At 43.8% G+C, this 144,179-nt stretch overlaps 1 protein-coding gene across 3 annotated transcripts; it reads right to left on the bottom strand.

Moving 5' to 3' along the window:
* Positions 1–59,810: 59,810 nt before the first annotated feature.
* Positions 59,811–122,192, bottom strand: KCNK4 (potassium two pore domain channel subfamily K member 4). Of its 3 annotated transcripts, none has more exons than XM_077455798.1 (7): positions 121,473–122,192; positions 118,005–118,324; positions 107,196–107,313; positions 92,236–92,396; positions 81,098–81,284; positions 66,385–66,524; positions 59,811–63,890 (listed from the first exon to the last, which is right to left on the bottom strand). In XM_077455798.1, coding segments are annotated over exons 1-7 (1,422 nt in total). In that variant the 5' UTR covers positions 121,474–122,192; the 3' UTR covers positions 59,811–63,395. The 3 variants fall into 3 exon arrangements, with proteins under 3 accessions (XP_077311924.1, XP_077311926.1, XP_077311925.1); XM_077455800.1 differs by lacking the exon at positions 121,473–122,192 and adding an exon at positions 119,793–120,168; XM_077455799.1 differs by lacking the exon at positions 121,473–122,192 and adding an exon at positions 119,316–119,444.
* Positions 122,193–144,179: the final 21,987 nt, after the last annotated feature.

The following is a 144,179-nucleotide window of genomic DNA, read 5'->3' as shown; positions in this document are numbered from 1 at the left end:
TGCCTAGGGTCATTCAAACTGTTAACTGATAAGTCCAAGATATAAAATGGAAGGGATTCCAGAGGTAAATGTATGGTTTGTAGAGATTGTGGTGGGCCTAATTCTAGCTTGATCCAAGCCACTAGAGTGGCTTGGTAGCTAGGTAATTGTGATGGAGAGTTTATTTTTCCCATCTGACTTACCAATAATAGTGTCCTTAGGCTGTTTTTGATAAATAATGTATAAATATACTGTATATATTATAATTATAATATATACAGTACATTTCTATACCCAACCTCGATTTGTCATCCAATGGTGACCACTAGGTTAGAGCGGACACCTGGATGTTCGGGTTCGACGGGTTCGGCCGAACTTCGCAAAAAAGTTTGAGTTCGGGACCCTGAACCCGAACCCCATTGAAGTCAATGGGTACCCGAACTTTTGAGGACTAAAATGGCTCTAAAAAAGTAATGGAAAGGGCTAGAGGGCTGCAAATGGCAGCAAAATGTTGTTAAGAGTCTGTCAAGTGCTCTGCAAATGTGGGTAGGGAAATAACTTAAAATAACATAAAATACATAAAAATAAAAAATAATATGCTGGAGGCCCCCTTCTCAGAAAAAGAGGTACAGGAAGTCATTAAGAACCTCAAATCAGGTTCTGCTCCAGGCCCCGATGATCTCCCTAACCCCTATTACAAGACATTTACCACCACCCTGACTCCACATTTTGACACAATTTTTTAACACAAAGACACAGGGAACCCCACTTGTTCCTCACCTAAACACAGCCTACATTGCAGTAATACTGAAAGCGGATAAAAACCCGGAAGAAGTCAGTAATTATAGACCCATCTCCCTCATCAATAGCGACTTGAAAATCCTTACCATAGACATAGTGTCCATCCTCCAGACAAACTAGCCAGGAGGTCCAAAACAATCAGTCATGCTTTTATCACTGGACCTTCAAAAGGCCTTCGATTCAGTCTCCTGGCCATACATCTTTACAATCCTTGAACGTTGGGGCTTTGGCGGCAAGTTTATGGGCCTGATCCCAGCTCTTTATTCAAATCCTAAAGCCAATATTAGGCTTCAAGGCCACTACTACAAACCAATACATATAGCCAAAGGCACCAGACAAGGCTGTCCTTTATCTCCACTAATCTTTGCAATAGCAAATGACACTGATGCCTAGTCACAGATTCCTATCTTAGGGAAAAAGACACATGGTAATTTCCGTCCCTCTCCTTACATTCAAACCTGGGGGTCGGTGGTTAAGTTCCTCCTCTCGGGCACAGCTAGCTCCCATTGGGGGTGTCCAGGGAGGAGGTACACCTCCGACCATTAACAGGAATACCAACCCTTCACTCTAACACTACTATGTTTGCTTAAAATGATTTTACATTTTATATCTCTGACGTGTTACACTCGATTCATCTTGTTGCGCTGACTGTAACCTTTCTGTGTTTTGACTGAATCCATATTCTGAATGTCACTTTCAAATGTATTATTCTTGTTGTGATACAAAATAAAATGCTTTGAAATTAAAAAATCTTGACCTAGGAGGACAAGGTCCATATGGAGTAGGAGGTTGAGATGGCGGTGGATGTGACAGTGTAGGTGGAAGCGGCGGTGGAGGAGGATGAGGTAGCCAACACTGGTTTTTGTTTTTAATTAAAAAAAATTTTAAATTAGGGTACACCCCAAAAGAGTGAGAAAGATAAAAAATACAACAATGGCTGGGTAAGGCCGGTATACATGTGTATTCTGCACAAGGTACGGACAAGTCCTGTGGGATCCATGCCTGGTTTATTTTAATGAACGTGAGCTTGTCCACATTGGCTCCGGACAGGCAGCTGCACTTGTCTGTGATAACGCCCCCTGCTGTGCTAAATACACATTCAGATAATCCTCTGGCTGCAGCGCAGGCCAGCACTTCCAAGGTGTAAAGGGCAAGCTCAGGCCATGTGCCCAATTTGGAGACCCAGAAGTTGAAGGGGGAAGACCTGTCATTTAGTACGTGTAGGCATGTGGACATATACTGCTCCACCATGTTGGTGAAATGCTGCCTCCTGCTAACACGTTCCATATCAGCTGGTGGTGCTGGTTCTTGTGGCATGCTGACAAAGCTTTTCCACATTTTGGCCATGCTAACCCTGCCTTCTGAGGTGCTGGCGGTGCCCTGGCTGCTTTGGTGACCTCTTCCTCCTCCTCTGCCTTCGCCTTGTGCTTCGACTGTGCCCCTGCTGTCAGGTGGGAATGCCACCAGCAGCGCGTCTACCAGCATGCGCTTGTACTCGCGCATCTTACGATCATGCTCCAGTGAGGGAATTAAGCACGGTACGTTGTCCTTGTAACGGGGATCCAGCATTGTGGCCACCCAGTAATCAGCACCAGTTAGAATGTGGGCAACTCGGCGGTCGTTGCCGAGACACTGCAGCATGTAATCGCTCATGTGTGCCAGGCTGCCCAGAGGCAACGAAAAGCTGTCCACTGTGGGAGGATAGAAGAATAGTTTCTAAAGTGTGTATCTCACACGTACAGATATGCAGGAAACACTGCAAAATATTTTTTTTTGCCCTAAATGGGTGTTTTTAGAATAGCAGAATAGAGCAACAGTATCTAAACGGTGTATCTCACACGTACAGAAATTTTTTGCCCTAAATTTTTTATTTTTTTTGAATAGCATAATAGAAGAACAGTATCTAAAGTGTGTACCATATATACTCGAGTATAGGTCGATCCGAATATAAGCCGAGGCCCCCAATTTACCACAAAAAAAATGGGAAAACTTATTGACTCGTGTATAAGCCGAGGGTGAGACATGCCTGTCCATCCCTGTGTGTCCGTCCATCCCTGTGTGTCCGTCCATCCCTGTGTGTCCAGCTGCCCTGTGTGTCCAGCCGCCCTGTGTGTCCAGCCGCCATGTGTGTCCAGCCTACCTGTGTTCTGAGCCTGTGTCCTTCTGCACATATGGCGGCCATGCCAGGATCGCCGCACCTCTTCTCGTCTGTGACAGACGGCGGCCATTCCACTGTTCAAAAGCCGCGCCTCCGTCTGTGATAGGCGGAACACTCAATTTCCCAGCAGTCTGTGTTCCGCCTATCACGGACATCCTCTCATCCTTGTCCGTAGTATGAGGATGAGCGGATGTCCGTGATAGGCGGACCACTGACTGCTGGGAAATTGAGTGTTCCGCCTATCACAGACAGGAAGGCGCGGCTTTTGAATAGTGGAATGGCCGCCGTCTGTCTGCACGACACGCTGATCGGGTAGACAGACGGCGGTGACTCGAGTATAAGCCGAGGGGGGCACTTTCAGCCTAAAAAAAGGGGCTGAAAATCTCGGCTTATACTCGAGTATATCTCACATGTACAGATATGCAGAAAACACTGTAAAATATATTTTTTCCCCTAAATGTTTTTTTTAGAATAGCAGAATAGAGCAACAGTATCTAAAAGGTGTATCTAAAAGGTGTAACATATGCAGTGCTGGTGCACTGAGCTTGCATAAAATGCCTGCCGACGCCAACTAACAGATGGATAAAAGTTATATTTTCTCTCGCACTGGGCTCAGGGCAGTGTAAAAAGAATGTGCACTGCACCCACACTATATCAAGGTAGATCATTGATTAATTCAATTTCTGAAGCAGGACTCCTATCTAATTCTCTCCTTCAAAACAGCAGCAGCAACCTTTCCCTACACTATCTATCTTTACTCTGGTACTGGGCTCAGGGCAGTGTAAAAAGATTGTGCGCTGCACCCACACAAGAAAATCAAGGTAGATCGCTGAGTAATTAGATTTCTGAAGCAGGACTCCTATCTAATTCTCTCCCTCAAAGCAGCAGCAGCAACCTTTCCCTACACTATCTAAAGCCGAGTGACGTGCTGTGCTATGTGCCTCTAGCTTATATAGAGGCTGGGTCACATGCTGCACTGGCCAATCACAGCCATGCTATTAGTAGCCATGGCTGTGATGGCTTCTAAGAGCACACGAGTTAAATGAATGTTAATTGGCTGCCCTGCAGCTGTTAAAAAAGCACCATTACATTACCGAACACCGAACATACAGTAAATTGTTTGGGTTCGGGTCCGGGACCCAAAAACCCAAAAGTCCGGGTACGAACCCAAACTTTACAGTTCGGGTTCGCTCAACCCTAGTGACCACCAGTCTTGATCAAAGAGGGAAGCTTGATGATAGTGGTAAAGCTCTGGAAGGTTCTTACCTTCTACAGTATATGTCTGGTTAAAATCTCATACCTGGATCTAGGGGCATATATACCATGATGCAAACAAGACATTTGCCTTGGGCAGCATTTTACAGCAGAGTGGTATGGAGGCGCAGGAGGAATTTTGCAGGAATCATTAATATTGAAAACCAGTGTCCAGTGCCCTTCAATGCAGCCTATCAGTTCCCATCAGTGCAGCTTCATCAGTGCCTCCTTATCAGTTCCCACCAGTGCTGCCTCATCCTCTGCCCCGCGGACCCATCCTCTGCTTCATTGATCACATACATATATATATATCTATATATATATTTGGACACAGGCACAATTTTAGATTTTTCCAGGTATTTACCAAAACATATTCAAGCTATAGTTATATAATGTATATGGGCTGAAAGTGCATACTCTCAGGTTTCGTTTGAGGGTATGTACATCCAAATCGGAGGAAGAGTTCAGGAATTACAGCTCTTAAGAATAGTCACCCCCCTTTTTCAAGGGACCAAAAGTAAGGCTCGGTTCACACAGGGGCGACTCCGATCCGACTTCAGGTCGCCCCTAGTCGCCTCAGGTCGGACAACATTTAAAAATCAATGTAAGTGAATGAGAGCCGTCTTGATGCACGCTACTGAAGTCGCTCCGACTTCAAAAGAAGTTCCTGTACTACTTGAATCCGACTTGTAGGCGACTTGTACCCATTGATTTCAATGGAGGTCGCCTCCAAGTCGGATCTCTGTATATACGGAGGCGACTTTGACAGAATTATTAGCTCTGAAGGGGGAACTCCACGCCAAATTTATTTAAAAAATTTGGCGTGGGTTCCCCCTCCGAGAGCATACCAGGCCCTTAGGTCTGGTATGGATTCCAAGGGGAACCCCCTACGCCGAAAAAACGGCGTGGGGTTCCCCCCCAGATCCATACCAGACCCTTATCCGAGCACGCTACCCGGCCGGCCAGGAAAGGGGGTGGGGACAAGCGAGTGCCCCCCCTCCTGAGCCGTACCAGGCCGCATGCCCTCAACATGGGGGGTGCCTTGGGGGAGGGGGGGCGTGCGCCCCCCCACCCCAAAGCACCTTGTTCCCATGTTGATGAGGACAAGGGCATCTTCCCGACAACCCTGGCCGTCGGTTGTCGGGGTCTGCGGGTGGGGGGCTTATCGGAATCCAGGAGCCCCCTTTAATAAGGGGGCCCCCGGATACCGGCCCCCCTTATTAAAGGCACCCCCCCTCCCCAAGGCACCCCCCATGTTGAGGGCACGCGGCCTGGCACGGCTCAGGAGGGGGGGGCGCCCACTCGTCCCCACCCCCTTTCCTGGCCGGCTGGGTAGCGTGCTCGGATAAGGGTCTGGTATGGATCTGGGGGGGACCCCCACGCCGTTTTTTCGGCGTAGGGGATTCCCCTTGGAATCCATACCAGACATAAGGGCCTGGTATGCTCTCGGAGGGGGAACCCATGCCAAATTTTTGCCGTGGAGTTCCCCCTTCAGAGCTCATTCTCTGATTGGCCACGGCAAAAGTCGCCTGGCCTGGGGCGACTTCTAAGTCGCCCCAGGTCGTGTCTAAAAGTCGTGTTCAAGTCGTCTCCAAGTTGCCTCACAAAGTCGTCCTGAAGTCGTGTCGCCCCTGTGTGAACCGAGCCTAATGAGACAATTGAATCAGAAGCTGTTTCATGGCCAGGTGTGGTCTATTCCTTCATTATTTCTCCATCAATTAACCACTTTCAGACCGGACCATTTTGCTGGCTTAAGACCAGACCACTTTTTGCGATTCCTCACTGCGTCGCTTTAACTGACAATTGCGTGGTCGTGCGACGTGGCTCCCAAACAAAATTGACATCCTTTTTTCCCCACAAATAGAGCTTTCTTTTTGTGCCATTTGATCACCCCTGCGGTTTTAATATTTTGCGCTATAAACAAAAATAGAGCGACAATTTGGAAGAAAACGCATTATTTCTTACTTTTTGTTATAATAAATATCCCCCAAAAATATATAAAAAAAACATTTTTCCCCTCAGTTTAGGCCGATACGTATTCTTCTACATATTTTTGGTAAAAAAAATCGCAATAAGCGATTATTGATTGGTTTGCGCAAAAGTTATAGCGTTTACAAAATAGGGGATAGTTTTATGGCATTTTTATTAATATTTTTTTTTTTTACTAGTATTGGCGGCGATCAGCAATTTTTATTGTGACTGCGACATTATGGCGGACACATTGGACATTTTTGACACATTTTTGGGACCATTGTCATTTATACAGCAACCAGTGCTATACAAATGCAGTAATTCCTGTCTAAATGTCACTGGCAGTGAAGGGGTTAACCAGGGGGTGGCAGTGTAGGGGTTAAGTGTTCCTAGGGGTGTGTTACCAACTGTGGGGGCTGGGCTTTGTGTTAGTGAACACTGATCTCTGCTCCAATCACATGGAGCAGAGATCAGCATCACTTATTGCTAGGCAGAACAGGGAGATGCTGTTTACAACGGCATCTCCCCGTTCAGCCTCCCAGTGAGACGATCATGGGTATCCCCATGGCAATCGAGTCCGCGGGACCCACGACCGGACTCACGGGGGTCCCGACCGGACGTACCTGTACGCCAATATGCCTGCCCGTGCCATTCTGCCGACGTACATCAGCGTGTGCCGGTTGGGAACTGGTTAAGCAAGCAAGCAGGTCTGGAGTTGATTCTAAGTGGGGTATTTGCATTTGGAATCTATTGCTGTGAACCTATATCAGGTGTTCAAAGTAGCTGTCCATGCAGGCCATTGTAAGGCTTCAAAAACAAAACAAATCCAGAGAGATAGCAGCAACATTAGAAGTGGCAAAATCAACAGCTTGGTACATTCGGAGGAAATGCACTGGTGAGCTCAGCAACATAAGAAGGCCTGAATGTCCATGGAAGACAACAGTGGGGGATGATCGCAGGATCCTCTCTGTGGTAAAGTAAAACCCATTCACAACATCCAGACAAGTGCAGGACACTATCCAGGAGGTGGGCGTATCATTGTCAAAGTCTACAATCAAGAGATGTCTTCACAAGAGCAAATACAGAGGGTTCACCACAAGGTGCAAACCATTGATAAGCCTGAAGAATAGAAAAGCCAGATTAGACTTTGCAAAAAAAATCTAAAAAAGCCAGACCAGTTCTGCAAAAGCATTCTTTGGACGGATGAAACTAAGATTAATCTGTGGAAGAAAAAAAGCACACAATGTCATCTTTAAAATATGGTGGAGGCAGTGTAACGTCATGGGCACGCATGGCTTCCAGTGACACTCTGGCTCATTGATGTTTATTGATGATGTGACAGAAGACACAAACAGCCGGATGAATTCTGCAGTGTAGACATGTGCAATTCGTTTTGTTCCAAATTTGTTTTTCAACTAAATTCGACAAATTCATTAATTCAAAAATATTCAAATGGACGAAAACCTGTTTAACAAATTTTTACGAAAATTTGAAAATGCGAAAATTCAAATGAAAATCCGAAGTTTCAAAAAAATGCAAATCTGAAATAACTGACTAATAATAACTATTACTAACTATTCAATTTAAGTATTGGAATTTCCTTTCAAAATGAGCTGTTAGTGAACATAACGCATGCAAATTTATCTGAAGTTACGAATTATCCAAAGACTGCCACCTGTAAATGAATGGAACGTAACAAATTAATAATAATATATAATAATAAAACTTTATTATTATTTCTATGTATTATTATCATTATTACTTTTATTAATAATTCATTTCATTCCATTTGTTTAGATGCGGCATTCGTTATTTCAGATAATTTGTAACTTTGGTTAAATTTGTTATGTTCACTAACAGCCAAATTTGAAAGAAAATTTCAATAATAATTTAATAGTTAGTAATAGTTCTTATTAGTTGGTTAGTTATTATTTAGGATTTTCACATTTTCACATTTTGGATTTTCTCATTTTCAGATTTTTTCCGAATTTTCGAAATAAGGAGTACTGCATCTAAAACGAATGGAACTAGCAAATTCAAATTTTTACTAATTTATGAATTTATTCAAAATAACGAATTTGGACCATAACGAATGACCCGAAAATTGAAAAAAATAAATAAATAATTTTTTTCCAGCAATGTGCATGTCTACTGCAGTGTTTAGTGCTGAAAATCTGTACTTCAAATTCATTTGGATTGTTTCATTTTCATTTTATTCTGGTGGTGGCTGGGATGGAAAAATATAAATGGGGGGCGCCCGATTTTAGTCTTGCCTAGGACAGCACAAAACCAAAATACACCACTGCCTGGATCTGGCTTTAGCATAGTTCCGTATATGAGTTTATCTGTTTCTGGAGTTGAGTCTTGGATAATGGAATTGGTAAGGTGCAAAAAAAGATAAAAGTTATGGTAGGATGCACATTTTAAATGCCACTATTCGTTCAGCTGTAAATAATTGGGTTTCATGGAGATTATCTAGTAAGTTTAACTTTATTAATGTGTAGGTTTCAAAGTCATCTGGCCTGGACACTTTGCCATTTTTACAGTATTTAACTGTGTGTGCCATCTCCTAAAAAGTGAATGTTTTTTGTAGAATTATTCCTTTTTTTATATAGACTTGGCAAACGAAAATGTTCAAATTAAAAATCTTGTTAGTTATTATTCATCATACATAATTCATATATTTTAAACTCACTTTATTCTGCCACATTCAGCTAACTGTGTCCTGTTTATGCCAATATTCAACATACTGTATACCTAAGTTTGTTGTCATGTTGGTTTTTGTGCATTCATTACTCTATATAATTTGTATTCACTTTTGTTTTATGCTTGCTTTGTCTGTAAATTGATGGTTATGTAATGTCTACTTCCCTAAGACAATGGTTGTTAATGTCAGAGTCACAGTAACTAAGAAACTACTGAAAAAGCATTTGCGACCTGTCATTTGTCTGCAGTCTGTATCCTGACAACCAGAGAAGTGACTTGACCATTGGGAATTTTCAGATGGGAAATGATAATTCAAAATGGAAATAATGAGGAAGAAAAATAAGAATGTGCCATGCTTTCAAATAAGTTATGCTAATGTAAGCAAGTTTTTAGATTAATAACATAGAGGCAACATAGTGCCTTATTCACACTTAAAGTATACAGTATGTAAATCAACAAAATTTCCAGCATTAATGTTATTTCAAAAGTAATTGAAACACTTTTACATCTATAATAATTATTAAAATGATACCTGGTGATCCGGAGATAGTTCCCTGCTCCGTCACTTTTTATAGGTTGACAATGCTTTGTCCGTTTCCTAAATGTGCTTCTGCATTACAACAGAAGCTTTCAGTGGAGACTAGAAGTGGTCATTTGCACACATTGCACTGGCATTGTGTTACCATAAGGAAACTCACCCTGAGAAATGCCATGCAATTGTCGATGGAGTGCATGTAGAAAGAAAGCTGTCAAAAGCAGGGAGAAGTTTACTACCAGTAGATTGATCAAGAAGCAGCATGTGAAATGCACCACAGCCAGACATGTTCATGGCGAATATAAAAGTAAAGCCGCGTACACACGGGCGGACTGTATGGCCTACTTAGTCCGTCATACAATCCGACGGATACTCCGTCATACTTTCGAATGAACGGACTTGACCACACACGGATGCACAAACAGTCCGTCGAAAGCTTACGGGACTAGAAATAGGAAGCCGTGTAAATCCTTTCTGAGCATGCGCCATTCTTAGTCCGTCGAACTAGCCTACTCACGAGCGGATTGTCCGATGAAACCAAAGTATGACGGACAGAATTTCGAAAAATCCGAAATACTTAGTACGCCAGACTGCACGCTGAAAAAGTCCGCTGAAGCCCACACACGAGCGGACTGTCCGCTGAAATGTGTTTCGACGGACTAAGTAGGCCATACAGTCCGCCCGTGTGTACGTGTACGCATAACACTAGCCCCCGAAGGAGCTACTGGTTAGATTGGGCTTACCGTTACCTTCTTCACCTCGATTTGAGTCTAGGGGTTTCCCGTGGTAGATAGCCCAGAAACTTTACAGATCCGCTTAAAGGGATTTTTATTTGCAAAAACGTAGTTCACGAACAGTCTCTCAATATAGGATCAGAGGGTTAGGAGAAAAGTCCAGGTACTCTTAGTGTCAAAGTCAATAATGAAGAACTCTCTTACTTTGACTAAATCCAGAGAATAGCCATTCACAGCTGGATGTTCACTCAAGTTGGATAGTCCCTCTCTCACAAGGCCCAGCAGCCAACAGGGTGCTCAAATCAGGAACAAGTCCCTCCCACAGACTTTGTTGCAGAGCATATAGAAATAAGTCTCTGCCCCAGACTTTGTTGTAGAACACGTAGGAAACTAGGACTTGTAGAACACTCATGCTGTACCAGTATCTTTCAGCCGGTTTGCCAATACCTCACGAGATTGGATTCTCTTAGGTCCTTCAGCCTCACCAGGCTCTTTCTAAGAAGCCAACCTGTACATGGCCTTCTTCTGAAGAGTCCTCCCCTGGATAGCTACGAGATTGCTGGACCTCCCCACAACCGGAGACGGCACCAGACCACCTCCGAATCCTTTCCTTAGTTTCCTTGCCTCGGACTAGCCAGCCCCGAGACCCAAAGTTGGGTGGATCCGCACCCCAGGCCAAAGCCTTCCTGGGGGCTGGTCAGGAGGACCAGAACCATGGAGTCAGAACATACTTCTGGACTGGAACCCCGAACCACATGACATCCGCATCTTAAGTACCCTCTCTCAGAAAGCACAGCAAGAGTGACACTCCCACAGGGCGGGCTCTGAGAAAAAGTAACCCTAAAGCACCCAACCAGACTGTATTTCCATGCCTGCCAGAAGAGACAGTGCCCCCTATGGCCAGGCTGAACACCCTATAGCCCAGTCAGACTGATGCTGAGGTCAGCATTTGGAATAATTGTACCAAACCAAACTGCAGTTCAGGTGTAACATTACATTTCAAAAAACATAGCGCTTTCTCTTCAGGAGCCGGTGCTACACACTCCCCCTGCCAATTTGGACGATGTCCCCATCGTCTAAGTAGGACAGGAAGAAACCCAGAGACAAAAATCTAGCTCTAGCAAAAATAGAGTACCTGAACTTTGGGGTAGGAATGGGGAAAGGGAAGGAACAATAAAACTTTAAACATTATTGGAACATTGTTTAGCAACACAGAATTATCATACACATACAATGCAGCCCAAAACCTACCTAAACCACCCAGCTTGATAGATATTCTCCCTGCAAAGAAAAAATTCATGAAACACAATAAACCACTATTCCAGGAAGGCAGGTCTCCATCAGAAACTGATGAGCCCCTCTCTTCCAACTCAACTATTACTAAACGCTGCATCACAAAACTTTTTATTTTCCTGCTTGCTGTGTTCAGCTTGACCCGTAGTCTTTCCAGAACCTACTGTCTAGCAATTTTCCCACGGTTTCTGATCTCACACACAAGTAAAGTAGAGGGAACAAAAGTTATTTTTCTTTTTTCAGCAAAAAAAAAAAAACAGTTCCGGTAAATGTCCTCACCAGTAAGATCTGGGATCCGGCAAAGTTACAGACATTCCCTGTGTGTCTATTGTCGTAATGAAATAAACAACGTTGTCCCTCCCTGGCCTGCAGATCACCACCTTGTCCGTGTACACATGCCTCCCTTGCTGGAGGCAACCTGTGAAACTCTCATACATGTCCAGGGAGAAAATATTTTTCCGGAACGGTTTTCGGACTTTTAGATAATTCCAAAAGTCCTCCGCATACCATTCCTCACAGTGTTTTTCAATAGTGTCCATCACATCTCTAGGCACGTAAGGGAACTCAAACCCATATTCAGACACCACCCGCTTGTTCAATAATCTCTGTGATCTGGCGAGCTTTGGTAGAGCCCTGGCATTTCCAGATCTGAGGGGCACGCAAGAATCAGGGCCTTGCGCACCAGAGTATCTGAGCTGGGCGTAGGCGTGGGCAAAGCAACGGGTTTTGGCAAGGCTAAGTCAATAGTTGTCGGGGGTTTCCGCACGTGGCGTTCCACTCCCCGAATTCAGGGCCAGCCATCTGGAGATACTGCAAGTTGCGGCAACATCGTCCGAATTAGCCCAAAGCATTTCCTGAGATAATGTCTCAAAAAGGTCGTCCTCACCAGCGTCGGATAGAGAGTCTAACTCTGAATCTCTCAGTTCCTCTGCTGGGAGATAATTCTTTACAGTCCCACCAAACGCAACAGCCCCAGATCTCTCACCATCTATGTTTGTTGACCTCTCTGAAGCGGCTTCCTTCTTCCAGTCAGGCTTGATTGAGCTCATAAAATGCCTCCGATCACGGCCGCTGGAAGACTTGGAACGTCCCACCTTCTCCAAGGCAGGAATAGTTGTGGCAGTCACAGTGAATGATGCTGTAGCCATTACCTCCAGAGTAGTTCCTCTGACGATGACAGCAGTAGTAGTGGTTATGGTGGCAGTGGTCACTTCTCCGTCCGGAGTACTGACCACAACAGGCATCACGGCTATGGTAGGCCTCACGACAGGATTATGAGCAGCAAACTCCTCTACGAGCACGCCCGAGGTCCAGTTCACTCGTAAGGCCCTTGGCGGCACAACAGGTTGTTCCACACGGACTAGGTACTCCCTGCATCCTGTACAACGGGCGAATGGCCCGGGGACTTGTGGCCAGTCCTGCACACTTCCCACAAAGCATCCCGAGGGCTTCAATGTCTCCTGAGGTGTACAGTAGGTAACGCCCATGAGGTGCCAAGCGTATCCCCGTGTCCGTAATCAAAGATCCTGGAGGCCTCCCACCCGCAGGGATTTTTATGTGCAAAAACGTAGTTAACGAACAGTCTCTCAATATAGGATAAGAGGGTTAGGAGAAAAGTCCAGGTACTCTTAGTGTCAAAGTCAATAATGAAGAACTCTCTTACTTTGACTAAATCCAGAGAATAGCCATTCACAGCTGGATGTTCACTCAAGTTGGATAGTCCCTCTCTCACAAGGCCCAGCAGCCAACAGGGTGCTCAAATCAGGAACAAGTCTCTGCCACAGACTTTGTTGCAGAGCACGTAGAAATAAGTCTCTGCCACAGACTTTGTTGTAGAACATGTAGGAAACTAGGACTTGTAGAACACTCATGTGGTACCAATATCTTTCAGCCGGTTTGGCGATATCTCATGAGATTGGATTCTCTTAGGTCCCTCAGCCTCACCAGGCTCTTGCTAAGAAGCCAACCTGTACGTGGCGTTCTTCTGAAGAGTCCTCCCCTGGATAGCTACGAGATTGCTGGACCTCCCCACAACCGGAGACGGCACCAGACCACCTCCGAATCCTTTCCTTCGTTTCCTTACCTCGGGCTAGCCAGCCCCGAGACACAAAGTTGGGTGGATCCGCACCCCAGGCCATAGCCTTCCTGGGGGCTGGTCAGGATGACCAGGACCATGGAGTCAGAATATAATTCTAGATCGGAACCCCAAACCACGTGACATCCGCATCTTAAGTAGCCTCTCCCAGAAAGCACAGCAAGAGTGACACACCCACTGGATGGGCTCAGAGAGAAAGTAACCCTAAAGCACCCAACCAGACTGTGTTTCCATGTCTGCCAGAAAAGACAGTCCCCTATGGCCAGGCTGAACACCCTATAGTCAGTCAGACTGATGCTGAGGTCAACATTTGGAATAATTGTACCCAAACCAAACTGCAGTTCAGATGTAACATTAAATTTCAAAAAACACGCTACATAAATAAGGGGATGTGGCTAATTAGATTACAGGGTGTGGTTTTTATGAATAATTGGTTTAAATAGTGACAATTTCTTCACAGGAGTGGTGGGAAAACCAGAGGCTTTGTGAGGGGTGCTGTGGGCAGGAGTGACAGTCCTCCTGTATAAGCTCAGGCCCCATCAATTTAACAGGGGGCAGGTGGACTGGGCAACTAACAAGCAGGCGGAAAGAGATTGTAGACAATGGCAGGGGAGTAATTACTGGAACTGAGTTCCCTGTGGCTCCACCTACAGCAGCTGAAAGCTGGCCTCTCCTCCTCTTCCTTCCACTGACTTGCAGGTGCTGCAGGGGGGCCAAAGGGGGGATCAGTTTTAGTAATTTCCCTTCCCCTCTCCTCTGCACCAATCACCTTTCATTTCCAAGATCCCCTTCCTTCTGCTGCCCGGGTCCCACTGTGTGTCACTTTCCCCCACAGTGCTGCCAGATCACCCTCCTCATTCACACAGGTTTAATGAAAGGTTTTCACTCCTCCATTCACAGAGCACTTTTCATTAGACATGTGCATTCGTCCGAATGCATTTTTGTCCAAATTTCAGGTATTTTCATTATCGTTTTAACAAAAGATACCGAAAGTGCAGAATCAGAAAAATGAAAGATCCGACATAAACAAATGTTTTATTTTCGTTTTCGTTGTGACAACAGTTCTATATAGATAGGAGATTCAACATGATGCTGACAATAACAATCTGTGTCTATCGAACCTGTGGTCAAATGTGCCTAACCTTAACTCTATTAGTCCAGGATTATTCTACATAGAGAGAAAAGATTTGACATAGAGAGAAAAGATTTGACATAAAGAGGAAGATTCGACATAGATAGAAAAGATCGCTGTTGGAATTGGGTGGGGGAAGTAAAATAAAAATAATGATGATGATGAATGTTATTGGCTGATTGTAACAAAGAGGAGGAGCAGTAAAATAGCTAGAACTAAGTACACTCGTACAGCCAACTTACATTCACTTAGGATTGCTAGCAGAGAGAGACACACACACACTGAATCATTTCAGAAGACAGTCAATCTTAGCTGGTCCATTTGTCAGAGAACCTGAATTATTTAGCAATTAAGCATAAGCACAGGAGCAGAACAATAGTGAAGCAAGCTACAGTTCAACTTAACTTTTTCATAATAATCTGCTGCTATTGTGTTAGTGTTGTGAACTCAGGGCCGTCTTTATTGCGGGGCAAAAGGGGCAGCTGCCCGGGGCCCTGTCATTGTTGGGGGCCCTGCGCTAGCCATCTTTTGAGCCCCGCACTGCCCGACAGAGTTTGGCCACCTCAGGTGCTGGTTGCATGTTGGCTACTTGCTAATGTCACTTGGAAAAACAGAAGCGCTGCTTCTGTATTTCTAAGTGACAGTGCTCCTCTCCCTGCGGCCGCTCTGATAATTCTGATACACACATGCTCTATGAGAGCAGAGGAGGAACGGGGGCGGGGAATCTGCACAGGGGAAGCTACCTGAAACTGGCATGCTGCACGGACATTGGGGGACTGGACAACATGCTGTGAGAAGCATTTGGGACAGAGGGAAACTCTGTACTGGAATGGTGGGGAGGGGGGGCTTTGAGGGAGGAAAGTTTTACCTTGTACTTGGGGGGAGAGTGGAGTGTGGAGCTCAGGGCCGTCTTTAATATTGATTGGACCCTGGGCAAAAATTTCTTAGGGCCCCCCTCCCCCCATGCAATTTCGCTCTCCACCTTCTCTGGGACATACAATAAATAGCAGCTAGACTTAAAATCAGTTTACTGTATCAGATCAGGCAGCGATTGTGATTGGTTTCCAGAGGTTACAGCATATCATTACTGCTTACTGACTGGTTGCTAGAGGTTACAGCACTCCTTAAGGCTCACTTATTAGTTGCTAGAGGTTACAGCACATTTCTGCTTGTTGATTGGCTGCTAGAGATTGCTGTACAGTAATACTGCTCACTGATTGCTATAGGTTACAGCACAACTTGTCCTCACTGCAGGGGGGCATGATATACCTATGACTGATGCCTTTATTTACATATCAATGCAGTTGGCCTCAGCTATTTACATATGCATGTCACTTCTATTTACATATGAATGCCAGTATTTACATGTAAACACAGGTCTGCAGGTGAGTCATCTGTACACAACAATAGGGCAGAGCTAGGCAGCATTAGTAGCAGCACAGGACTAAAACTTGAAGGGACAAGGGAATGTTAACTGGGATAGTTGGCAAGTATGAGGCAACTGCTTTGGGCCCCACAACAATGACAGGGCCCAGGGCAGCTGCCCCTTTTGCCCTGCCTTAAAGACGGCCCTGGTGGAGCTATGTACTGGAATCTGGAGGGGAGGAGAGCCATGCATCCCTACACTCTGCACCCACCTCACCACCTGCTCTCTGCACCCACCCCTCACCCCCTCCCTGCATCCTGAACCCACCCCTCACCCCCTCCCTGCACTCTGCACTCACCCCCTCCCTTCACTCTGCGCCCACCCCTCACCCCCTCCCTGCACTCTGCATCCACCCCTCACCTCCTCCCTGCACTCTGCACCCACCCCTCACCCCCCTGCACTCTGCACCCACCCCTCACCCCCCTGCACTCTGCACCCACCCCTCGACCCCCTGCACTCTGCACCCACCCCTCGACCCCCTGCACTCTGCACCCACCCCTCACCACCTGCACTCTGCAATCACCCCTCACCCCATGCACTCTGCACCCACCCCTCTCCTCCTGCACTCTGCACCCGCCCCTCACCCCCTACACTCTGCACCCACCTCACCCGCTGCACTCTGCACCCACCCCTCACCCCCTCCCTGCACTGTGCACCCACCCCTCACCCCCACCCTGCCCTCTGCACCCACCCCTCACCCCCCTGCACTCTGCACCCACCCCTATCCCCTCCCTGCACTCTGCACCCACCCCTCACCCCCCTGCACTCTATAGCCACCCCTCAACCCCTCCCTGCACTCTGCACCCACCCCTCACCCCCCTGCACTCTGCACACACCCCTTAACCCTGTACTCTGTAAATAGCTCACCCCTGTCCCTGCACTCTGTATGTAGCGCACCCATGAACCCTGCACTCTGCACATAGTGTTCCCCTCAACCCTGCACTCTGAACGCAGAGTACACCTCAATGCAGAATTCTGCACATAGCGCACCCCTCAACCTTGCACTCTGCACCTAGCACCCCCCAACCTTGCACTCTGTAAATAGCGCATCCCTGCACTCTGTACCTAGCATACCCCTGAATACTGCATTCTGTACATAGTGCACCCTTCAACCCTGTGTGTATGTAGCACACCTTTCAACTATGCACTCTGTACATAGTGCACCCCTCAATGCTAGTGCAGTTTAGCCACACCCGCAATTTAATGCAGAAGTTATGATGTGTAGTAACCTCTAGCAACCAATCAGTGAGCAATAATGGTTTGCAGTAACCTCTAGAAACCAATTAATGAGCAGTAATGTTTTGTAACCTCTAGCAACCAATCAGCAAGCGGAAATGATGTGCTGTAACCTCTATCAGCCAATCACAATCGCTACCTGATCTGCTGCAGTAAACTCATTTTGAGTCTAGCTGGGGGGGCATTAAAATGTTTGCCCAGGGTCTGATCAATATTAAAGATGGCCCTGTGTGAACTTGATAGTGATACTAGTGTTGCTAATGTTGTGATAGTCTCAGAGGCTGCCCGTGTTGTGGGGGGGGGGATTTATTATTATAGATTCTATATTATAGATTGAGATTCTATATAGATTCTATATACCCTATCTTGTTACCTGTCTGATCAGTGATCACTATCATCAGTCCATTTTCTGTTTGAACTATATACATTCAACATGAACGACAAAGATTCGACAAAGCAGCAGAAAACATACAAACGTTGAACCTTTGGCTTATAGTGTCTGTCGAAAGTTCTAACAAGATTTGACGGAGCAGCTAAACTATACGGAGTCATACAGTTTAGCTGCTCCGTCTTATCTTCTTTGAACATTCGACAGACACCATAAGCCTTCAATGACAGATTCGACCTTAATTAATTTGGATTTTTGGACGAATGCATTTTTTTAAACGAAAAACTAAATAAATAAAAACAAATTTCCCGGAGCAACTAAATAAATGTATTTTTCGGATGAAAACGTAACTCCGAAACAAAATATTTCAGTGTGCACATGTCTACTTTTCATTGCAGGAAGTGATAATACAGCTTCTATGAATGGAGCAAGGGGACAGAAAGAACAAACATAGTCAGCACTTTTGACGAGTGCCCGTAACAAATCCAGTGGCTCCTATTAACTCCTGTACAACCAGAAAGTTACAGCTGTGAAAGAGTCGGAGGGCAAAGGAATAAAGATTTCCACAAGCATATCAGCAACCTGCACAAGAGGCACTTTCATTCAAGGTAGGTACCATCCCTCGTGCTGATTCAACATATATATAAATATTTAACTCAGACTTAAAGTGGATGTAAACCCTCACATTTACCCAGTGAAGTGAACAGCCTCAGATGATACACAGGGATGAAACAAATCTCCCTACATAAGTTTTACATGTATATATGCCATCTTCATCTGTATATATATCCTTTAGAAAGTGCACATCATGTTAGAATTTTCAATTCCTCATTCTGCACTGTGAGATTGGACTAGGATTACACTGGGAGACAGCTGATTGGGGGAAAGGCACACACCCCCTCCACATAGGCAGAGACTTACAGAGCTGTGCTGTGAGTAGAGCAGCTTTCTGCTAATCTATTTATAGCACCCATCCTGACACAAAATTCAGGCTGGTTTTATCACGTGTCTGAGAACTTGTCAGAAGTTATCATGCTGATAACAGAAGAACAGAGCAGGAGAAAGCCACAGGACTTAGTGCGTTGAAGAGAGATAAGAAAACACTATAGATACATGTGCCCAGCTCAAATTTCATGAATCAGGTTTACATCCACTTTAAAGAAAAAAAAAATCAGAAAAAACTCAAACCATGTAAGACAAAGGCATAATGAGCTAGTATGCATCGCATACTAGCTCATTATGAAAAACTTACCTTAGATCAACGCTGTTACCGTGGTCCCCGAATACCACTGTGACTGGTGACATGTCTCTCAGAGTTATTTCCATGTGCGTGGGTTCCGCCGCTGTGATTGGCCGCAGCTCCATGCACGTAGGAGCCACTGGTCATGACACAGCTGCTGAAGAAACGGCACGAGCGAGCCGTTTCTTCACTGCACATGAGCCGATGATGTCGGCACAAGCGTATATGGTAAATATCTCCTAAACCATGCAGGTTTAGGAGATATTTTCAGTACCTACAGTCCTACAGGTAAACCTGATTATAGGCTTACCTGTAGGTACAAGAGGTGTAACTAGGTTTACAACCACTTTAAGCTTTATTTGTAGCGGTGTTGTTTAATTGTTGCTTTTAGCAGCAAAAAGAAGTGTATTACATATTTGCAAAACTAACTTTAGCTATCATAATTATTATTTGTATACCTGTATTATTAAAAAGAAATTGATCCAGAGCACTTCAGTGATCTTGGGTGTTACAATGTGGAAAGATTGCTGTGTGACCTTTAAGCACTTTGTTCCAGGATACAGTATATCATCTTTGAGGTTATTACACTGACAGTAGTTTACATTTTCATTTGTGTAACTATTCTGTTTTATGCTGCAAGGAAACATTCTTCTAGGAGGAATGCAAATTGTGGTACGTTCCTTCTTTTAATGATTTACTGCCATCTGCAGGCCATGTTTGGGGTTTTTACCTTCATATGCATGGAATGTTTTGCCAAAAAATTTGCTATACACCTTCATAATTCTTAGTGTTGGGGTGAAATAGAAAAATGACAAGCTGCTTAATTTGATTTAAAACTGCTACAATTGCACATGGAAAAATTCTCCCACACACAGCCAGGTAGTGGCACCTAATGACAATAATTTTTATTTCTAAAGGAGAAAAAAAGTCTGAAATGTTAAGATGAATTCAGTTTAAGAGCAAGGCTAAAAAATCAATACTTGCTGGTTGAAAGAGGCAATAAATGCTATCAAATGTGGACAGCACCCATTTCCCCAACATAAATACACATACATTGTTTTCAATATAGTACTCTACTTAACATACAGTGTTGATCAATTCCAAATGAGATTATCTACTGTCACTGCAGAACAGCAGGATAGATGGTGTGCCTATCCACCCAAAAAATGATAGTGAGAGGTGGAGTCCGGTGGGCAGGCTCTGGCCTCTTACATGCTTTGGATAGTCCAACAGCAAGACATTCCCATCCACATTTGTTTGTGTTACCTCCAGTTGAATTCTTCATAATATAAAATAAATTCAATCTTACAGGGAAAATGGAACCTCCTCATAAAGGCCACAATAGGTGTTCAGACCCAGGAACTGCAGCGCAGAGATCTCACCAATAAATTACTCAAGAGATATAAGACATGGGGGTTGAGAGTGCAAAATCAGGTGAAGCTGTGCATGGTAGCCAATCAGCTTCTAACTTTAGCTTGTTAAATTAAGCTTTAACAAAAAACCTGGAAAATGATTGGTTTCTATGCAGAGTTGCATCAGATTTCTATTGCTGTCTTAGTCCTCAGTAGGGGGGTGCACTCTCATTATCTGTCCTGTTCACTGTTGTTAACAAAAAAGTAAAAGAAAATCCTACATTTTGGGGGCTTTCTTTCAAATTTCTATTATGGCCATGGGACAGGAAGTGAAAAAAAATCTCCCCAATGGGAAAAAAAACCTCCCTTACTCTATCCAAAATACAAAAAATAAAAATAAAAAAAAAAAAAAAAAAAACGTTTTAGCTTTAATTCTAACTACTTCAGCTATGTCCAGAGTCTGTAGAGTTTAAAACAAGCTGATACTGCAGTCGTGAGCTTGTATTTGTTTTGGTCATGTAAGAGTGTTAATGTAAAAGTGATCCGGGCCGTTGAATGACTGCCCAATCACTTTTACAGTACTCAAGGTGTGCCACCTTTGCCCGTTGGTCCCCCTCCTCTGTGGTTCCTGGGTTCTCGTAGTCCTTCTGGGAGCCTGAGGCCATAACAAATGTGTTCAGAATGGTGAAGGCTATATGAATCAGGGTTGCCAACCACCAGTAAATATACTGACAGTTTGTAAAAAACTGTGATTTTTTTACAACTGCCAGTAAATATCAGGGGCTAATAATTTCATGCTGTGTTGACTTTTTAAATGTAAATCAAGCAAATTACTTTGTTATAGGTATTGTCAGTGTTTCCATATCAGTTTATACTGTTCAAATATTCACTGTGTTCGTTGTCAATAGGGGTTCTGTAATTTCTCAGGTTGCCAGTAAAAAAATGTGCTCCGCCAGTAAATATTCAATGTTTTGTTAGTAAAAAAATTCTGTGGGAGATTGGCAACTAGTGATGGACGAACTTCCGACGGGACGTTTCGCGAACGCGAAACGCGAACGGACACAAACGTTCGCGAAAACGACCGTTCGCCGCGGGCTCCATTGACTTCAATGGGAGGCGAATTTCGCAAACCTTTAGGTCGAATTTGCGGCCACGGGGTAATTATTAGGGGGTAGCACGTAGTCCCACCACCTGGACAATAGCATAATACATGTATGAGGTGAATTTGGGATCGATAACTACAAGCATTTTTTTTTTATTTGGGAAATTGTTCTGACAATTCAGGACTATGGAGCTAATGAAGACAATGGAGGAGAGGGAAGGTCAGGGACCAGGGTAGGCAAACAAGAGGGTGCAGGAGATACAGAGCACTGACAGCAGCACCGTAATACAGAGCACTGACATCAGCACCGTGACATACAGCGCTGACAGCAGCTCCGTGACATACAGCGCTGACAGCAGCTCCGTGACATACAGCGCTGACAGCAGCTCCGTGACATACAGCGCTGACAGCAGCTCCGTGACATACAGCGCTGACAGCAGCTCCGTGACATACAGCGCTGACAGCAGCACCGTGACATACAGCGCTGACAGCAGCTCCGTGACATACAGCGCTGACAGCAGCTCCGTGACATACAGCGCTGACAGCAGCTCCGTGACATACAGCACTGACAGCAGCTCCGTGACATACAGCGCTGACAGCAGCTCCGTGACATACAGCGCTGACAGCAGCACCGTGACATACAGCGCTGACAGCAGCTCCGTGACATACAGCGCTGACAGCAGCTCCGTGACATACAGCGCTGACAGCAGCTCCGTGACATACAGCACTGACAGCAGCTCCGTGACATACAGCGCTGACAGCAGCTCCGTGACATACAGCGCTGACAGCAGCACCGTGACATACAGCGCTGACAGCAGCTCCGTGACATACAGCGCTGACAGCAGCACCGTGACATACAGCGCTGACAGCAGCTCCGTGACATACAGCGCTGACAGCAGCTCCGTGACATACAGCGCTGACAGCAGCTCCGTGACATACAGCGCTGACAGCAGCTCCGTGACATACAGCGCTGACAGCAGCTCCGTGACATACAGCGCTGACAGCAGCTCCGTGACATACAGCGCTGACAGCAGCTCCGTGACATACAGCGCTGACAGCAGCTCCGTGACATACAGCGCTGACAGCAGCTCCGTGACATACAGCGCTGACAGCAGCTCCGTGACATACAGCGCTGACAGCAGCACCGTAAGCAGCCCCAGGAGGAAGTCAGCACAGCACAGGGATGGTGGGAGCCCCTCATAATAAGAACACCCAGGAGGAAGTCAGCACAGCACAGGGATGGTGGGAACCCCTCATAATAAGCAGCCCCAGTAGAAATATGACACCGCTCAACCTCTTCAAAGAGGAGGGTAGGGGCATATAGTACGGTGTGCTTTTTTGGGTCAGGGAAGTGAGCCAAATGAATTAAGAAGGTCTGTGTGCTTGATTCCAAAAATTGTTTATAGACATATACATGGTCTACTGATCACATGTGTTGAATTCCTCCGAGATCCATGCCTCATTCATTTTTAGAAATGTGAGGTAGTTAACACTGTCGTGAGCTAGGCGAGTACGCTTATCGGTCACAATCCCCCCTGCTGCGCTGAACGTCCTTTCGGACAGGACACTGGATGAGGGGCAAGCCAACAGTTCGATTGCAAATTGGGCAAGCTCTGGCCAGAGGTCAAGCCTGCCCACCCAGTAGTCTAGGGGTTCATCACTCCTCAGAGCGTCCACATCGGCCGTTAACCCAATGTAGTCGGACACCTGACGGTCTAGGCGTTCCCTGATGCTGGATCCGGATGACACCTGTCGATGGGTCGGCTGAAAGAATGACCTCATATCCGAAGTCACCAACACATCTTCAAACCGGCCTCTTCTTGCAGGCGCTGTTGGATTGGTACCCGCAAATCCTTCTCTGGGAGTGGGAATTGCTCCTCTGCCAGCGCACGCAAAAGCAGAATGCAGCATTTCTCGAAGCAAGGCCTGGAAGTGCTGCATTCTGACAGCCCTCTGCGACGGCGGTAACATTTCCGCCATTTTGTGTTTGTACCGGGGATCTAAGTACGTTGCCACCCAGTACTGGTCCTTGACCCTCATGCTTTTTATACGGGGGTCCCTATTAAAACACTGGAGCATGAAGGCCCCCATTTGCACTCAAGCGGAAGGTATGTGGTGGTGGTGGTGTTGTTGGTGGTAGTGTCTTTGGGGGTGCACATAGCAGAGAGTGAAGAAGAGGGTGCAGATCGAGAGGATGAGGAGGGTGCAGAAGAATAAGGCTGAGTGAGCCACTCAACCAAGTCTGGTGCGTCCTTTAAAGTAATTGAACGCACCTTCTGCAACTTCCCACTTTGGCTCAAGGCTGTTGCTCCTGCCCTACCCCTACCACCCCTGCGGAAGGGCCTGCCTCTTCCTCTGCCTGTCATTTTTTAAATCACCCTGTGACAAAACTCTTAGTCCCTATACCGCTGAAGGACTGCTGCAGTATAGGGCAGCGGTCAGCAGTAGTGCACGTCAACCCTATGTATTGTGGACCGATAGCGGTCCTTACAGAACAGCAGACTGTACTGCACTCAGGCCTATGTACCGTAGCACCCTATACCAAGTTACCAGTCCTTATAAAAACTTTTGTGGACCAAGCAGGTTGTGTGTTAGTGTTTAGCAGACTGTGCGTCAGTCCCTATACCGCTGAAGGACTGCTGCAGTATAGGGCAGCGGTCAGCAGTAGTGCACGGCAACCCTATGTATTGTGGACCGATAGCGGTCCTTACAGAACAGCAGACTGTAACGCACTCAGGCCTATGTACCGTAGCACCCTATACCAAGTTACCAGTCCTTATAAGAACTTTTGTGGACCAAGCAGGTTGTGTGTTAGTGATTAGCAGACTGTACGTCAGTCCCTATACCAATGAAGGACTGCTGCAGTATAGGGCAGCGGTCAGCAGTAGTGCACGGCAACCCTATGTATTGTGGACCGATAGCGGTCCTTACAGAACAGCAGACTGTACTGCACTCAGGCCTATGTACCGTAGCACCCTATACCAAGTTACCAGTCCTTATAAAAACTTTTGTGGACCAAGCAGGTTGTGTGTTAGTGTTTAGCAGACTGTGCGTCAGTCCCTATACCGCTGAAGGACTGCTGCAGTATAGGGCAGCGGTCAGCAGTAGTGCACGGCAACCCTATGTATTGTGGACCGATAGCGGTCCTTACAGAACAGCAGACTGTAACGCACTCAGGCCTATGTACCGTAGCACCCTATACCAAGTTACCAGTCCTTATAAGAACTTTTGTGGACCAAGCAGGTTGTGTGTTAGTGATTAGCAGACTGTACGTCAGTCCCTATACCAATGAAGGACTGCTGCAGTATAGGGCAGCGGTCAGCAGTAGTGCACGGCAACCCTATGTATTGTGGACCGATAGCGGTCCTTACAGAACAGCAGACTGTACTGCACTCAGGCCTATGTACCGTAGCACCCTATACCAAGTTACCAGTCCTTATAAAAACTTTTGTGGACCAAGCAGGTTGTGTGTTAGTGTTTAGCAGACTGTGCGTCAGTCCCTATACCGCTGAAGGACTGCTGCAGTATAGGGCAGCGGTCAGCAGTAGTGCACGGCAACCCTATGTATTGTGGACCGATAGCGGTCCTTACAGAACAGCAGACTGTAACGCACTCAGGCCTATGTACCGTAGCACCCTATACCAAGTTACCAGTCCTTATAAGAACTTTTGTGGACCAAGCAGGTTGTGTGTTAGTGATTAGCAGACTGTACGTCAGTCCCTATACCAATGAAGGACTGCTGCAGTATAGGGCAGCGGTCAGCAGTAGTGCACGGCAACCCTATGTATTGTGGACCGATAGCGGTCCTTACAGAACAGCAGACTGTACTGCACTCAGGCCTATGTACCGTAGCACCCTATACCAAGTTACCAGTCCTTATAAGAACTTTTGTGGACCAAGCAGGTTGTGTATTAGTGTTTAGCAGACTGTGCGTCAGTCCCTATACCGCTGAAGGACTGCTGCAGTATAGGGCAGCGGTCAGCAGTAGTGCACGGCAACCCTATGTATTGTGGACCGATAGCAGTCCTTACAGAACAGCAGACTGTACTGCACTCAGGCCTATGTACCGTAGCACCCTATACCAAGTTACCAGTCCTTATAAGAACTTTTGTGGACCAAGCAGGTTGTGTGTTAGTGTTTAGCAGACTGTGCGTCAGTCCCTATACCGCTGAAGGACTGCTGCAGTATAGGGCAGCGGTCAGCAGTAGTGCACGTCAACCCTATGTATTGTGGACCGATAGCGGTCCTTACAGAACAGCAGACTGTAACGCACTCAGGCCTATGTACCGTAGCACCCTATACCAAGTTACCAGTCCTTATAAGAACTTTTGTGGACCAAGCAGGTTGTGTATTAGTGTTTAGCAGACTGTGCGTCAGTCCCTATACCGCTGAAGGACTGCTGCAGTATAGGGCAGCGGTCAGCAGTAGTGCACGGCAACCCTATGTATTGTGGACCGATAGCGGTCCTTACAGAACAGCAGACTGTACCGCACCCAAGCCTATGTACCGTAGCACCCTAGACAGACCAAGTTACCAGTCCTGATAAAGAGCTTTGTGGAACAAGTGAGTTGTGAATGATTAGCAGACTGCAGCAGAAGGGCAGCAGTCAAGTATAATATTCTTTCTATATTTGGAAGAAAGAATATTATACGTGTACAAGCCTATTACCGTACCACTGATACCAGTCCTGAAAAGAACCTTTGTGGAACTAATAGTAACAGCAAGTCTTTAAAATTATCCTCACTGCCTGACACACTGCTTCCTGCCTGTCCCTATACAAATTGGCAAAAAAGAGTAGGCTGGAACGATTAGCTGGAACAGCTCTTTTGTGGACCTGATAGTAACAGCTAATGATGATGATGATGATGATGATGAAGAAAGACTAATCTGGCTGAGCTGTCCCTAAAATAGCAGCATACAGCGCTCTGTCCCTTTATCTAAACTGACAAAAGAAACTCAGGCTGCTGACCTAACACCTATACCAGTCCTGAAAAGAACTTTTGTGTACCAAATAGCTAGCGTTTTCTCTGTCCCTACTCCACACAGGATCCTTTCCCTACAGTGACAGAAGAAAGAATGTAAAATGGCCACCGGATCGGGTGTATTTATAGGTTAGGGGGAATGTCCAAGTGTCCATGAGCTGTCATGTCTCAATTGGTTGTCCTGTAACACATGATAAACGTGTCACGAAAGGTTAAAGTTCTTGTATACATTAAACACGTAAGTCCGCCGGGGCGAACGACGGAAAAAGGCGTTCGAACCCGCGGACGGCGAAAGTCGGAAATTCGCCGCGAAACGACCGCCGGGCGAAACGTTCGTCCATCACTATTGGCAACCCTGATATGAATGTTTACGGCTTCAGAGCTGTCATTCCACAGCTGTTGTAGCTGTGGAAGCAGCTAATGAAGCATGATCTGTGCTGAAAAAGCTGATGGAAAGAGGCATCAAATGTGGACATTTCATTTTTTACTGACAAAAAGTAAAAAACAAAACAAAAAAACATTTAGATAAATACAATAAAAAATAATATTTAAACATAAAAATAATAATAAAAAAATGCAAAATAATATACCAGCCACAAAATAAACAAGTGCACATGGCATTCACATTTTCTGCTTCTCCTTAGCTGTTTACTTTTAATTTCTAAGGACTATATATCCCATGGTACCTTGCTGTCTGCAAGCAATGATTCCTGTAATGACTGCACCTCCTGAAGCTCCTTCTCTCAGCACTTCTGTAGTTTAGAAGACAGGCTCTGTGAATTCTGTAGCACAGCAGTGCCTACACATTGGGTATAGTAAATATGTGCCATAGAATTCAAGGAAGCTAATCTGTGGGGATCTCCACAAAGTAAGTTTACAAACCTCAGGATTGTAGCCTAGAAATAATTGAAATACAATGTGGAAATTAATGTATGATTTTGACCATAAATACACTTTAAATATCAGTATCCGGTGGGCTGACCTGTTATTCTTCTACATTCATATACTGTGGAACCATGCGAGTATCGAGTGGATAGAGGATTTAGAAAAAACATAATTACATTTACAAATTTGATCACAAAGTGATTTATAGTTATGTCAGACGATTTTGTGCTAGATTTTTGCTTTGCTTTGCTTTGTATTTATTACCTCATTGCAAATCCCTGAGAAGTAATTATTTATGAACAGAATGTTAAAGAAGGGTTCTCCCACTGGGAACTTTTTAAGTGGCTTTTCATTTCTAAGTACATACATATGGTATAACACAAACATCAGGCCACTGTAGAGTTCAGTATATATTTTTGTTCATCCACTTAAAGAACGGGGCACTTTTTGAAATGTTCACATACATGTAAAAATCTGCATTTTGCTAGAAAACTATTTAATAGGTATATTTTCTGAAAGCAGAGGCCCTGTAGAATAAAATGATGGCAGTTGAAATGACACAAAATATTTGCACAACTATTTATTAAATGCATAGTTACAAAAATAATTTTAATGCACATAAACACAGTATAATAACTATTTTTTGGGGAAAATATAAAAGACAGGGTTGAGTAAATAGATAGCAAACAAGTCAAGCCTTAAAATGGCATGGGCCTGTGAAATGGCAAAGAAAACTACACTACCCAAAATAGTTTGTAGCACCCTCCTAGGTAGGTTGCTAGGATGATAGGTAAATTTAGTTATTTTTGGCTCCTCTGTAATCATTGAACAGCTATTGATTTGTGAGTACTGTTCTAGATATCATAGGCTTCTGGTGTGATTGCTTCCCCCTGCAATCTGGAGGCTTCCAAAACATAGAAGGCTTGGACAGTCAATTGGACAGCGTATATATTGTGCTCCAGCCAATCTCTGGGGTGGCCTGTCCAGTAGGTGGCTGAGGGGAACATAAATAGTATGGGGTCTGGAGCAGCCGGGTTCTTGTCCTGCTAGAGAAGTTCCAGCCTAAGGGCTGCTGCCCCTTTGAGGTAGTTCTGCTGGAGTCTGGTGGTGTTCATCAAGGTTCTAAGGTATAGCAGAGCTGGGGAGCCTATTCCTAGTGACCTTTGGAGCTAACTCAGCAGTTTCACCAAAGGAGCTAATCTGTAGAACTCACTGGAGAGTGCCCAGTGGAGGCTGGAAGGTATGTAGCTGCCTTAGGACATTGTGAGTACTGATCTGAGCTCAAAGACCTAGCAAATGTGTGCTGTTCTATTTTTGGGGTGCTAGTGGTAGCTGTCTCTGAGACAGTTCTTACAGGATCTCAGTTCTTGCCTTCTCCTTTGTTTCTTGTTCAAGAACTGTTCAAAGAAGTTTCACCTAGTGAAATCTGTCCTCCTGTTACAAGTCAGATTTTTTAAGTATTACATACCACCCCAAACCCAAAAGACAGCTCCTAGACTGTTTAGTGGAGCCAAAGTGAATCGACTGTTGTCTGTGTGATTGGTATCCTCTGCACTGTTTGGGGAAGAACCAGTTAAAATCAGCGGCTCCTATGTGGGTAGAGATATATGTCCATAGAAAAGACTTTTACAGGTTATTAATGTAGAGTTAACAGCAAATTATGGCTCTAGAAGTATGGGCTTACTCTCATATTTGGAGTGATATCTTACACGTGTGACGCAATTGCTGCTTATAGACATGCGTGCACCCTTCGCAGGCCGTTGCATTTGTGTGTTTGTGGGTTGACAGGGTTGTTTTTTGTTTTGTTTTTTATTATTTTCATCTATTTTGACATCATTTTGCTTTTTAACACTTTTTATTTTTCATTTAACTCTATTGATATCACAAGGTTGCCCAAACAGCAGAGCAGGACAGACAAACAGAGAGCTTGGAGCACATGTAACAAATGCTATATCTCAAGCATGAGACTGCAGGCTAGGCTGGCTTAAATAATGTTTGGTCTCCATCCAGAGACTGACCACATCAATCACCTTGCAGGTGGACCAACAGAGAGAATGAATCACAACCAAAACCAGGGTTCTGGAATGAGACCAACAGCTGTGAAGGATCAGGAGCACGACACGCTCCTGACACCAGGGCTCTATGGGTGATTGGGAACTCGGGGGGGCCACTATGGGTGGTGACTGGGAGAGCAAACCATCACAGTGCAGTAAAAGTGACCACCTCTATTGAAATCTCTTTTACTGAATAGCCAGGAGCTGGCTTGCAAAATTGGTACCAAGCTTATGGCTGCAACTGCAGCCGTGAGCTTCTTTTGACCACTGGAAATCTATGTGAATCAAGTGGTTAAAGTAGATATAATACTAAACTGAGCAACACTTTGTATAATAAACATTTGCCATTTTTAAAGAATAAAATACTTGTGTAGCACCCTGGTGTTTAGGCAGGGTTGCTAATAAATTTAGTTTGTCGGGTATTAATCATCCTGGCTGATTGTTAGAAGAACCACTGATTCCTCTCTAAATCTGGATTGCTGTACCTTTTCTCTTCTGTTACTAGGTGGCACTGGTAGCATTAGATTGACAAGGGTATAACAAGGTCAGACTATGGATGGATGGGGTGTCTCAGCCAACTGCCAGGGGTTTCATTGGTCCTTTGGCCAGCTGGGAGAGCCTATTTATTTGGGTGAAATCAGGTGATCAGGGTTCTGTGCCGCCTGGACGGCTGTCTGGGTGGACATGTGTTATGTCGTTCCGGGCTGCTAGGCCAAAGCCTGAGGCCTATACTGGGACAACTGGTTGCTAGGCTGCCTGAGGCCTAACCAGGAGCAAGAGAAGCAGTGTAGGGTTGGGACTGCAGGATTGGAGTCCAACTGAGTTGTGAAGGTTCAGCCAGACTGGGAACCAGAGGGGAAGCTGTCGCCACTAAGGGACCATTCACCTTGTTACCAGAGACTACAGTGAGTAAGCTGGAGCCAGTATCAGAGCAGTCTTCTTATCAGCCGGGGACAGTGAAGAGGGGGGAAAGCTTCAGCAGGTGCCAAGCCAGGGACCCAGCAGGACAGCAGGGGTGATGCTTGAGGAGCATTGAGTACCAAGCTAGGGACCCAACAGGGTGATGCTTGAGGTGTATGCAGCGTGCTAGCTGTGGAAGAGCTCAGGAGATTTAGTGGCGATTGGATCTGGAGGTCTAGTGAGAGACTGGGAGCTCAGTGAGAAAAACTCTACAGTGAGAGACTGTAGTGTAAGAGAAGAACTAATTACCGTTAGTGACTAGAAGAGAAGAAAAGATTGATCGCACACTGCAATCCAAAAGATGCTGTGGAAATTTCTTTATTGTCATGAGTCAAAAGAACTGTGCTTGTTCAAATACGGTTCTCTTCGTGTGAGACGCCTCAACTGATAATCGCTGCAATTTTGTCTGGCTCATGACAATAAAGAAATTTCTACAGCATCTTTTGGATTCCAGTGTGCGATCAATCTTTTCTTTTCTTCTTGATATTGCCTACGGTGATGAGCCGGGATTAGCACCTTGGATCGGGTGTGTCCGTTTTTTTGCCTGAAGCGGTGTGTGCACCCTTGTTCTGTTACTGTTAGTGACTGTTACAAGATTTGTTGCCAAAAGAGACAGAGGTCCCACCTATACAGAAGTGGTATCTGGCATGAGGCCTTCCCCTGTATAGCTATCTACCTATAGAGGTTTCGGAGTCTGCCAATTATCATTGCATCTACTTAAGGGTGTCCTGGGCCTAATCCTCTCTCCCACAGTTTCATTAAGAGACAATAAATCTCTTTTGCATTCAAAAAGTGTCTGGCGCCCATCACTCCATCATGCATCACACTCACCGTGCCTTATAACCCACTCCACAAAGACAGATGTCATATATCCCTGACTCTGAAGGTCACCATTAGGCCTTTGGAGGTCTGGGACCTTGCTACACTTGTATTCACCTTGTTACAACCCTTGTTGCATCTTAGTGTTGCAGGTCTGATACAGCATCCTTGCAGCCAGGGCCGCTGATAGAAATCATGGGGCCCCGTACAGCCTACCTGACAGGGCCCCCTTCAGCTCCACCCCTGGCCCCACCCATGGTCCCTCCTTCAGCCCCGCCCTGTCCCAGCCCCTCCCCAGACCCCGCCTTGAAACAAAGTGCAGGTTTGTCTGCAAGTGATAGGCATGGCTGGCACTGTCTGCAGCACATTACGGCATTGGCGGCATGGGTGGCACTGTCTGCAGCACATTACGGCATTGGCGGCACTGTCTGTAGCACATTACGGCATTGGCGGCATGGGTGACACTGTCTGTAGCACATTACGGCATTGGCGGCACAGGTGGCACTGTCTCTGCAGGCAGCACATGCGTTATGGGCCATAAAGCATGTGCTACCCGCAGACAGTGCCGCCAATGCTGTAACGTGCTGCAAACAGTGCCAGCCGTGACACTAATGGCATAAGGCATGTGCTACTTGCTGAGAGTGCACACATGCCGCCAATGACATATTGTGCTGCAGACAGTGCCACCCATGCCGCCAATGGCATAATGCATGGATGGCACTGTCTCTGCAGGCATCACATGCGTTATGACATTAGCGCCATGGGTGGCACTGTCTGCAGCACAATATGGCATTGGCAGCATGGGTGGCAATGTCTGCAGGCAGCACATCTCTTATGGGCCATAACGCATGTGCTACCAGCAGACAGTGCCACCCATGCCACCAATGCCATATTCTGCTGCAGATAGTGCCACCCATGCTGCTAATAATTTATATACGCTGCTGCATCAGTAGTAGATCTTGAATTCCCCCCCAAGCAAGCACACACCTGTGTCATTTTTAGCTGGGCTCCATGAGGCACTTCTTCCCTGATCCTGCTGCTGCCTGGACTGGAGTGTCCACAAATGGTTCCATTCAGATGCGATGTCAATGATGCCAGCTACTTATTTTTTGTGTTCTGCCACCGCCGCTCGCCTCACTGACACTTCTCGCAAGAGGAGGGGGAGGAATCACTCCACGGCGCCAAGGAGGACGGCACGATAGAGGACGCACTGGCTGGGACTTGAGCCACAGCCAGCATGAAGAGCGGGTGCAGAAGAGGTATTCTTCCGCACCCGAAATAGAGGAAATAGTCCCTCCCCTGCTGCCACCTAGTCTGCAGATAGCTATCTGCACAAAAAGAAAAAAACGTAAAAATAACCGGGGGTGGTGGGGGGTATTTGGTTGGTAGTTGAGCCGGACGGACTCTGATCGGCCATGGCTGGAGGATTTTTTTTATTTTTTTATATTAATTATTTATCTGCTCAGCTTGCCCGGGCCCCCCTACTGGCCGGGCCCGGTACAACAGGGCCAGTTGTACTGGCCTATCAGCAGCCCTGCTTGCAGCTACTTACTGTCTAAATGCATGATCTCCAGTGATACCTGTAGAATGGTGTATAATAAGCATGTCAAAGTAAAATGATTCAGAAATAAATCATTGGGGAAATTATATTTGATTGTGAGAGTACCAACATCCTGAATTATTAAGTAACTAAATGTATGTGTGATGTCTCTGTTAAACACAAGTTATAGCACTCATGACTGGTGATTATAAGTGGATGCAGAGCCAGGGCCGTCTTTTCGCATGGACACACTGGGCAGTTGCCCAGGGTCCCCAGCTGCCCAGCGACCACAGCCAGCGCCAGACTGGCCTACCGTCATACCTCCCAACCGTCCCTGAATGGGCGGGATTGTCCAGGAAAGGGAGGGCTTTCCCGCTGTCCGACACGTGCACACAGAATCCTGCAGCCTGAGGCTGGTTTTCTCACCGTGTGTGTGAAAATCTTCTTTTATTGGACCTTCTGGCTGCTTGTCCTCATGGTTATTGGCTGCAGCTCATAGCAATCATCCTGGACTCACTCTGTGCATGGGGGCGGGGACAGTTGCTGATCTGTACTGAAGGCGAGGAGGTTATTTCCAATGAAGGAGGGCAGGTCAGTGTGCGCCAGATAGAAAAGTTGCTGCAGTTAAGCTGTGACAGTGCCCTGACAGATGACATATGGATTTCTGGTGAAGCCTGTGCTCGGAATCTTATCAGATTATTGGAAGACAGAAGCTGGGCTCAGGCTGCGGACACAGAGCATCACTAGTTCTGTCTGCTTCATCTATACAGGACTCTGCAGGAGATAAGGAGAGTGTGTGCTGAGAAGGGGGGCAGTGTTCTGTGTCTCACTCTGAATTGCACTGTTTATGCTTTCTCTCCTGAGCTCTCCGTCCACCCCCATTCATCCTGAATACTGCAATCCACCCCCCATCCCAGCCATCCTGCGATCCCCCCCATCCACGCCCCATCCCAGCCATCCTGCAATCCCCTCATCCACCCCTCATCCCAGCCATCCTGCAGTCCCCCCATCCACCCTCCATCCCAGCCATCCTAAGATCCCCCAATCCACTCCCCTTTTGTTTGGCCAATAGAAAGCACTAGGAGAGTAGAAGTGGAGGAGATTAGGAGTGGAGAGCTGCTGTTTGAGCAGAAAATGTGTGATAAAATGTCACACATTTTCAGGCATTCCCAATGAAGTCTATGGGGCCCAATCTGCCTCCAATCTGCCAAAAAGAAGCTTGTGTACTTTTTTGAGCGACAGGCATAACCCACCTTCTCTGTGCAATGGAATTCTACAGAGCGACCCCCAACCTACTCTTTTGGGGTTTCCCACCAACGCTCTCAGCTCCTCCTCCCTTCCGTGTGCCCCCATAAGCAGGCCTCTTGCAATGGGGGCCCATGCGTGGACTCTCTTCCAAGCCATGCTATGTGTGTCCATTGACACACACAGCATAGCTTGGCCCCACCCCAATCTCTCTTCACAGGGTTTGACTGACAGCAGCAGGAGCCAGTGACTGCTGCTGATGTCTCTAAGCATGTGAAGAGAGAGAGAGAGCAGCACTGTTGCTCTCTGGCACAGCGCTGGATCTAGATCTTACTCAGGTAAGTAATTAGGGGAGGCTGGGGCAAGTAAAACATGAAAGGTTTTTTACTTTAATGCAGAGAATGCCTTAAGGTAAAAACATCCTGCCTTTACAGCCATTTTTTGTTTAGGTAAATTAACCAGTTCCCGACCGGCGCACGCCGATGTACGTCGGCAGAATGGCATGGGCAGGCATATTGGTGTACAGGTACGTCCAATCTTCAATGCCGCCCTGCCATCGCGAGCGTGCCGCCCGCGGCACGCTCGTGTGCCAGTCGGGACTGCCGTGGGCATACCCGTGATCGTCTCACGGGAGGGCTGAATGGAGGAAATGCTGTCTAAACAGCATTTCTCCATTCTGCTTAGCAACTAGTGACGCTGATCTCTGCTCCATGTGATTGGAGCAGAGATCAGTGTTCACTAAATGAAAGCCCAACCCCCCCACAGTTAGTAACACACCCCTAGGAACACTTAACCCCTACACTGCCACCCACTGGTTAACCCCCTTCACTGCCAGTGTCATTTACACAGGAATCACTGCATTTATATAGCAGTGATTACTGTATAAATGACAATGGTCCCAAAAATGTGTCAAAAATGTCCGATGTGTCCGCCACAATGTCGCAGTCACAATAAAAATTGCTGATCGCCGCCATTACTAGTAAAAAAAAAATAATAAAAAATTATTAATAAAAATGCCATAAAACTATCCCTATTTTGTAAATGCTATAACTTTTGCGCAGACCAATCAATAATCGCTTATTGCGATATTTTTTACCAAAAATATGTAGAAGAATAAGTTTCGGCCTAAACTGAGGGAAAAAATGTTTTTTTATATATTTTTGGGGGATATTTATTATAACAAAAAGTAAAAAATTATGTGTTTTTTTCAAAATTGTCACTCTATTTTTGTTTATAGCGCAAAAAATAAAAACCGCAGGGGTGATCAAATACCACCAAAAGAAAGCTCTATTTGTGGGAAAAAAAGGACATCAATTTTGTTTGGGAGCCACGTCGCACGACCACGCAATTGTCAGTTAAAATGACACAGTGCCGAATCGCAAAAAGTGGTCTGGTCTTTGACCAGCAAAATGGTCCGGTCTGTAAGTGGTTAAAAAACAAAAACAAATCAGCATAAGTAACATCAATTACATTTAATGCAAAGTGCTCCTTGTGCTGGTGCTGAAGTTCTCTGCACCCTTACCATGCTCCACAGCCATTATCTTCTGGTGCTGTAGGGATTCATATCAGTGCTGGACCTGTGATAAGCAGTCATCCAGAATGCTGACTCTGCTCACCCTTTCTACCCCCCCTCCTCCATTCACAGAAGCTGTATTTAAGCTTCCAAAAATTAAAAGCTATCTATGAATAGAGGATGGGCGGATAAATAAAAGGTCTGTCTCCTTCATTGATAGTACCTAAATTTCGTTAAATTAGTATTTTAAAAATTCAGCACAAGGACAATACATTAAATAAGACACGTCACTGGGGCTGGCACCCGTCTTAGTTGAAATTTTCAGTACCCTGCCCCCCTCATTCCCTCTCGGAGCAATCTTTCAGTACTGCAGGGGTTAATGCAGCTGCTGTACCTGTCATAGGCACTCTAAATGATGCCCATATGCCCCCTCTATTCATAGTAGCCATACTATAGCTTCCATTAATGAAAAGCTCTCTATGAATGGAGAGGGCAGACCTTTTCTTCATCTGCCCGTCCTTCATTCATAGAGCACTTATCATTGTTGGGGAAGGCTGTGGTAATCTCTGCAGTACCAGAAGATGACAAAGATCCTTCTCTCTTAAGAAAAGGTGTTTAAGGGGGGATTTGATTACCTTCTCTAAGTACATAATTGGTCATAATTCTCTCCTGTAGTAATGTGAAAGAATCAGTAAGAGCTATGGGGAGATATGTGAAAGACCAAGAAGTGGTATGAAAGTTAATCTTCTAAAAAGAGACTAATGCAGCGTACACGCGATAGGATTTCTCTTTGGAAAAAGATATGATGGCTTTTCCGACGGGATTCCGCTCAAGTTTGCCTTGCATACACACGGTCACGCAAAAGTTTGCTGAAATTATGACCATCAAGACCGCGGTGACGTACAGCACTACAAGAAGCAGAGAAAATGAAGTTCAATGCTTCCGAGCATGCGTCAGATTGTTTCCGAGCATGCGTAGGAATTTTGCACGTTGGAATTGCCACAGACGATCGCATTTTTGGATAGGAACATTTCCAGACCGAAAAATTGAGAGTATGCTCTCAGTCTTTTGCTGGCTGGAATTCCGCCAGCAAAAGACCGATGGAGCATACACACGGTCACATTTTCCGATGAAAAACTCTCATCCGTCTTTTGCGGGCCGAAATTCCGATTGTGTGTACGCGGTATTAGGGCCTCTTAATAACTGTTTTCATTTCTGTAACTATTTTATCAGTTTTAGAAGCCACCCAATTTCCAACTGTAGGGAGCAGACTGTTCTAATAAAATAATTGGACATCTGGCAAGACTAAACCTCTGTGATCAAAGGGCAGCTGCAATAATTATACTGCTATTCTAGGATATATCTGAACCCAAATTAATGCAATACTAATCCTATTAGCCTCTGTAAAGATTTTTTTTTTTCAATTGAATCTGGAGCTTGAAAAAAACAGAGAAGCTTTGGGAGAAAAAAGTCTTTATTAGGTTAATTAGGTTTATATGAAAAATAATTCCAATAAACTCATGCGCTGCTACAAGGTGAGAAATATGAATAAATATGTAATTGCTGCAACCACCCAAAATAGTGTACTTAATCACAAAAAAAGAGAAACACAAAAATATAACAGTGGTGCACTGCTCCTTTAAATGTGCACAATTACCAGACCAAACAATTATAGTAGTGCCAATAACGTGATGATATTTCAAAGTGAGATTTCTATAGATAACTCAAGTAGTATCCTCCAAAATAATAAAGTGTATTTTACAAAAGACTAACACGTTGTGTGTTCTATTGAATATTCACATTCAAGCATATATTATCTAGTACTCCTAAAACCCAGTGTATAAAAGTGTCCATGGCATTCAACCCAAGAAGAGTCGTGTTCTCCAATGTGTCCTCCAGAGAAAAAAAAACACCAATCCACCAAAAAGTGCAGTGTTCGCTCACCTTCAGAAAGGTTTTTGGGCTAAAGATGAGACTAGCCTTAGGCTATTGTTTGAGAAATTAAATAATAACAAGAAAAATATCAAACTCGCATATGAAAGTCATAGGAGGACTATACACTTCCTAGATCTGGTTATTGAAATTGAAAACAAGCAAGTAGTTACAAAAATAGTGTTCTCCAATGTGTCCTCCAGAGAAAAAAAAACACCAATCCACCAATGGGTGCAGTGTTTGCTCACCTTTACAATTAACCTGTACAGGTAAAAAAAAATGCTTTCTATTTATTACCCTTGCTGGTCCACCATCCAGCTATTGGCACCCACTTTGCTTGTGTGGTCCCTTTAAGACAGTGGTTCTCAACCTGGGGGTCGAATGAAGATTTGTTAGGGGTCACCAAATCCTGGGCTGTTCCTGAAGCCCCTGCCACTCTCCCAACTGTGCCTGCACAACTGTCCCTGCACATTTTGTGAGTACAGACTTTAAGAGACATTTGGGCTGCTGCCACCCTTCTAGAGAGTCAGCTGTGTGTTTGTTTAAAGGGGACATCGGCTGGTGTCCTGAAGAACTTAGTCTATCTTGTTCTCTGTGAAGGGACCCTGCTCTTGGTGCTACAAAGAAAGTAGATTTAAATTTAACTGTTACTACTACAAGCCAAGTGCACAGTTTCCGATATGCAAGGACTTCTGCTTCAGCTTTACAGAAAGGAGTTCACTGTCCTCAACCTGTACATACAGTAGTTCTGTTTTTGGAGCATCCCACTCAATTCCCTTAACCCTATCCAAATGTAGCACTACCCCTTTAGGAGTCGCTGAAGTAAGGGTTGCCCACTGCTGCACAGCCAGTCACATAGCATTTTCCTTCATTCACTCCAACTCAGAAAACAGTCCTTGACTTGTTTTTGTTGTTTTTTTTAGGAGGTGATAACTTGATTGGGGAATTATGGGATGTCCAAACTGAAAATGTTCAAACGCAGAACCAGGACTAACTTCCTCCCTTTCTACAAAAGTCCACTTCTTCCTTCCTCCTGCACAAACTTGGTTCCTTTGTACAGCATCTGCTGCTCACTCCGGTTGGAACTAGCAGTTTTTTGCTAGTTCAGCAAAAGCCCATTACAGGCCGGAACTCTCAGTCCCTTGGCAAAAGTAGCACAAGTAGAGTAAACAGCATGACATCTCTTTTTCTGCTTCCCTGTGGCCACTGATAACAGATTCACTTGCTGGCAGAAATGCTAACCCACCTGGCTGCCACCAGTCACGCCTGGCTAATCTTCCTTCCAGTCCTTCTAACTGGTATACACATGAAGACCTCCCAGGCAGGGCCATCTGTAATACTGATTGGACCCTGGGCAAAAATTTCTTGGGGCCCCCCATTCAGTTTTGCTCTCCACCAGGTCTGAGACAATAAATAGCAGCTGGACTCAAAATCAGTTTACTGAATCAGATCAGGCAGCTATTGCGATTGGTTGCCAGAGGTTACAGTGTATCATTACCCCTCACTGACTGGTTGCTAGAGGTTACAGCACGCATTAAGGCTCACTGACTAGTTACTAGAGGTTACAGCACATGAGTTCTGCTTGTAGATTTGTTGCTAGAGATTACTGTGGGTATGACCTCAGGGCGCATGATATACATATCAATGCCAACGGCCGCCGCTATTTACATATGAATGCCGGTGATTTACATGTAAACACTGTGTCTACAGGTGAGTTATCTGTACACAACAATAGGGCAGAGCTGGGCAGAATTAGTAGCAGCACTTCACACTGAGACATTGGGACACAGCACAGGACTAAAACCTCAAGGGACGAGGGAATTTAAACCAGGATAGTTGGCAAGTATGAAGCAGCTGCTTTGGGCCCCACAACAATGACAGGGCCCAGGGCAGCTGCCCCTTTTGCCCTGCCTTAAAAACAGCCCTGCTCCCAGGGAAAAGTTAGATTAAAATATGGCACTATGCTGTCTTCAAGAGAAGCCTGCTGCAGATGGCAGTCTCTCCCCTTGTCTGTCCCTGCACCATGCTGATCTACTCACAGTCTTTGCTCCTTTCCTCTGTCTCTCCGGTATGAATCTTCCCACTGCCTGCTGTGTTAGGATCCTTCCAGGCCAACTTTCTTGAGCTCCCAGCCCAAGGTAACCCCCCAGTAAAGGGTCCCTCAAGGGCCACCGACAGCCTCCCTTAGCACTGCTTCTCCATCTTCCACCCAACTCCCCTGCAGGAATGGCCCATATCTATTTATGGGGTTGTTTCAGTCCCCTGCCAGCCCACTTCTGAAAATTGTCTGAGGCCCCATAAATATTCATGACAGCTTCTCCTAACCCCCACCCTTTCATACCTATACTTTAACCCTTTCCCATCTCCACCTCCCGGTATCTTGAAGTTCTAAAAGGTCCGGGAGGCAGAGGCGGGCATTCGGGTCATGTGACTGCTGTGATCACATGATTGGAAAAATCCCAATGGCGAACATGCTTCGCTCAGGGTGCATTCTCTAAGCATAGTTTTGTGTTTACATAGGGCCGCATATATGTTTACAGCTGGCGGGAAGAGATTAATAAGAACAGACTCAGGTCAGCTAAGTCAAGAAAGTTGTCATTGGAAAAAACTGCAATTGTTCCCCTTGTGAGTAAAGCACTTGGAGGGCTGTACAATGGGTCTACGTTCCCCCCAGAATATTTTCTATGGCTGCTGCTGAAAAAAACAAAACAAAAAAATAATTTCTGTCCCAATAGATAGTTGAAGATCGCATGCTTCAAGTGCTTCAGAATTTGAAGGCCAAAGAGAAGAGTTTGGGGATGAGGAAGACCGCTTTCCTCTCTGCACTGAAAACATTTTTTAGTTTCCCTTTGATTTGTTGGCTAATCCAGTACTTCACCAACCAGCGTAGTGCCAGTGTGGGCCTAATTTTTTAAAGGGTTGGAAGATTAAGCTGTTTCATCTAAGCTAATCTTCTCTAGAAACAAACTGTACAAGGGAGATTAATAATGGCTTGCTTTGGGTACAACCAAACTTTCAGATGTGTTGAATCATGTCAGAGGTCTTGAGTCTGTGAACAAAATGATCAGTTTAAGAACAAAGCTGAGCTTAATCTACAGCAAGGGTGTTTAAACCTTCTAAACAAATGGCTAGTTTAATGTCCTTTAGACTTCCGGGGGCTCAGACTGTGGCAAGGGAGAGTATAAAATACCCCAGTGTCAACAGGAGTAAACAATACCTCATGCTTGGTGGCCAGTGGGAGTATAAACCTTTGTAGTGCCAGTGGCCAGTAGGAGAAGAAATAGGGTTCTATAATTGTTATTAGGGGTAGGAATAGTGCCCCAGCATTGGTTTCATTGGAGAGAATAGTCAGTGAGAGGGGTCAATAAGAGGAACACTGCCACAGTGTTGATGTCAGTGGGAGAGATAGTGTTCCATTGTTTATATCAATGGGAGTAATTATGCACCAGTTGATGTGCCTGTTACACTATGCCTCATTTGCCATTGCTGTAGGCTTGATGTTTGAACGTAAATCATGCTTGAAATATTTAAATGAAGTCTTTTTCTTAAACTCAGACTCCTGGCAGATTTACAAAACACAAGTTACTGTAATGCATCTAGGTGCTTGTTATTGCATCTTTATTTTTTTTCTTTATAGCAGCAATGTAAGTATCCGAATTTGGCGTTAAACATCAATGGAAAGGGGTAATGATACACATGTGTTTTATTTTTGTTTTTTGCTTTAAGCTTGTGATACATTTCTTTGAAAACAGCTTGTACTATTCAAGTATGCTCCACTCCCTTTAGTAAGTTAATTGTAGCCAATTTGAAAGCATCTAAAATGCATGACAGATGCATCCCATATGCTCCAGGTGGATTTGCAAAGCTTCCACCGTTCCTTTTGAAAAGGAATTGACAATGACCTTGATAACAAAACAAAACTCTAATTAAGAAAAGATAAAGCCTACAAGAGCATCACCTTTTCAAACATCTCATTCTCATAAATGATCATAAAATGCATGCCTTCTTATATCCATACAGTATATGTGGGTTTATGATTTGACAGAATGCTGACTTTACCCCTGCATCAGCTTATTAAACCAGAGTTCCACCCAAAAGCAGAAGCTCCGCTTATCTGCCCCCCCCCCCTTCCGGTGCCACATTTGGTACCTTTCAGGGGGGAACGGATACCTATCAAGAACAGGTACCCGCTCCCACTTCTGTGTAAGGGTGCTGCGGCGACCTACGTCGCACACAGGTCCCAGAAGACAGCAGAACCATTCAGAAAGTGCAGCGTGACTTGCGCATGTGCTGTAGGGATGCTTCACAGCCTGTTTCCCTTAGTAAGGATGTTGGCATCTGCACCCAAAGCCGATGGATGCGAAAGCTTCAGGTTCCAACATTGTGAGCTCCCTTGACAGGCAAGTGTCCTTATATTAAAAGTCAGCAGCTACAGTATTAGTAGCTGCTGGCTTTTAATTATTTTTTTTTTAATACAGGCTGGACCTCCTCTTTAAAGGGGTTGTAAAGGTTTGTTTTTTATTTTCTAAATAGGTTCCTATAAGCTAGTGCATTGTTGGTTCACTTACCTTTTCCTTCGATTCCCCTTATAAATGTTTTTTTTTCTTTGTTTTCTTTGTCTGAATTTCTCACTTCCTGTCCCTCCTCAGTAAGCTGTTCAGTAAGCTGTTCTGGCTGACTAACCACCAGCTCGGATGATGGTGAGAAGTTTACTGAGGAGAAACAGGAAGTGAGATATTCAGACAAAGAAAAAAAACATTTAGAAGGGAAATCGAAGGAAAAGGTAAGTGAACCAACAATGCACTAGCTTAGAGGAACCTATGTAGAAAATAAAAAACGAACCTTTACAACCCCTTTAACTTTGGTCAGTATTTAAATGTTGTAGAAGCCCCGAAAAATATAATTTGCAAGGGAAACCAAGGTAATGTACTATATGGCAATGTTTAATAACCAGGGAGCACCAAAGGTAGTAAACCCAATCACTTTGCACCTCTGGTTCATGGGAAGGTAAAATGTGGAGCTGAACACAAGTCTTCAAACTGAGAAAAATCATTGCTTGTGTTTGATGTTTGGGTTCGGCAGTCTGCCACAAAACAGAGGGCTCCTTGGAAAATGAGAGTCACCCAGATTGTGTAACCAATAATGACGTGTACACACGACCGGACTTTTCGACAACAAAGTTCGGACGGAACGAATCTGTCGGACAATTCGATCATGTGTGGGCTTCATCGGACCTTTTCTGTAGAAAAATCTGACGGACTTTAGAAATAGAACATGTTTCAAATCTTTCCGCTGGAACCAGTTCCTGTCAAGAAAACTGCTACTTTGTATGCAGGTCCGATGGGCCAACAACGATGCAAGGGCAGCTATTGGCTACTGGGTATTGAACTTCTTTTTTCTAGTCCCGTCGTACATCATTGCGTTAAACGATCGGACTTTGGTGTGATTGTGTGTAGTCAAGTCTGATTCAGCAGGACTCCATCAAAAAGTCAGTAGAAAAGTCCATTAGATTTCATTCCGACGGAAAGTCTGGTTGTGTGTATACGCATTAGAGTGCCAAACAACTGTCTTGAGAGTTTAAAGTTCTAATAATTCAGTCAGTTACAGCAGGAAAGCAAAAGACAGTATTTTGCTTTCTTGCTGTTAATGGTTGAATTATTAAAGGACTTTGGACTCTCAAGACATTTGTTTGGTGCTTTTATTGGTTCAATTACTGGTTCATGACAGCAAGTATATGTTTCTGTAAGTATTTTGTGTTCACATTTTATTTTCCATCCACAAAAGAGTTTTTGTTAGAAAACCATATTATAACTGATAGCATGGATTCACAAAAAAACAAAGTTGTCAAACAAATCTTCCTTCTTTTTATGAGGAAGTAAGCAAAAACTTAAACTAAGGAGTGTCTGTAGATTTAGTATACTTGGAATTTTCTAAAGTGTTTTAGCCTAGTTCCCACAAGACAGCTAATGTGCGAGTTAAGTTCTGTATGCCTAGAATATTCAGCTTGTAAATGGATGGAAAAGACTGTAGAGAGTAGGCATTAATGATTCCTTCACTGAATGGTCTAAGGCTGTTAGTGGTTATCAACAAAGTTCAATGTTGGGACTAGAGATGGGCCGAACACCCCCCTGTATGGTCCGCACCAGAACTCCCAAACAGGGAAAAAGTTCAGCCCCGAGCCACAAACTCTATGTGACCCAAACATGAAAAATCAAAAGTCCCCATTTTGAAAGCTTATATGCAAGTTATAGTCATAAAAAAACTGCCCTGGGGACATGTATCAATGCAAAAATAAAAAATAAAATTAAAGGAGCAATGATTTTAAATGATACTTAAAGTGAAACTATAAAAATGAAAAATTCCTTTAAAGCGTTCCACCCAAAAATAAAACTTCTGCTTTAAGTGATGGTGACCCGTGGCATGCCACATTTGGCATGTAATTTTTTTTGGTGGGGGGGGGGGCATGGGGACAAGGCGCTTTGGAGCGGAGAGCAGAGCCTTTCCTGGCCTGCCAGGCTGCATTCTCAGATAAGGGTCTGGTATGGATTTTTGGGGAATACCATTTTTTTTAATTTGGCACTAAAATCAAGTAAAGAGTTTGGTATGGACTGGGAGGCGAGAGACCCTACGTCGTTTTTTTTTTGCTGCCAATTTAAAAAAAAAATTGAACTTGTTAGCGGGGGAAGCCCACTGATAGCTGACGACTCATTCATTGTTAATGAGACAGCGGACGGTTTTCCCAGCTTTGTTTTTTAACAACATATTGACTGCAATTGGCGAACACCCAGGTGGGCGATGTTGGGGCCGAAATTTCGCTTGGTCCAAACTGTTTGCCCAACAACAGTTGGGACCCTTACTTTTTGGCCTAGTTATAAATGGTATAGAGTTTGGGTTTAAAAAATACCATTTCTGTTTCTGCAAATTATATCAAGTGATGTAGTGGAATAATGTCCCTATAAGACTTTTATAACTTACAACAGGCCAGAATGCACCATTTGATTTGGGCGACTGTGACAACAAGGTTTAATGTTGATACATGTAAAGTTAGGCCATAAACACAAAACATGCATGTGTCATACATTCTAGATGAAGCACAACTGAGGGAGTCAATGGTCAGCAAGGGTCTGGGTGTTCTGGTAGATCACAGATTTATTAACAGCATGCAATGCCAAGCTGCAGTTTTAAAGCAAGCTAAATACTTTCTTATTTTAAAAGTGGTATACACTCCAGAGAGAGACACATCACCTTACCTATGTACAAAGCATTTGCAGGGCCTTATCTGGAACATACAGTCCATAAAAAGGATATTGGAAAAAAGGAGAGAGTGCAGAGAAGGGCAAACTGATAAGTGGCATGGAGGACCAGAGCTATGAGGAAAGAATAACTCAACTGAATTTATTCTCCCAAAAGAAGGCCAATATGGCCAATATTCCCCCCTTCACCCTGATTGTTGATACAGGGAATATCCGATTGCATAAGAAAATTAGGAAAGCTTTTTTGCCACTGTAAATTTGACCATGCTTTACAGGGGTTTGGGCCTTCCTTTTAATGCCCCATCGCATGTGTTCTGGTGCAGTACCCTTCTTAAAAAGTTTCATGCACTTCTTTTGTGCATTTTTCATGCATAGGGCAGCCCAATTGAGTGAATGGGTTGCCTTAAACACATGTATGAAATCACACTAAAATGCACCTGCATGGGTGTGAATGGAGCCTAAAAGTGTGATCTCTATAACTGATCCAGCTGTGGTGAAATAACTTAACTTACATTCCCAGTAGCTTGGCAGACAGTGGTGTGGATCCAAATGACAGTCTAGCTCCAGCAGAAAACAGTACATGTGGTGAATGGAGACCAAAGCATGAAGAAAAGGAAGGATGGAACTAGCTACATAGACCATTTATTTGGTACGAAATGAGGAAAGGAAAAAATTATTTAAAAGGCAAACAAACAACAATGCATGTGTAACATGATACTCCCCATCAACATATATGTTTTCAAATATTAAACTATTGAGAATTATGTCAGACTCTATTCCAGGAACACCTGAAATGGAAGAAAGGGAAGAACAAGAGAATAATAATGCAAACGTTAACATACTTTAAAAACGTAAAAGTCACTAGTGGTAATTTGTACGATGTCACAGAAGACAATCCATGAATCTGTCTTCAGAGGGAAAGGCAGCAACATGCACCAGCCCTTATTACCTCCCTTTGATAAAGTCATTGGTTTAGAAGATGAATCCTCTTCTTATGCTAAAGAAGTACTCGTTCAAATGTAGAATCATTGTGAATTTTGACGGTATCCTCATTCATGAAGTCAGGAGGGGATAACCATGAAATGTCAAGAAATGCAGCAGCTGGTACTGCACAGATTGTGCGATAATTTGGGTTGAGGTCAATAGGCACATAGTGCCATGGATCGAGGTTAGAGAACCTTCTGATGCATTCTACTCTGTTACTGACATACACATAGAACTGTTTTTTGGATGTGTATTTATCCCACTAGTATCTTGTTGTATGTGTAAAACTGAAAAGAGTCAATTTTAAAGTCTCTTTCACATTTTATAAGCTCATCAATTTCAACTGGCGATACAAAAGAGTTGAAGTCTTGGAATGGCAGGTGCTGGTTTGGGGGTTAGCTTCTGCCCAACCTCCAGAGCTCGGTTCCGGGCAATACGATCATACCATTGTATTCTGCCTCCTCTGGGCAGCTCAAAGGTTGTCCTAGACAGTGTCCGTGAGCTCCTTCAGTCTGTTATGTATATGGATTGTATTTATTTTAATGGCACATTGCACTTTAATATGAATATAGAGGTATTGCTTTATAGAAATATGTAAATAACATTGCACATTATATTGGACCTTATGAGCGCCCCCTCACATCCCACCCACTATCATCTAAAGTAGATCCACCTACCTTAGCTAGGGGAGCAGCTGTAAATTTATTTAAACTTATTTTATTATTTTGAAGCAAGGTACCAACTTTTCAAAATCCAAACGGCTTGTCAATGGTGCAAACGATTATCCATAGCAACAGCTTGCATAGGGTTTGCCCCGTTTGGTTGCATGTGTAGCAGAGGTTCTCCTTCCCTTGTGAAGATGGTAGCTGAGTGGGACAGGGGATCATTGGCTGGAGTGGAGGGGCAGTGCTCTGCGGAATGTTGGGGACAGGCAGAGCTGGGGTCTTAGCCTGTGGTTGTACAGTCTGCCTTGAATCCACGTATTGGTCAGCTAGGCTGGCAGCTTCATCTACTGTGACTGGCTGCTGGTCCTTTACCCAGTCTCTAACTTCAAGTGGGGTATGATCATAGAATTGTTCCAGGAGGATTTGCTGGAGCACATCTGCCATGGTAACAGCTTGGTGCCCGGTCATCCAACTCTCTGTTGCACGGTCATTTGATGAGCCCATTCTGTGTATGTCTCTCTCTCCTTTCGGCGGAGGTTGCGAAACCTCAAACGGTGTGCCTCTGGAGTAATGCCGAAGCAAGCTAATAGTCTTTCTTTTACCTGGTCATAGTCCTGGCTGATCTCATCTGGGACATTATTGTACGACTCTGCAGCCCTTCCTATGAGCCGGCTGAACAGGAGCGTGACCCAATCTGCTTTATCAACGCCTTGGAACCCGCATTGCCTCTCAAACCTTTGCAGGTAAACATCCATCTTATTTTCCCCATCTTGAAACATGCACAAGGTGGCATAGGGTAGCTTTTTGCGGGCCACTGGAGCTTTCTGGTTTGACATAACTGGCGCTCCTTGGTCTTGCTGGAGTTCAGCCATTCACAGCTGGGACACCTCTCATAACACTTGACTGATAACCTCCTGCGTTGGGTTAGTACCATACAAGGCCAAACACCACTGGACATCACACTGGAATTCTGCCGCCTCTGAGGTATCTGTTGGTGGGTTGCTGGCCTGATCATTCTCCCTTAGTTTGGTGATGAGAGTCACTTTGGATTTGTTGCTGGAGACTTTTTCACGGCTTCCAGGAGATATTTTAAGGTGCTAAGCTTGAGTCTGGCATAGTAATGTTCCATCTGCTGTTAGGTGCAGAGGGTCCCGGTGATGGTTTGGGTGTGCCTGGGCAAGAGGAAGCCTCTCACAGCTTGCCACCAATTGTGGCATATCCCATCCCCCACTCCGCTGGATCCTTCTGTCAGTAATATCGCTTCCTCCAGTCTGACCACCAGAGAGATCAGATATTATAGCTGCATTGTATGCAAGGTTAGGAGACAATAGCTTGTATGAATCTTGAATGATTTATTGGACCAGGATACAGGCTTTTTATACACTTTTTAACAAAAGGGGTTAGACAACGAGGTAGGGCTGACTCATGGCTAATTTCCCCCTAGCAACTACTTAGCTGGCAATGATATAATAAACATGTTAATTAAATGTTAATTGTTGGTGAGCTATATGTACCCTTGGGATGTCTCTGCCAACAATCAGGAATATATCCGCATTTCTGTCACAATGAGAGTGGGCAATTGTATTACTACACTTCCATTCAGGGGATCTATTACAAGACCAGTGGCTCCCTGACGAAAACTTCTTTGATGCCAGCACAGGTATCCAGGATGTATGGTAAGACATCTACTGTTATGTTTAAAAGGTCAAAAAGCTATTTACTTTGCACTCTTTCCGCCATGCTTTGCCTTGAAATAGATCAAGCACTTGCGCATGATTTTCAATGTCACATTCTATGCACTTAATAGTAGCCTTACAGTTTTCTAGCATGCTGTTCTGTGAATTCACAGCATTTGAAACAAATCCCAAATTTCTTAAAAATGTGCATTCCTGCAAGGGTTTCTTTCTGCAGCCGATACACTTCCTAAGTGGTTGTGTTTTATTATGTATGGGACATCAGGGGTTTGGGTTTTATATTTTCGTGTTCTGATAGGTCTTTTCAGGGACTGGAGTAGAAAATCAGAATATCAGTTTTTTGCACAGACACTGGACCTCTGTGGTCCCTATGTGGAATGTGTGGGCTTACAGGCCTTGGAGAAGGTAGGCAGAGAGGGTAGGACTCCCCGAAGGAGAAACTTGGATCAGTCATAGTATCTGCACTTATCCTAATGAACTCATATGTCTTTTCAGGGACTGGAGTAGAAAATCAGAATATCAGTCTTTTAGACAGACACTGGACCTCTGTGGTCCCTATGTGGAATGTGTGGACTTGTAAGTCTTGGAGAAGGTAGGCAGAGAGAGTAGGACTCCCCGAAGGAGAAACTTGGATCATTCATAGTATCTGCACTTATCCTAATGGACTCACAGAAGTAGAAAAAGGGAAGAAAAGAAACGTTAGTTTTTTCCTTTTACCTTGTCCAACAGGTGCCCATTTTTCCTGTATGCCATAAGGTAACTTGAATACTACTGGGTTAACTCCTAAAATGATATTTATGTAACTGAGGATGGGTAATTTGGTATGAGCTTTGGAAAGTTGAATCTCCAAGAGAAGATCGCCAAGCTCTAGAATGTATCTGCCAGATATTTTTGGGAAGGTTTGCAATCTTTTAATTAAAGAATTCTCAATGGCTTCTGGGCTACAGAAGCTAAGCTCAGTCTGTTCCAAGCAGCCTTAAGATGAGTGGCAGGGTTGTGTAGGGTAGGGACTGAGTCTTTTGATACATTCAGCAGATTGAGGACCCATCCATCTGATAAGCAGATCTAGCTCTTCTGATACCTAGAAGCTTGCTGTAAAACCTTAAGCTTGCTATGGCTGTGGCTCAATCACATTGTTTCTCAAAAGCTTCAGTCTTTGCTCTCTTGTGTGTAGCTTCTGCTTCCACCTCTGCTTCTATCAGTGCTTTCTTGCCTGAAGTTTCTGTGGCTCCTGTTTCCATCTCTGCTTTCTTGCATGCAGCTTCTGCTTAATCAATGCTTTCTTGTGTGCAGTTTCTGCAGCATCTGCTTCCATCTCTGCTTTCATGCGTGCTGCTTCTGCCTCTGCTTTCTTGTGTGCGTTCTGCTTCCATCTTCGTTTTCTTTTGAGCAAAGGCTACCTGAATTTTAGAAGTTTCAGTACCAGAACTAGCTTTGATACATTTTTGGCTGAGATTCCAAAGTATTGATTGTAGAGATTGGAGAAGTGTATCTTAGATGCAGAGAGATGAGATTACAGTACATATGGTGAATGGAGTATAAAGTATGAAGAAGAAGAACTAACTACATAGAGCATCTTCTTGGTACAGAGTGAGGAAAGGACAAAATTATTTAACCACTTAACAACCGGCCCATAGCCGAATGATGGCTACAGGGCGGCTGTTTAACTCTGAGAGGCCGTCATTTGACGTCCTCCCAGAATTCCGCTCTTGTGCCCCCCTGGGGCGCGCACTCGAGAGCATCTGTGACCACTGGATTGCGGATCACGGCTCATCATGGCCGTTTACCACGTGATCGCTCCATCAAATGACGGCACGATCACTTGTAAAAAAAACGGCGTCATGTTATGGGTACAGCGGAGGGGGAAGGGATCGGTGTTAGCAGCGCTGTGGGCTGCATCTGCAGTGACCACATCGCTGCTCACTGACAATTAACCCCTCAATTCCCTGCCAATACTCTGCAATACCCTGCAATACTCTGCAATGCCCTGCCAATACTCTGCAATACCCAATACCCTGCCAATACTCTGCAATACCCTGCAATACTCTGCAATACCCTGCCAATACTCTGCAATACCCAATACCCTGCCGATACTCTGCAATACCCTGCAATACTCTGCAATACCCAATACCCTGCCAATACTCTGCAATACCCTGCAATACTCTGCAATACCCTGCCAATAATCTGCAATACCCTGCCAATACTCTGCAATACTCTGCAATAGACTGCAATACCCTGCAATACTCTGCAATACCCTGCCAATACTCTGCAATAGCCTGCAATACCCTGCCAATACTCTGCAATACTCTGCCAATACTCTGCCATTTTTAACTTTTTTTTATTTCAGGCTTCCCAGCCTAGAGGTGAGATGCGGGGTCTTATTGACCCCATATCTCACTGTAAAGAGGACCTGTCATGCCATATTCCTATTACAAGGGATGTTTACATTCCTTATAATAGGAATAAAAGTGATCAAAAAATGTATTTTTCGGGAAAAAAATGTATTTTTCGGGAAAAAAATGTATTTTTCGGGAAAAAAAAGGCAAACTAAAATAAATAAAGTAAAATGAACAATAAATTTTTTTTTTTTTAAAGCGCCAGTGTCCCCATGTGCTCGCTTGCAGAAGCGAACACATACGTAAGTCCCGCCCACATATGAAAACGGTGTTCAAACCACACATGTGAGGTATCGCTGCGAATGTTAGAGCGAGAGCAATCATTTTGGCCCTAGACCTCCTCTGTAACTCAAAACATGTAACCACTAAAAAAATTTAAAGCGGCGCCTATGGGGATTTTTAAGTAGCGACGTTTGGCGCCATTCCACGAGCATGTGCAATTTTAAAGAGTGACACGTTAGGTATCTATTTACTCAGCATAACTTCATCTTTCACATTATGCAAAAACATTGGGCTAACTTTACTGTTTTGTTTTTTTTAAAGCACAAAACTGTTTTTTTTCCAAAAAAACGCGTTCGAAAAATTGCTGCGCAAATACCGTGCGTGATAAAAAGTTGCAACGACCACCATTGTATTCTCTAGGGTCTTTGCTAAAAAAAACATATATATAATGTTTTGGGGTTCTATGTAATTTTCTAGCAAATAAATTATGATTTTTACATGTAGGAGAGAAATGTCAGAATTGGCCTGGGTGCTCCAGAACGCCTAATGGTGCTCCCTGCATGTTGGGCCTCTGTATGTGGCCAGGCTGTGTAAAAGTCTCACACATGTGGTATCGCCATACTCGGGAGTAATAGCAGAATGTGTTTTGGGGTGTAATTTGGGGTATGCATATGCTGTGTGTGAGAAATAACCTGATAATATGACAATTTTGTGAAAAAAAAAAAAGAAAAAACTTGATTTTGCAAAGAATTGTAGGAAATATGACAACTTCAAAAAACTCATCATGCCTCTTAATAAATACCTTGGAATGTCTTCTTTCCAAAAAGGGGTAATTTGGGGGGTATTTGTACTTTTCTGGCATGTTAGGGTCTCAAGAAATGAGATAGACCGTCAGTACTTCAGGTGTGATGAATTTTCAGATATTGGCACCATAGTTGTGGACTCTATAACTTTCACAAAGACCAAATAATATACACCGATTTGTACTTATTTTTACCAAAGATATGTAGTAGTATAAATTTTGGCCAAAATGTATGAAGAAAAATTACTAATCTGCTAAATTTTATAACAGAAATGAAGAAAAATTCATTTTTTTACTGAATTTTCGGGCTTTTTCTTTTATAGCACAAAAAATAAAAAACCCAGTGGCGATTAAATACCACCAAAAGAAAGCTCTATTTGTGTGAAAAAAAGGACAAAAATGTCATACAGTACAGTGTTGCATGACTGAGTAATTGTCATTCAAAATGTGAGAGCACCGAAAGCTTAAAATTGGTCTGGTTATTAAGGGTGTTTAAGTGCCCAGTGGTCAAGTGGTTAAAGGCAAACAAACAACAATACATGTGTAACCTGATACATATTCAGTAAGAAATAGGCAAACTTGCTTTATACTGCAACAAGGGCTAACATGCCCTGTGCAGGCAGCATATTTGAAAGTTAGATTCCTACTCTCACACACAATCCAAAAGCCTGTGACTTTAGCATTAATACACACCCCACTGCATGCTGCAGAATGCAAGGGACAGTCAAAGACAAGGTACCGTATATACTCGAGTATAGGCCGACCCGAGTATAAGCCGAGGCCCCCAATTTACCCCCAAAAAACTGGAAAACTTATTGACTCGTGTATAAGCCGAGGGTGAGACATGGCTGTCCATCCCTGTGTGTCCGTCCATCCCTGTGTGTGTGTCCGTCCATCCATCCCTGTGTGTGTGTCCATCCATCCATCCATCCCTGTGTGTGTATCCATCCATCCATCCATCCCTGTGTGTGTGTGTGTGTGTGTGTGTATCCATCCATCCATCCATCCATCCCTGTGTGTGTGTGTGTGTGTGTATCCATCCATCCATCCATCCATCCCTGTGTGTGTGTGTGTGTGTGTGTGTGTGTGTGTATCCATCCATCCATCCATCCATCCATCCGTGTGTGTGTGTGTGTGTGTGTGTGTGTGTGTGTGTGTGTGTGTGTGTGTGTGTGTGTGTGTCCGTGCAGCCTTGTGTGTGTGTCCAGCCTACCTGTGTCCCAAGCCTCCGTCCCGAGCCGCCGTCGTCCCGAGCCTCCTCCGTCCCGTGCCGTGCCTCCTCCGTCCCGTGCCGTGCCTCCCCCGTGCCGTGCCTCCTCCGTCCCGTGTCTCCTCCGTCCCGTGCCGTGCCGTGCCTCCTCCGTCCCGTGCCGATGGATCGCCGCTCTTCTCGGCGGCCATTCTACAATTCAAAATTCCGCCTCCGCCTGTGATAGGCGGAACACTCAATTTCCCAGCAGCCTGTGTTCCGCCTATCACAGACATCCTCTCATACTCGTCCGTAGTATGAGAATGAGCGGATGTCCGTGATAGGCGGAACACTGACTGCTGGGAAATTCAGTGTTCCGCCTATCACAGGCGGAGGCGGAGAAGGAGGCGCGGCTTTTGAAAATTAATGTCCGCCGTCTGTCTGCTCGATACGCTGATCGAGCAGTCAGACAGCGGCGACTCGAGTATAAGCCGAGGGGGCACTTTCAGCCTCAAAAAAGAGGCTGAAAATCTCGGCTTATACTCGAGTATATACGGTAAGTAAAATTTCAGAAGTAGATGTGGCTACACATTTCAGGGGATGTCCCCTTCATCAAGGCTCATTCTACTGGGTTTTATGAGTTTGGAGCTGCTTTAGAGCAGTGATCTAAGCCAGTTGCATCCACCTGCTCTGCTGGACTTCGGTGCAATGGACAAGCATCTGGTTTCCAACATGCACTGTTCCTCTTCATTTTTGTACATGGCCATTTTTAATCACCTTTGTTTGTAATAAAGCACCTTTGATACTACACTTAGCTGCACACTGTTTGTTTTGTTGGTCTCCTTCATTGTGCATTCTTCATTCTCTGGAAGCTCTCTGAATCATGGTCCCTCTGGAACATGTGGTTTACTTCCACGTTTTTTTACTTTTTTTTTTTTAGTGCTTCACAGATGTAAAAAGGTAGATATGCTGACAGTATGTGGCCATTGAAGCATATTTAAAAATAAACTATAACATGAAGGATATATTTACAAGATTGGAGAGCTAGACCATAATATTTTGTTGTATACAGACAGAGAACTTCCCCTACTTTTTGGGGACTTTTAAGGCACTTGAATTACAAAAATTCTATATGAGAAGTAAAGTGCGTAAAAACAGAATTTATTGGTACATCAACATATAATAAGAAGAGACGTGGTTAACTAGGCTCACCAAATGTGAAATATAGGAAAATATGATGAATCTTCCTCCACCTGATATGTTTCGGAGAGTTCACATCTCCTTCATCAGAGGTATGAGGAGTATCATATAGTAAATTAAGTGGTATTGTACGTAAACATGTCATGTTTCAGTTAAAAACAAAGTTTGAAAGAATCTGTACTCTTACCCATCATTTTATAGTGTGCAATATCATTATGTTTCAGAAGCATAAAAGGGGAGAAAAACGGCACCTATATGGAGGGAACAGGTAGCACTGAGGCCTTAATGAGCCAACCCCTGGCCCTAATACAGATCTGGAACATGTAGTCCATTAAGGCCAGGGGTTGGCTCTCTAAGCCCTTAGTGCTACCTGTTACCTCCATATAGTTGGCATGTTCTCCCCTTCTATGCCTCTGAAACATAATGATGTTGCACACTATAATATGATGGGCAAGAGTACAGATTCTTTCAAACTTTATTTTTAACTGAAACATGGCATGTGTACATACAACATCACTTGACTGACTATATAACACTCCTCATACCACTGATGAAGGAGACATGAACTCCCCGAAAGTGTCGGATAGCAAGACATCATAGTATCATATATTTCACAGTTGGTGTAATAGTAGCCTAGTTAGCCATGTCTCTTCTGCTAAGGCTAGAGTAAAACACAGACCTGGCTTTTATAAAAGGTTTATAGACTAGTACTGTAGTTGCCAGTAGCACTGTGCAGTATTAAAGAAAAATGTGTACCACATAAAATGCATTTTCATGTCCTTTTATACAGCGGTACTTATTTAGAATGAGAACACCACAACAGCTTCTTTGAGTGTACAGAAATTCAAACAGCTTGACTGTGATCTGAATGTCACAAATTACATTTGGGCAGCCATGCCACACTGCCCCCTGGGCACCAGTCTATATACAAACTCAACAATTTTACAATAAATAATAACCTACTAAAACCCAACCTTGTTTGCATTGTTTGTTGTAGAAGGCCTAAGAAGTAAAGAATGATAACATGGATATTTCTAGCATGTGAAGCTTACTGGGATTCCTTACATGCTTGCCACTTTTTATCAACTAAATGCAACTAAAAAATATTGTGGTTGATCTCTGTCAAAGGTGTCCACCTCTAGAAAGCAACATATTTGAACCCCCCTTGGTAGCAGGCCATGGGACATAACAATTTATTTCTTAATATTTGTACACCTTTTTATTACTAGTGTACTTTGTATGGTTATCCTAGAATGACATATCTAACATTTATATTTTTCAGGGAAAAAAAAAAAACTGAAATTGGAGCTATGCTTCTGATGCATTCATTTTATAACCTTATCTATCACACCCCACCCCTGTGCAAAAACAAAACGTAGTTTATATTAGTATGGTGCACTTAGAGAGATAGATTGGCACTAACAGTGTTTATAGCTGGGCTGTAATACCAAGTTCTTACTGTCACTGACCCTACAGGCTAACTGAAGAGTAATGGTTTATACTGTAGCCCCCTTCCCTAAGCAGGAGTGATTGTTTTAATGTAGTGTTGCTTGGTTGTAATCAGACTAAGCTGAAATTGATAGTTCTGCATTCACTTGGTCATCCCTAAGCCCAGTGTTATTGTTTGCCTTTGCTTGCTGCTAGGGAGTTTATCTGGCATTAGATTAGCACAAGGATCTAATAATATATGGTTATGAATATTTATGTTCCCCCAGGTCAACCACTAGGAGTTTTTTTGCCAGTGGTGCAGGCTGGGAGAGGACAGAAATAAGTGGATGTAATCTTATGAGGCTCTTTTTTTCAGGGCTTCTTGCCTAGGGAGGGCAACCATGTGCTCAAGAGACTAGGCCGGAGTCTGGAGTCTAGGTTCACACTGTCCTGCTGGATGTGGTCTTTCCAGGGGGAGTAGGACTGTGCCTAAACAAGAAACACCATTAAAGAACTTTGGCTGGGATATGGAAACGTATTATTACCTCACCTACTAGAGTCAGGAGCTAAAAGCAGAACTTCACCCAAAAGGGGAAGTTCCACTTGTTTGCCTCCTCCCCCTCCTCTTTAAAGCTGACCACATAATTTCCATACACTTTACAGTTAGTTAGTTTTGGATGTCCCTCACTAACATGTGAAGCTGCTGGATGTGCTGTATAAACTGTATATAGCTGAGCGGGTAAATGGAATCACCATTTATTTATAAACAATTTTGTCATGATTATCAAAAACATGTATTCTGATTAAGCAAGTGTATTTGTTTCAAATGGTCAGGATGTGTTTGTATAGATGTCTTGATAGTGTCCAAATGCCATTCACACCTCCAGCTGTGAAGGGGCATTTTCCCAGAGAATCTGGAAGTGACACCTAGGTGCGAAGTGACCATCCCTTTGTGAATATAAATACAATTACAACTTGATTAGGCCTTCAAAGAGACTCACAAGACCTCCACCCCCTTTTAGAGTGTATAAATATACAGTGGTGTGAAAAAGTGTTTGCCCCCTTCCTCATTTCCTGTTCCTTTGCATGTTTGTCACACTTAAGTGTTTCGGAACATCAAACCAATTTAAACAATAGTCAAGGACAACACAAGTAAACACAAAATGCAATTTGTAAATTAAGGTGTTTATTATTAAAGGTGAAAAAAAATCCAAACCATCATGGCCCTGTGTGAAAAAGTGATTGCCCCCTAAACCTAATAACTGGTTGGGCCACCCTTAGCAGCAACAACTGCAACCAAGCGTTTGCGATAACGTGCAATGAGGCTTTTACAGCGTCCTGGAGGAATTTTGGCCCACTCATCTTTGCAGAATTGTCCTAATTCAGTTACATTAGAGGGTTTTCGAGCATGAACGGCCTTTTTAAGGTCATACCACAACATCTCAATAGGATTCAGGTCAGGACTTTGGCTAGGCCACTCCAAAGTCTTCATTTTGTTTTTCTTCAGCCATTCGGTGGTGGACTTGCTGGTGTGTTTAGGATCATTGTCCTGCTGCAGAACCCAAGTTCGTTTCAGCTTGAGTACACGAACAGATGGTTGGACATTCTCCTTCAGGATCTCTTGGTAGACAGCAGAATTCATAGTTCCTTTTATCACGGCAAGTCTTCCAGGTCCTGAAGCAGCACAACAGCCCCAGACCATCACACTACCACCACCATATTTTACTGTTGGTATAATGTTCTTTTTATGAAATGCAGTGTTCCTTCTACGCCAGATATACTTGGACACACACCTTCCAAAGAGTTCCACTTTTGTCTCATCGGTCCACAGAATGTTGTCCCAAAAGTCTTGGGGATCATCAAGATGTGTTGTGGAGAAATTGAGACGAGCTTTGATGTTCTTTTTGCTCAGCAGTGGTTTTCTCCTTGGAACTCTGCCATGCAGGCCATTTTTGTCCAGTCTTTTCCTGATGGTGGAGGCATGAACGCTGACCTTAACTGAGGCAAGTGAGGCCTGCAGTTCCTTGGACGTTGTTGTGGGGTCTTTTGTGACCTCTTGGATGAGTCGTCGCTGCGCTCTTGGGGTAATTTTGGGCGGCCGGCCACTCCTGGGAAGGTTCACCACTGTTCCATGTCTTCGCCATTTGTGGATAATGGCTCTCACTGTGGTTCGCTGGATTCCCAAAGCTTTGGAAATGGCTTTATAACCCTTTTCAGACTGATAGATCTCAATTACTTTCTTTCTCAATTGTTCCTGAATTTCTTTGGGTCTTGGCATGATGTGTAGCTTTTAAGGATCTTCTGGTGGACCTTACTGTGTCAAGCAGCTCCTATTTAAGTGATGCCTTGATTGTGAACAGGTGTGGCAATAATCAGGCCTGGGTGTGGCTAGAGAAATTGAACTCAGGTGTGGACAACCACAGTTATAGTATGTTTTAACAAGGGGGGCAATCACTTTTTCACACAGGGCCATGATGGTTTGGATTTTTTTTTAACCTTTAATAATAAACACCTTCATTTACAAATTGCATTTTGTGTTTACTTGTGTTGTCCTTGACTATTGTTTAAATTGGTTTGATGTTCCGAAACACTTAAGTGTGACAAACATGCAAAGGAACTGGAAATGAGGAAGGGGGCAAACACTTTTTCACACCACTGTAGTCAGGCTCCCAGCTTTAGTTAGAACAATATATTTGAATGTATACCATGCACTATACAAAGTTGTTCTCCATGCTTGTGGATAGCTACATGCCTGTATATTAAAACACATCATCTTGAATTCGGCTTCAGCAGTCAACGTTACTGAAAGCCCTTAAGTTCTGGGTTTTCCCTATCATAGCTAACACTACATACAGCATGCTGCACTGTGTTCCAGATTCAAGCCGAGGCTCCCTGTCTCATACCCGGAACATAATAATATATCATAGTGGCTCTCAGCCATTCATAGAACAAGTGATGTATTCTAGCAATGATGAATACAAAGCTTCCACTAATTCATTGCTAGAATACATAGCTTTCTCTAAATGGCAGGGCAACACTGTGATAGATTCCACTGTGTTCCGGGTAGGAGACAGGAAGGTCTTGGCTCGATCCCAGAACATAGTGCTGTATGCTGTTTGTAGTCTCAGCTACATACAGTTTATACCACACATCCAGTGGTCTCACATGTTAGTGAGGGACATAAATCATTTGGGCTGCCTTGGCCCAAACAAACTATGTACAGGCATACCCCACTTTTAAGTACACAATGGGATTTATTTACTAAAGCTAGAAAGTACAAAATCAGGCTCACTTCTGCATAGAAACCAATGAGCTTCTAACCCCAGCTTGTTTAATTAAACTTTGGTAATAAAATCTGGAAGCTCATTGGTTTCTATGCAGACGTGAGCCTGATTTTGCACTTTCTAGCTTTAGTAAATAAACCCCATTGTGTACTTAAACGTGGGGTATGCCTGTAAAATGTAAGAAAAGCTTGATTTCAGCTTTAACATTTGGCACTTTTATTTTTTTATTTTTTGGGGGGGAGGTGGGTACCTGGTTTTGACAAGTACTCACTCCCACTTCTGCCTAGATCTCATAGGCGATCCGAGTGGAAGTTCACTCCCCTTTCCCCTACAGCCTTCTGGGACACATCACAGATCCCAGAAGACTGCAGGGCCATTCACAAAGTGCACCATGGCTCATGCATGCACAGTAAGAATGCTGGCTGTGAAGTCACAAGGCTTCACAGACAGTTTTCCTTGGATAAGATGCCGGCACTATGGGCCTGAAGCTCGGTGAAGGACTGCCTCTGGTGAGGTCAACACTAAACCCTTAGACAAGTAAGTGTACTTATATTAAAAGTCAGCAGCTATTTATAGCTGCTGACTTTAAATGTTTTGGGGGGAGACTGAAGCTCCTCTGTAAACCCACAGAATGCTGGGGCAGCTTAAAACTTCTATGAAGGCTGAGAGTATGTTTTGCATTGGTTGGTCTAATTTCTGGAGTCTGCTGTAAGCGTATGAGTGTCCTTTGCCCTAACCCTCCCTCAAAAGTTTCTGATTAAATTCTCTTTAAGCAAAAGATCAACAGTGTGAAATCAGTCTATTGGTCACCACTGGTGGGTTGGTAAGTACTGAAAAGAGAGGAATATTATGGGAGCTCCTCTGTGTTTTTGTCAGAAGACATATTCCATATTTATTCATACTGGAAAATTGTTTTACGTCATGTTAGTTTCCTTTATCATAGAAGGAAAACCATTTCATATTGTATCATTTTCCATATGTAAATTAATGGTGCACAAGGGAAACACAGAAATATATTCAAATAAACCATAATAATAACTTACATTGAAAACTAGATAGGTTAAATGCAGAAATGAATAACAGCTTGCGTTTTCAAACCCCTTTGCGTTATGGGAATGTCTCTTTAAGCTTCTTCCAGATTAGGGTATTTAAGGACAGGCGGAGAGCATAAAAGTTCACAAATTGATCCAGTGATGAGAAAAGATGTAAGGACAGGCTAGGGAAACAATATCTGGAAAGATGCCAGGCATTATTATGATGCTCAGAGAAACATAATGGAGAGTGGGGCACGCTCTGTAGAAAAGAGGATAGAAATTGCAAGAGTACTGGTTCAGTCTTGGCAGCACATAAGACAAACAACATTTAATCTGTAGCCGCACAGACAGCTCATTAAACCTCTTTATTGCAGACCATTTATTAATCACATTCACATCCCCACCGATAGGCAATAGCTTCACAAGCCAATCAGATGACTGTGGAAGAAGTATAAAAAAAACATGAGCTCATAAGTCTACCTATGAATTAACCCCTGCTGATATGGTGATAATCGGTAAGTGCTGGATGCCAGTGTCCGCGTGAGAAGTTCATGAACCTGCAATTCATAATTGTGACTTAGGACTGACACTGTAACAACTGTATTTATAATTTTTTTTCTTTTTAAGTAGAGTTTGAATCTGATTCACATAAGAAGGTTGGCACTTTGCACTTGTTAGGGATTGTCATATGTTTTAGGATGCATTTTCATAGTGCGTTAAGTGGAACCCCAGCTAAACTTTTGTTTTACTTTTAACAGAGTGGAGAAGGGTAAGAACTTTTGTGGCACTTTTGTTATTGTCTGTTCCCCCCATTGGGGACATTATGTCTTCACTTCTACTTTGATGACAGGTGGTCATGGGAGGATTGGAGAGGAAATCACTTCAACAAAGTGTAGCATCAGGTGTTTATTGCTGTTTGTGTCCCTTTTCTGAGTTTTGCCTTCACTTCATGTCCTGGTAGGGAAAATAACTCCCCGATTCACGAATGCCATTTTAAACGGTGCTGGAAAAGCGGCTATACTTTCCAGTGCCATTTTAAAATGGCACCAGAAATAAGCCGATCCTACAGGTCCTGGTGAGGATTCAGGCTAAAATTGGTGGCTGTCAATGACAACTGGCATCCATTATTAAGCCCAGATGCTCTTGGGCTTCTGATGCTCCTGCAGATTGCTCCATAGGAACACACTGTAGAAGCCAGATGCTTTTGCATAGTGTTTACATCAGGAGTGCAGTAATGTTACGATTGATTTCACCCACACTTCAAGTCAGTGTAGAGGCTCAAGGCTCGAGTTGTCCTCTCCCTATAGCAGTAGATCACTCACATAAGTGAACGCAATGGGGGTTATTTACGAAAGGCAAATCCACTTTGCACTGCAGGCGCACTTGAAAGTGCACTGAAAGTGCACTTCAAAGTGCAGTAGTTCTAAATCTAAGGGGTAGATCTGAAATGAGGGGGAGCTCTGCTGATTTTATCATTCAATCATGTCCAGGCTAAAATGCTGTTTTTTATTTTCCTTGCATGTCCCCCTCGGATCTACAGCAACTTTACTTTGAGGTACACTTGCAGTGCAAAGTGGATTTTGCTTTAGTAAATAACTTCCAATGTCATTCAAATTTTTACTGATCACAAATCTGTCGCTGTTGCGGTATGTAGTACCTTCCATAACCTGACTTACTCTTATCTTAATGTTATGCTAACAATTCACTCAAACCATTTTTTCCCCCACATGCTTCAAAAAGGAATAATATTTCATTAAAGTAAAACACATGCATTCGCTTTGAACTTTACCATTCCACTACATTGGATAAAAGTTGCACTAGTGTGATATAAATGTAATCAGCAGACTTTGTTGAATACTTTTTGTGGTAAAAATACGGGGGTGTCCAAATTATGTAAACATCACCTTGAGAACAATTACAGGAAAATGTATTTTTTCCTATTTATTCCCAATAAAATCCAAATTGGTAAACTACAAAACTTGACAGATATTATGTGTGGAATTGAGCAGATGTGAAAAAATGCTTTGAAGCTCTAGAAGTTAGAACAAAAATAAAAAAAATACTCAATAAAAGTTTTAAAAGCACTTTCTGCTGCAATACCTTAAAGTCCAACTCCAGGAATCAGAAAAAAAATCTACCCTTGCAGTGGGGCCTCTCGCCACTGCAGAGGTTAAATGCTTGTTATATTTAGGGGGTTCAGAAACAGACATTATTACCTGCCCAATCCCACACTTCAGTAGGCTTCAACATTCTGCTCTTCTCCACACCCTGACACTCCGCTCTGTGGGCTGTCGCTAAGCGAAATTACGTATAATGCAAGGCTTTTCACTTTGAACTGTACATGGAGGGGGTAAGCGAGTAACATGTGAGAGGCTTACATTAGAGGATGCAGGGACCCTTCTGGAGTATAAATAAGTTATTTCTCTTTATTCCTACATATAGCAAGCATTTAACCTTGTGGTTCAGTGTTCCTGGAGTTGTAATTCCCTTCAGGGTTCTCCTCCACCTACTTCTTTATCCTCACTAGATATCCTCAGTCTTCCAGGTTGAATGACAGTCAGCGCCATTCAACCCACTTCCTCTGAACCCAACATGCTGCCTGGGCTCAGAATACTACTGCCCTAAGTGGTGCTTACACCTAAATGCTTGAACACCATTCAGGATCACTCACTGCTGGAGGAAAACAGGAAGGCCACATGATGTAACAGAACCAGCCTAAAGACTATTGGTAAAAAATATGTATGTGGTTTTTGTTTTACGTTACGGGGGGTTTAAAGAAACATGCATCTGCATTGAGAAAAAAAACTTAGTGAGAAACATGGTGACTGCCATGCTGGACTTTCCTTCAGAAAATGCTAGTTTAATGGCATATCTAACTTCTTATTTCAGTACTTTAAGCCACTGACCCAGAACAAGTATACTGATAAATATTTCAAATTTTCCCCTGACTTTCCTGAGCTGCATTCTTGTTCCTGGGTCTAAAGGATAGACAGTCCAGTGGTGTTTTCAGAAGGAGGTCAGCAATGGCAGCTCCATAATTCACTATAAGAGGTTTGCTTGAATGGGGACACAGAGAGGAATATAAACCTGGAACATACTGTAATACTTCACCACTCTGTCCAAAACGAATTACAAATTTGGCTAAAATGGCACTTTAAAGCCCAAGAGAACGTTCCGTTTAAACCTAGTAGGTACATTCCAGTTGCATCAAATCAAATAGTGTGCAAAGTTTTATAGTTAATTTTCGTTTGAAGACAGCAAGGGCTTAAAAAAAAAACCCTGACCCATGCCAGCATGCTATGGGCATGCTATGGTCTGACAAACCCCCTACTAAATCAGACTTATAGCTCTACAATCAACAAAACTGCCTGCTGATTGCTGATAGCTCTGCTGTGTAGGGAGATGTTGGACCTCTTCACAGAGCCCACTTTTTCCTTATGCAGAGAAAAAGACCTTCTCTGCAGTGTGGTTGTCTGGGAACAGTATTTTCTACTTAGGTTTTGACTACTTCCTAAAGAAAGTAAACTCTGAGAATCTTCACAACCTTTTGTTTTGATACAGTTAAGTTGGGCTTTAACCTTTTGATGTAGTGGTACAGGAGATTCTAACATTGATGTGGCCTATACTTTTTTCTGGATATGTCTGGATGGGCTTAGAAAATTGATTACATTTTTCAAAATAGCCAGTATAATATCAAAATAATCTGGCTGAAGGCAAAAATCAGTTTGTAGATGAACAATAGCCATGAGGCTCAAAACTTTGAAAAACATTCTCAAGAACTTCAGTTTATATACTTGCAATATATTATCATTATTTCATGGGGAATATGGTAGTGCAGTAAAGGGAAAAGAGTGGCACTTTGGTAGTATTGGAGATTTTAAAGCATAATTTTAAGAATAAGGGTAATTTCTCCTAACCACTTTCCCCTTTATCTCGATTCCGTGGGGCAGAAATGCTTCGTCCACCTAGCCTCTTCCTCTTCTTGCTCTTCAACACTTTTGCTCCAATTTCATCCCCTGTTTCTCCTTCCTCTTTCCCCATCTCACTCTGACTGTCAGAGGATTCATCAATAAAAGCCAAATTTTCACCCCACTCCATGTCTCGTCTCCCATGATCCTCTGTTCTAAGTGCAGGAGTGAGTGGGGGTGTCTGTGGAATGATTGGGGTAGATGTTGGGAGTGTTTGTGGTTCTTCATTTTCCTCCTCCTCCTCTTCTTCTTCTTCTCTCTCGTCCTCCTCCTCTCCATCCATATCCATTTCTTCATCTTTCTGTCCTGGATCTTGTAAAGCCCCTTTCTGGCGAAGCATTCGTTCTTGAAAGTTAAGGCTTATTCCACGGTGGGGAAGTTTAATATCAGCAGTCATACTTGCTGTCCAGTTTGCTGCGTGGGCTGTTAGTCCACCCATCTGAAAGAAAAGGTTAAGGTAGTGAGTCTTCATTTACTTTTCATGAAAACCTACAATACTTCCATATCATTACTCAGTATACATGAATAGAAAACCTGAAGCATGACGAAATTCAGTTTTTTTTTTTAAATATAGCTAGAATATAAAACAATTTACAAAAACCATTCACGTATACGCATTAAGATTAACTTGAAGTATAGTTACATAGTTAATCTAGTTGAAAAAAGTCCCTCCAGTTCAAACAACAGAGAAAAAAAAGAAAACCATACCGTCAAATAGAAAACCTCCATATACACTATCCAGTACCCTCAGTTGATCCAGGGGAAGGCAGTATATGAAGTATATGTAAAGCCAACTTTTTTTTAAATAACCCCTGGAACTAGTAATGCACTTTGCACTTTTTTCACTGTTGCCATTCTGTAGCCCACCTGGACCTAAGACACCCAGAAAGATGCCTTTCATGTTTGACTTTGAGGATTACTCCTCTCAGATTCTGGGGAATTATTTTTTAAACTAGGGTCCAGTGTTTCCCCAGACACCTCTAATCCTAACAAAACAGACAATCAACTAGCTTTTTCAGAAGCTCAAGGTCAACAACGGCATTTTCTTCATATTTTTTCAAACAACCACTGGGTGGATTGTTTATTTAGAGTCCTGTAATGCAAAATATGGCATTATGCAGGAGACTTTCTCTTTTTGGAATGTTTTACTTATGTTCTCAAACTGGCTTTCCCCACAGTCTCTGTTTCCTGCACTCTAGTGAAGTCATTAAAAATAATTCTAATTGCTAGATTGTTTTCCAATAAGCTTAAAAATAGTATAGTTATGGACAAAAAGGGGTGGAAAAAAAATCTGAAGAGAGAATCAGAGTGATAAAATTGAGTTACAGTCAAGGTTTTGGATAGAGTGGAGAAGGGATAGAACCTCTGTAAAGTTTTTACGATATTGTATTGGTATTGTATGCAGACTGAGTGGGGGGAACTATGAAGAAATTGCCGGCAAGACATGTTAACGTCTTACGTCCTGATTCTGAGGTGGTTGGGTGCCTTCTCCAGTTCGGGAGAGACCCATTGTACTTCAAGCATTCCAGGGGAGGACTCTTTAGAAGAACACCATGTACGGGTTGGTTTTCTTAACAAGAGCCTGGAAGGGCTGAAGTAACCAAGAGAATCTGGTCTTGTGGATATCGCCAAGCAGGCTGAAAGATCCAGGTATCCTACAAGTGTTCTACAGCTTAGTTTCCCTACATGTTCTGCAACAACGTCTGTGACAAAGACTTTGTTCCTGAGTAAACACCTTATTGGCTGCTAGGCCTTGTGAGAGAGGGACTGTCCAGCATGAGTGTTCATCCAGCTGCGAATGGCTATTCCCTGGATGCAGGCAAGTTCTTTAACGTTTTTGGACTTTGACATTGAGAGTACCTGAACTTCCATTCCAACCCTCTGATCCCAAGTTGAAAGACTGTTCAATGGTTTGAGTTTTGCAAATAAAATTCATTCAAGTGGATCTATTGTCAGTCTCAAGTTACTGGGTCATCTACCACGGGACATCCCCTAGACGTGCCATAAGGAGAACAGAAGGTAACGGTAAGCCCAAACATAACCAGCAGCTCCTTTGGGGGTTAGTGCTACACAGTGAATTACATTTTCTGCAGTCCCTATCCACCCTTGTTGTAGCATATCATTAGCTCTAAAATTACAGTTGCTGTACTCTGATGATCAGCATCATTCTATAAAGTCCCACCATGAGTGAGAGGCTCATTCATTTACCTTGTTTATTTTTCAGTTCATTTGAACAAGCAATGTGAAAAACTGTACATACTGTGGTAGAAAGCAGGCCATAGACTTTCTCAATACCTCAATACTGGCTGTCCTCAAAAACCATATTCCCCTACTCATATGCCCAGAAAATCCAGTGCTGTCTGGTGAAACCTGCTGGTCCTCTGTCACCTGTCATCGGGGGCCAGGTGTTTCTACTGGGTACTTGCATCCAACTCCCTGATGACGCACCAATGTACAAGTGCAGTGTACCTGAGATTGCATGAGCAGTGTGCTGGAAATTTCCCTGAAGCCTCCTGGGGTGGGTAATGTAAGTAACCCAGGAAGCTTCGGGAAGGAGGGAGACATCATTATTGATTAGGTGAGAAACCAGACTGTGCTGGACATGAGCTGCTGAAAATGTATTAAAGAAAAACATATTTAATCTCTGATTGTGTAACAGGAGGAAGTTGGAGGAAAAAAAGTAAAGTATCTAAAGAAGGTTAGGTCTCCTTTATTATCCATTTTGAATTATTACAATTTAAAATAAAAATAATGGGTATATTCAGTAAACCACAGCAAGAAATTGAAAGGTGCATCATCTCACAACAACCAGTTAGATTTAAAGCTTTGCTTCTTTGGCTTCTATTGTACTGATAATCACATGCATATTTGCTTTTATTACAAATATATGGGTTTCCAAAACACGTTGTATGGATAAAATATTATATATTTACCTCTGCTCGTGTTTTTCTGGACAAAACTCTCAACCAGTTCCCAATCATTGTCAAGATGGAAGCAAAGTAGGCAAGCCCGAGCAAAATCCAAAACCAGACCAGTGGTTTGTACCATGTGTGCTCCTTACCAGCGCTGTCTCCTGGAAATTGACATGTAAATTAAAGATAACCATCCTCTGATATAAGGTACCATCTATAGATCATAACATTCTAACCAACTTGCCAATAACAGATCTCCCCTTGACTACTCAAAAATACAAAGGTGTTTATTATTTAAATATGTCCCGTAACACAGCTTATTCACTATGATGTGCATAAAATAATAATGCAGAGAAAAGTGTATTAACTTAAGGGAACAATATATTTCACATTACTGTTTATTTATTGCTAATACTTGCATGATGGCCTTTACTTGTGAAGTGGTTTTAGGCTGCTACTGGCAGCACATAGCAGGTTTGTATTGAACTGTTATATGTAATAAATAGTACAGAGATTAGCTGCAGGATTCAGCTTTTAACATGGGTAATGGCCGAGTGCATTTTCTATTTCTGAATTCAAGGTGCTCCAAATCCAAGGGGCTCTAACATATAAAAATCAACTCAACTTCTTTGATCCAGAGCATGGCCCCACCCCTCCAACCCCCTAAGCCTCACTATGGGCCAATAAGACTGTGAATAAAAGTGACATGCCAAAAGCACAGGTTAGCAGATGGAAAGGTAAGTGTAATTTGATATTTGTATGCAAAAGTGCACTCTAGTTTGGATTCAGACTCTGCTTGTCTTTTTTTAAGACATTTTTATTTAATTTTCACAATACAGAAAAGAGGTGATACAATAAACCTAGAAATTAGAAAAAATACACTGCGCACACAAGAGGAATTGGGAGTATACTATACATACATGTGAGAACGATATGGAAGTAGGCAATATGAAAGATCAAACGCCATGTGTCGAGAATCAGATATATTAGGCAAGAGGATTGCACATGATTAAGTCTAAGCCCTTGTACACACAGTCGGAGATTCCGACAACCAAATCCGTCAGAGTAATTCCGACGGATTAATTCCGGAAGAGGTCCGGAAGTGATGTTGCATACACACGGTCAGACTAAATTGTCGGAAAATCCGATTGTACATAACGTGATGATGTTATTTCGTTACGACGGGACTACGTTCAGGCTAGTAGCCAATAGCGTTGGTCTAGGAATTTGATCTGAGCATGCGTGGCACTTTGTCCGTCGGAGTAGGCTACACATGATCGGAGTATGTCCGATAGGAGCATTTTGTCTGAAAATGTTACCGGCAAGTTGGAAAACTTGGTCAGTCGGATATTCCGACGGAAACAGTCCGATGCAGACCACACACAGTCGGAATATCCAACAAAACGGTCCGATAGGACACATTTCGTCTGAATCTCCGACTGTGTGTACAAGGGTTAAAGATTACAAATAGCACTCCACACTCATGTGACAATAAAAAGAGGTTAGCTGAAAGGCTTATCTAACCAGGTTGACCATTAGGTGTTTGGTATCCCAAAAAAGTAGTACATCCAAACTGACCAAGTGTGTTTAAATTTATCATATTTATTTTTACTTGATGTTGTTCACCTCTCCTTTCCATTCCACTACTGTAAGGCAACACTGTAATGGTGTGCACTGAATGGATTTAAGGGTGGTCTTTTGTATCCAGGGCGTAATCACTTCCCAGAGCCTTTGATCTTTAGGCAAGGCCACCAAAGGTGGAGAAGGGGTCCTATACCTTTCTGGTTGTCAACCCTAAAACACCTAGAGCCTAATTATGAAAACATTTGTGCTGGACGAGAAGGGGTTCTATATCATCTAGTTAGAAATTTGTAAAGATGCTTGTTGAATTTGGGTGCTGATGGATGATACATGGAATAACCTGGTGATTTTCCAACATATTTCTCCAATTCTTTGAAAAAGTACAGGATGGTCACCGAGTGAGTCCCCAGTATAAGCTTGTACATTTATTTTTTACAGGTACCTATATAGTCGCTGTCAATTTACGCAGAGCTATACATATATAATGTACATTCACATAAGTCCCTGCCATCAAGGAGCTTATGATTTAAGGTCCCTAACTCACATTCATACATACACATACTAGGGCCAATTTACCTACCAGCATGTCTTTGGAGTTTGGGAGAAAACTAGATAGAGTACCCAGAAGAAACCTGCGCAGGGAGAACATGCGAACTCCAGACACATAATGCTGTGGTTGAGATTTGAACCAATGACCCTAGTGCTGCAATGAGGTAATGCTAACCAATTTGCCACTTTGCTGCCTAGACTCCAGCTTCACTTTGCACATGTATTTAAATGGGGAGAGGGAGATAGAGGCCCATAATTTGGGCAATATTTTACTGATATAGTCAAGTAATTAGCAGTATCTGCATTTATCCATTGGGAAATTCCTGTAACAGAGTTGTGAAGCTTTCAGGGATAGGAGCTGCCCATGAGGGGCAAATTTGGCAAAGGATGTGTCGTTATGCACCCCTCAAGTTCGAAAAAAGTGTACACCCTGTCCAGGTGGGAACCACGAATGCCTCCCCTTATAGAGGCACCTCATAGGGCACTTTTTAGCGGCCAAGTCATCATTTGCATCCAATCTGTCCCATAGGAAAAGGGTAATGAATGTAAGGGGTTGTCCAGTCTGATAGTCCCTTATCAGCTGTAGGTATCCATGGGGCACCAGCAAAGTTTTTACCCACCATAGTTTTTTGCAGTGTGACCCATACTTTGTCCCCTACTTTGTCCCATACTTTGTCTGAAGAACTGTGGTGTCAATTTAATATTTGCAGTAAGCTTTTACCCTTTTTTTGGCCTTTTAATAGAGAGCCACATTGGGTAAGCCCAGTTAATGGTTCGATTTGTAAGCCAGTCTTGTGTGTTTCGCATGGCACACAAATATCAAGAAGACCCCCTTCAAGTGATGGGCTCTGCCTGTCTTTTTAATGTTAGTAATGTAAGTATCTATGGACCCTCCCATTCTTCTCCTACAGAATCAAAAGACTTCCGGTGTCATCCTATCTGATAATAATAACCTCATTGATTTTTATAGGCTTTTTATGTATACCACATTTATGCTTTTCTAGGTCATTCATCAAAATCTATTATTCGCTTTTAATCAATGATTAAAGCAGCGGTATTTACTCTTTAAAATTCAATAAACAAGTTTACAAAAAAAAAAAAAAGAAGCGGTATTAATCCCAAAATCAAAAATGCAATATATTGCAGCTTGCCAGTCATTAGATGTGGTGGCTGCATAGGTTTTTTTATTCCTGACTCTGGATGAAGGGGCATAGAGGGCTCGTTTGGACAGCATCATTGTCAGTGTGAGGGATGGTAGTGTTAGATGGGCTAACAGATTTAGATAAAATAAAAAATCAAAGACAAACTCCAGCAAATATTTTATAAGCAGTTACAGTAAACAGTTTTATTCCTTTTGGTATAAGGGTTTCATATAAATAAATTAAATCTGATCATTGTAAGCACCCCTGTCAGACACCAAACACCATCCAAGAATTGGTAAGATGTTTTCTTTTGGATTTAACATTGCGTTACGAATATTTGATGTATTTATTTAATGTACTAATGAAATATACTGCCAAAAATACCTTAGCCTCATCTGTAGCAGCTGGAGGGAAACCTGCTGGAACTGGTGCAGTTAGTGAAACACATGAGCGCATATACAGATCCTTCTTTCCAGTCAGCTCTCAGCATCTATAACAAGCAGATCATACCTCTACAAACTTTACACCCATTGATCAGTTGGACGCAGTTTCCCATGGGGGACACTGGACAGGGGGGGGGAGAGGCAGGAGCACTGGCAGGAGACCTGAAAAGAGGAGTCTTGTGGCTGCTCTGTGCAATTCCATTGCACAGAGCAGGTAAGTATAGATATGGTTGGTAAGGTTGAATAAGGACAACAGTCCATCCAGTTCAACCTGTGTAGCTGTGTTTCAAAAATCATTACCCATATCCCCATATATTGTTTTAGCTTAGATGCCCGTCCAAGACTATCCATACTTCCTGCTGACACCAATGATTGTGGAAGGGAGTTTCACAACCTTACCACCCTGACTATGAAAAACCCCCTATGCAGCTTAAGGTTAAACCTCTTCTCTTCCAGTCTCATCGTGTGGCCCTGTGTCCTCTTACACTCCCTGGGACTATAAATTTTCATGTTTGTTATTTAAAAAAAAGAAAAATTACCTTTACAGTCACTTTAAAGGTCCTGTCCCTTACCCAGCCATGACTAAACAATGACAGGTGAAGCAGTATACTGATGAGTTCATCTCTCTGTCACTCAGCCCTCTTCTCCTATCAGCATGTTCCTTGTTACATAGTTACATAGTAGGTGTTGTTGAAAAAAGACACAAGTCCATCCTATGTGTGTGAATATACGTCAGTATTACATTATATATCCCTGTATGTTGCGGTCGTTTAGGTGCTTATCTAATAGTTTTTTGAAACTATCGATGCTCCCAGCTGAGACCACCGCTTGTGGAAGGGAATTCCACATCCTTGCTGCCCTTACAGTAAAGAACCCTTTACGCAGTTTAAGGTTAAACCTCTTTTCTTCTAATATAATGAGTAGCCCCCGTGTCTTATTAAACTCCCTTCCGCGGAAACATTTTATCCCTATTGTGGGGTCACCAGTATGGTATTTGTATATTGTAATCATATCCCCTCTCAAGAATCTCTTCTCCAGAGAGTTCAGTGCTCGCAAACCTTTCTTCATAACTAATATCCTCCAGACCCTTTATTTGTTGCCCTTCTCTGTACTCGCATCCATTTCCAGTACATCCTTCCTGAGGACTGGTGCCCAGAACTGGACAGCATACTCCAGGTGAGGTCGGACCAGAGTCTTGTAGAGCGGGAGAATTATTTCTTTATCTCTTGAGTTAATCCTCTTTCTTAATGCATCCCAATATTGTGTTTGCTTTGCTTGCAGCAGCTTGGCGTTGTATGCCATTGCTGAGCCTATCATCTAGTAGGACCCCCTGGTCCTTTTGCATCCTTGATTCACTCAGAGGTTCTCCCCCTAGTGAGTAGATTGCATTCATATTTTTGCCACCTAAATGCATTTGTTTACATTTTTCCACATTGAGCCTCATTTGCCATGTATAGTAGTTGCCCACACCGTTAATTTGCTAACACATGTGTTCTACAGCACAACTGATTTGTTCCTTGTGATGCTCCTCCCTCTCTTCCTGTAAGCTTTGCTGTACAGGGACTGCAAAAGGCTAGTACCAGATCAAATTCAGGTACTTACATTTCTTGCATTTCAAAAATACATTTAAAGATATACGTAAATACACAGCTGTATTAATTTGTATCTTTTATATATGCCTAAAGTTCAACTTTAACTGGTTCCCGAGCAGCTCACGCAGATTTACTGCGGTACAATAGCTCTCCTGGGTGAAATTCCATACATATACAGGTTTCCCTTTAAGAGCCGCTAGAGGGCAGGTGCGCGCTGCATGGCGGGGGAACCAATGCATGTGGCCGGCGGTCGCAATCGCCGCTGGCCACGCGTGATCGCGTGCACGAGAGCCAGCATGGGGATTTTTTGTGTGTAAACACAAATCCCTGTCCTTTCAGAGGAGAGGAGACAGATCATGTGTTCCAACTAAGTAGGAACAACAATATGTCTCATCTCCTAGTCAGTCCTATCCCCATACAGTTAGAACACACTCAGAAAACACACAGTCAACCCCTTGATCGCCCCCTAGTGTTAACCCCTTCCCTGCCAGTGACATTTACACAGTAATCAGAGCATATTTATAACAGTGATCGCTGTATAAATGTCAATGGTCCCAAAAATGTGTCAAAAGTGTCCAATCTGTCGGTCGCAATGTCACAGTACCGCTAAAAATCGCAGATCACCGGCATTACTAGTAAAAAAAAAAAAATGCCATAAAAATGCCATAAATCTTTTACATAGATTGTAGACACTATAACTTTTGTACAAATCAATCAATATGTGCTTATTGCAATTTTTTTTTTACCAAAAATATGTAGAAAAATATATATTGGCCTAAACCGATGAAGAAATTTTTTTTAATTTTTAGGGAAATATATATTATAGCAAAAAGTATATATATTTTTTTAAATTGTCGCTCTTTTTTTGTTTATATCGCAAAAAATAAAAAACGCAGAGGTGATTAAATACCACCAAAAGAAAGCTCTATTTGTGACAAAAAAAGGACGCAAATTTAGTTTGCGTGCAGCATAGTACGACCGTGCAATTGTCAGTTAAAGCAACACAGTGCCAAATTGTTAAACGTTCTCTGGTCAGGAAGAGGGTAAAATCTTCCGGGGACCGAAGTGATTAATATAAAAAATGTATAAATAGATTCAAAGCATGCAAATTTTCACTTTTCCCTGGATGTTTTTTCGTTTGCATTTGCTCATATTATGATGTTAATTTATTTATATACACAGCATATGTATTGACAATGTACCCTTTTATCTTTTTACAATATTCACATTACTAATAACTTAGGGCCGGTTTACACCTTGAATGGGCTGAAATCACACTGGATCACACAAAAAGTAGTGCATGTGCTACTTTTTAAAAATGCACCACACTAAATCACATACTACTCTGGTATCATGCGATCTGGTGCAGGCAAACGCAATACATTTGTTATTTGTGCTTGGGGTGGCATTCACAATGCATTGGCACCCATAGCAGATTACAAACCATTGCGTAGTGTGGGAAACGAGTATGGAGCGCCCCTTTCCCACACCACTTTCTGGTGTGAACTGTCTGCTGTAAATAGTCTTTTTTTTAACATACAATGAATAAAAATATTTTAGTTACTTATTTTTAGTTTTACCCTGATGAATTGGCCGTTCAGTGACATGAAATGCATTGGTAGTGTTTTATTGAGCTTACCAATAAAAATGTGTATGTTAAGGTAGACCTCTCTAAGACCTCTCTTAGCCCTTGTACACACGGTCGGAGAATCCGTCGGAATGTGTCCTATCGGACCGTGTCGTCGGACAATCCGACTGTGTGTGGTATGCATCGGACTGATTCCGTCAGAATATCCGTCGGACCCAATTTTCCAACATGTTGGAAATATTTCCCGACCAACTGGGCCGATCGGACATACTCCGATCATGTGTAGAGAATTTTGATCGAACCAAGTGCCACGCATGCTCAGATCAAATTCCTACACCAAAGCTATTGGCTACTAGCCTGAATGTAGTCCCATCATAACGAAATTACGTCATCACGTTCTGAAAGATCGGATTTTTCGCCAACTTTGTCCGACCGTGTGTATGCAACAGTTTCGGACAAGATCCGACGGACAAAATCCGACGGATTTGGTTGTGGAAATTCTCCGACCGTGTGTACAGGGGCTTAGAGCATTAACCCACGTGGGTGCCTCTGCATTTACCCCATTTTGGGGCTACATCTTACCTACTTTGGCTTAGAAATATTCTGCTTACTACCTATTTTGGTGGCCACACAGGAAAGGAGGGTAAAACTTCCTAACAGGGGCACAGGCAACAATTAAAAACAGAGAGGGGTTTAAAAATATCTCCACTTTCAAAACTTAAACCAAAAAAAAAAGACTAAAGTTTAAATGTAAATGTAAGAAGTCCTATTACAGTATCATATCACAGCCTTGTGCTCACGAGGCTCTGTTGTGATCATGGTGTTTGTTGGCACCATAACAGTAATATTCAAATTAAAAGATTGTTTTGGAAACTCTACACATTTCGAATTGCATCCTGACAGGACTCCTAACATCTGCACGCACCTATTGTACGGGAACACCTGGTGCTTCCTCCTGAGTACATTGAAGCTACTCACACTTTGTCAAATATTAATCTCAAACCATTGTTGACATTTTTGTTTTGTCTACCCACCAGTGCATTATGTCATTGTCAGTTTTGCCTCCAGCTCACTCCCATGGTCATTGAAAAAAAAATTGCAGCTAGTGTGATGATTATTAAGTCATCACACAACAACAGTTTGATTATGTTTTAACCATAGGTACGGTGACATTAACAAATTTCATATTGCCATCAAGTTAGTGTTTAACAGAAATCAATGTAAGCAAATTTGCATCTTCTGATGGTGGAAGTGGTATAGGAACAAGGGGCACAGAAAGTACACTTGTACTTTTGGAACTTTTAGGATCTTCCTTGCCTCATTTTTCAGCCACTTTGTTAGTATCACAATGACTTACCACCATTTGTGGTCAGTGCAAGGTCACCGTTCTCACTGCTCAAGGGTTTGCAGTGATCCCACTATAAATTAAATGTCTATAATTGTAAAGTCACCTCTAGGGAACAAACAGGGTCTGCTATTAGTTGCATCGTTACATAGTTGGTCGAGTTGAAAAAAGACACAAGTCCATTTAGTTCACCAAAAAAAAAAATAAATACAATCCCATATACACAATTCTCAAACCACAGTTGTTCCAGAGGATGCCGAAAAACCCCAGCAAAGCATGATCCAATTTGCTAGAGCAGGGGAAAAAATTCCTTCCTGTTCCCCTGAGAGGCAATCAATTTTTCCCTGGATCAACCTTACGTATAAATGTGAGTACCCAGTTATATTATGTACATTTATGACAGAATCCAGGCCTTCTTTAAAGCAATCTACAGAGCTTTAAAGTGGTTGTAAACCCTTACAAACCACTTTGACCTACAGGTAAGCCTAGATTAAGGCTTAGCTGTAGGTCCAAGAAATATCTCCTAAACCTACATGGTTTAGGAGATATTTGCCATAAGACAGGCACCGCTGTCTACGGCGCATGCGCGGTTGTCAGCGGCGCGCAGGCGCACTGAGCGCGCCGCTGTTAACGGCGATATGCCGCGAGTGGCGGCTCCCGTGCACATGCGCAGGAGTGACATCATTGCGGCTCCGTCGAATGACAGCGCAGGAGCAGCGAGACCCACCAAGAAGATGGAGGCTCCGTACACAAAGGGGACAGCAGTAACTTCGCTGGCTCCTGTGTCAGGTAAGTGACACATAAATGGACTACTATGCGATGCATAGTAGTCCATTATGCTTTACCTTTGCAGGGTTTACTTTACTTTACCTCTCAGGGTTTACTTCCTCTTTAACAGCTCTCATGCCGCGTACACACGACTGTTTTTTCCGTCAGAATAAACTCTGACAGTTTTTCCGACGGAGTTCCGCTGAAACAGTTTTGCCTACACACGATCACACCAAAGTCCGACCGTCTAGAAAGCGGTGACATACAACGCGTACGATGGGACTAGAAAAAGGAAGTTCAATAGCCAGTAGCCAATAGCTGCCGTCTCGTACTTGCTTCAGAGCATGCGTCGTTTTTGGTCCATCGGAACAGCATACAGACAAGCGTTTTTTCCTGATAGGAATTGATTCCATCGGAAAGATTTAAAACATGTTCTATTTCTAGGTCCATCAAAATTTTTAGGAAAAAAAAGTCAGATGAGGCCCACACACGATCGGAATATCTGATGAAACCGTTCCGTCTGACTGTGTGTATGCGGCATAACTGTGAAGAAACCTTTCTGTATTTGGAGATGAAAACTCTTTTCCTCTAGATGTAAAGAGTGCCCCCTTGTCCTCTGTGATGATCTTAAAGTGAATAACTCAACACCAAGTTCACTATATGGACCCCTTATGTATTTATACATGTTGATCATATCACCCTTAATCTCCTCTTCTCAAGAGTGAATAAATTCAGTTCCTCTAATCTTTCCTCATAGCTGAGCTTCTCCCTTTCTCTTATCAGTTCTGTTGCTCTTCTCTGCACTTTCTCCAGTTCCCTTTATCCCTTTGGAGAACTGAAGTGCATATTCCAGATGAGGTTTTACTAATGATTTGTACAGGGGGGAAATGATATATCTCTCTCTGGAGTCATGGTGGCTGCATTCATTTTCCTTTTTAAGGCTAAGTATATTTTCTCAAAGTAAAGAAAAATAACTGGGTATATTGCCAAAATTCCTCTGTCCCTGTACATTTCTGTGCACTAAACTGATAATCAGTCTTCCCAGCTACCTGGTGATGAAGAGTGGATTAGGGATTTTTAGTCCAAATTACAACAGGAACATAGTGAAAACCATGGCATCCTCCATAGATGCAGCATATAGAGTGAGCATAGCCAGGAAGTGTGTTATTCACAGGGTTAGCAGGTAAAAAATAAATAAATCATGTTCTGCGCTATCCCCTTAAAAATCTGCTGATTATAATAATAATCTCACGCATTAGTATGGGACGTGATTAGTACTAGCAGCTGTCATCACACTATTATAAGATAGGGGATCTTTGATTTAGTAGCTCGCAAGACTTTTACTACTATTTAAAAAAATAAAAAATAAACCCTGAAAAGGCATACTATTGTAGCCACCAAGTTTAAAGTGTATGTAAACCCTAAATTTATTTGTGAGTAGTTGGACTTATGCCTTACTGTATACTGTTTTCTTAAGCAAATCCTTTTTGTGACTTATTTTCAAAGTGTTGTACCTGGAGTTCCTGCCCATAACATCATTTCTTGTTGCAGGCTGATAATGCAAAGCCACCGCTTAACAATTATCAGGCAGCATTGTCAGTTTGCCATGCACATTCCTTCATTTGGCCTCAGACTCCCTATCAAGGTTGTACAGGCCTCCTACAGACCTGACAGGCTTCCCAACATCAAACGGAAGGCATGTGCACAGCAGGCTGACACTGATAAGCTGCAATATATAACATTTTTGTTTTGGAGTTTAGATAGACTTTAAAGGCTGAAGTTGTGTTTGTTGTGATTGGATTAAAAAATCCTCGCCTGCCTGCTATCAGGAGAAGGGAGCAGAATGATGACTCCTCATTGTGGTGATGCCTTTTATTTGTCATGTCACCCGGCTGGGGTGGGTTGGTAACCTAGCTGTATTAAAGTGATTGTAAGCCTAGGTTAACATTGGAGTGATTTGTCATGCCATTTGAGAGATCAAATCGCATGACAAGTCGTAGCCTATTGGAAGCAATGGCACTGTTTCAATGGGTGTGACACAGATTTTGTGGCGCCGCACCGATTAGCAAAAGAAGTTCCGGCACTACTTTTGCAGATTTCAGGTGCGACTTCAATAGACATCTATGTAGACATCTATGTATGAAGCCACACAGGTGTCTATCAAGTGAAGTAGTGCGATTTCAAAGTAGCATTAATGTGAACCAGGGCAAAAGCTTCACATTTAAAAAAAATAGAGGAATAAAAAAACATGTTATACTTACCTGCTCTGTGCAATGGTTTTGCACATTGCAGCCCCGATCTTCCTCTTCTTGGGTCCCCCCACCGGTGCTGTCTGTTCCTCCCCACTGCCAAGTGCCTCCGTAGCAAGCCACTTGCTATGGGGACACTCCTGTGTGGCAGCTCCCAAGCCAACTGTGTGTGTCCATTGACACACACAGCATAGCTCATCCCCACCCTCCGCTACCTCCTCACTGGCTCTGATTGATAGTGGCAGGAGCCAATAGCTCCTCTCTATCCAATAAGAAGAGCGAGAGAGAGAGAGATGCTGCTCTCGTGCACATTGTTGGATGGAGATCTGGCTCAGGTAAGTATAAGGGGGTGGTGGGGGGAGCTGCACACTGAAAGTTTTTTACCTTAATGCAGAGAATGCATTAAAGTGGAAGTAAACTCCCCTATCGTTTTCATCCACGGAAGCTGCCATCTTTGTCTCTGTTTAATCTTCAGCTGCCACGGTGCTGCACATGTGATCCGTTATGACACCAGCCATTGGGTGGTTTGACAGTTTGGTTGAGAGCACAGCCAATGTGCAGTTAGCATTCCCGGGATGCCGTTTCTTGAAACTGTTTAAATCGATGGGTTTACTTCCACTTCAAGGCAGTGGTTCTCAACCTTAGTCCTCAAGTACTCCCAACAGGCCATGTTTGCAGGTTTTCCTTTATTTTGCACAGGTGCTTTAAATCCGAGTCAATGGCTTGATATTTTGGACAGCTATTTTATCTAAGAGAAATTCCCAAAGCATGGCCTGTTGGGGGTACTTGAGGACTGAGGTTGAGACCACTGCATTAGGGTAAAAAAGCTTCAGGATATAGAACCACTTTAACTACACTAGAGGAAAGTGAGGTCATCTAACTGAAAATGCTGTCTGCAAGAAGTGCCTATAATAAATTGTATTTCAGCTCTATCTTTAGCTTTTTGTCTGGAGTTCAGCCTTAATGGAAAACTACAAGATCTGGCCACCCACAAAACAATTATTAAATATACCTAACTAATGTGTTTTAATTTGCTTTTGAACCATGCAGTTTTTAACCACTTGCCAACCGTATACAGTAAATATACGGCGGCAAAGTGGCTCACCTGGGCAGGATCACGTACTGTGATCCTATGTTCCTACAATGCAGGAACACAGATCCCTGCCTTCCCATAGTACAAACATACCTCACACAGTTAGCAAGCACCCCCTAGGCACACATTAAACCCTTTAATCGCCCTGATGTTAACCCCTTTCCTGACAGTGTCATTAGTACAGTAACAAAGAAGAGAGTGTACAGGATGGCAGTGAGTCAAGGCTGGTCTATCACATGCCAAGAAAATTGCAACAAGAAACAGTGCATATTTTAGTACAGTAACAGTGCATATTTTTTGCACTGCTCACTGTATTAGTGTCACTGGTCCCCAAAAAGTGTCACTTAGTGTCCGATTTGTCAGCTGCAATGTCGCAGTCCCACTATAAGTTGCTGATCGCCGTTATTACTAGTAAAAAAAAAGTATAGATTCACAAATCTATCCCAGTAGTTTCTAGACGCTATAACTTTTGTGCAAACCAATCAGTATACGCTTGTTTGGATTTTTTTTCCAAAACCATGTAACAGAATACATATTGGCCTATATTGATGAAGAAATTATATTGTTGGTCTTTTTTTGTTTATAGCGCAAAAAATAAAAGGTGATCAAATACCACCTAAAGAAAGCTCTATTTGTGGGGAAAAAAAAGGACATACATTTTATTTGGGTACAGCGTTGCACAATCTCACAATTGTCATTTAAAGTAACGCAGTGCCATATCGCAAAAAATGGTCTGGTCAGGAAGGGGGATAAACCCTCAGGAGGGCAAGTAGTTAAAGGTAACGAATAGTGATTTTATATATATTTCTTTTGTTTTGTATTATTGTGAGGGCTAAAATAGGAAAAAGTAAAACATTTAAGGGTCCTTTCACATGGGTGCTCCACCTGGCGGACTCCGCTTTGCCCAGCGGGGATCGATCCGCTGATCCCCACTGAGCAGGCGAGTATCAGGTCCGCCTCTACTCACTGTGCTAAGACGGACCTGTCAGAGCCCTGCTTTTCTCTATGGGGAGATCGGATGAAAACAGACCGCCTGTCCATTTTCATTCGATCCCATCCTATCCTGCAGACGGATGGAAAATAGGGTCTCTATCCATCTGGACAGGATCAGATCGGATATAAGGCGGATGTCAGCGAACATGTCACTGCTGACATCTGGTGCCCCGTAGAAGTGAATGGAGTGTGCAATCAGGTCGGCCTGAACAACTGACAGGCAGACCTGATCGGAAAGTCTGCGTGAAAGGGCCTTAGTGTATTTTTGATTTCTGCAAACAGCAGGAGTGCGGTGACGTACAACACCTATGACGAGCCGAGAAAAAGGAAGTTCAATAGCCAGTGCGGCGCCTTCTGCTTGATTCAGAGAATGCGTGGACTTTTGTTTGCGAGGGACTTGTGTGCACACGATCGGACTTTCCAACAACAAGTTTTGTTGTTGGAAAATTTGAGAACCTGCTCTCAAACATTTGTGTGCGGAAATTCCAACAGCAAATGTCTGATGGAGCACACACACGGTTGGACTTTCCAACAACAAGCTCACATCGAAATTCCGACCATGTGTACGTGGCATTAGTGTTTATTAGGGATGCACCGATACTGGTATCGGTGCAGATCCTTGGCATTTTCAGGGGTATCGGTACTCGTGAAAATGCAACAATACCAGAAACCAATACTGGAAGTGACGCCAGCTTGAGCGGAGCTCGGGAACCAAATAAGGCTGCAGCCTCTCCACACGGCGGTGAGTGCTGTTTCCCTCATGACATGTGTTTGGCTGCTGCGTCTGCTGCATGGCTGCCCCCTGCGTCTGCTGCATGGCTGCCCCACATGGCGAGCGTCCTCCTTACACCATGTCCCCTCATGGTGGCCGGTGAGTACTCTTCTCTATTTCTAACTGTCGCTTGCTTGCTTTCTAGTATTTTTATATAACATGTTCTGGGCAATTTGCGCTTTAACAGCTTTGTGACCAGCAAATAAACATGTTTTCTTTCATAATGTCTTTTGACTGCATTTCAGTTCCTCATATTATGGCGAAAATGTGTAATTTTTCATTATTTAAAAAAAAAAATGGTCACATGACCAAAATCAGGTATCGGTAATTGGTATCAGCGAGTACATGATGTCAAGTATCGGTACTCGTACTTACTCGTACTCAGTGTCAAAAAAGTGGTATCAAAAAAGTGGTATCTAGTGTTTATAATTAAGTGCTGCAGCACATATTTTTTCATGCAGGGTCATTATTCTGGTTTAAAAAAATATGTAAAATATTTCTGATGGCACTATAAAAATGGGTATTATATTTGTTCACATCTTAAAATATTTACTTATGTTTGTACACCATTACTAAAGGCATTTTTTGAAGGCCACAAGAATATCCTGACATTGATTACCTGCTACGTAGTCTCCAAATCCAATAGTAGTAAGTGTGATGACTACAAAATATATGGCCTCCAAGAGGGTCCAATTCTCAATTTCCTGGAAGATTAAAGTTGGTATAAGAACGAAGAGAACACAACCAATGAGGATGAAGAGCACTGCTGAGATGACCCGCACAATGGTAGGAGAGACACGCCATTTCTGTGAAAAGACAGAAAGATGGAAGCTAAACACGTGTAAAAACATCAGGCAATGTTATAGCCATTATTTATTTGATAAATGAATAAATACTCACTTAATTTTATTTATCATTAAAAATCAGTCCTGATGCTTAAAGTGAAAAAGAAGAAAGCACCCCAACGTTTTAAGGTGTGAAACTTTGTGACGCTCTCTACTTTCTTACTTGAAGCTTTTGTTCCAAGGACTTAGCGCATAAGTACAGATCACCGGATAGCTGCCAACACATTTAAAAGAGAACTATGGCCAAAGCTATTTTAGTCCCACTCTTTCTATGCACTTTGTTCTACACTTCTGTGACCCCTTTTCAGCTGGCAGTGGGCTAAGGCCTGCTGTTGGCTAATGTCACTTAGCTGGTCCAGGCTCTGAAAAGTTCCTGAACTGGCAGGTGGCTCAGCCTCTCAGCGAGCCGCTGGAAGACTGAGCCAGCTGCTCCCACCCCCTTCACAGCCTGGCGCTCCAGTGAGTGCTGGAGAGACAGAGCAGAGAGCCAGTGACTGACAGTCACTAGCTTTCTGCTCACTGAAGAATGAGAACGGAGGGATCAGCAGTCTTTGATCACTTAGTTCTCGGTGTAAAGGTGGGGGGGCAGCTTAATTTTTGTGTATTCTCAAACTTCTCTTTTAAGCATCTCCAGACCCACTAGACACATTACTGAAGTTCGCTCCCATGTCCCCCCCACCATCTTGTATTTTCCCTGAAGTTGAAATGATGTAATTTGTCAGTGGCAGGCTGCAGGAAAGGTTCCTTCTCTCCTAGTGATCAGCAGGGACTAATCTGCATAAGAAAATGGCCAAGACTTGTGGTGGAAGTGTGGTGTGTGGGGGCTATGGTCTGAGGCTGCTGCCTCTCTGATCACAGTAGATGGATCATTAATCAGATGATCTATTCTTATACTATATTTTTATACACTTTTATGAAATGTTATTTACTGCCTTTTAATTGATATGAACTGCTACATTATATGTTTTATATTGTTCACTACATGTTAGTTCTGAAGATGAGGTCAGTCTTTCCCCCAAAAAATTACCTATGTCTGATGCCTTTAGTCTATAAATATTTAAAAAAAAATGAAATTAAAACATTCAAATAAAATTTGTTCCTATTGAACTCTTATAAACCCTTTGTTAACCATAATAAGCCCTAATTAACTGCATTATTTGTTTTATTTTACATTTTTTATAACATAAATTTAAAAAGCATTTTTTCCTATTCATTTGTTAACGTTTTATAACTGTTTTTAAAAAAAGGAAGAGAAGTAGGATGACACAGGGCTAAAATCTTGGAGTGACATCATCCCAAACAAGCAAATGAATACAGAAGACAAAGAACTGGGGACTTTCTAGGACAGTAACCAAGGACATAAATTCAACACATGAATATACAAAAATATATATATATATTTCCAGATTTATTAAACACATCATATAAAAGATTCACATAAAGAATATTGTCTTGTGCATCATATGTGAGACCCGGTTCACACAGGGGCGACTCATCAGGCGACTTAGCCGCCTGACAAGACGCGTCCCGTTCTGTGCAATGGAACCGTTCTAATTGGGCGACTCAAGTCGCTCCAACTTAGAAAAAGGTTCCTGTACGACTTTTGGGGAGACTTGCATTGATTTCTATACAGTCATTTTGCAAGCCGCCGCTAAAGTTGGATCCCGGTCGCCTGAGGCAGTCGAGCTGCAAGTCGTGCTGCCTCAGTGTGAACCGGGTCTGATTCTCTTAAATTGTTATATGATGTGATCAATAAATATGAAAAAAAATAATAATTTATATTTATGTGTTAAATTTATGTCTTTGGGTGCTATTCTAGTAAGGGCAGGAAGTGGAACTTGTCATTTCAAGTTATTAAGGCACATTATGTAAAATAATCTCCAGTCATCCATTTTTTAGGTTCTGAAGAAGAGGGTTCATCCCTCAAAAACACGTAAGCCACATTGGACGCCGAAGGGGCTTTCCAAGTTATCAGTTGAGTGGTGTGGATCTTAGTCTGATCTGAATGTCACAATACGCTTGTTATTTTCATGAGTTTGTATAGTAAAACCTTGGATTGAGAGTCATTTTTTTGAGAGCGTTTTGCAGGACAAGCAAAATTGTTTTATAAATTTTGACTTGATATAAGTGATGTACAAGTAGTGTCACGTCACAATTGAGTATAAAAGAGAGGAGAGACGTGTAGCAATATGGTTACATTTAATGAAGGTACAACATTTAGCAACCCACATGGTTGACAACTAAAACAGGCACATCTAAGTATGCAGGCATCCGGGGTAAAACTGTCCACATAGATCGTCCTCCACACTGCCATTGACGCCATCCCTTCCACAAGCGCTTCAAGCCTCGCTTTCAGATCACTCCCCTGCAGGGTAGTCTTCCCGGTCATGATTGCAGACTGACAGCGGTGAGAGCCGGTGGTGGAGGACGATCTATGTGGACCGTCCTCCACCAGTTGCTAAATGTGGTCTATGTGGACCTTCCTCCACCAGTTGTGAGTTGCTAAATGTTGTACCTTCATTAAATGTAACCATATTGCTACAGAGGTGCCTCTCTTCTCTTTTATACTCTGTAGCTCCTGCTGGATTTTGCTTCTAATCCCCTTGTGGATGCTTCCATTTGTGGATGGACATTTTATGGTTACACAACCTATCACATTGCTATAATCTTTTTATATGGACTATAAACTAAAGGACTTATAAATAAATAGTTGTGGGACGAATCATCTGCGTTTCCATTATTTCTTATGGGGACATTTTCTTTGATGTAAGAGTGCTTTGGATTACAAGCATGTTTCTGGAACGAATTATGCTCGCAATCCAAGGTTTTACTGTATATCACTTGTTTTATTTATCAATAAAATTGTTTAGTGGTAATGCACTAGGACAGCCCGGCCCTCTCTTTGTTGTTTTATAGTGTCCTAGAAAGTCCCTATTTTTTTTTTGTCTGCTGTAATCATTACCTTTGTTGTGGTTACATGAAGAATGTACAAACTTGAAAAAAAAATCTTGAATTGTTTTTTTTTTTTTTAATGCAGCTTTTCACAAGAAACTTAATTATAAATTGAACAAATTATAGAATATAATATAAGAATCTTTTTGTCCATAGCTTGATAGAAAATAGATTATTTATCCAGTTCAATATTACCAAAAGAGAGCTTTGTATCACTGCATTTTACTAATGGCAAAGATATTGGCAAATCAATAGGTCCAATAGGTAGAAAAAATGTCAAAATTTCTCTTGTCTATAGGAGGTATACAGCTGCAAGGGCAGACATGGTTAAAGCGGAGGTCCACCCTAAAGTGGACCTTCCGCTCATCGGAACCCTCCCCCCCTCCGGCGCCACAATTGGCTTTCAGGGGGGAGGGGGGTGCAGATACCTGTACAGTACAGGTATCTGCACCCACTTCCGGGATAGCTCTCTGCGGAAATAGGCATAGATTATGCCCCTTTCCGCAAGTGCCTGCCCCTTTCCGCAAGTGCCCCGCTGCCTGCTGGGAAACACACAGATCCCAGAGGCAGCGGGGACCATCTTTATTGCGCAGCGCGACTCGCGCATGCGCAGTAGGGAACCGGGAAATGAAGCCGAAAGGCTCCATTTCCTGATTCCCATACCCAAGATGGCGGCGGCAGCACCCGAGAGACGATCTAGAGATCGGCTTCGGGTGCCGACATCGCGGGCGCGCTGGACAGGTAAGTGTCACTATTTTAAAAGTCAGCAGCTGCAGTATTTGTAGCTGCTGGCTTTTAAAAAAAAAAAAAACGCGGAGTCCCGGCGGACTCCCGCTTTAAATAACACAACTTAGCCCTTGTACACATGGTCTGAAATTCCAACCACAAAATCCGTCTGATTTTTTCCGACGGATTTTGTCCGAAACTGGTGTTGCATACATATGGTTGGACAAAGTTGATCGGAAAATCCGATCGTTCGGAACATGATGAAATTCGTTCGTTCCGATGGGACTACGTTCAGCCTAGTAGCCAATAGCTTTGCTCTCGTGCTTTGATCTGAGCATGCGTGGCACTTTGTCCGATCGGAATTCTCTACAAACGATCAGAAAAAGTCTGATCGGATTTTTTTAGCCCTTGTACACGCAGTCGGAAATTACGACGGAAACGGTCCGATCGGATTATATTGTCGGAAAATCCGATCGTGTGTGGGCTCTATCGGACTTTTTCCGCCTGTAATTCAGATGGAAAAAATTTGAGAGCAGGATCTCAAATTTTCCAACAACAAAATCCGATCTGACTTTTTCCGATGGTTTGTAGAGAATTCCGATCGGACAAAGTGCCACGCATGCTCAGATCAAAGTATGAGAGCAAAGCTATTGGCTACTAAGCTGAATGTAGTCCCGTCACAACCACGTTCCGAACGATCGGATTTTCCGACAACTTTGTCCGACCACGTGTATGCAACACCAGTTTCGGACAAAATCCATCGGAAAAAGACGGATTTTGTGGTCGTAATTTCCGATCGCGTGTACAAGGGTTTACAGTTTTTGGGTAACCTAATGAAAAGTTATCCTTAAAAGTGAATTATAATTTGTACTATTTTCCTTAAAAATAAAAAAACATGTAGTTTTAGTTTTATTCGGCATTCAGAGCCACCAGCACAGAGTGAGATCATTAAAAAAGCAGCTCCCTGTGTAATCTAAAAATGAAAATTCACCATCATTCTTTTTAGTTTTTGATTGAGTGTGAATGAGTTAAATAATCTTCTAGGTTTTATTGCGGTTTGTGTAGTCTCCGGCATGTCTTGTCCCACTGACGCCACAGGTAGTCACGAAAAAAATCCCACAGGGACACCAGCAGTAATAAAACCGAGGCACAACTATGACCTACCTCACTTCTACTAATAAAATAGCTTTTACTGCTGTTTTTACCTCTGTTGGAGACATTGCACTTGCTTCTTGACACATTACAATGTGAGGGAAAAACATACAAAATGAAAATACCTGACATACACTATATTACCAAACGTATTGTGACGCCTGCCTTTACACGCACATGAACTTTAATGGCATACCAGTCTTAGTCTATAGGGTTCAATATTGAGTTGGCCCACCCTTTGCAGCTATAAGAGCTTCAGGTCTTCTGGGAAGACTGTCCACAAGGTTTAGGAGTGTGTCTATGGGAATGTATGACCATTCTTCCAAAAGCGCATTTATGAGGTGAGGTACTGATGTTGGACGAGAAGGCCTGGTTCGCAGTCTCCGCTATAATTCATACCAAAGGTATTCTATCGATTTGAGGTCAGGTCTCTTTGCAGGCCAGTCAAGTTCTTCCATCCCAAACTCGCTCATCCATGTCTTTATGGACCTTGCTTTGTGTACTGGTCCAAATAATTTGGTGGGGGGATTATGGCATGGTATTGTTTTTCAGGGGTCGGGCTTGGCCCCTTAGTTCCGGTAACGAGAACTCTTAAGATGTCAGTATAACAAGACATTTTGAACAATTTCATGCTCCCAACTTTGTGGGAACAGTTTAAGGATGGCCCCTTCCTGTTCCAACATGACTGCGCACCAGTGCACAAGCCCTGACCTTATCCCGATAGAACACCTTTAGAATGAATTTGAGCAGAGACTACGAGCCAGGCGTTCTCGTCCAATATCAGTACCTGATCTCACAAATGCGCTTCTGGAAGAATGGTCAAACATTCTCATAGACACACTCCTAAACTTTGTGGATGGCCTTCCCAGAAGAGTTGAAGCTGTTATAGCTGCAAAGGGTGGGCCAACTCAATATTGAACTAAGTATGGGACTAAGACTGGGATGCCATTAAAGTTCATGTGCAAGTAGAGGCAGGCGTCCCAATACTTTTAGTAATATAGTGTAGGTTCTAACTCTTCCCCATTGTACCCAAAACTAAACAAAGTTTTGACTGCAGTTCTACTTTAGGACTGCTTAGATGTTCTTTCTCTTTGCAATGTTCTTGCATGTTTATCAGTGCTAACAACAAGTGCATTAGCATAAGCATCAACAATAAGCCTGTATAATGACCAGTTAAGAGATCAGCCTGGTGTAAAGGTGCGCTATTATTATTTTTTTATATATATTCAAAATGTAGATAATGGCATTTTAATACACAAAAGGTTAAATCATTTTCTTTAAAAAAAAAATTTTTTTTATTAGTTTCTTTCTTAATTCCTTAATTTCTTTTAACAGGAACCTGTAAGCATGGGATTATCTTATTTTTGAAGGTGTAAGTTCCTGGGCAGTCATTCTTATCCTTATTTCACCACTTACTAAGTCACTGGCCTGAAAAACATACAGAATATAACCTGTAAAGTGTCGGGACACCTGACATGATATGCCAGTGAAAGCTGATAAGTATCCTAAGCAGCTCTAAAGTGAAGTCAAACTATAGGTCAATGGGCCGTGTCTTTAGACTGAGTTATGTCTGTCCTGTTACGTAGTGTTCTATATACTACACAGCTCTGCCCTCCTAGAAATTAATATACTAACAGACTGTCTCATGTGATTTTCTGTCTGCACATAGTCCCAGGCACAACTTAAAATCTAATTTCAAAAGCACAAAAAATTCAATTTCAGCACGGCAAATCAATGATCGAGCTCTTTCTGAGACAAGGATCAGTTAATGTATCTCTATGCAAATACCTCCAGGGACGGTGTAAGGAGAGAAAAGTGAACAAAACTAAACAACAGCGCAAACCTACAACTTCAGATAGATGTAAATGCTTAAAGAGTAACTCCACTTTTGTTGAGAAAAAAACATTGCCCTCTGGGTGATCTATGTACATTGCAAGGTTTTTAACAAACTTTGTTGCAGTTTCCTACCCATTGTTACTCTGAAGAAATCCCTCTGTGTTTCTCTGTGTCCTTGTGGGAACGTGAGTCTAACGGAAGTGATTTCATTATTACCAATCAGCTGCAGCAGCTGCAGGGCACTAATGAGGAAAGCTGCTGGGTCTGCATCCCTTTAGATGTGTACCTATTGGGAGTATCTCACCAAACAATAATTTTTTATTGTAGGGATGCCTGAAATCTGACCTGTATCAGTATGGACTTCTGGGAAAATCAATGAGCCAATCAAACAAGCAGGAAATTATGTTTCTGGGGGCAATCTGTATACAGTACACCTCCAGGTAGCCATATTGCATTGCATTTTCAGAAAATTACAGTGGCTGCAAATGGAAAAAGAAAGGTAATTTCTAATAACATTCAATTACAATATAACTTGTGCCGCAATTGTATACGCTATATTCTTTTTTCTTTACTTGCTTTATTTTCCTCACTAAAGTGGAGTTACTCTTTAACCTCCTCGCGCCCGCCCTATGGCCGAATGACGGCCGTAGAGCAGGCGCCTTCGCTCGGGCGGTCGTCCCTGGACGGCCCGATGTTTACTTCCGCAATGCGCGCCCCCGCGGGCGCGCATCGTGGAAGTTCTGTGTTCGCCGTGTCCCCCGGGGACAGGCAAACACAGATCGCTGTAAACGGCCAATCACAGCGGCCGTTTACAGCGTGATCGGCGTGTCCAATGGGAGATGATCTCATATGTAAACATATGAGATCATCTCTCGGCGCCGCTCTCCCTCCTCGCACAGACAGTGCGAGAGGGGAGAGATGAACGGCTGCAGCGGCAGCCGTTCTGCCTGTGGGATAGAAAAAAAAAAAAAAAGTAAAAAAAAAAAATAAAGTTCCATCCTCCCCCAGCAGTGCCATCTGCCGCAATGCCATCCGCCCCAATGCCATCTGCCCCAGTGCCATCCGCCCCAGTGCCATCCGCCCCAGTGCCATCCGCCCCAGTGCCACCTGCCCCCAGTGCCATCCACCCCAGTGCCACCTGCCCCCAGTGCCATCCACCCCAGTGCTACCTGCCCCCAGTGCCATCCACCCCAGTGCTACCTGCCCCCAGTGCCATCCACCCCAGTGCTACCTGCCCCCAGTGCCATCCACCCCAGTGCTACCTGCCCCCAGTGCCATCCACCCCAGTGCTACCTGCCCCCAGTGCCATCCACCCCAGTGCTACCTGCCCCCAGTGCTACCTGCCCCAGTGCCACCTGCCCCCAGTACCACCTGCCCCCAGTGCCACCTGCCCCCAGTGCCACGTGTCGTCAGTGCCATCAGTGCCACATAGTGCCATCTGTCATCAGTGCCACGTATCAGTGCCATTTGTCATCAGTGCCACCTGTCAGTGTCACGTGCCATCTGTTGTCAGTGTCACGTGTCATCAATGCCACTTATCAGTGCCATCTGTCATCAGTGTCACGCGTCATCGGTGCCATGTATTAGTGCCATCTGTCATCGGTGCCACGTTTCAGTGCCACGTGTCTTCAGTGCCATGTATTAGTGCCACATGTCATCAGTGCCACGTATAAGTGCCACGCGTCATCAGTGCCACATATTAGTGCCATCTGTCTTCAGTGCCACCTGTCATCAGTGCCACGTATAAGTGTCCTCATTGCCACGTATCAGTGCCATCTGTCATCAGTGTCACGTGTCATTGTCCTGGTGCTTCAAAAGTGTAAAAAATAGTCAACAAGTTAGATGTGTAATTTATGTTCCTAGAACACATGATGGCGCTACCTGCATGTTGGGCCTCTCTATGTGGCCAGGCTGTGAAAAAGTCCCACACATGTGGTATTGTAATACTCAGGAGGAGTAGCAGAATTTATTTTGGGGTGTCATTTGTGGTATACACATGCCACGTGAGAGAAATAACCTATTACAATGACAATTTTGTGGAGAAAAATAAAAAAAATGAAAAATCTTAATTTTGCAAAGAATTGTGGGAAAAAAATGACAACATCAAAAAGCTCACCATGCCTCTTACTAAATACCTTGGAATGTCTACTTTCCAAAAAGGGGTCATTTGGGGGGTATTTGTACTTTCCTGACTTGTTCGGGTCACAAGAAGCGAGATCGGCCTCCAGTACATCAGATGTGATCAGTTTTGTGCGATTCGCACCACACCTTGTAGACTCTCTAACTTTCACAAAGACCAAATAATATCCACTAATTTGGGTTATTTTTACCAAAGATATGTAGCAGTATAAATTGTGACCAAAATTTATGAAGAAAAATTAATAATTTGCATAATTCTGTCACAGAAACAAAGAAATAAGCGTTTTTTTTCAAAATTTTCGGTCTTTTTTCATTTATAGCGCAAAAAATAAAAACCCCAGAGGTGATCAAATACCACCAAAAGAAAGCTCTATTTGTGGGAAAAAAAGGACAAAAAATTCATTTGGGTACAGTGTTGCATGACTGAGTAATTGTCATTCAAATTGTGAGAGCACCGAAAGCTGAAAATTGGTCTGGGCAGAATGGTGTTTAAGTGCCCAGTAAGCAAGTGGTTAACCACTTTTTGATTCTCCTGTGTGAATCGGTGACCTGTACGGCCGCTCCCCACCGGCAGCGCGCACTTGCTGCATGCTGCAGGAGTGTGCCCGTGGGTCAGGCGGACTCTATGTCTGCCGGCGACCCACGATCGCCTAGTACAGAGGCAGAACGGGGATCTGCCAGTGTAAATAAGTGGATCCCCATTCTGACAGGGACATGTCAGAGAGCTTCTGTTCCCAGTGATCGGGAACAGCAATCTCTGTCATTTGACAGTGAACCCATCCCCCTACAGTTAGACCACACCTAGGGAACACACTTAAGCCCTTGATTGCCCCCTAGTGTTAACCCCTTCCCTGTCAGTGTAGTTTTTTAATTGATCAGTGCATTTTTATAGCACTGATCAATGTAATATTGTCACTGGTCCACAAAAAGTGGTATTTTGGGGTCAGATTTGTCCGTCGCAATGTCGCAGTCTAAAAATCGCAGAATGCTGCCATTCCTAGTAAAAACAATAAAAAATAAATAAAAGTCCCTAAATCTATCCCAGTTGTAGACGTGATAACTTTTGCGCAAACCAATCAATATACCCCTATTGCGATTTTTTTTTTCTTCAAAAAATATGTAGAAGAATATATATCAGCCTAAACTGATGAATAAATGTGTTTTTTTATTATTTTTTTTGGATATGTATTATAGCAAAAAATTTAAAAATATATATTTTTTTTTTCAAAATTGTCACTTTTGTTTGTTTATAACACAAAAAAAACCCCACAAAGGTGATCAAATACCACCAACAGAAAGCTCTATTTGTGGGAAAAAAAATGACGTCAATTTTGTTTGGGTACACCATCTCACAACCGTGCAATTGTCAATGAATGGGATGCAGTGCAGTATGGCAAAAAATGGCCTGGTCATTAAGGGAGCAAATCCTTCTGGTCCTTAAGTGGTTAAAAGAACATATTGCACATCTGAAAATAAAAGATCAAAAATGACAGGACAGTAAACTACACTGGACCCCCAAACTATATTTAAAGTGTTTCCTACTCCATGAACAAAAATGAAATACATTCAGCTTACCAATCCTTAGATGTGGTGGCTGCATTACATTCCTTTTTTAGGCGTTTTTCTCCTTTCTTTTCACCCGGTGATCCTGCCAGTAACAAACTACCTGTCCTGGAGCAACAATGCTCAGTCAACTATCTGTATCTATAGTAGAGCAGCATTGTCATCCTGGGAAAGGACTACACAGCCCCCCCCCCCTTTTCTCCGTAAATTGTTCTTCAATCCACAGAGATAGTTGGAAATAATGCTAACTAATACAAGTTGGCAGAGAGAGAACAAAAAGTTATTACAGCTTACAAGATTTCTGACCAAATCAACAGGTATATTTGTATTGAACAGATATAACAAATGGTATATTTAAAAGACCAAGACAGAGCAAAAATAAATGTCATTGATAGGATTTACATACCTTTTAAAGGCAAAGTATATTGTATTCTCATTGGACACATATTTGTATTACCTCTATCACTAAGTTGTTGTTGGTATCACTCTTTGTTGGAATTACTGAATATTGATGTACTTGCTGAACTAAAAAAAAAAATCTTACCAAGAATATCATCTCCACTTTTGCAATTCCTTTCCGGAGAGCAGATCCTAAATGGTCACCAACACCTGCCAGCAGGATGCCAAACAATGGAATGCCAAATAGTGCATAAAAAATACAAAAAAGCCGTCCACCTTCTGTCTTCGGGGCATTGTTACCAAAACCTGTAATATACCATGAAAAAAAAAAAATATTGACTTGGGCAAAAAATGGATAATAATTGTATTAATATACTATCTATTTCTTATCCTATATCTCACTGATTCCAAAACATTCCTAAAAAAAAAAAAAAAACGTAATCTGCTGTTTAGCCAATATTTCATTACAGTAAAAGATGTAGGCATTATTAAAAAATAAAGCATTTTTATTACAAAGGACTTAAAGTGATTTTTAAGGCTTCTTTTTTTTTTTAATATAAGACATTTATTTTTTATTTTTTTTTATTTATTTCAGGTACTTATGTTATGCTTATCTGCTCTGTGCAAAGGTATCACATCTTCCTTTTCTGGGGTCTCCCGCCGTTGCTCTAGGCTCCTCCTCTTCTTGGTGTGCCACCATAGGAAGCTGTTTACTATGGGGGGTACACCTGCGTACTTCTCTTGTGAGCCAGTTTGTGTGTATCTATTGACACACACAGTGAGGGTTGGCCCCTCCCCCTCCTGACAGGATTTGATTGACAGCAGTAGGAGCCAATGGCTACAGTTGCTGCCTCTGTGCCTGTGTGAAGAGGGGGAGAGAGCAGCCCTGGCTGCAGATTGCACAGGGGTGGATTAATACAGAACTCAGGGAATGCGTTAGGCCCCTTTCACATGGGACGGATCAGTAATGATCCACCCCGTGATGATCCACTTGCTCAGTGGGGATCGCTCCGTTGTCCCCGCTGAGCCGGCAGCGGACAGGGCGGTCTCTGCACACTGTGTAGGGACCGCCCTGTCAGCCCTCCGCTCTCCTCTATGGGGATTGGATGAGCACGGGCCGTCTGTCCGTGTTCATCCGATCCGCTCTGCAGATGGATAGAAAAAAAAGTCTATCCTTTAGAAGAACTACTTTAAGGAATATGTTCTGACTTATAGACGTGTTTTGGTAATATGAAGTTGTACAGTTGCTATAACGCTTAACAATATTTTTGTGGTTATTGTAGCATGAGATTGTTGAAAACTGACCCAATTTCATCTCAATGAAGTTTTGCAAATTAGGTATTTTTCAGAAGTGATTGATTTCATGATGCTAAACGTTCAAAATCTTACATGCAGCCAAGCCTAAAGTTAACTGTAAACAAAAGGATTTGAGACGTCAGTCTGAGCATGTACAGAGAGAAAGCCAATTTTATGTCTCTGATTATATAGTTGGAAAATGTCATCTTTGCTGATTAAGCAGAGATGAGCTGTCAAAGCGTGCTAATAACTTACTGGCATGTCCAATGGATGTGCATGATAGGTGAAAAAGCAATCTTCTGTGAATCAGACTGTGTCTGATGGAACATTCAGAAGCCCTAGTTCATGGGTGCTCATACCGTGCTATTCATGAGTTCCAAATCATAAAACTCTGCCTAGTATTGACCACTTCTTAAAGGTACATGCAAGAAACCTTTATTTCTTTAGGATCTGCCTGCGGTGATAGTGTCCAACACCAAATAATCAGGCAGTTTTTTTTTAGATGAATATAACAGAGTGAAAAGAACTGTATGCAAAATGAACTGTGTATCTTCTAAAAGAATTATTAAATGTATACAAAAAATCTTGTAGTTATTGGGATTGATTTACTAAAGGGGTACATTATTTGAAATGGTCAGAGTGAATGTTCACTTAGCTTAGTGGGTAAGGTGTATCTGTGTTTGCTTCATCTAATTATGTGAAAGCAAAAATCATCATTTTTCAATTCCCCTGCACACAATAAAGATGGCCATAGATGGCTCCTTTTTTTTTTTTTGATCAGCCAGCCTGTCGATTAACCACTTCAATACAGAGCACTTTCACACCTTCCTGCCAATTTTCAGCTTTCAGAGCTGTCACTTTTTAAATCACAATTGCACGGTCATGCTACGCTGTACCCACACTACATTTTTATCATTTTGTTCCCACAAATAGAGATTTCTTATGGTGGCATTTGATCACGTCTGTGGTTCTTATTTTTTATTAAACAAAAAAAAATAGACCGAAAATTTGGAAAAGTTTTCTCCTTCACTGATGGGTACTGATAATCTGCACTGATGGGCACTGATAAGGCGGCACCAATGAGGTGGCACTGATGGGCACTGACAATGGGCACTGATGGGCACTAATGGGCACTGATAGGTGGCACTGATATGCGGCACTAGTGGGCATTGATAGGCAGCCCTGATGGGCACTCATAGCTGGCACTGGTGAGCTCTGATGGGCACTGATAGGCGACACTGATGGGCACCGGACAGCCACACTGATGGGTACTTATGGGTGGCACTGATAGACGGCACTGTACGGCAATGATGGGCCCTGATAAGCGGCACTGATGGGCATTGATGGGCACTGATGGCTGGCACTGATAGATTTGACCGATAGGCTTCACTGGTGGCACTGGCAGGCATTTTACTTTGGCACTGATTGGCAGCTGCCTGGGCACTGATTGGCATTTCCCTGGTGGTCTAGGGTGGCATACTTGGTGGTCCAGTGTGGTGGCCATCCCTGGTGGCCCTGGTAGCATCCTGGTGGTCCTGGGTGGGCATCCGAGGGGGGGCTGCACTGATAAACAATGTCAACAATGTCAGGAGAGCAGCCGATCGTCTCTCCTCTACTCGCATCTGTCAGACGTGAGTGAGAAAAAGACAATCAATGGCTCTTCCTGTTTACATCGTGATCAGCTGTGATTGGACAAGGCTGATCATGTGGTAAAGAGTCTTTACCTAGATTGTAGTTGTGGTGTGACACGCCACAACAACGATCACCGCGATGCACGCCCCCAGGCTTGAGCGGCTTGATATCCTGAGTGACGCCATATGACATCCGGTCAGGATATTGCAACCAACGTAATTTTGTTATATGGCGCGTAGCAAGTGGTTAAAAAACAAAACTAACAGCTTCCCCAATCCATACATTTGAGATGGATGAAGAAATCATCTCCGCTGTGTTATTGTATTCTGACAGCAGGACTTCGCTGTCAGAATACAATGATCAGTGCTGCAGGAGATTAGCTGCATGCACTGATCGAATAAAATATTTCCATCGTTGTTGTTTGAAAGAAGTCAGATAGACTTCTCTGTAGTGGGAAAGGCCGTAGATGTTTCAAAATTCGGCCCTTCCCTTCTGAACTGGCTGAATTCTGATCCATCGTTGGCTAGCCTAAGGTATTAGGGGGGCATTGCTTCATCCTATTTGCTAAGCTAAGTGAACATTCTCTACTCCTTTTGTCAGCCTCACTGAGTCTCTATTTCAGCAATACCTATGTGAAATTAATCTTTAGGGCCCATCCACGCTTGCCTGCACATTAAACAGGAGCTGTTTAGTGTGTGGGCAGTAGTCCAATTTGGGCTGCAGTGATGTATGTAGGCAGGCTGTGTTGTTCTGCACTAGTTAGCTAAAGGTTAACCCAGGCGAGGGAAAGAGTTAAGTAGGTGTGTGCTCAGTTCCCAGGCTTTCTGAACCCAGCCAGCCCACTTGTGCTATAAAAAAGGGGGAAGGCTGAGGTCCAGGGCGCTCGACTCAACTTACAGTTTTTGGACTGCAGTGCCTTGCAGTTTGTTTTATAGAACAGGGTTCCAGAGAACATCCAAGTCACAGAGAATACCAGCATGGACTAATACCTTGCAGAGGTGTGCCTGGGCAGCCACACAGCTATAGTTAGGGTTAGGAATTGGACTCTGTTCACACTGGACTGTAATGTTAAAGTATCTTCAGTAAAGTTGCATCAACTGTTCTAAGCCTGGTCTTAAGTTATTTTAAAGAGGTGCATGCTGGTTCTGGAATATCGAATAAACCAGGATCTGTAAAGCACAAAGGGGTATGTACCTCAGCTGCTACAAAAAGGGTAACTCAGAAAGACAAGGAGAAAAAATAGTAGTTGCTATGAGTAACCAAGCACAGTTCAAGACACAAAGCAACCAGTCCTTAGGGGTGGTACCCGGTAAAGGTGACAGGTCCTCCAGTGGCGAGGGGGTAGGTAGTCTGGCTCCATCCCTAGCGGTTGGTTACCAGTAGCAACTGGACCTGAACCCATATTACGGAGATGCAAGCCCTGCTTACATGGGTACAGCAATGAAAGATTTACCAAGTACACGTATGAGTTCTGCGCTATGTGCACGGCGGACCCCATTCTGTTACTGGAAGTGAGGTAACAGAGGTACGCCAGACTGGTGGAATGGGCACAGGCTTAGCACCTCCCTCCTAATGCAACATACACATTACAGTGTGTAGTGATATGGGACAGTACTTGGCACACAGTGAAGACTCATCTCTAAGTCGGGGGTACTGCCTTACTGTTAGATTCCTCACATGACCACAGTGTCTGCCTGGTCCTAGGCATTGATGAGCGTGCTCCACATAAAAGGTACCCCTACGTGCAGGGCGCAGTAGGCTCCGCCCACACTTGCAGCAGGGGAGCAGACATGAACAGAGTCCAATCTCTTTTTTGGGGAAATGTATTTGAAGTCTATAAAGTAACACTTCATTCATGTTACTGCACAGCAATATGGTGGGTTGAGAATGTCTGCATTTTATCATACTGCACCACATCTCAGGCTGTGTTATAGTGAGTATGGCGCACATCGAAATCAATTATTTTTCCAGAGCAGAAAAAAAGTCACTGCTCTAGTGTGAACAGGCCCCTATGGGCCAGTCCAGTCAAACATTACATTTTTGGTTTAGACAGATGCTGGCATTATGACTTATTTATCAACATATACCTCTGAGGAACTCTCGTTGTAAGAGTTCCTGATCCAATAAAACTACTGTGGCCATTACGAATTTACATTTTCATTAGCCCTATTGGTTTTTTCATTAAAGCTGAACTCCAGGCAGATATAAATGACAAATGAATGCAGTTCTGTTACAATTAGTACATCATTAACTATTTTTTTAATGCAAGCTGTGTAAGTGCCTGAACTCAATTTGATATCAGCCTTCAACAGTATATTGTATAAACTGTACAGCACAGCTCAAAGAGGGGGTAGGAAAAGCAGCAAACCAGCCAGGTATGCTGCAGTGGGAGAAGCATGCTGATAGAAGAAGAGATCCGAGTAACAGAGAGATGGGTTTATCAGTTTGCTGCTTCTTTTTCCACTGTCCACTCACAGGACATGGGAGGTAGATCTGAGCCCTTGTACACATGGTCGGAGATCCTGACGGAATGTGTCCTATCGGACCATTTTGTCGGATAATCCGACTGTGTGTGGTCTCCATGTGCATACTCCGACGGACCAAGTTTTCCAACTTGTCCGTAAAATTTTCCGTCAAAATGCTCCGATCGGACATACTCCGACGGACAAAGTGCCACGCATGCTCAGATCAAATTCCTAGACCAAAGCTATTGGCTACTAGCCTGAATGTAGTCCCGTCGTAACAAAATAACGTCATCACGTTATGTACAATCGGATTTTCCGACAACTTTGTCCGACCGTGTGTATGCAACAGTTTCGGACAAAATCCGTTGGACAAAATCCAACGGATTTGGTTGTCAGAATGTCCGACTGTGTGTACAAGGGCTCAGAGTGAAAGTGAAACTACAGCAGAGTCCCCTCCCCTAATATACTGTATATATTTAATCTGTGTATTTAGCCATGTGTCTGGAGCATTAATCTGGCAGTAATGTCACCAATTGATTTTTCAATCCACCAGAGTCTACTGTGTCTGCAATCAACATGTCTGTTTTGGCTAGGCTCACAATTAAAGTGATTTATGCTAATCGTATTTATAATCTATTGTAACCCAAAAGATTTGCAGTATTGAGCCTGCATTATTTAAACTCTTTGATAGAGTTGAAACTAACCCCCCCCCCTCCGATTCGGTTTGCGGCAGAACTCGCGAACGTCGCAAAAGTTTGCACCCGGACCCCAAACCCATTGAAGTCTATGGGGGACCTGAACTTGAAAAATCAAAATCCCTTGTTTTAAAGGCTTATATGCAAGTTATTGCCCCCCCCCCCCCCAAAAAAAAAATTGTATGGTAACCCGGGCACTGCCCTGGGGATCATGTATCCATGCAATTTTTTTTTTTTAATATCGTTTTTGCAGGAGCAGTGATTTAATGATGTTTAAAGTGAAACAATAAAAATGAGAAATCCCCCAAAATCCATACAGCCCAGCAGGTCAGAAAAGGTTCAGGCCTGAACCATATCAGGTCACATGCCTCAACATGGGGGGGGGGTGCTTTGGGGTAGAGGGATTCTGGAATGGATTGGGGGAGACCCCCACTCTATTTTTTATATATATTTTTTTTTCATTCAGCTGTCAGCAGGGAAGCTCATTGATGGCTGATGATTCATCCAGCTCGCTCCTTAACAACCAGCTATTCACTGTGCCCAGACTGGTTAAAGCTTTGCCCAATCAGGGCTTAGAATGTATTGTGCAGCACGCAGTGCATTGTGCGATGCTTGGTGCGCCCTGCAAATTTGGGTGTTCGGTGAAAAGGTGATGTTTGGCTAAACTTTTGCGCAGCTCAAACTTGTCACCCAGCTCTACTCTCTGGAATGACTAAATACATAGCTCCCAACTGTCCCTGATTTGGAGCAATGTCCCTCATTTCTCCTCATTTGTCCCTCATTTTGGTCTGATCTACATAGATGTATATAAAATTCACTTTTTATCCATCAAAAAGTGTTTTCCAGCTCTAAACCTTTCATCTGATTTCTAAATTGCTGCATTTGTAAATTCCAAAAGTCAATATAAAGAAATAGTAGTGGTATTCCCATCTCAAAAATTTGGCAGGTATGACTAAATATAGCATGCATGCAGAGGCGTACCTAGGGTCTCCAGTGCCCTTGGCGAGAATCTGTATCGGTGCTCCCCCCCCCCCCCCCCCGACTTTGGTCCCAATGCGATTCAAATTCAGTCATACAATCTGTATGGCTGAATTTGCATCGCACGGACACTGCCCACTACACTGCCCACTGACCACTACACACCCCACTGACCACTACACTGCCCACTACACACCCCTCTGACCACTACACACCCCACTGACCACTGCACTGCCCACTGAACACTATACACCCCACACCCCACTGACCACTACACTGCTTACTGACCACTACACACTCCACTGACCACTACACACCCCACACCCCACTGACCACTACACTGCCCACTGACCACTACACTACACACCCCACTGACCACTACATACCCCACTGCCCACTGACCACTACACTGCCCACTACACTACACACTGACCACCACACACCCCACACCCCACTGACCACTACACTGCCCACTACACTACACACTGACCACTACACTATACACTGACTACTACACACCCCATTGACCACTACACACTCCACACCCCACTGAACATTACACTGCCCACTACATACCCCACTGACCACTACATACTGACCACTACACTATACACTGACCACTACACTACACACTGATCCCTACACACTGACCACTACACACTGACCACTACACTGAACAATGACCATATGTATGACGTGTCCTATGACGTCATGTCTATGCGGTCACACACATGTGTTGTAGGACATCTCCTGCTCCTCCCTCCAAACCACACACACAGCCCACCTCTCCTTCTCACCTCTCCTTCTCACCTTCAGCAGGTCCCCGCAGGAGGTCAGGCCCCCAAAGTTCTAGTACTACCAGTACCACCGCACCAAGACAGCCTCCGTTCCGCCATCTCCCCCCGGCTCTTCTTCTTCTCCTCTCCCCGGAGAGCACACTGCACAGTTCAAGGGCCAGGGGTGGAGCCGGCCCGTGCCCGGGAGATTGAGAAGAGTTGGGGCCAATTGGGTTGCAGTGCGAGACGAGGCCCCACCCAACTAGACGCCGCTGCCTTAAAGCGGCGACGGGGAGGTGTGGTAGGCCAAGGGGGAGGAGGAGGGACTACATGTGCTGGAAGTGAGTGAAAGGGTGGTGGAGTGTGTAGGACCCTGCCAATTTGCACCCCCCCCCTTGGCCTGCGCCCCTGGCGGACGCCGGTTTCGCCAACCCCTTGGTATACCCCTGCATGCATACAAGCACACAAAGGCTCCATGCACACTAAAGCTCATAAACGGCTGTTTTTGGGAGTTTGGCCATTTCTTTTAACAGCCCATAAACTCCCCACTATTTTATCCATGCACACATGGACGTTTTTGGATATTTATCAGCAGTGGAGTTTATGGGCTGTTTTCTGAATGGCAAAAATCGTGTTCAGGAGTCGTTTTTCTGACCACAAAAACACCAAATGCTCATAAACGCCAATAAACACTGAAAAATGTGGCTCACCAGTGTTTTTTAATGTTTTTGATCCATTGAAAAAAAAAAAAAAAATTTTTTTAAAAAAAAGCTAACAAACGCTATTTCAAAAACGTTAAAAAACATTGAAAGACTCACTTCAAAGCTACTGGTTGTTTTTTATAACATTATTTTAATGTCCAGTGTGCATGGAGCCTCATATGGAATAATAAGGAGTTTACTAATTGCTACCTGAAGACACATTGTATTTTATTTAGAAAAAAAGTATCGTTTTTGAAATGCGTTTAAATCATTTATAGTTTTGTGACTTCTATGCCACATACCTATGCCCTTTGAACATGCAAGTGTTTCTACAAAATATTTAAGATCTCTCAGCACAGGAATCAAAAGTATGACTATTTGTCAGGGATTAGAGCCCCATGAGAGTACTTGATTCCTTCTGTAGACATGACAGAGGTAAGCACGTGAATACAAGATCAATAGGAAAATGGTTTTACACTGACCTCACTCATACAGTACGGAGAGCACGTACTTAGAGCTGTCAGATCAACGGAACACTTATTTTATAGTTATTACCTCTGTATCATACTTTACTACTAATAATACTGATAGAAGCCCCTGATCTTGTGTTATTCTCCAGATCCTTATATGTTAGAAAATATCTAAGGTATTTGGGTTTGTGCACACACATTTATTTAGTTTAGGCATTTTTTTTATCAGGAACACAGTTCTGGCACCTCCAGCACTGAATGTATGTAATAACAAGGGGTGCTGGGGTGTGCTGGAGGGTCTATTGATGCTGGCCGCTGGGAAATCTTTTGTTCCTGGAGGGGATCTATTTTTGCATGGCGGAGGTCTATTATTGTTGCTTGTGGGGGAGCTTATGTTGCTAGTGGGGTCAGTTGTTGCTGTTGAGGGAGGGGTCTATTGTTGCCGATTGTTGGGATCTTTTGTTACCAGCGGGAATCTACAGTATTCATGCATGACAGTCTATTTTTGCTGGGGAGGAGAACTATTGTTGTTGGTTGAGCTTATGTTACTGGGGGCGGGGGGCAATTGTTACTGGAAATGATCTACTGTTGAGGGAGTGGTCTATTGTTGCTTGCTGCTGGAGAGTCCATTATTGCTGAGCTGATGCTGGGAACTCTGCTGTTGCTGCTGGGGTCTATTATTATTGGGATCCATTGTTGCTGGAGGATCTATTGTTGCTGGGGTAATTTATTGTTGCTGGGAAGGGTCTATTGCTGCTGGCTGCAGAGGATCTACTTTAATGCTTTTCTTATTATTAACAAATTCCATACAAATTACTTATCACAAATTGGTACTTGGTTCTGTATTCTCTAAAAAGGGGTGCTACTGGGAGGTGGGTAGGGGGTGGAACCAAGGGATGTTGCTCAGAGGTGGGTAGAGGGTGGAGACAAGAAGTGACTCAGGAGGGGAGGAGTTCCTGCACCTATTCTTTGAGAAAAAAGCCCTGGTTCCTTTGCATAGTGTGTAGCTCTCCTATCTCCTATGATAAAGCCTAAGTTTATTTATTTTTTAAATCAGCACAAGGGATAGTACTTACATTTAATGAAACGTGTACTGCGTAGTGGTGGCTACTGTCTTCGTTGAAATCTTCCACCCTCCCCTTTTTACCCCCCATACTCCTACAGCAGTAATTCTCAGGTGCTACTGGGATTCAAACAGCTGCTGGACTTCTCAAAGGCATTCCTAAAAACTTCTAACTATGCTCAAGCTTTCTTTCTCTCCCACTCCATTCATAGAACCTGTACAATAGCTTCCATCAATGAAAAACACTCTATGAAATAAGGAGGCAGACATAGATTGCTTTTCATTCATGGAAGCTATAGTACAGCTCCTATAAATGGATGAGGGGTGGAAAAGGCAGGCATATTGGACATTCTTGACATGGGTCCTATGACAGGCCAAGCAGCTGTATTAAAATTGAAATATGGCAATTTAAAAAAAAGAAAAATTTATGCCGTGTACACAAGGCCGGACTTTTTCGACAGCAAAAGTCAGACGGAACTAATCCGGCGGATAATTCGACCGTGTGTGGGCTTCATCGGACCTTTGCTGTCGAAAAATCAGACAGACTTTAGATTTAGAACATGTTTCAAATCTTTCCAACGGACTCGAGTCCGATCAAAAAATCAGTTCGTCTGTATGCTAGTCCAAAGGACTAAAACCGACGCTAGGGCAGCTATTGGCTACTGGCTATTAACTTCCTTATCCTAGTCCTTTTGTACGTCATCACGGTCTAATCCATCGGACTTTGGTATGATTGTGTGTAGACAAGTCCGATTCGACGGAAGTCCGTCAAAACTCAGTCGAAGAGTCCTATGGAATTCAGTCAGTCAAAGTCCTCCAGTCGTGTGTACACAGCATTATACTCACCTGGATGGTGGATGCAGTATCGGTCCGATGCTAAATCTGTCCCCCCTGGCTCCAAGACTGAGAACCGAGCAATCAATGACCTCTGATCGTTCAGTTTTTGGTCTTTAGTGAGCTGAAGTAAACTAAGAATAGCGCTGGCCCTCACCGCAATTTCCAAAGTACTCAATGTGATATAAAATTCTAATGTGCACACAATCTATGAAATGTGAGCCAAACTCAGTGTGAAATATTAAATACATTTCTAGTGGTGCATCAACAAGTGCAAATCAAACAATCTAATGTTAATGGACAATATATGAATAAATTCTTAGCATAAAAGTCCTTAGAAAAATGATTGGAAAAGATTTTTTATTAAAAATTCATGTGTAGTCTGCTTCAAAAAACAAGTCACCAAGTGCTCCACTGATATTTGAAACCTCCACCACTCACAAAAAATGTAGCTTTGCATAAAAAAAGAGTTCCCAAGTGCTCCACCGATGTGTGAATCCTTCACCACCCACACACAAGTGGACTCGCCAAATGGAAATATTTTGAGTCAGTAATCAAGCCCAATCTCTTCCAGTGACCACCGGCTGAAATTCTCCAACAGGTTCGTATGGGTTCTTTTCTCAGAGATCATAGCATGCAATGTGGGAAAATAAAAAGAAGGAAGGAGGCTTCCATAGTATAAAACTGTATTACAGGCAATTGTATAAAAAACATATTCCACTCACATTTGGAGAATGCCTACCTGGCACTAGGGAAGAACACGCTCAGCTATTACTGGGCGTTCACCTCTGGATATGCCACGGACCGCGAGCGTAAAACAGCCTTATGTGATGCCATTCAGCGTCCTCACCCCAGGGCACTTATTGATGCACTAGAACTTTATTTAATATTTCACACTGGGTTTGGCTCACATATTTTTTAATATTTCACATATTGTTTGCACATTAGAATTTTTATATATCACATTGAATACTTTGAAAATTGTGGACTAGTGCTACTCATCAGTTTATTTTGTTTGTTGTTATTCACAACAATCAAAACAGCCGTGCACACACATCTGTGGGGTTGTTATTTTGATATATTGTTTAGTGAGCAGAGAGTCGGTGACTGTCAGTCACCGGCTCTCCTCTCTGTCCCTTCAGCTTTCACTGGACTGCAGGTCTGTGGAGGGGGTTAGAGCAGCTGGCTCTGGCATTAAAGTCAGGGGCTGAGTGACGGCACCTAACAGCAGACTTTAGCCCACTGTTGGCTAAAAATGAGTCACGGGAGTGCAGAACTAAGTGCAGTAGGGCTAAAAGAGCTTTGGACCCACTTCTAGTTTAACCTCTGCATCAGATTACCGCTATGGGGGAAGGAGGGGGCAAGAGGATGAGAGATTCTAACAAAGCAGCAACTAGCGTAAAAGGAGGGTTCTCATTAAATGTAAGTACATTCACTTGTGAGCATTAAAAAAATAAAACACCTAAACTTAGGCTTTAACACTGTAAACCTATTAAAGCATGATATAAGCCAGTCTTTCTCAACCAGAATGCCGCCAGAGGTCCTCAGGAGTGCCACGGCATCCTGGTAGAGAAAAGCAGATGAGACTGAGCTCCCGATCCCCAGCCAAACTATACATTGGCACTGTGACTGTTGAATACACTGATGAAATCAAAGGGAGGGGGAGTCTCCTGTCTCACCACCTGTTTTAACCCCATAAATGCAGTATCACCACACTCCAGCCGTGTGAAAGGCACACAGTTGCGGGGGGCCTGCAGTGCAGCTCCATTCACCTGGTAGTATACTTCCAGCTGCGGCCACAGCATGGGTACACCCCAGCTGCTGCCTCTGCAGCTAAAGGGGGGAGCAGTTGGGGGTGTTAAAAGAGCTCAACCACGTGGTTTTATCACCCACCATCCTCACATGTGGAACAAGCCTTTGGTTCACATTTGTGTGGCTGTGTGTAGGGCAGGCTTCTTATTTTAATGGGCTGCCCTACCAGCAGAAATGCAGGGAAAGAAGTCCCCTACCCTTTTTTTTCTTTAAAGTTGCACCGCACCAAAAACACCCCACGTTACCTAATGTGTATGGTACCATTACAAATTAAGGGCATCCCTAAAAAGCAGAGCATTTGTGTGTCAGGAACAAGCATGATTCGCAGTGTGTTCCTCGACACTCAGTAATGTGAACCAAGCCTTGGACAGGGGTGCCCTGAGACTGAAAATAATTTTCAAGGGTGCCTACGACAGCTCATCACCCATGGAGGTAAATACAGCAGGGATCAGGGAGGTGGGAAGGGTGTACAGCACCTTTTCAATTTTTCTAAAAGTTTAAATCCTGAAACTGCATTACAATCCTCACCCATGAAGGTGGGAGTTGCATAGCCTGATCTACACCACAGGGGCATGCAGCCAGGGGAGGCATGAGCAATAAAAAAACAAAAAAGCAAAGAAAAATTTGGGGGTTAGGTAGCTGAAGTCCTACCCCACCACTGGGGCTCCTATTATCTCTGGTTCCGGAGATACGGGGCTCTTCGCACAGGCTGTCAAAAGCTGAATACAGAGCAGCCAAGCTGGCACACTCTGTTTGCAGCAGACTTAAAGGAGCTCACAGTGCCTCTCCTCACTTCTTGTCAGAGGCACTGAGCTCAATGGACAGCTTGGAGCCTTCAACCAATGGTAAAGTACCATTGGTCCAAGCTGTCCAATAAAAATGCTGCAGTGGAGGCTCTCCTCTCACTGCAGTGTCACAAAAGGGGGCATGTGTCTAAAAGACAAATACTCCCTTCCAGCCCAGCCCTCTTAACTTTAAGGAAAAAACATGTTTGTGTGTATAAGATTTACTCATAATCCCATGTTTTTCTCACACAGTTAAGAGGGAGAATGAAAATCTGCTGCTGCTGAAAAGGTACAAGCGAAATCATTTATTATTATGCTATATATTATAAGGTAATAATTTATTATTTATCTATTTACTGTGAAATTACTAGTTTAAAGTTATAACTTTAAACTTAAGTAATTTGTCCGTTAAGCCACCTGCTTGAGTACAGTTTTTGAAAATATAGTAAATTACCTTAAAAATAATATATAATTATTATTTGTATATTACTTACGGTACTTATGGTAATTAACCCCTTGCCACCCATTCTGACACTTCTCTTCTGCATGTAAAAATCATAATTTTTTTTGCTAGACATTTACTCAGAACCCCCAAACATTATATATATTGTTTTATCAGACACCCTAGGGAATAAAATGGTGGTCACTGCAACTTTTTATGTTATATTGTATTTGCGCAGCAATTTTAAAAAAAAAATTTAAACACATTGTTTTTGCAAAGAAATAGTTTTATGAATAAAAAAAATAAAAAACACTAAAATTAGCCCGATTTTTTTTGTATGCTATGAAAGATGATGTTACGCCATGTAAATATATACCTAACATGTCACACTTTAAAATTGCGCACACTTGTGGAATGGTGCCAAACTTAAATATAATTATACTTAGTACTTAAATATCTTAAATAACGTAAATATCTCCATAGGTGACGCTTTCAAATTTTTTATGGGTTATATGTTTAGAGTTACAGAGGGGGTCTAGTGCTAGAATTATTGTTCTCATGTCATGTATCCTGTGTATATCTGGCTCTGATACTAGCCAGTGGCTCACCAGCCACTGACCTCGCCGCACGTCCCTGGTACACCATGACCATATAAAATAAATGTGTTTTATTACAGTCTAAGTATAGCCAAAACTGTTTTATTTTGTTTTAAATAGAGTAGGGAAGGATTGGTACCCATATCACATTTTTATTTCTGTGGACAGATTCACGTTCTTAGTTGGCACTGGTTATCAAACAGGACAGACAAAAAGTCATAGGAAATCCAACATTTTGGAGTTGTCAGGAAAAGAGGTGAGGGTAAATCATCCAATGGGAAGAACTGTCCCAATGACATGTTTAAAAGAGAAATTACCCCCACTTTTCAGAAGTGAAGGGAAATCTCCCCAACAGGTCACAGCAAATAAAAAAAGCTGATAGCAGTATTAACCCTTCCCTATTCTATCTGACATTTTAATACACTGTACACTTTAATATCAGTAAAAATGTAATAAATATATGTACAATAAGTTCTATTTTTCTGAATTTGCTGCGTTTGAGCCTAAATATGATTCTTTTGCTATCTGTATCTTGAACTATGGTGAATAATGAGCATTACCGATTGTGGTGATGACGGTTCCCGCAAAGAAGAAGCAACTCCCAATGTCCCACTGTGATGTAACGTTGGTGCCATTTACTGCAATATCAGCTCCAGAACCCAGGGCTTCTTTTACCTGCTGTAGAGCCAAACAGTCACTTAACCGTGCAAGCCATCATTTCCTTTTCCCCACAATATATATCATATATCACCTTAAAGAAGAGCCAAACTAAAACATAAACAACTGAAATGTACCAATGACACACATCAGCTGCGTAGTTTCAGAGAATCCTACTTTATCAAAGAAGGGGCTACAATGCAAATATTATATTGCAAATCTGGCATTCAAATAATGAAAACAAATGAAGAGTTAAATGTCAGGTATGCATTATTGCTAAGCCCTCCTTCACATTGAAGCGATTTGTCAATTGATTTGACAGGTCGCAGCCTATTGCCGGCAATAGCACTGGTTTGCAAAAGTAGCTCCTGCACTACTTTTCCGATTTTGGGTGCGACTTCAATAGACATTTCTGCATGAAGCCGCACAGATGTCTTTCAAGTTGTACCCGAGGTCGCATAGAAATGCAGCTTTGAACTTGTGCAGCTTCAGGTGAAGTCGCACAATTTCAAAGCCATGTTCAATGTGAACAAGGGCTCTATATAGTCACACTAGAAAGAATGATTTGCAAAGACACACGCATCAGTTCACTAAAGCATACAGCATTTTTATTACCATGTGTTCTTTTTTTCTTTATAATTTTTTATTTATTATTTTTTTTTTCAAATTAGTAAAGCTTTAATGAACACATCGCACATGTTGTTGCTTCTTAAAGTATATGTTTAGCCAAATCTTACTTTTTTTTTCCTTTTTTTTTTTGGTAGAGTGAGGGAGGGTTAGACTCTGTCAACTGTTTTTTTTTTTTGTGCTGTGTTCCTGTTTGGTAGATTTTCTCAATTTCTGTCCCCGTGAAATCTTACAAATGGACAAACAACATTAACATTTGACAAGTTTTCTAACCCATCCTCATTATAAAAAAATTTAAAAAATAATACTGTTAGCTTACGTTCCATACTTAGCAAAGGTAAGGTCTTCCTATACATCAAATTACAGCAACAAATTACATTTTGTCTTTCATCAGGTTAGAGCAGGGGTAGGCAATCTGGGGCCCTCCAGCTGTTGCAGAACTACAAGTCCCATCATACCTCTGGGAGTAATTGTAATTGCCAGCCTTGCAATACCTCATGGGAAATGTTGTTCCACAACAGCTGGAGGGCCCCAGGTTGCCTACCCCTGGGTTAGAGCTTTCAGAAACATTTACAATTATTTGATTGGTTGTTATGGTTTATTGTATTTGCATGTGGCTTGTTCTTTGCCTTATTAAGGGTCTGTCCACTCAAAACTGATCCAAAACCATCTAAAAATGTCTCCTGGTGATTATATTAGTGAAATCTCCATCGTTCAGTACCTGGGTTTGCACACCTTCATCTCTTTATACCCTCTACATAGCTTTTTAAAAATGTTTTTTTTTTTATGGAGTAGCAGGAGGGCCTAGGAATCTCCAAACTACGGCCCTCCAGCTGTAGCTGAACTACACGTCCCATGAGGCATTGTAAAATTCTGACATTCACAGACATGATGGGAATTGTGGTTCCTGAACAACTGGAGGGCTGTAGTTTGGAGATCCCAACAAACAAATGAAGGTAGGAACACCTGAATCTTCCAGGTGGATGGGAACAGAGTCAGAAATTAAAGTGTTAGGGTTCATTTACCAACCTGTGGTGATCGTGGTTGGATGCAGACAGAATGCGCCCAGCCATGATCACAGTAGGTAATGGCTATGCGAACAGTTAAGAATGGCCACCATTAGCTTGTCATTACATTGTACAGGCTGAGCGGCCACAGCTATTCACACATATCTGTCATTCCAGATGGAAAAATCTGCACATTCTTGCCCTTAAAAATCGCAGGGTGTGCTAATTGCTTGTGTGAATGGGGCCTTTAGAGCACCCAAGACATGTAAGAAAAAAAAGGTTGAATCAACCCAACAGGGTCTACCAATAACTTAAATATCATTTTTTGGTGGACTGACCCTTTAAATAAAAAAATAATACATTAGCGATGCCAAGCCCTATATCATAACATAGGATCAAATTATATGTTACTTTAAAGGATGCATGGAATATTTAAATCTTATAGAAGACAGTGTTGATTCTGAAAACAACCAATTAGATACTTAAAGCAGTATTAAACCCTAAAATAAAAATGTAATCTTACCAATCCTTAGATTTTCTGTTAATTTTCAGTTTTCTTTAAAGCGGAACAAAACCCATCAATTTAATGGTTTAAAAAAAAAAAAAAAACTTTGTATTTCAAGCATCCGACTGCCTTTTGGGGTATCAAGAAGGATTTTTTTCTCCCCGCACGAGCAACCTGGATCAAGCTTAAAGTGGAGTTCCAGTCAGAAAACAAATTTAACATTATTCAGCTGCATTCAATACAAAGAACAACCTTTGGGAAAATTTTTTTTTTTTTTACTCACCTTTTCAGGTCTGTTGCTAGGGGTATCTCGTAATCTGCCTCATCCTCTCCAAGGCGTAACATAATTTCCCTCAGCGCCTGTGCTTGCTAGTGCTCCTGGGAGATGTCTGTCATCATTTCCCAGGAGTCACTGGGCAGCGCCGAGGGCTTTGTTGCCATCACATCGGGGGCAGGCACTTCTGACGACGACGCCCGTTGTGATGGCAATGTCAGAAGTGTACGGTGCCGCACCGTAGTTACGGCGCATGTGCAAGAACGGACCAGAAAGTGTATGCTTGTGGGCTTCACGTGCGCACCCCTAAGATGGGAATGCCCAAGCACAAATAATATAAGGGAAATTTTATTCTCAAACAGTAATGAAAGCGGCGCTATTTAAGAGACTAACAATTGTTGATTAAACATGATAAAAAAAATCCTATATGTGGTTGGAACTCCGCTTTAAGGCTTAATGTACACGGGACGTTTTACAACCTTTCCTCAATGATCTAACTTGACAGATAGTAACCGATGTTTAAAAACGTCCCTTTTGCCGAGTTTAGCTGCGTTTGAGTTTAGAAGCGTTTTTTTTCCAAACATTGAAAAATGTAAAACGCCTGCAAATGAAACGCAGCTAAATGCGAGTTACCGCGTTTACACACATTTAAAAGCTGTTACCAGGCATTTGGTGTTTCAAATGCCTCTGAAGATCCGACCTGAACGCATTTTTTTGCTTTGAAAAAAATGCTTCTATACTCAACTGCCTAGAAATTACTATAAACGACCCCGTGTACATGCACTGATAAGATAACATAGAGGAGAGTTCAGCTGAGAAAAACGCCCAAATGCTCCTAATTGTCCGTTTACCAGCAGCAGTGTACAAGGCCTTATTGTTTTTTTGTTTTTTTTTGCCTTCTTCTGGTTCAACTGTGGGTATAGCATTGTGAACGATTTGTGAGTGTGTGTTTCTATGTGGGTTGAACTGAATAGACTTGTGTCTTTTTTTCAGCGAGACTAACTATGTAACTAGGCCAGGAATGCTAATTGTCACATTTGCTTGTGCTCCCAACAAAACTGTCAAACCATGAAATGGTTGGTGTCATAACTGATGTTCCGCACCATGGCACTTGCAGACAGGGGCTGCAATGGCAGCTTCCTTGGCTGAAAAGGATTGGAGGGTTTAGTTTCCCTTAAGACAAGCTGTCCAGCAAAAGTGGCAGTTAGAAGGTTAAAGTGGTTGTATATATAGCCTTTTTTGGGACTTTTACCTACAGGAAAGCCTATAATAAGGCTTACCTTTAGGTAAAAAAAATATCTCCTAAACCTGTACGGTTTAGGAGATATTCCCCTCGCAATGCGCCGCTGACTGCAGCGGCGCATGCGCATAGGGGATTCCCGGCTGAAAGCTCAGCAGACTACGGACGCTGCCGGGAAGAAATCTCCCGCACGCATGCGCGGGAGTGACGATATCGCAGCTCCGGCCACTCACAGCGCCGGAGACGCGATACCCGGAAGAAACGCCAAGGGAGCATGTGGATCGGACCAGATGTCGGGGCCTCGTTCTAAGGTAAGTATTATAATGAGCTAGTATGCGGTGCATACTAGCTCATTATGCCTTTTCCTTTGCGGGTAGAAAAAAAAAAAACATCTGCGGGTTTACTCCCACTTTAAACTCGCAATTTAAAGGGGGTAGTAATTTTTTGGGGTAAAAAAAGTTTCCTCCTACAAGGCAACATTATGAAAGACTTACCTTGAAATGAAGTCTTCAGCAGTGTGTTATCACCACTGCAGAGGCTTCCATCTTCACCCGGTCTTCCTACCACTTGAATGGCCGTACTGAGATAACGTTACTCCTGCACATGCACGTAGGAGTCTTGGCCACGGCACACAGCTCGACACAGGTATGCTGATACATCAGAGCACACGCGCCAGTGACGTCACTGTCTGCTGCTCGCTAGAATGTACATACATACGTGCACCGTTTAGGAGATATTCATTTTACCTAGAGGTAAGCTTTATTAAAAGCTTACCTCTAGGTAAAAATCTAATTCGGGAGTTTACTACCACTTTAAGACTGGCAAGTGTGCTTACAATGGCCACCTTTTATTCTTTCATTTAAAAAAAAACAGCTGCTTTAACTGCTTAAGGCTGGGTTCACACTGCTGCGGGGGGGAGATCCGGATGTGATTCGCACCGCACTGCAGTGCAAATCACATCTGATTTCCGTAGCGATGCGAGTTCAGCCATACAGATAGTATGGCTGAATTCGCATCGCTCCCGCAGCAAACTCGCACGGGACCCTTTTTTTGGTCCGCAAGAAGAATCGGATCGCATGGGTGTTCACACCATGCAATCCGATTCCTGTGCGAGTGTGCAGATCGCACTGCGATATGCGGATGGATCTGGGGGTGTCATTAACATTTCATTGACACTCCCAGCCCTTCGCATAGGGCAGTGTGAACTGCCGGCGGGAGGCATGCAATGCGGGAAAACGCCGCGGATTCGCGGCGTTCCCGCATCGCTGTGGTGTGAACCCGGCCTAAAAGTGTTAGCTGGAGTTTGGCTTTATTTGTTAGTCAAGTCTATCTATATCTACTAGTGCAATTTATCATTACCCTCTCCCCAAATTGACAATGCTGCTGTCGAAAGGGGTCTCTGTTGCTCCTCTGTCCAGACTGGACACCCCTTAATGCTGGATTCACACCTATGAAGTTTTAGTGCTTTTTGCATTTTGCAGATTTGCCCTACAGTCCATTTAACATGCTTTCCTGTGGAATACTTTTTGTAGTGCAAATCTGCAAAATGCAAAAAGCACTAAAAATGCATAGGTGTGAATCCAGCCTAAGGCTTGATTCACACCTATGCATTTTTAGTGCTTTTTGCATTTTGCAGATTTGCACTACAGAACGTTTTCCATTGGAAACTATGATAAATGGACTGTAGTGCAAATCTGCAAAATGCAAAAAGCACTAAAAATGCATAGGTGTGAATAGACAGGGAGTGTGTTACTGGCAGGATCAACAAGTGTAAATAAAGTGTAAATAAAGGACAAAAGCCTAATATACGGAAACCGATGCAGTAATGACATGTAATGATTGGTAAGTTGCAATATATTACATTTATATTTTTGGGTTTAATACCGCTTTAATTTTTACCTTGACTAAAAAAAATCACTGGAGCCTGATTGGTTGTTATAGACAACAAATAATCAATTTTATTGCTTTATTCAGTTTAATCATGCACAGTACCTTTTTAAAACGCAAAATGAAAATGAAAAACATGTAACTAACTTTTAGGATAGGCAAACAACAATAATACTTTTATATAACTATATCTATATATAAAATACTTACAGTGGGGAAATTTTTTTTTTGATCCCTGCAGATTGTGTAAGTTTGCCCAAGGTTATGGAGTGGCCTAGCCAGTCTCCAGACATTAATCCTATAGAGAATTTATGGAGGGAGCTGAAACTTCAAGTTTCCAAGCGACTAGGGTGCCCACGTGTCCTGGATTGCCGGGGACTGTCCCACAATTTACATCTCTGTCCCAGGTGCCGGGTGCCTTCATTCCAGGAAAATACAGTGTCCCGGAATGAAATAGAGGACACACAGAGAGTGGCAGCTACCCTAACTGAACTGGTTGCTAGGGCGGAACTGGTTGCTAGGGCAGAACAGGTTGCTAGGGCCGCCCTGCTTGGCGTCTAGCAACCAGTGACGTCACACTCACAGGATCTCAGAGTGAGGCCGTGTCGGGAGCGAGGCCTGTGTTAGTGCTGCAGTGGCTCCACCCGCTACCTGGTGACATGATCATGCAGCAGAGGGACTAGTCTGGGTCCTGACCTGGGACTCTGGGAGTGACAGGAACACAGCAGCCGGGAGTTGAGTCCTGTTTGGAGACTCTGGTCTGGAGTACTGTGTGCAGTGTGAGTGTTATGATCGTCATCTTTGTCTTTGTTCTGTTACTGTGTGACACTGCCACCTGGCTCAGGTCAACAGCTGCCCAACTTCTCCTCTTCCTCTTCTGCTCTGCCCCACTTTGTAAGCAGTGCTTACAAAAATATATGTCCACGGGGTGGTTGCAGATACATTTTAAAAACTAAGCACCTCCTGCTTACATGCTTCTTACCTATGTTTGCATATTTATTCCTCTTTCCAAAGGTGTGATTATAGCCATAGCAGATCAGGTAACTGCTATGGGGCTCATAAGCATGGTGTCCGACTGTCTGCTCGCTACGGTCCAGTACATAGCTAAGCCATGTACTGGACTGGAGTGAGCAGACAACATGCCTATGAGCCCCATAGCAGTTACCTGATCTGCTATGGCTATAGTTACACCTTTGGAAAGAGGATTACATATTTAAACATAGGTAAAAAGCAAGTAAGCAGGAGGTGCTTAGTTTTTATACTATATCTGCAACCACCCCTGTGGATATATATTTTTGGTGCTGGGTTGCCTTTTCCTGTTACCCAAAAGCTCTGTTCATGGTTCAAATATTGCCTTGTCAATTGACAATGAAGGGATAGACAAGGAGAAGTGTTTTGCTTTATGGAGTCATTAGTGATATCATGAGTGACAGCACAGTATGAAACCATACTTATCCTTGGATTGGTTGAAGCTGTAGCAGAAAATAATCCACCTGCCCACTGCCTACAATGACTGGATGGTGGTTAGAAACCACCTGACATGGCCATAGACCACTGCTGGCCTGCAGCCAGCAGTGTGAAAAACATTAATCTAGGAGTATATAAATGTTCCTGACTGACTATTTTAACCACTTGCAGAACGCCGCATGTACATTTACAGAATGGCACAGCTGGGCAAATGGGCATGTACATCCTTTTGAATTTTTCGTCACGTGTGCCATGATCGCGGATTCGATGTCCATCGGTCTCTCTGTGATCGTGTCATGGAGAGGTAGAATGGGGAGATGCTTTTGTAAACAAAGCTTTCCCCATTCTGCCTAATGACAGGACAGTGATCTACTGCTCTCTGTTATCGAGAGCAGCGATCACTGGTCTGTGTGTTCAAGCCCAGCCCCCTCACAGTTAGAATCACTCCCTAGGACACACTTAACCCCTTCACCATCCCTCGTGGTTGATCCCTTCACTGCCAGTGTCATTTACACAGTAATCAATGCATTTTTATAGCACTGATCCCTGTATAAGTGACAATGGTCCCAAAATAGTGTCAAAAATGTCTGATGTGTCCACTATAATGTCACAGTCACGATAAAAATCACAGATTACTAATAAAAAAATATATAAAAATGCCATAAAACTATCCCCTATTTTGTAGACGCTATAAACCAATCAATATATGCTTATTGCAATTTTTTTTTACGATCGAATACCACCAAAAGAAATCTCTATTTGTGGGAAGAAAAGGACGTCAATTTGGTTTGGGTACACCATCACAAGACCGCACAATTGTCAGTGCAGAATCATAAAAAATGGCCCGGTCATTGAGCTAAACAAATAAAAACAGACCGAAAATTTTGAAAAAAAAATGTTTTCTTAGTTTGTTATAACATTTTGCAAACAGGTAATTTTTCTCCTTCATTGATGTATGCTGATGAGGCTGCACTGATGGGGACTGATAGGTGGCACTGATAGGTTCCAAACATTGGCAAACAAAATGTATCAAGAATCATCTTTTTTTGGGGCGACGGGTCCCTGAATGGCAGTTGGGAAATGTGGTCACCCTACAAGAGACAGCAAAGAAACCTTAAGGCAGGGATCCTCAAAGTATGGCCCTCCAGCTGTTGCAGAACTACACATCCCATGAGGCATTGTACAACTCTGACATTCACAGACATGACTAGGCATGATGGGAATTGTAGTTCCTGAACAACTGAAGGGCCGTAGTTTGAAGACCCCTGCCTTAAGGATTTAGAGAACATCTGTAAAGAATAGTGGACCAAAATCCCTCCTGAGATGTGTGCAAACCCGGTAACCAACTACAATTTACGCCTTACCTCTGTGCTTGCCAACAAGGGTTTCTACACCAAGTACTAAGTCATGTTGTGCTTGGGGATTGAATACTTTTTTTACTCATTGAAGTACAAATCAATTTATAACATTTGTATTATGTGTTTTTTTCAGGATTTTTGGTTGATATTCTGTCTATATCATTGAAAAGACACCTGATGAAAATGATAGACCCTTCATTTCTTTTTAAGTGGGCAAACTTACAAAATCTGCAGGGGATCAAATAATTATTTTCCCCACTGTATATATACACAGTATTCCCCTTTCATTCTATATTTTATCCAAGTTAAATACATTCATACAGTCCAAGCAGAAAAGTAATTTTCCTGAAAAAAACTGATATAATACAGATTGCAGGAAAATGTGTCTGCAACAGATGATATTGTCAAACTCAGATATGATAAGATATGAATGGTGCACAGTCAATCTATACACATTTTTTTCCAAAGAGGAGTGGCTTTGGCTTGCACACAACATTGCACTGGACTGCAGCCTGCCACATCATCTAAGAATGACTGGACCAATTTTATATTTCTCCTTTATAAATTAGGTAAATGTGTCACTGCTTTCTTACAGTATATTATGTCATTTTGAATAGTTACAGACACTAAAATTGCCATTATTCAACTTTTCCGTTATCCATACAAATAACACTAGTTGATTTTTTTCTGTATGGATTTTTAATTTAGAATAAACATTTCTATCAAACAACTATAAAGTACATTCAGACCTGAATCTTTGGAATACTCCAATAAGAGAAATAGGGGTGTCAGAGGATCAGGGCTGGGCTGCTTTGTTTTTGGGTGTTCCCTGTGAGCTGAAAATTTAAAAAAATCTCCAATACAAACATAAATTCCTGTTAGAATAAGCTTTTAGGGCTTATAAAAGAGTGATGTCCCTTGTATTGACAGCTGTCAACATTTGAAGTTGAGGGATAGAGACTTAGATATCAAACCATTAGTATAGAAGATGTGAACACATCAGCATGTGAATATAACATTGTTATATTTGCCTCCATTGTAGGGTTGTCACCTCATCCCTTTAAACCCGAACACATATGAATGACACAGGTTCTGAAGTTAATTTACTACAGATAAGGCACCAAGTAAGTTTAATTACCACCTTAATCAGCCACAGAACTGGCTGTATGTATTTGGTTTTAAAGGGATGAGGTGGCAACCCTACTCCATTGTCCCCCAAAGCATGTGTAGGACAAACATGTCTATCAGACCTGGTCTTCACGATGGATGCCCAAATCTTTTATAGGCCAGGTTGACTACAATCGAGAAAAGGTCTGCGTTATTCCAATCTAGCATTATACTGAAGGCTTTAGTTAGGACCTCATCATAGAACATAGTGGATTGCGATGAATCACTGACACGGATAGATTTATTGGAAAGCCTTGATTAGAGTGTATTTGCCATTAGAAACAGTAGGCCTATGCTTGTCAGCAGTGGAAGGGATGGAGGAAGCTTTTCCACATAGATATAGGCAAGAAACTTTCCTACCATCTTTAAAAATATAGATGAATGTAGGGTCATCCCTTTTACACAGAAAATGTTCTTGTTCTATTGGTCTTAACCTGACCAAGAATACAAATGGAGGGAGACAACCGAAAGTGAGAGGAAATCTATCCCTAGGAAGGGAAATTCCCACCTGTAAGAGTTATTATGGGGGAAAAGGTGTCTCCACTGAAGCTTTATCACCAAGGCTTTCAAAATTCAATTGTCATTAGGATATAAAGTGAGGTGAAATCTTCTGAACAGGGGCACAGACAGCAAAACAACATTACATGGGTGTTAACCCTTCCATATGCCATCCAAACTGCTTAAAAATAGTTTTTTTTGGCTGGAGCTATACTTAAAAAATGTACCTATTCCGAATTACAAACAGATTCAACTTAAGAACAAACCTACAGACCCGATCTTGTTTGTAACCTGGGAACAGCCTGTATGTATGTATATATATATATATATATACAATTTTTTTCATACTATTCTTGGCCAGGTTAAGACCAATAGAACAAGAAAATGTTCTGTGTACAGTAAAAAGGGATGACCGTAGCTCAGTTGTGATGCTTTCAGTGTCAATGTTTGTGTGCCTACAGTGATGGCAATCCAGTCCTTCCCATAATCCTGACTCCACCCTGTTTAGTGACAATGCTAAACACAGAGGAGTATGGATGTGGATTCAGGTCAACCCAAACAATGAAAGCTGACTGCTCTTTATTTGTTTGCATATAGCTTTTGCCATTATAAGTCTAGTAAACTAAGCATTCCTACAAATTTTTATGAATCCAAATGTTGTCATTCTATGTCTATTGCTCACCAACACAAACTTGTCCAGGGAATCCTCCTTAATACAGATGTTTTCTGCAAGGAATTCATTTCGGTGTCTCGTAAGTAGGTCTTGCTGTATAGCCTCAAAGGGTTGTTCAAGCATCTGGAAGACCACCGCTCCTGTAACCAGGTAGCCCAGCACTAAACCAAACAACGCCAACACAGTCTTCTTCTTCATGACGTTTTTGCTGGCTACTACTACCTCCTCAACTTCTGTTTGATCTCCAAGTAATATGGAATCTTGGGAGGAGCAGGATAGTGGGTACAGGAAGCCGCTAGCAAGTGGTCCTACTGGGGAGCGGCAAGACACTAGAAGAAAAAAAGAAAGCAAGGAGGTTTCATATGAGCAAAAACTTGGCAATAGCAACTACATAAACATAACTTAATTTAGTAGTCTAACTTATGTCAAGATGATTAGAGTAACTACTGAATGGTCAGTATATTTGTACATAAAATTAACTACATTATCTAGAATTGCAGCAAATAATACTAATATCAGTCTGAAAAGGATAAATGCATCAATAAGTACTCATCCATACTAACAAATTAGTTTAAAGGTAGTAAATATGATATAAGTTAATTCACAAATACTCAGATTAATTGGTATTTTTTATCATTTTTTTATGCAGAATTATTGTACAGTAGGCATTTTATATATTACATGTAAATGGACTGCCTAAATGCATACAAAGTGTTTACTATTACAGATAGAATTAAATTATAACAAATATATGTAGGTTCTCAATGCTTCAAGGGCATGGTTAAATCTAATATGACAAGTTTATGGGATCATTGTAAATATGCACTTTATTAAAGCCTTGATATATAGCATCCAAGTTTTACAAACAGCTTCACCTGTATTGATTTTTCAGCGTTTACTGGAGTCATAAAACTAGAAGCAATTATACATATTGGTTAATTAACTTAAAATCCAAACACTATATATATATATATATATATATATATATATATATATATATATATATATATATATATATATATATATATACACACACATATACACACACACACAGATTTCTACCATTATAGTTTCCACATTTAAAGAATAATACTTTTCATAATCCCTAGTCGGACTCATCCTCAAATTTTGCATAATATACCATGCACATATAAAACAGTGTATAAACAAAAAATTAAACGAGATATATTTCAGAAAACTATATTATCTTATATTCCTGGATGAAAAGAGACATATTGCATATACAAATGACTATAAGAGCATATTCAAGTAAAAGAATGTAAGCTTCCTAAGTAAGGGTTCTTGAGTCTTACTACTTACCGGGGCAACGTCCTATAACAAGTATGATAAAATATATAGGCTATAATGAGCATACAGGTAAACACTAACACACTCAGACAGGTATGCCCCCCCACAGCAGGGCCTGCAGTTCAGCCTGTGCTGTAGATGTCCTAAGCAGAGTGATACCCACCACACTGATTCCTCCCTCCTATCCACACACTGCATGGGCGTGGAAATTAGGACTGAATAAGAGAGAGGGAGTCATACAGATATAGGCACTGAGACAGAAGGAGGGGAAGGTAAATGAGGCTGGATAGCAATGAGAGATGGAAAAATAAGGATTGCAAAAGCATGCTGCAAATTGAAAGGCACAAGCAGAAGGATGCAGATGCAGAGCATCAATATGACACAGGAAAATAATCATCAGAATGCATGAGGTATCACAAAAGAAATGCAAAAGATAATGCATACATTAACCACTGTTTTGCCAGTGGTAAAGAGACCTGCTCCACTTACCAGCAGTTGTGCGGACGCACAGCTTCTCACTTCTGCTTATTCTGCAAGTGTACTGTAGAGTATAGGACAGCCCCTACACTGCTATGCATAACACCACTCATTCAGTGCACAGTTACCTAAGCCCCTTGATACCATTATACTACAAACTGTGATAGCATCTCACTGTCTGAGCAAGCTGAAGTTAATCTTTTTCTTCTGCGCCATGCACGACTAGGCTGGCTCATCTTCAGTATCAATAAAAAAAAATCCAAATGGATGACTACTCTGCTAAGACTTGCTGGACACAACTTAGCCCCTGTCTAGTAATCTCTTAACTCTTTCCTCTAGAAGCCATATAAAATCATCTAATGCATTTGCATTGCATAGCATCAGCCTTCTGCCTGCTGAAGCCATACAACACTGCATAGCAACCCCACCCACCATGGTAAAATGCAGGGGAGCAAATATCCCTGATGATGGAGACCTGCAGTGTCATTTCACCCCTCCCACTACACTTGCTTCTTGTTGGCAGCCAGGGGGTTAACGCTCTACATTTTCTCAAGACTCTCATGAATGATGATGATGACAATCAATAAAGAGCAGCATCAGGAGTACTTGCCACTTAACCTTACCACTTAACCCTTTCACAGGACAAAAGAAGCCAAAACAACGGGTAATACTTTGTTGATCATCCACAAACAGTCATGTCTGAACACTGTTTTGGAGCATACATTATCACACATGTGCTGGATTATCTGGCAGTGTCACAACATACATTTTCTATTTTCTATCTGTAATGCAGAGATACACTGACTAGTGCCCTGATTAATATGGACAAACATTTAGTGAAAACACAATCCTCATATTCACACTAAAAAACGTACCACCCATATACTGGACAAATACCTAACTGATCAGGTTTTTTAGACCTCAATTGCTGGTGCACAAAGCGCATATGGATTTACCGTCTGCTCTTTATACACTCAGATGCTAGGAATGGATAATCAGTATAGAGGAAGAGGATGATGATAAGGATAATGATGACTCTTCATAAACTAGCAGTTTGGATCAGCAGTTAAACATCTTGATCTTGCAAATATGGACATATCCATGCATACTGAAATCTTTAATGTTGTGTCGGGTGGCCTATGTTGACCATTTAAAAGGGTCTCTAAGCTACAAATACTTTTTTTATTCCACACACCATGGCCACCCTTCCTTGAAGAAAGATGGGATGATCAAAGCCTAAAATACCGAAAAATGTCTTTACAAACCATTTAACAACCAACAAAATGGCAGACATAAATGGCAAATGCCATGTGAATATGGTTAGAATTATAAAAGGAGTCAATACACTCTTTGATGCTTTCAAAGTTAAGAAAAAGAAGCTACTACTGGACATATTCTCCTCCGCTTGACTAAACATGCTATCATCAGAATGATAAATATCATTAGGCATAACTATTACAGACGTGCGTATGATAGAAAAATTACTGAAAAAACAAGACTAATAAGGAAATAGATTAATAGCCTCCAAGTGAGTGAGTGACTGCAACTGATGAAGAAAGGGAATGAGGGGGGAAGTATTGATTAGAGAAAGGTGTGAAATGCGGTGAGCAGGAAAGTGAATCAATTAGAGAGGGAAGAGGTAATAAAGGGAGGAGGGTGACTAGAGTGAAACAAAATATGCCTCATTCTCACTGGTTCTGTTAAGCTTCGATCTTAGCTTCTTAGGTAGAACACTCTCTGTGTTACGGGTAGAGCAATCTTTGCTTCTTGGGCACAACACTCTCTGCTTCTTGGGCACAATTTTCTCTTCTTTTTGGGCACAACACTCTCTGCTTCTCAGGCACAATGTTCTCTGCTTCTTGGGCACAATACTCTCTGCTTCTTGGGCACAATTATTTCTGCTTTTTGGGCACAACACTCTCTGCTTTTCGGGCACAATGTTCTCTGCTTCTTGGGCACAACACTCTCTGTTTCTTGGGCACAACAATATCTGTTTCTTGGGCACAACACTCTCTGCTTCTTGGACTCAATGTTCTCTGCTTCTTGGACACAACACTCCCTGCTTCTTGGGAACAATGTTCTCTAGTTCTTGGGCACAGCGCTCTCAGCTTCTCAGGCACAGCCCTCTCTGCTTCTCGGGCACAGCACTCCCAGCTTCTCAGGCACAGCACTCTCTGCTTCTCAGGCACAGCACTCTCTGCTTCTCAGGCACAGCACTCTCTGCTTCTCAGGCACAGCACTCTCTGCACCTCAGGCACAGCGCTCTCTGCTTCTTGGGCACAGCACTCTCTGCTCCTTGGGCACAGCACTCTCTGCTCCTTGGGCACAGCACTTTCAACTTCTTGGGCACAGCACTTTCTGCTCCTTGGACACAGCACTCTCTGCTTCTTGGGCACAGAACTCTCTGCTCTTCAGGTACAGCACTCTGCGATGCTCTGTATTCTCAGTCTATCATAGATTCTGCAGACAGGTTGACACAAAGCAAAATATATAATATCAGAGTGCTGAGACTAGCCTTAACCCATTTCCTGCCTACATGCAGAATATTACCGTTTGCTTTGAAAGATCCATCTAGTATATACAAACCTTCACTCAATGCCATTCCTGTCAGAGATGTACAAAGCACATTAACCCATTAACCCCTTCCATGCTGGTTTCAGGAGTTTACCTATCACAATCTTGAAGTAATAATGTCTGCGCATCACTACCATACACGGTATGACTTTGCTGCTTCACTGAGAATATGTGCTACCTAATACCTTATATGAGAAAACCCAAAATCTGCTCCCTGCCCATATTACAGTCACAATGCCCAGTGAGGGAGAGCTACCCATACTGCCCTCTTCAGCTGTTTACGGGATAATGAAGGGTTAAACCCCTTCCCTGCTCCATCAGCATTTCCAGATAAGTGATAGCAATCAATGGCGATCAATAACCATATTATCCTCAGAGTGTGTCTGGGGACAGGGAATATGGTTCTTATATAGATATACACTCATATTTACACATGTAGTAGTAGTACATAGACACTCAGAAAAATAATCGTTTGTGTCTATCTGTCAATCCAGTCATATATGCACATCTCTACACAACATTTTGCTGATCTACAAACTAGGTTGTGACAATCCTCATTTGTCAAAACATCAGCTTGGAAAGAAAAATGGTTGGGTAGAGACTAGGAGCTTGATTTTCTAAAGGCAAATAGACTGTGCACTTTGAAAAGTGCAGTCCAGAGCTTAATAAATAAGCAGAAACTCTGCTGACTTCTTTGCAAAGGGAAGCTTTACTTCATTTATTAAGCTCTGGGGCAACTGCATTTTCGGAGTACAACTGCACTTTGCAAAGTGCACAGTCTTATTGCCTTTAGTAAATCAATCCCTATATATATAAATAAGTTTAAGATCTATGTGTATTCTAAAGAATATACAGAAATACTCTATAAGGTCACAGCTTTATCTATATGAACTTGTTGGACATTCCATTTCAAAACCATGGGCATTTTATATGGAATTGGGTCTCTCTTTGAGACCAAAACAGTATTTACTCTTCTAGTAAGGCTTTCCACGTTATTTGTGAGTTTGTGTGTGTGTAGAAATGTATGTAATTTCAGCCAAAAGAGAATTTAGGAGGTCAGGTTCTAATGACGGACCTAGTTTTCAATTGGCATTCCAATTAATGCATGTGGTGTTAAATAGGGTTGTGGTCACTGCCCAATGTAGGCCACTCAGGTAGTGTACACTGGAATAGAGATGAGAAGGCCTGAAAAAAAATGGAAACATTGGGGGAGAAAAGTTTTTTTTCCCTTTTTTTTAAGCCTTTTTTGGAAAAAAAGAAAGAAATGTGGAATATGTTCTTTTATAATGATAAATAATATATATATATATATATATATATATATATATATATATATATATATATATATATATATGCCATGGTAATCAAACTGTTTACTGGATAATGGACAGTTAAACCCCTTCCCAGAATACCTTACTGAAAGGTTTCCGTTAATGTATGTAGTCTTAAATTATTGCATGTTTTCTCAGCTAAAGACAAGCAAATCCTGGAATAAAATTAAATTAAACACTGTACTTTTCAATGCAGTTCTCAAACAAGAGAATATGCATATCTGGGAGCACTGCAAAGGAAAGCCTCCAGTTTAGCGTGCTTGTGGGCTTCATTATGTACCTCCTACAGTTGGGTGATCGTTGGAATTCAGTAGATAATAGTTTCTGTCCTATCAGGCCTTCATTGACAGGTAAGAGGGTAAATTAGTTTGTCTTTTTAACCTTTAAATGATTTCTATGAATGTTCTTCACCATCACAGTATAATGTTATAGTCTGCTCAGTAAATAGTTTTTTTCTTTTCCTCCTCTAGGTAAAATGGTGAGACCAACATCTACGGTTTGGAAAAAATTCCACAGTGCATTTTTTGCTGAGAGCAAAGCTGCAATTTGCAAAAATTGTGAGAAGAAATATTATTTTCCAAATGCTACAAGGAGGACAAAAAAACACCCTGGCATGCCAAAGGTATCCTAAAGACATTAAGAAATACTTTATGGAATGAAAAGATGAGGATCATAAAGAAAATGCAAGGAGATCTTCCCTCCATTCTCATTCCAAAACACTCTTTCTGCTGCTTCTGAATCATCACAAAGTGTTTCTTCAACAGCAGCATCTTCAAGGAAGAAGTGTTACAAAGCACTGCCTCCCAAAAATCCCCATTCCTTTTAAAAATGTATTTTTTCTCATGATTTAAAAATTTCCAGAAATTTTACATCTCTACACTTGAAACATCTAAAATCAACAGTTTGGAGTAGCATCTTCATAAATGTGGCCATATAGTCTATGAAAATGTAGATAATATCAATACTAATGGATTTAGTCGCTAGACTTACATAGTTGAATAGTTTGAGGCATCAATGTGTTTGTTACAATGAATATTGTGTAATTACCTACTCTAGAGAATTCATAAAGAACCTCATTAATAAAAACCTCCCTTTGTGTTTTTTTTTTCTACATGTACTAATTTCCTGGCTGTTATGCTCACAACAGCAAAGAAAGGGAAAAACAGCGCAGACCTCTGGTGTTGTAAAAGGATGAACGGGTTTTATTAAAAACTACATATTATGTACTCACAAAATAAAATGTGAAAGAGTTCATATAGTCAGGGCTGGACTTACCATTGGGCTTGACTGGGCTCAAGCCCATGGGCCCCGTCCAGTAGGGGGCCCCCGTGGGCCCTGCTGAGATACATAGTGGAGTGTACTCAGCTCGGCTCCGCTCACAGTCACGCCCAGTCCTGCCCTATGATGGACATAACACAGGGACTGGGTGTGACTGTGAGCTGAGCCGAGTACACTCGGCTACTCTTGGCTCCTGCTCGGGACTGCGAGAGGACCCAAGAGCTGCTGAGAGGACCCGAGAGCCGCCGAGAGGACCCGAGAGCCGCCGAGAGGACCCAAGAGCCTCTTGGCGGCGCCATTTTTAAACTACAAGACTGCAATGACAAGGCTGCAAATGACAAGACTGCAAATGACACTGGGGCAAGGCTGCAAATGACAAGGCTACACTGACAATGCTGCAATGACATTGGACAAGGCTGCAGATGGATGGACAAGGCTGCAGATGGACACTGATAAGGCTGCACTGATGGGCATTTAAAAGTTTTTTCCTTAAACTTCCCTCCTAAAAGTTTTTTTCCTTAAAATTCCCTCCTAAAGTTGGGGTGCGTGTTATACGCCGGTGCGTGTTATACGCAGATAAATACGGTAATGTATAGAAGGTAGGGCCCGCAAGTGACTCAAGCCCAGGGGCCCCCACCACCTTAAGTCCTGCCCTGCATATAGTCCATGAGAAAAAGTGCACTCAACACACAACTCAAAAGGAAAAGATGGATGAGCAGCCAACGTATCCAGATCACTGTGTTGCTAGCTGACAGGTGAAGAGCTGGACTGGATGCCAGAAGTCTCTGCTGCTCCTGCTCAGCTCGCCAAATCCCAAGGACAGCTATCAGTGGACGATGGTTTCCTGTAAATGTGGGGTCGCAGGACACATTTTTATGGACTCCTCCTCTTCTTCAGCTGACTCTCTTATTCCAATAGTTTTAGTCACTAACCCAGAAAAAGCATACACACTGTATAAGAACTTTACTTTTACATTCCTGATCTGCATGCTTGTTTCTGGTCAGAATATTAAAAAGTAACAGAGGGTCAGTATAAAAGTCAAACAAGTAAGATATTCAAAAAGAGCTCAGCAATGGTGACTGCCATATTTCTTTTAACTAACATGTGAATTTGTGTGATATCACTGCTGCCTTTGGCAATCAAAGTATTTTTGTTATAGAGATATAGTGGTGTATCAATACCCACTCCATATACGTGCGCACAGGGTGTGCCAGGTGTGCCAAGGCACACCCTCATCACCCCGTTTGGTGCATATTCCCCCTGTTTAGACCCCTGATATTTCACCAAAGCCCCCTAAAAAATACAATTGTAAAAAACAATAAAAATGTGAATAATTAAAATCAATTCTACTGACATCGTCCACTGCCCTACTGACACTGTCCATTGCTTTGCTGACACCGTCAGTCAATATGAACATGTACACACGCAAATGTGTTTGAGCTTTGGGGTGCACTCCCTAATGCAATAGGCTGTGCACACCTATGGCCCACTCCTTTTTAAATGCTACATCTGCTAATAGCCTTTTCATGTTTCTTTCAAACTTATTCTAAGAGCAAACCTTTCAAACAAAATTCAGCTAACCAATGTGTCTCTCTCCTATGGTTCAGGAAAACTCTCTGCGTTATGGTGAAAAAACCTCCCCCCCTTTATGTTCAATACAATTTTTATTGTTTACAATGTAAGGATTATCAATTACAGTGACATTGTTATGCAAGTTCCAAAACCAAAGAGAAAAAGGAGCTGAAGAAATATTAATACTAAGACAAAGAGACAAAAACTGCACTTTTGGAAATCCGTCATGTGTAGCGAATAACATAATAATAATAAGGAGAGGGGTTCTCTTATTTGGCTGGAATAACACGTAATGCTATTAGTCACCATTAATAGTATAACAGTATGGCTACTTTTACACTGAGGTGCTTTTCAGGCACTATAGCGCTAAAAATAGAGCCTGCAAAGCATTAGAGGGCACACCTGGGCACTGCCCAGGGGCCCCCAAGGAAGCTGCTCCTTGAGCCCACGCTGCCTGGAAATTGGGGGCCGGCATTGGTGCAGCGTGCAGAACGATACCTATTATTTCACAGCCAGCAGGGGGTGAGGCCAGAGCGCCAGTGATGCTCTGACCCCGCCCCATTCAGCTTGAATGCTCAGGACTTGGAGTCCGCGGGGTAGGAGCTGGAGTGGAAGCTGCTGAGATGGCAGCACTGAGAGCCCGCCTGTGGAAGTGGCACTGTGGATGGTGTCATGGTGAGCCCAGCTGTCAAGCACTGTTTTCTCCGAAAGGGCTTGGAATTCCCAGAGGGATGCTCCCTCCTCCACTCCTCCTTCTGCCTGAATGACTTGATTGGTATAGGTGGGTCCTTGTCCTAGTCCTGGAGGTGTGCACATAGCCAATAACTTTGGGGTGTAGAGGGGTCTGAGTGCTGGGGGAATATCTGGGGTGTAGAGGGGTCAGAGTGCTAGGGTGGTATCTAGGGTGTAGATGGATCAGAGTGCTGCAGGATATCTAGGGTGTAGAGGGGTCAGAATGATGCGGGATATCTGGGGTGTAGAGGGGTCAGAGTGCTGGGGGGATATCTGGGATGTAGAGGAGTCACACTGCTGGGGGGGATCTGGGGTGTAGAGGGGTCACAGTGCTGGAGGGATATCTAGGGTGTAGAGGGGTCAGAGTGCTCTTCCGAGGACTTTCACACTGGAGCGGTGCACTTTCGGGGCGCTAAAAAAAGTGGGGTGTAGAGGGGTCACAGTGCTGGGGGGATGCATGGGATGTAGAGGGGTCACACTGCTGGGGGGGATCTGGGGTGTAGAGGGGTCACAGTGCTGGAGGGATATCTAGGGTGTAGAGGGGTCAGAGTGCTCTTCCGAGGACTTTCACACTGGAGCGGTGCACTTGCGGGGCGCTAAAAAAAGTGGGGTGTAGAGGGGTCACAGTGCTGGAGGGATATCTAGGGTGTAGAGAGGTCAGAGTGCTCTTCCGAGGACTTTCACACTGGAGCGGTGCACTTGCGGGGCGCTAAAAAAAAGTCCTGCAAGCAGCATCTTAGCATCGCTTTAGCAGCGGTGTGCAGCAGCACTGAAGTGGGCATTTTTAACCCTTCATTGGGCTGCTAGTGGGGTTAAAATCGCCCCACTACAGCCGATGCCCCGCTCCTCGGTGTGAAAGTGCCCTAATGCCGCGTACACATGATCGGACTATCCGGCGGACAATCCGCTTGTCTGTGTGCTAGTCTCCCGGACTTTTCATATGAACGGACTTGCCCACACACGGGTGGGTGCTTTGGGGAAGGGGGGCCCTGCGGCCCCCCCACCCCAAAGCACCTTGTCCCCATGTTGATGAGGACAAGGGCCTCTTCCCGACAACCCTGCCATTGGTTGTCGGGGTCTGTGGGCAGGGGGCTTATCGGAATCCGGGAGCCCCCTTTAATAAGAAGGGCCCCCAGATTCTGCCCCCCACCCTAAGTGAATGAGTATGGGGTATTATGTATCCCTACCCATTCACCTGGAATAAAAAAGTGTAAATAAAAAAATACAGGCTTTTAAAGTGGTTTATTAGTCAGCTCCGGGGGTCTTCTTCTGACTTCGGGGGTCTTCTCGTCGGGCTCTCCGCTATCTTCTGCTCTTTTGCCGCTCTTTTGCTAGCGGAGGAGCCCAGCTTTCTCATTTGTCGTCGTCGCCGACCGGGGGTCTTCTTTTGACTTCGGGGTCTTCTTCCAACTTCTCCCGCTCTTCTATTCTTCTGCTGGGCTCCTCCGCTATCTTCTTCCAGCTCTTTTACTAGCGTTGGCCCGGTCTTCTCGTTCGTCGACGTCGCCGCCTTCTTTTTCTTCTTCTTCTTCCCTTCTTCTCTTCTTCTCTGCTTCCGATGTTGACACATGTCAAGGGGTAGGGTCACCGGATGATGTCACATGATGACCCGCCCCTTATGATGTCACAGTCCCAGCATGATTTCACACCCTTACCATATTCGCCCCACCAGGTTAAGCCTCTCCTGGCTGGAAGTCTCTCCTGTACAGCCTCTAAAGGAATGGAAAGAGCCCCGATCTGGTGGTCTCAAGGGCAAGTATTGCTGGCATTGGCCTCCTACTTTTATCCTCTATACTTTAGAATGTCCATTTCTGTCTGCGCTTTTGTGTTTGTGAATTCGGCTGGGCCCTGTAGTGCTACGAGCTGGGTAACTCTCAACATGGCGGCTGTGTCCTCCTCGGCACTCTGCACTCAACATCTCTTCCTCCGGAGGAAGTGATGTTGTCTAACAGTCTCTTTACACTCACCCTGAACCGGACAAGGCAGGACCAAGCATAGCTTCCATAACTCAAAATCCTCCCATGGGTTCAGAGTCTGACAATGATCATTCAGAGACTGCTACTTGATTTGACTTCACTCTGGTGGAGCCTTTTATAAAATCAGTGAAGGAGGCCATAGGATGGGAGGAAGCAAAGGAAACCTCTCGCAAAATCCGGAAGTACTTTCCCAATTTAAAGAGGGAACCAGAGTCCTTCCCTTTCATAGAAGAGCTGGAAGATCTCGTTAAGGATGAGTGGGAGAGATTAGACAAAAGATCTAATCTGAATAATAGATTTGCTAAACTGTATCCTTTGAAGGAACAGAAGGCGAGTTCGCTATCCCACCCGTCGGTGGTTGACTCTTCCTTAATGCGTCTCGCAAGGCATGTTACTTTAGAAGATGCAGTAACTTTCCGGGATATTTTGGACCGGAAGATCGATTTAAAAAAAGCATACTGCACAGCAGGAGGTGCATGTAGACCTGAGGTAGCAGCAGCCGCAGTAGACAAAGCCATTTCTGGATGGTCTACTAATATAGAGAAATTCATTCGCGAAGGAGTGTCCAGGAGAAAATAATCAGTTCTCTTCAGGAATTGAAGCTGGCAGGCGATTTCATGGCAGAAGCCTCAGTACATGTAATTCGTTCATCTGAAAGAGCTATGCTGGCGTCAGTCATGACCAGAAGAGCTCTGTGGCTCAAGCCATGGGTGGCAGATGCAACATCAAAATCCAATTGGTGCAAGATCCCTTATGATGGAGTTAATCTCTTTGGTTCGAAACTGGACTCAGCGATCCCTAAGGTAATGGGGAAAATCAGGTCTGATTACTTCTGACAGAAGACCTAAGCCTCAAAGTGGTCCTTCTTTTAAAAGCAACCTTCCAGAGTGGTACAGGGAGGTGAAAACATATAGGCCGGGAAGAGAGTCTAAAAGGAATTGGAAGAATCCACAATCTTCTTTTCTGAGGCTTCAGAAGTCCCAGACCACCTCATTGGGGGAAAATCAAAAGTCTTTTTGAGGGTACGCCTGTCCTACCTGGGAGAGTGGGAGCCAGGCTCAGAAAATTTGAGCAGGTCTGGACAGAGCACATAAAGGACACATGGACATTGTCCACAGTAAAACATGGACACATACCAGAATAAGCCAGAATAGGCCAAATACCAGAAAACCATTTTCAGTCAACCAGACTGCCATCATCTCCAATCAAGAGAAGATGACTTCTCAAATATGTGGCGGATCTAGTAATGAAGGGAGCAATTTTGGAGGTTCCATTATCCCAAAGAGGAAGGGGGTATTACTCCCCTCTATTCCTGGTAAGGAAGAAGACAGGCGACTTACGCTCTGTTATGGACCTGAAAGGACTCAACAGAAGTATTCAAGTATAAGCCTTCAAAATGGAGGGTCTCCAATCAATTTTGTTAACGGTAAACTTATGAGATTGGATGCTTTCTGTAGACTTATTGGACGCCTATCTAAACGTGCCCATACACACAGCCTTTCAAATGTTTCTGCGATTTTCAGTCGATCATTAACATTTCCAGTTTCAGTCTCTCCCGTTTGGCATCTCCTCCGCTCCGACATTTACCAAGATGCTCCTTCCTGTGGTCGTGCTTTTGAGGGAGAAAGGTCTGAGGCTCCATCACTATTGAGACGATATCCTTCTCCTAGCAGACACTCAGGAAACACTTATTCATCGCACTATACTGATCCACACACTTCAGAGTTTCGGGTGGTTGATCAGTTGGAAAAAGAGCAGTCTTCAGCCTACTCAAAGTATGACCTTTTTAGGGGCAGAACTCGATACTTGATCCAATGGGCACTATGGCACATGAGGACATTGCAGTACTTATTCCTTGCCCTGTGGATTGGAACATCAATGCTACAGTCAATCACCATTCATCTCATCCTGAAGCAGTCAATTTGGTGGTGGATGCATACAGACAATCTAAGGAGTCACAGACCGATAGTCCACCCAGAACCAGAGATGATCACCTCAGATGCCAGCCAGACAGTTTGGGGAGCTCACTATCGGAATTAGGCGGCTCAAGGTCGATGGCAGTTCCAAGCGAAGGATCTAGTGTCAAATGTCCTAGAGCTCAGAGCAGCCTTCCAGGCCCTCCTAGCCTTTGGCCCATCCTTAAAAGGGGAAGAGTGTTCTAATTCAGATGGACAACAAGGTAGCAGTAACATCCAGAGACAATGAGGTACCAGAAGCAGTACACTGTTGGAGGAAGTCTGCCCCGTCCTAGAATGGGCTCAGATATTTCTATTAGATCTGCGAGCAGTATATGTTCTGGCAGCTCAGAACCTGCTAGCAACTGTTTGAGCAGAGAGTTATTATCGAACAACGAGTGGTCCCTGAACCATCAAGTCTTCAATCTCCTGGCTCAAACTTGGGGAATTCTGGAGATCGATCTGGCAGCGACACCCTCAAACACCAAGTGCCAGAGGTTCCTATCGAGAGCGACATCTCATCTGTGGAGGGGGTGGACTGCCTTCTTCATCAGTGGAACTTTCAGTTGGGATACATATTTCCACCAACGCCTCTAACTGCGAGGTTCCTATCCAAGCTCAGGAGATCTTTGGGCCTCAGTGATAGCGATAAATTCTTTCTGGCCCAGGAGGCCTTGGTTCTGCTGCAGCTCAGTCTGGTGGATCCACTACCTCTTCCATTGTCTCAGGATCTTCTTCACCAAGGTCAGTTCCTCCATTCAGCCCCAGAGAGGCTTCATCTAATGGCCTGAATGTTGAAAGGATTAGGTTCCTAGAGCAAGGCTGTTCACAGGAAGTCGTTTCAACATTACTCCAGGCTAGGAAATACACAACTAATGTCACTTATCACAGAATATGGGACAAGTTCACATCTATGGCCTAGCAGAATGGTTGGGACCCTTTATCTCCAGAAATTCCGCAAGTCTTGGAGTTTCTTCAAGCAGGTCTGTCTAAAGGACTCAGTTCAAGTACACTCAAACTACAGGTTTCGACTCTTTCAGCCAAGACAGGTGTCAAGTGGGCCACTCACCCTCTTCTAATTCGGTTTATAACAGCGTGTGTTAAGATCAGGCCTCCAAGAAGACCGACTTTCCCAGCATGGGATTTATCGATAGTCCTAAATACTCTATCAGGTTCGCCCTTTTACCTAGCTGACTCGATTATAATATGGAACTTAACTTTGAAATTAACATTTCTTATCGCCATCTGTTAGGAACTTCAGGTATTGAGTCTGTCTTAGTAGAAGGGGACCTCTCTTACGGCTCTGGTTCTGGTCTCACTGGAATGGGAACAGGGAGACCGGAGCGCAGTGGGGTAGGAGAGTCCAGCCAGGAGCAGTAGCAGGTATCCGGAGATGAGGGTTCTCAGAAGCAGGGACTCTCTGTAGTAGGAAGGCTGAGGACTGCAGGCCACTGGATCAGGTTGGATGGGTCCTCAGGATACAGGGTAGCGATGCAGGAACAAGCAGAGGTGTCAGGTACAAGCAGAGTTCGGCAACAGGAGATCAGTTCAAGAAGGGTCAAACAAGCCGGGGTCGAAGCAGGAGAGGTCAACAAGGTCAGACGGAGCCGGGTCGGATATCAGGTAGGTATCAGGTAGACAAGCAGGTATACACAGGCACAAGCTGCAGACGAGACAGCACAGAGCTGCTGCAACTGTGCCTTTAAAAAGGGCTACTGGCGCCAATCGTGCTAACGCTCGCCCGTGCGTGCGTGTACCGCGCGCACACACGAACGGCGTGCACCCGCGCGCGTTGGAAGACGCTCGTACCTACGACGACCCGCTGCACGAACGTGCACGCGCGCACGGAGAGCCGATCGCGCAGGACGAGCGGATCCCTGACATTGCCCCCCCACAAGGGGCAACCTCCGGGTGCCCCTAGTAGCTCTTTTCTCTGGGTGTGCAGCAAAGAAGGCCTGTATTAGTCTATTGGCATGTATGTTAGTAGCAGGTTCCCATGAATTACTCTCTGGGCCATAGCCCTTCCATTTAATCAGAAACTGACCTTGTCCCCGTCGTCTTCTGAAATCCAAGATGGCCTCCACTTCGAACTCCTCACTGCCATCAATCAGCACAGGATCGGGTGGTCTTGTTCCTCTACCAGGGAAGGGGTCAGGTATGACAGGCTTAAGTAGAGCTACATGGAAGACTGGGTGTATTCTCATGGAATCGGGTAAAGACAACTCATAAGATACCTCGTTAATCCTCCTTTTAACAGGAAATGGACCCAGAAACTTTGGTGCCAACTTCCTGGAGGGACATGCTAATTTTAAATTAGAGGAAGACAGCCATACCTGGTCCCCGACTTGAAGGATCAACTCTCCCCTTCTTCCTTGATCGAAACTCTTCTTGCTGTCAGCCTGAGCCTTGGTTATAGCCTCCTGCAGGATCCGGTTGTTCTGCTGAAGAAAGGATACTGTGTCCTGAACTGCTGGTACATGCGATTCTGTAGGGATATCGGGAAGAAAAGACAGGTTAAAACCATAATTGGAAAAGAACGGGGACTGCCCGGTGGTAGCATGGCTGGCATTGTTGTAGGCGAATTCCGCCAAAGGTAACAGGGAAACCCAATCGTCCTGGACAAAGGAAGAGAAACATCTGATATACTGCTCGAGGGTTTGGTTGGTGCGTTCTGTTTGCCCGTTAGTCTGTGGGTGGTAGGCGGAGGACAAGGCCAATTCAATTTTCAGGGCTCCGCATAAGGCTCTCCAGAAACGGGAGGTGAACTGCACTCCTCTGTCAGATACAATGTTGGTGGGTACCCCGTGAAGCCTGATTATTTCCTTAATAAAAACGTGAGCCGTTTCGGTAGCAGAAGGAGTCCCCTTCAAGGGAAGAAAGTGGGCCATCTTAGACAGACGGTCACACACAACAAAGATGGCGGTACAGTTCTCAGAGGGGGGGAGTTCTACGATGAAATCCATAGTAATCATCTGCCAGGGGCGGTCGGGTGCAGGGAGAGGCTTAAGCAGGCCCCAGGCCCGATTCCTGGGAATCTTATTCCGGCAACATACTGGACAAGAGTTCACGTACTGCTTGCAGAACTCCCTCATGCCTGGCCACCAGAAGGAACGTTGTATCAGCTCTAAGGTCTTGCGGACACCAAAGTGTCCCGCGAGTGGATGGTCATGGAGGAGCCCCAAAACCTTAACTCTCACCTCCTCAGGAACGAAGATTAGGTTGTCTTTCCAGAGCAGGCCCTCTCTGGATGTTAATGAGATTCCTGGGGGACAGGAAGATGTGGAAGAGGCACTCTTGAGCAGAGAAACTAGGCCCGGTTGGATGAGAAGAAAGGAGTTAGCAGGGAGGATAGTGTCCGGAGGTGCAGAGTCCTTAGGATTGTCAAACATGCGAGAGAGTGCATCCGGCTTGGTGTTTCTTGATCCAGGGCGATAGGTGATGTGGAAACTGAATCGGGAGAAAAAGAGGGCCCAGCGGGCCTGCCGAGGTTTCAGTCGTTTAGCGGTGCGGAGGTATTCGAGATTTTTGTGATCCGTGTAGATGAGCACGGGGTGTACCGCCCCCTCCAGTAAGTATCTCCACTCCTCCAAGGCCGATTTAATGGCAAGTAGTTCCCGATCTCCTACATCATAATTCTTCTCCGCTGGAGAGAGTTTTCGGGAGAAGAACCCTACGGGGTGCATCAGGTCGTCTTTACCAAAACGTTGGGAGACCACCGCCCCTACTGCTATCTCAGAGGCGTCTACTTCCAGAATATAGGGTCTAGATGGATCCGGATGACTGAGGATGGGGGCAGAGGTGAACAAGTCCTTGAGTTTTTCGAAGGCGACCTGGGCTTCAGGACTCCAGAGAAAGCGCATATTCTGCTTAGTAAGCTGGGTGATGGGGGAGATAATGGCCGAGAACCCTTTAATAAACTTTCTATAGAAATTGGCGAAGCCCACAAAGCGCTGGACGCCTTTCTTGTCGGTGGGGGCTGGCCACTCGAGAACAGCAGCGACCTTTTGCGGATCCATCCTGACGCCTGCTGGGGAGATTTCAAGGCCAAGGAATTGGATCTCTTGTTGCTCAAACTTACATTTCTCGGCTTTGGCGTATAGTCCATGTTGCCTGAGCCGAAGTAAAACTCTGCTGACGTGCCCCCGGTGCTGTTCCAGGGACCTGGAGAAGATCAAGATATCGTCAAGATAAACGATGACAAAAATGTCCAAGAAGTCCCGGAAGACATCATTAATCAAGTGCTGGAAGGTGGCTGGGGCATTGCACAATCCAAAAGGCATCACCAGATACTCGTAATGCCCAAAACGAGTTCGGAACGCAGTCTTCCACTCGTCGCCTGCTCGTATACGGACCAAGTTATAGGCTCCTCTCAGATCAAGTTTGGTGAAGATAACAGCCGACCTCAATTTTTGAAAAAGTTCTGGGATCAGAGGTAGGGGATAGCGGTTTTTAATCGTGACTCTGTTCAGTTCCCGATAGTCTACACAGGGTCGGAGGGTCTGGTCTTTTTTAGTGACGAAAAATATCCCAGCCCCGGCAGGGGATGTGGAGTGACGGATGAACCCCTTCTTGAGGTTTTCGGAGATGTATGCCTTCAGAGCCTCCTGCTCCTTCTCGGATAAGGGGTAGACACGTCCAAAAGGAATCTCAGCCCCAGGGAGGAGCTCAATGGGGCAGTCGTAAGGACGATGCGGAGGTAAGGAGTCAGCCCCCCGTTTACTGAAGACATCCAGAAACTGATGATAAGGCTCTGGAACCGATTGACATAGGTCCAGGTCTGGATCTAGACAGAGAAGTGTTCTGGATTGTGCAGGAGCCCCAGGGAGGCAGTGGTCTTGACAGTAGGCGGAGAGGAATCTTACCTCCCCAGAGGACCAGTCAATGGAGGGGTTGTGGGCTTGCAGCCATGGTATGCCCAGAATCACAGGAAAGAGTGGTGATGAAATGACATCAAGAGTTAGTAGTTCCGTATGTCGGCAGGAGGTGGAGGTGGGTAGAGGAAGGGTCTCATGGGTGACCCGGCCGGACTTGATCTGAGAACCATCGGCCAAGAAGATAGAAAGTCCATGAGATTTTGGCTGAAGTGGAATGGAATGCAGGTTGGTGAAGGCAGCGTCGATGAAGCAACCGCAGGCTCCGGAGTCAAGGATGGCGTTGACGTGAATCGTTCTTCCATGAAGCTGAAAAGAAAGCAGAAGGGCAACATGTAGAGAGTTGGAAGGTGAGTTAACGAAACTGCGGGACACAGAAGAGAGGCACTTACGAGGCTTCACAGGGCAGTTGGCCACATAATGTCCGGAGCCGCCACAGTATAGACACAAGTTCATATGTCGACGACGGGCACGCTCTTCCGGAGACAGAGTAGGTCGGAGTAGTCCAAGCTGCATAGGTTCCTCAGGAGCAAGAGAGGTACTGGCAGGCCCCTTTTGAGGGGGCGGAGAGAAGAACGGATTGGGAGACGGGGTTCTGGCGGTCATCCAGGCAGGTCTCAGAGGTTGAGAAGAGCGTTCGGCCTTCCGCTCACGGAGTCTACGATCGATCTGGATGGCTAGGGCAATTAAGTCCTCTAAGGCATCTGGGGTACCAACTCGGGCTAGTTCGTCCTTGAGGCCTTCAGACAGGCCCATGCGAAATTGGTGTCTAAGGGCCGACTCGTTCCATAAGGTATCTGCACTCCAGCGCCTAAAGTCCGAGACATAGTCCTCGGCCGTCCTACGGCCTTGCTGGAGCGCAGTTAATGCGGATTCTGCGGTGGCAGTCCGCTGGGGGTCATCATAGAGTTGTGCCATCCCTTCAAAGAAGGCAGAGAGAGTCTGTGTAAGAGGACTGTCATTCTCCAGGAGATGGTGGGCCCATGACTGAGGTTCTTCTTGCAGGAGAGAACTGACAAATCCCACCTTAGTTGCTTCCAGCGAAAAAGTCCTGGGCTGGAGGGCAAAGTAAAGCTGGCAAGCATTACGAAAACCCCGAAACTTGGAACGGTCCCCAGAGAATTTTTCCGGAATGGGAACCCTAGGCTCAGGTGGGAGCATCACGACTGCCGGATGAGTTGCAGGCTGGACTGGAGGAGACTGAGGTGCAGTGTCCGGGGATCCCGAAATGGAGAGATGTTGGACCCGCTCTTCCAATCTGGTGTAGCCGTCTTGAAGGGATTTCACGGCCTGGGTGAGAGCCGCAAGGTGAGAGCAAATCTCCTTCATGGCGGAGGCCCCTTCTGCAGACTCAGACATGGCTGTCTCGTACTGTTAGGAACTTCAGGTATTGAGTCTGTCTTAGTAGAAGGGGACCTCTCTTACGGCTCTGGTTCTGGTCTCACTGGAATGGGAACAGGGAGACCGGAGCGCAGTGGGGTAGGAGAGTCCAGCCAGGAGCAGTAGCAGGTATCCGGAGATGAGGGTTCTCAGAAGCAGGGACTCTCTGTAGTAGGAAGGCTGAGGACTGCAGGCCACTGGATCAGGTTGGATGGGTCCTCAGGATACAGGGTAGCGATGCAGGAACAAGCAGAGGTGTCAGGTACAAGCAGAGTTCGGCAACAGGAGATCAGTTCAAGAAGGGTCAAACAAGCCGGGGTCGAAGCAGGAGAGGTCAACAAGGTCAGACGGAGCCGGGTCGGATATCAGGTAGGTATCAGGTAGACAAGCAGGTATACACAGGCACAAGCTGCAGACGAGACAGCACAGAGCTGCTGCAACTGTGCCTTTAAAAAGGGCTACTGGCGCCAATCGTGCTAACGCTCGCCCGTGCATGCGTGTACCGCGCGCACACACGAACGGCGTGCACCCGCGCGCGTTGGAAGACGCTCGTACCTACGACGACCCGCTGCACGAACGTGCACGCGCGCACGGAGAGCCGATCGCGCAGGACGAGCGGATCCCTGACACCATCACTCCAGGTAAGAGAGTCTCGGAGATACAGACGTTAATGATTTCAGAGCCTTACATGATGTTTTACCCAGACAGGGTGGTTTTGAAACCCTCAGACCAATTCACTCCAAAAGTGTCATCATCCTTTCACTATAATCAGGAAATCAATCTTCCATCATTTACAGATGACCATGACCTATGCATTTGGTAATTACACCCCTTCCCGGAAATATTCCATTTCCTTACCCCATACCTTTACCTTTCCTATTTTTCTTACCCCTTCCCCAATAAATAGACCACACCGGAGTTTGGAGTATAAAATTGGCCATATTAGCCTTTATTTAACCAAACTTCAACCAAAATAAAATAAATAACTTTATTGCTATAATAGAAAATACTTATATTGCAACAGCAATTACAACTCCCAGTCGTTTGGTCTTTGACGGTACCTCGGTTCTCCATTTAACGTTACCTTTTTACCAATACACTGCGGGACCAAAAATTTACCATACCAGGCCTCCGGCCGTTTATCAGCCCGGAGACAACCGACTTTCCCGCAGTGTCACCAAACCCGTATCCCAGCCTACCCTTCCACTGGGATACACTAAAAGGGGGCACATACCACCTATGAGCCCCCCCACACACTTCCATCACATCATTTCCTTTACCCAGTTAAAGACCAAAGACACCGCCCGCAAAGATGACCACCTTAGCCTTAAGGGCCCCGCCACACCCGCAGAGCCCGTTCAATCCCATCCTGCACCCCCAGAGCCCAAAATGAACACGGAATCCTAAAACCCACTGCGAACCCTTCCCCCTACACCCACGCTGCCCCCCTGTCTGGGTATCTATTTAGGAAAGGCCGCATCTTTTCCACCCTCACCGGGGTTATCCCTCTTGAACGCAGGCTCCCCGGCACGCTTGCCTTTTTTAAAACAACGGGAGAGTGAGTGATTTCCACCGCAACCGGAACACTCATGCTTAAATCGACAGGACTCCCCGAACTTGCAGGACCCTTCATTAAACTGCCAGCACACCCCCAATTTTTTCCCGGCCGGAAGTCCAGAGGTGGGAGTTCCCCCGCCCCCCCCCTGAAAAAACTGTGAAGGTGCCCACGCCGACGACATCAAGCGCATCCAGAGGCTGATATCCTTGTGGTCCCACCGAATATCAGGACGCACGGCCCTCCACTGCCTAAACTGCTCGTCATAACGCAGCCAAGCCGTACCCCCATACACTCTATGCGCTTCCCCGATGGCGTCCATGTAACAAAACAGAGCCGAGCAATGCTCCGGTGCTGTCTCGCCAATCGCGCTTGCCAGAATGGCAAACACTTGCAGCCAATTAGTGAAAGTCCGCGGTATCAGCCGATACCTCCTCTTCTCCTCATCGTCCTTCTTAGAATCATCAGGCTTGATCCTATCCAAATTAAACTTCTCTAGGGGGAGTAGCGAAAAGATCTCCACATACTCACCCTTCTTTATCTTGTCCCGCACCTCCTGCTTGAGATGCGCCCCCTAGGGTCCTTCGTAACAGACATAAACTTCACACTTTGCCACGTCCGCTAACCGAACTAAATCGGCCCGCGCCGCGGCCTCCTTTGCCGTCTTCTCCTCCCCCGTACTTACCGAGCTCGTACCAGCCACCGACGCCGCCGCCCCCTGTTGCGAACTTACCTCCACCGCCATGCTCCTACACGCCTGTAATGGGCCTGTCCCTGGCCCTGCCCCTTGAGTTGCCCCCACCCCTTGTGACACCCCCACTTGTGGGGAACCCAAACCTGTCCGCACCCCCAGGTCCCCCACCCAGGGCGCAACCTGCGGGGTCCCCCCAGAAGCATTATCAGCAAATCAGATCTTTCAAACCACCCAACGACACCTGTAACGACTCCTGGGTTCCGCAGGAGGCGGGCAGTACACCCGCCTTAAGCGGTACCGCCGACCCAGCTTCCTTGCGGCCCCCTGCCGCACTCCCATCCGCCCCCCCCCCCAACATAACCCCAAAGCATCAGGCAAAACATTAGCAGTTACTGTTATCCCCTTACCTGGCTGCGTGGGTCTCCTCCCTTCAGCCGTCGCTCCGGATACTCCCGCAGCCTCCTCCCGACCAAGGACCTCCTCTTCTGAACCCGACAGCTCCCCTTCGGATCGCACATCTGCCGTGGATAGCATAGGCGCGGATAACCCTCCGGTCGCCGGGCGGCCCGGGGGTGTGTCAGCGTTGCTGGTAGTCGCTCTGCCGTCGCCATAGGCCCGACCGTCTTCTCTGATAAGCAAGGTGCCCGCACCGCATCCCCGTGCGGGCCCCGTAGGCCTGCCCCTGTTCTCCCTCTCGGCTCCATGTCCACTCCTCACCGACCTGCCAGCAGCGTCTGATAGCTGTCGCGCAGGCGTGGCACTGTTTCTCCGCCGTCGGGTCTCCCCCTGCGGTGCCAACATGGGGAACCGTTCTCCCTCTATCACTTGACCGCGCCGGTGGGGAGGGGATGACATCCATCTCCAAACCCCCGCTCCCCGAGCCCCGCCCACGAAGAGGATTCCGCCCGGACCCCCCCTGAGCTCCCGCTGAAGACCGTTTGGCAGGGGGGGTGGCGGGTCCACTATCGGGCTCCTAGTGAGGCGCTGAGCTCTGGTGGAGGGGCCAGGAGAGAAGCGCTCCGGTGGTCTGGACCGCCAAACGCTTGGTGTACGATCCCCCCCGCAACAGGCCCCCCCGCCGCCTCCCGCGTGATGGTCGCCACCTGTGACTGCAGCCAATCTGTCCCCCGTGTTGCTGCCGCCGCTCTGAACTGCTCAAGAAGTTCAGCCACGTCCCCCATGCCGCTAATAGTCCGCACAGTGTCCAGCAGCCTGATACAAAACAACCCCGTTCTGCCCTGCAATCACCGCCACCCAAGCCTGTGCTCCCACCAAGCGTACCTCTCTCCAGAAACTTCACTAATCTTGTGATCCACGCTTGCTGTTTTGACTCCTCCCCTTGTTTATATAGTGCCCCGACCCTTCTCTTCCTGACTCTCAGCTCCACCCCCCTTCTCTTTCTCTATCTCAAAAGTTAACCCTACAGGGGTTTACCTAGCATTAGTCATGCCAGCTCTGCACCTCCGTCTTTGCCTGCGTTTCCATGCTTCCCTGGTCAACCCCACGCTTTGGATGTTAAGACTACTACAACATTCAGAGTCTGCCCTTACCTGGAGGCATTAGGGCTCAATCAACAAGGGCAGTGGCGGCTTTCTGGGCAGTGCATCGCAGAGTGTCTCCGGAGACAATTTGCAGGGCAGCAACCTGGTCTTCCAACGGTGGATTTTGCAAGAGCCGTTGTTCGAGCCAATTCTTCAGCTATATAATAAATACTACTACTTTAACTTGCACCCACCCTTCTTTAAGATGATAGTTACAGAGAATGAAAGGGGGTGCCTCTCCTTCAAATTTATAGTTAATGAATCCTGTCAGGTTGTGGGGGTGGAGTCACAACCCAGTGTGTGCTGCCATGGAGATGCGTCAGGAAAGGAAAATTACGGACAGGTAAGTATACAATTTTCCAAAAGATTTTACATTTCTGTCCTCATTTTAAAGAGCACCAAACACCACTTTTCATTCAATCAAGTGCATCTAATCACACATTTCCCAGTGTCTAAAAAAATTGGGTAATAACCCCCCCCCCCATCAGAGGTGGACGTGGTCTATCCTCAGGCAGGGCACACTTGTCTTTGTTTAGTGATGTTGCCTGTGCTATCCAGCCACAGCATGCAGAAGGGGTGGTGGACTGACTTACTAAACCATCCTCATCATCCTCTATCATCCAAGTTGACACTAATGCAAAGTCCACCGCAGCTGCCAGAGCAGTTTATTCTGCCTCCTTGTCCACAGCTACTCCTGCCATAGCCCCAGCATCATACATGGAGGAGTCAGCTGAATTATTTGTACACAGCATCAGCCACTTACTTCTCGACGATACACAGACATTACTTTATTCTGATGTTGATTCTGAGGTTGAAGAATAGAATAACATGAGCCTACAGAGAGGTGAGAACACTGATAACCAAATAATTGGTAGTCGTGTTCCCCCAGCTGCAGCATATTGCCAAAGTTGGCTCCAGAGATGATGAGGATGAAGATAATTGCCCCCCCCCCCCATATCCTTTTTATGTTCAATAACTTTCATAAAAGCCTTTAAAATTGGAACTTTTGATTTTGTAAGTTCGGATCCCATAGACTTCAATGGGGTTTGGAGTTCAGGTCTGAAATTTTGCGATGTTCAAGAGTTTTGGCACGAACCAAACCGGGTGGTGTTCGGCCCAACTCTAGTGCTGTCTATAAAGGACCTTTCATATACTTACAGGTTTGCTTTTCTCACAGTTTAATGATTTAGATTCAGTTGTTTTTATAAAATATACTTAATTGTGTACAAGTTTGTTATCCTCTATGTATGAATTTTAGAAGCTAGGCTATTTAACAACTACCACCCTAAAGGCAATATTTCCTTTCTGAGCTGATTGCAGAACTAGAGTGTGACTGTTGAAAAGTCGTTTTGTATATGAGTACAAATTTTTGTATTGACCCATGTTTTAAAGTAAAACTTGAAGCAAATAGCTAAAAATAAAAATACATGAACTTATACAATGCCTTGAAAACGTATTCATGACCCTTGAAATTTTGCACATTTTGTCATGTTACAACCAAAAATGTAAATGTATTTTAGTGGGATTTTATGTGATAGACCAATTCAAAGTGGCACATAATTGTGAAGTGGAAGGAAAATAATAAATGGTTTTTATTTTTTTTACAAATAAATATGTGAAAAGTGTGGCGAGCATTTGTATCCAGCCCCCCCCCCCCCCCTAAGTCAGTATTTAGTAGAAACGCCTTTTCACTGCAATTACAGCTGTAAGTCTTTTTGGGTATGTCTCTACCAGATTTGCACTTCTAGAGAATTACCGTATATACTCGAGTATAGGCCGACCCGAATATAAGCCGAGGCCCCCAATTTACCCCCAAAAAACTGGAAAACGTATTGACTCGTGTATAAGCCGAGGGTGAGACATGGCTGTCCATCCCTGTGTGTCCGTCCATCCCTGTGTGTGTGTCCGTCCATCCATCCCTGTGTGTGTGTCCATCCATCCATCCATCCATCCATCCCTGTGTGTGTGTCCGTCCATCCATCCCTGTGTGTGTATCCATCCATCCATCCATCCCTGTGTGTGTGTGTGTGTGTGTGTGTGTGTGTGTATTCATCCATCCATCCATCCCTGTGTGTGTGTGTGTATCCATCCATCCATCCATCCATCCATCCCTGTGTGTGTGTGTGTGTGTGTGTGTGTGTGTGTGTGTGTGTGTGTGTGTGTGTGTGTGTGTGTGTGTGTCCGTGCAGCCTTGTGTGTGTGTCCAGCCTACCTGTGTCCCAAGCCTCCGTCCCGAGCCGCCGTCGTCCCGAGCCTCCTCTGTCCCGTGCCTCCTCTGTCCCGTGCCTCCTCTGTCCCGTGCCTCCTCTGTCCCGTGCCTCCTCCGTCCCGTGTCGTGCCGATGGATCGCCGCTCCAGGATCGCCGCTCTTCTCGGCGGCCATTCTACAATTCAAAAGCCGCGCCTCCGTCCTCCGCCTGTGATAGGCGGAACACTCAATTTCCCAGCAGCCTGTGTTCCGCCTATCACGGACATCCTCTCATACTCGTCCGTAGTATGAGAATGAACGGATGTCCGTGATAGGCGGAACACTGACTGCTGGGAAATTCAGTGTTCCGCCTATCACAGGCGGAGGCGGAGAAGGAGGCGCGGCTTTTGAATTTTAATGTCCGCCGTCTGTCTGCTCGATACGCTGATCGAGCAGTCAGACAGCGGTGACTCGAGTATAAGCCGAGGGGGCACTTTCAGCCTCAAAAAAGAGGCTGAAAATCTCGGCTTATACTCGAGTATATACGGTACATTTTTTGCCCATTCTTCTTTGCAAAATAGCTCAAGCTCTGTCAGATTGGAAGAGAGTGTCTGTGAACAGCAATTTTCCAGTCTTGCCTTAGATTTTCATTGGATTTAGGTCTGGACTTTGACTGGGCCATTCTAACACATGAATATGTTTTGATCTAAACCAGAGGTCTCAAACTGGTGGCCCTCCAGCTGTTGAAAAAC

The sequence above is a fragment of the Lithobates pipiens genome, unplaced genomic scaffold (genome assembly GCF_037356315.1).
Source record: "Lithobates pipiens isolate NorthernLeopardFrog02 unplaced genomic scaffold, aLitPip1_a1.2 Scaffold_10, whole genome shotgun sequence".
NCBI classification, from domain to species: Eukaryota; Metazoa; Chordata; class Amphibia; order Anura; family Ranidae; genus Lithobates; species Lithobates pipiens.
Note: the sequence above shows the minus strand (reverse complement) of the source record. Positions and strands in the feature narration are given on the sequence as shown.

Bases quoted from the DNA above. Each gene is read 5' to 3' on its own strand.
- KCNK4 (XM_077455798.1), bottom strand. The intron at 66,525-81,097 runs GTAATCAATGTC...GTCAATTTCCAG, and splicing joins ATTTGGAGACTACGTAGCAG to GAGACAGCGCTGGTAAGGAG. The intron at 63,891-66,384 runs GTAAATATATAA...CTTTTCTTTCAG, and splicing joins CCAGAAAAACACGAGCAGAG to ATGGGTGGACTAACAGCCCA.